General features: G+C 49.9%; 1 protein-coding gene across 1 annotated transcript; it reads left to right on the top strand.

Moving 5' to 3' along the window:
• The first annotated feature begins 23,885 nt into the window (after window positions 1-23,885).
• On the top strand, window positions 23,886-111,042 carry LOC121271285 (adhesion G protein-coupled receptor E3-like). Its single transcript, XM_041177160.1, has 16 exons — window positions 23,886-23,971; window positions 31,885-31,968; window positions 36,427-36,549; window positions 38,060-38,118; window positions 40,560-40,682; window positions 42,622-42,796; window positions 43,482-43,586; window positions 50,282-50,469; window positions 69,937-70,101; window positions 74,104-74,295; window positions 80,942-81,162; window positions 83,325-83,391; window positions 86,309-86,400; window positions 106,521-106,689; window positions 109,333-109,437; window positions 110,082-111,042. Exons 1-16 carry the CDS (start codon window positions 23,941-23,943, stop codon window positions 110,112-110,114), a joined length of 1,932 nt encoding a protein of 643 aa, XP_041033094.1. The 5' UTR covers window positions 23,886-23,940; the 3' UTR covers window positions 110,115-111,042.
• Window positions 111,043-144,179: the final 33,137 nt, after the last annotated feature.

A 144,179-nucleotide genomic window follows, 5' to 3' on the forward strand; every position in this document is an offset into this window, starting at 1 on the left:
CCCTCTATCAATCACAAACTAATCCCACTGCCCGACTCTCTCACCATATCTCTGCAACAATCCGAAACTAATCCTATTACACGACTCTCTGCCCATATCCCTTCATCAATCCTAAACTAATCCTACTGCCCGACTCTCTCCCCATATCCCTTCATCAATCCTAAACTAATGCTATTACCCGACTCTCTCCCCATATCCCTGCATCAATCCTAAACTAATCCTATTACCCGACTCTCTCCCCATATCCCTTCATCAATCCTAAACTAATCCTAATGCCTGACTCTCTCCCCATATCCCTGCATCAATCCTAAACTAATCCTAATGCCTGACTCTCTCCCTATATCTCTGCATCAATCTTAAAATAATCCTAATGCCCGACTCTCTCCCCATATCTGTGCATCAAACCTAAACTAATCCTACTGCCAGACTCTCTCCCCACATCCCTGCATCAACCCTAAACGAATCCTACTGCCCGACTCTCTCCCAGTAACTCTGCGTCAATCCTAAACAAATCCTACTGCCCGACTCTCTCCCCATATCCCTGCATCAATCCTAAACTAATCCTACTGCCCGACTCTCTCCCCATATCCCTCTATCAATCCTAAACTAATCCTACTGCCCGACTCTCTCCCCATCTCCCTTCATCAATCCTAAACTAATCCTACTACACCACGCTCACCCCATATCCCTGCATCAATCCTAAAAAAATTCCAACTACCCCACGCTCTCCCTATATCCCTGCATCAATCCTAAACTAATCCTACCGCCAGACACTCTCCCCATATCCCTGCATCAATCCCAAACTAATCCTACTGCCCGACTCTCTCCCCATATCCCTGCATCAATCCCAAACTAATCCTACTGCCCCACGCTTTCCCCATATCCCTGCATCAATCCTAAACTAATCCTAATGCCCGACTCTCTCCCCATATCTCTGCATCAATCCTGAACTAATGCTAAAGCTCGACTCTCTCCCCATATCCCTATATCAATCCTAAACTAATCCTACTGCCCGAATCTCTCCCCATGTCCCTTCATCAATCCTAAACTAATCATAATGCCCGACTCTCTCCCCATATCCCTCTATCAATCCTAAACTAATCCTACTGCCCGATTCTCTCCCCATATCCCTCTATCAATCCCAAACTAATCCTACTGCCCTTCTCTCTCCCCATATCCCTGCATCAATCCTAAACTAATCCTACTGCCCGATTCTCTCCCCATATCCCTCTATCAATCCCAAACTAATCCTACTGCCCAACTCCCTCCCCATATTCCTTCATCAATCCTAAACTAATCCTGCTGCCCGACTCTCTCCCCATATCTCTGCTTCAATCCTAAACTAATCCTAATGCCCGACTCTCTCCCCATATCCCTCTATCAATCCTAAACTAATCCCACTGCCCGACTCCCTCCCCATGTCCCTGCATCAATCCTAAACTAATCCTAATGCCCGACTCTCTCCCCATATCTGTGCATCAATCCTAAACTAATCCTACTGCCAGACTCTCTCCCCATAACCCTGCATCAACCCTAAACTAATCCTACTGCACGACTCTCTCCCCATATCCCTTCATCAATCCTAAACTAATCCTACTGCCCAACTCTCTCCCAATAACTCTGCATCAACCCTAAACTAATCCTACTGCCCTTCTCTCTCCCCATATCCCTGCATCAATCCTAAACTAATCCTACTGCCCGACTCTCTCCCCATATCCCTCTATCAATCCCAAACTAATCCTACTGCCCAACTCCCTCCCCATATTCCTTCATCAATCCTAAACTAATCCTACTGCCCGACTCTCTCCCCATATCTCTGCATCAATCCTAAACTAATCCTAATGCCCGACTCTCTCCCCATATCCCTCTATCAATCCTAAACTAATCCCACTGCCCGACTCCCTCCCCATGTCCCTGCATCAATCCTAAACTAATCCTAATGCCCGACTCTCTCCCCATATCTGTGCATCAATCCTAAACTAATCCTACTGCCAGACTCTCTCCCCATAACCCTGCATCAACCCTAAACTAATCCTACTGCACGACTCTCTCCCCATATCCCTTCATCAATCCTAAACTAATCCTACTGCCCAACTCTCTCCCAATAACTCTGCATCAACCCTAAACTAATCCTACTGCCCAACTCTCTCCCAATAACTCTGCATCAACCCTAAATTAATCCTACTGCCCGACTCTCTCCCCATAACCCTGCATCAATCCTAAACTAATCCTACTGCCCGACTCTCTCCCCATATCCCTTCATCAATCCTAAACTAATCCTACTGCCCGACACTCTCCCCATATCTCTGCATCAATCCTAAACTAATCCTAATGCCCGACTCTCTCCCCATATCGCTCTATCAATCCCAAACTAATCCTACTGCCCGACTCTCTCACCATATCACTGCATCAATCCTAAACTAATCCCACTGCCCCACGCTTTCCCCATATGCCTGCATCAATTCTAAACTAATCCCACTGCCCGACTCTCTCCCCATATGCCTTCATCAATCCTAAACTAATCCTACTGCCATACTCTCTCCCCATATCTCTGCATCAATCCTAAAGTAATCCTAATGCCCGACTCTCTCCCCATATCCCTCTATCAATCGTAAACTAATCCTACTGCCCGACTCTCTCCCCATATCCCTGCATCAATCCTAAAGTAATCCCAATGCTCGACTCTCTCCCCATATCCCTTCATCAATCCTAAACTAATCCTAATGCCCGACTCGATCCCCATATCCCTGCATCAATCCTAAAAATATTCCTACTACCCCACGTACTCACTATATCCCTGTATCAATCCTAAACTAATCCTACCGCCAGACACACTCTCCATATTCCTGCATCAATCCCAAACTAATCCTACAACCCCACGCTACCACCATATCCCTGCATCAATCCTAAACTAATCCTACTACCCAACGCTCTCCCCATATCTTGCATCAATCCTAAACTAATCCTACTGCCCAACTCTCTCCCCATATCCCTGCATCAATCCTGAACTAATCCTACTGCCCAGATCTCTCCCCGTATCACTGCATCAATCCTAAACTAATCCTACTACCCCACGCTCTCCCCATATCCCTGCATCAATCCTAAAATAATCCTAATGCCCAACTCTCTCCCCATATCCCTCTATCAATCCTAAACTAATCCTAATGCCCCACGCTTTCCCCATATCCCTGCAACAATTCTAAACTAATCCCACTGCCCGTCTCTCTCCCCATATGCCTTCATCAATCCTAAACTAATCCTACTGCCCGACTCTCTCCCCATATCCCTGCATCAATCCTAAACTAATCCTACTGCCCGACTCTCTCACCATATCCCTGCATCAATCCTAAACTAATCCTACTGCCCCACGCTCTCCCCATATCCCTGCATCAATCCTAAACTAATCCTACTACCCAACGCTCTCCCCATATCCCTGCATCAATCCTAAACTATTCCTACTGCCCGACTCTCTCCCCATATCCCTGCAGCAATCCTAAAATAATCCTAATGCCCAACTCTCTCCCCATATCCCTCTATCAATCCTAAACTAATCCTAATGCCCCAGGCTTTCCCCATATCCCTGCAACAATTCTAAACTAATCCTAATGCCCGACTCTCTCCCCATATGCCTTCATCAATCCTAAACTAATCCTACTGCCCGACTCTCCCCATATCTCTGCATCAATCCTAAACAAATGCTAATGCCCGACTCTATCCCCATATCCCTGCATCAATCCTAAACTAATCCTACTGCCCGACTCTCTCCCCATATCTCTGCATCAATCCTAAACTAATCCAAATGCCCGACTCTCTCCCCATATCCCTTCATCAATCCTAAACTAATCCTACTGCCAGACACTCTCCCCATATCTCTGCATCAATCCTAAACTAATCCTACTGCCCCACGATCTCCCCATATCTCTGCATCAATCCTAAACTAATCCTAATGCCCGACTCTCTCCCCATATCCCTATATCAATCCCAAACTAATCCTACTGCCCGACTCTCTCCCCATATCTCTGCATCAATCCTAAACTAATCCAAATGCCCGACTCTCTCCCCATATCCCTTCATCAATCCTAAACTAATCCTACTGCCAGACTCTCTCCCCATATGGCTTCATGAATCCTAAACTAATCCTACTGCCCGACTCTCTCCCCTTATCTCTGCATCAATCCTAAACTAATCCTAATGCCCGACTCTCTCCCCATATCCCTCTATCAATCCTAAACTAATCCTAATGCCCGACTCTCTCCCCATATCCCTCTATCAATCCTAAACTAATCCTACTGCCCGACTCTCTCCCCATATCTCTGCATCAATCCTAAACTAATCCTACTGCCCGACTCTCTCCCCATATCTCTGCATCAATCCTAAACTAATCCTACTGCCCGACTCTCTCCCCATATCCCTGCATCAATCCTAAGCTAATCCTACTGCCCGACTCTTTCCCCATATCCCTGCATCAATCCTAAACTAATCCTAATGCCCCACGCTCTCCCCATATCCCTGCATCAATCCTAAAATAATCCTAATGCCCAACTCTCTCCCCATATCCCTCTATCAATCCTAAACTAATCATAATGCCCCACGCTTTCCCCATATCCCTGCAACAATTCTAAACTAATCCTAATGCCCGACTCTCTCCCCATATGCCTTCATCAATCCTAAACTAATCCTACTGCCCGACTCTCCCCATATCTCTGCATCAATCCTAAACAAATCCTAATGCCCGACTCTCTCCCCATATCCCTCTACAAATCCTAAACTAATCCTACTGCCCGACTCTCTCACCATATCCCTCTATCAATCCTAAACTAATCCAACTGCCCGACTCTATCCCCATATCTCTGCATCAACCCTAAACTAATCCTACTGCCCGACTCTCTCACCATATCCCTCTATCAATCCTAAACTAATCCTACTGCCCGACTCTCTCACCATATCCCTGCATCAATCCTAAAGTAATCCCAATGCTCGACTCTCTCCCCATATCCCTCTATCAATCCTAAACTAATCCTACTGCCCGACTCTCTCCCCTTATCTCTGCATCAATCCTAAACTAATCCTAATGCCCGACTCTCTCCCCATATCCCTCTATCAATCCTAAACTAATCCTACTGCCGACTCACTCCCCATATCCCTCTATCAATCCTAAACTAATCCTACTGCCCGACTCTCTCACCATATCCCTGCATCAATCCTAAATTAATCCTAATGCCCGACTCTCTCCCCATATCCCTGCATCAATCCTAAACTAATCCTACTGCCCGACTCTCTCCCCATATCTCTGCATCAATCCTAAACTAATCCTAATGCCCAACTCTCTACCCATATCCCTTCATCAATCCTAAACTAATCCTACTGCCCGACACTCTCCCCATATCTCTGCATCAATCCTGAACTAATCCTAATGCCCGACTCTCTCCCCATATCCCTCTATCAATCCCAAACTAATCCTACTGCCCAACTCTCTCCCCATATTCCTTCATCAATCCTAAACTAATCCTACTGCCCGACTCTCTCCCCATATCTCTGCATCAATCCTAAACTAATCCTACTGCCCGACTCTCTCCCCATATCCCTGCATCAATCCTAAGCTAATCCTACTGCCCGACTCTTTCCCCATATCCCTGCATCAATCCTAAACTAATCCTAATGCCCCACGCTCTCCCCATATCCCTGCATCAATCCTAAACTAATCCTAATGCCCGACTCTCTCCCCATATCCCTCTATCAACCCTAAACTAATCCTACTGCCCGACTCTCTCCCCATATCCCTGCATCAATCCTAAACTAATCCTACTGCCTGACTCTCTCCCCATATCCCTGCATCAATCCGAAACTAATCCTACTGCCCGACTCTCTCCCCATATCCCTTCATCAATCCTAAACTAATCCCACTGCCCCACGCTCTCCCCATATCCCTGCATCAATCCTAAACTAATCCTAATGCCTGACTCTCTCCCCATATCCCTGCATCAATCCTAAACTAATCCTAATGCCAGACTCTCTCCCCATATCCCTGCATCAATCCTAAACTAATCCTACTGCCCCACGCTCTTCCCATATCCCTTCATCAATCCTAAACTAATCCTACTGCCCGACTCTCTCCCCATATGCCTTCATCAATCCTAAACTAATCCTACTGCCCTACTCTCTCCCCATATCTCTGCATCAATCCTAAAGTAATCCTAATGCCCGACTCTCTCCCCATATGCCTTCATCAATCCTAAACTAATCCCACTGTCCAACTCTCTCCCCCTATCCCTGCATCAATGCTAAACTAAACCCACTGCCCCTCGCTCTACCCATATCCCTGCATCAATCCTAAACTAATCCCATTGCCCAACTCTCTCCTCATAGCCCTGTATCACTCCCAAACTAATCCCACTGTCCCCTCCCCACGGCCCCATATCAAAGCCAAACTAATCCCACTGCCCGACTCTCTCCTCATAGCCTTGTATCAATCCCAAATTAATCCCACTGCCTCACTTTCTCCCCATAGCCCTGTATCATTCCCAAAATAATCTCACTGACCCACTCTCTCTTCATAGCCCTGTATTATTCCCAAATTAATCCCTCTGCCCCACTCTCTACCCATAGCTCTGTGTCAATCCCAAGCTGATCCCACTGCCCCGCTCTCTACCCATTGCCCTGTACTATCACAAAATAAACCCATTGCCCCACTCTCTCCCCACAGCCCTGGATCATTCCCAAACCTATCCTAATGCCCTGCTTTCTCCCCACGGCCCTGTATCAATCTCAAACTAATCCCACTGCCTCACTCTCTCCCCACAGCCTTGTATTATTCCCAAACCTATTCCACTGCTTCACTCTCTCTCTCTTTTCCCATCGCCCTATATCCAAAACTAATCCGATTGTCCCCATTGAAAAGTCAACAGAAATAAAAATGCAGAGAGGTGCAAAACAGGCACCTGACTCATTATTTCACATCACACGCTATCACACAATTTGAAGATCAAATTCACTGCGTAAAATAATTTCGCCTAAATTCTCTCTGTGTCAACTTAAAATTGATAGTCTGTCATCACCTACTCCTCAAAGCAGGTGCCCAATCAAAACCCTTCATAATCCCTCATGATTTAAAAAAAAAGTCTCTAAATCTTCCTAACCCCTTCTCCAATTCATTGAAAATCATCTTAGTATTGCAATATTTCTCCTCATTGTTTTGCACCCCTGATGAAACTATATTGCACACAACTCCAGGGTTTGGATGAGAAGAGCAGTACTTCTTCAAGGTAAGCATTCCTGCAAGAGAATTGACAGTGAATTAAAAGCTAAGATAGAAGCAAAATACTGCGGATGCTGGAAAAACTCAGTAGGTCTGGCAGCACCTGTGGAGAGAGAAACAGAGTTAACGTTTGGAGTTCTTCAGCGCTCTGAACTAATCCCTCAAAACGTTGGCTCTGCTTCTCTCTCCATGGATGCTGCGAAGCCTGTTGAGTTTTTCCAGCATTTTCTGTTTTTGTTTCAGGTTCCCAGCCTCCGCAGTTTTTATTGCTTTTATCTAGGGTTTCGGTATTCTTGTCAGATTATCAAACTGGCAATAGTTCAACAAAGCTGTCAACACTTACACAGTATTAGCAAAAAGTATTTGGATTTCATGGCTCCCTCAGTCTGTCTCTGTGGTGTACCACTGCAAACCCGCTTAGGCCCAAGTAACTCCGCAATGGCAAAGATCCTCTATAAAGGCAGCTCTAAGCCACATCCAGGACTGATAACAAGCAAGGGAGAAACACTGTCACACTGTTTATGCTGAGATTGTTACATTAGATTATAACATAGAGGTAAATGAGCTATTGTTTATGCATTCCTCTATTATCGTGCACAAAAATAAGGAAGTCTTCCGACAGTACAGTTGGTGAGATTACGCCTGGAAAACTCTGCGCAGTTTTGCTTTCCATGTTTAAGGAAGGATATACTTGCATTGGGGGTAGTCCAGCAAAAGTTCACTAGATTGGGTCATGGGATGAGGGGCTTGAGCTAGTGTAAGAGGATCAGTAAATTGGGCCTACACTCTATAATCTAGAAGAATGAGAGGTAATCTCTTTGAAACATACCAGATTCTGAAGGGGCTGGGGGGTGGGGGGGTGGGGGTGGTGGGGGTGGGTGGGGGGGGATGGTGGTGGGGGGCTAGACACTGACAGTTGTTTCCCCTGACTCGGGAATCTGGAATACTGGGGTACGACAGACACAGGATAAGGGATCGATCATTGAGGAATGATTTGGGAAGAAATTTCTTCACTCAAAGGGTTGTGAATCGTTTGTACTCTCCGTCCCAAAGTTGTGGCAACTCCACCGCAACATATTTAAGTTTGGGATGGACCGATCCTTGGTTTCTCCTGGAATCGTGGAATATGGGGAATGGGTGGGAAAGTGGAGCTCAAGCTGAAGGCTTGGTCTACTCCTGCTCCTGTTTCTTATGTTCCTATGATTGATGTTGAAAGTGGCTTTTCAGGCTGATATCAAGAGCAACCTGTCTTCCTGCCGCACCTTTGAAGCAGTAAGCCATCCCAATGTGCTTCCCAGGGGAGTTACCAAAGAGAAGTTGACACTGAGTCAAAAGAGGTCATTTTGAAGAGCGTCCGAAAGGAAGACGGAAGGATGAGGCAATGAGACAGAGAGGTTTAGGGAGGAAATTCCAGAGCTTAGTGTCTAGGCAGCTGAAGGCATGGTCAACAGTGATGAAGCAACTAAAAATTGGGAAGCGCTCAACAAGCCAGGATGGGAATCACATTTGTACGGCCAGAAGGGGTTGCAGAGGAAGGGGAGGGGCAAGGCCGTGGAGAGACTTGAAGACCAGGGTACAAAATTTAAAACCCAGGCGTAATGTTTAGAGAAGAGGAAACAGTTGAAAAATTGCCTCCACTACTGCTCGGCAAGATAAGTGAGAATTATCAGTTTGAGCAATGAAGGGATAAAGGAGAAGCAATTATTTCAGACAGATGGTTATCAGAGCATGGAGACCCATAGGTGAAGTGATGTAGTGATGAGTGGAAGCTTCGTGAGAAGAGTGTGTTTACTGTAGCTATTTGGGTAATACCATCCAAACTCTAGCCAAGATGGCGGTGTAGTGGCAATATTATTGGCCAGGCTAGTTACCTGGGGGCATGATTCAAACCCCACTATGGCTGCTGGTGGAATTTCAACTTAATTAACAATCAAAATCTGATTATTAAGCTAGTCTTATTAGTGGTGACCATGATAGCTATCATTGTTGGTTGTTAATGCCCTTCAGGGAAGGAAATCTGCCATTCTTACCATGGTCTGGCCTACAAGTGACTCCAGGCCCACAGCAATGTGGGTGACTCTTAACTGCCCCCTGAAGTGGCCCAGCAAGCCACTCAGTTCAAGGGCAATTAGGGATGGGCAACAAATGCAGGCCCTGTCAGCGATGCCCACTTTCCAAATAAGAATAAAATAAAAAGTCCTTCTTGAATGAAGGCTTCCATTTCATGGCCTCAAAATGTCCCGAGGCACTTTACAGGCGGTTAAGTACTTTTGAAGTATAGTCACTGCTGTAATTTAGGAAATCTTCTTCAAGTTTTGCTGATTTTTTTACAGCCACCTGAGGGGGCAGACAGGATTTTGGTTAAAAAATCTCATCTCGTGGCACCTCTGACAGTGCAGCACTCCCCCAGTACTGCAATGGAATGTCAGCCTGGATTATGTGTTGGAATCTCAGGCCTGGGGCCTTCTGATTCTATAACCCACTGACTGCATTCGAAAAGTACTGAACAGGCTATTAAACGCTTTGGGGTGACCTGAAGTCATGAAAGGTGCTATATAAATGCAAGTTCTGTTCTCCTATGTTTACCCTGCGTTGTGCCATCTGAAAACTTTGAAATTTTTGCTGCCTACTGTGGAAGGCCTACCCTAAGAGAAGTGAGGGAAAAAAAGAGTTCAGTGTAATTTACCCCACCGGAACCAGGCCTCAGTAAAGCTTTCCAAGAACAGTCAACGACAGCTGGGGGAATCTGGATGCGTACTTGCCAGGAAAGCCCTCTGCTCCTCCTTACCCCTCTGCCCCACGCCCCAGAGACTTCCATGTGTTTCGGCTGCAAGGTGGAAAGATATTGAAAGTACAAGGTGAGTGAGGTGCTCCTCGATGGCCTTGTCTCTCCCCATCCCAGTCAGTCTCACCACTCTCCGAGACAGCTGTACCCCTTCAATCCAGGCCCCTGGAGCATTCCGGGTTTTAATCACTCCGTCACTGACGGCCCTGCCTCTGACCAGTTTTTGCCCACCAACTCTTAACATGGTTTGGTGTCAAATTCCAGTCCGATAACACACTGTGACGTTCCCTGGGAATATTTATCTGGCGCTATATAAATGCCAGTTATTGTTGTGATCGCCGAGGGATGTGGAATTGGAGGCCACACGATTCTTTCAGACTGAGAGCCAGAAGAGTTTGTTCAGTTCAGGTAGCTATGCAAAACACATCCTGAATTTTAGTCCCATTATTCAGCCAACTTCCTGCTCCACAAGAAGCCTGCTTTGTCTATGCAAAGGTAATTGCAACATATGACGACTGTTAAAGCCTTGCTGGATTGAAATCACAGAACAATGTAGCACAGAAGGAGGCCATTTGGCCCATCGTCACTGTGCTGGCTCTTTGATGGAGCTATTCAGTTAGTCCCACTCCATCCACCTTTCCCCATAACCCTATTAAAATTTGAACACCCCGACTAAACGTCCCTTTAAACGGAATGCTTCTTTTCTTTTCTTCTGCTCTTCCCAGAGCCTGTGTCTCCCGGGCAAGGCCAGCATTTATTATCTATCACTAATTGCCTTTTGAAAGTGGTGGTGAGCCAGCCTCATAAATACGGCTGAATTTTCTACTCTGCGTTTCAGAGGGTATCTAAATTAGAGGGGGGCAGGTTGCGGAGTAATGGTAATGTAATTGGCCTAGTAATCTAGAGGCCCCATGCTGATGCTCTGGGGTCATGGGTTCAAATCCCACCAATGGCTGCTGGTGGACTTTGAATTCAGTTAATAAACCTGGTATTTTTAAAAAAAAAAATCTACTCTCATTGGTGGTGACTGTGCAACCGTCGTCAATTGTTATAAAAACCCGTCTGGTCCGTGACTGTCCCTTTAGAGAAGGAAATCTGCCAACCTTACTCGGTCTGGCCTACATGTGAATCCAGACCCACAGCGATGTGGTTGACTCTTAACTGCCCCCTGAAATGGCCCAGCAAGGCGCTCAGTTCAAGGGCAGTTAGGGATGGGGAACAAATGCTGGCCTTGCCAGTGACACCCACATCCCATGATAGAATATAAGGTAAACAAAAATCACATGAGACTTGGGTGAAAATGTCAGGTTTCCTTCCTCAGGTGCATCAGTGAACCAGGTGGGTTTGCATGAACAATGTGGTAGTTTCATGGTCACCATTACTTTTTTATACATTCATAGCATGTGGGTGTCACTGGCTGGGCCAGCATTGTTCAGGGGTTATTAAAGAGTCAACCCTGTGGGTCTGGAGTCACATATAAAGACAGCAGATTTCCTTCCCTAAAGGGAATGAGCGAACCAGCTGTGTTTTTACATAAACCGTTTTGTGGGGTCATCATCAGATTTTTAAATTCCAGCTTTTTTTTTTAATTAAATTCAAATTCCACCATCTGCCATGGTGGGATTTGAACCTAGGTCCCCAGGGCAACAGCCTGGGTCTCTGCATTATTAATCCACTGACAGTAACACTATGCCATTACATCTCTCTCTCTTCTTGTACTCCACCTCCTCCTGCCTCCCTCCTCCCTCCCAAGTAGGAGGTTTTCTTTTAATTCTATGAATTTATATAAATTTATGAGCTGCAGATGGGATTTGGACCCACTCTTTGAGTTATTAATTTTGGCCTTATGTTTACTAGTCCAGTAACATAACCAATGTACGATTTATCTCTAATCACCACTCATTAACTAAACTAATTTGCACACAGCTACATAGCATTAATATTATAATCAAAAGTTCCAGTTCTTGCCCAACAAACATGCAAAAGGCCATGCCACGAGGAGCAGGAACAATACGTTATCTTTATCACTATAAATTGTACATTTTGGCTCAGAAGTAATATATGACAGCCCTCATGTTGGGTAAAGTGGAGCGAGCTTATAGAGGCTGAAGCAGTGGGACACATTTCTGGAACATGTCAAGCAGTGCAAGCCTATGTGCATTTTAATTGGTACATGTAGAGGGGTTTACAGGCTACAAGTGCGGCCTGCTACTCAGGGTGTGAGCATGCAGCCTGATGAACAGGTTATTGCACACCCCACTGTGCGCTTGCCCTGTGGGCCGTGGAAAGGCTCATGAGGCCTAATAAACAGGCTGCATGCACAGTACTGTCGAAATATATTCATGTGGGGGCCTGCTGCAGGTTAGATGCGTGTGGCCTACTTAATAGGCCGTGCACACAGCCCCTGCCGGACTTCAAGAGTCCTTCTGAACAGCCGTGGATTCATAGAATAAATTTTAGGGCCTGGATGCTGACTTTGAGATTCTGAGAACTGAACCATCTTTTGAGTTGTTAGTATTTTGTTTGGCACAGGAAACCAGCGGCCTTGCTTATACTTCTACTGAGCTACAGTCAGTACTGGTGAGTGCTGAAATAATAGGATATCCTATTTGCAGGGGGACTTAAGCACAGTAGGCAAGACTTAGAGCAGAGATGAAAAAGAACTAATAGATCTGTGTGATTATCAAGCGAAAGTGTCAGTACATTTGTTTCTATTTGTTTCTCCAGGATGTGCAATTTGAAGATTCAATGACAATAGAATCATGGTTGCAGCACAGGAAGTAGCCTATTGGATCTGTGCCAGTTCTTTCAAAGAGCAATTCGCCTAGCGACACTCCCCTCATGCCTTTTCCCCTACAATTTTTCCTCTTCAGCTAACAATACAGGAGTGGTATTTTCTGGTCCCAGCCACTGTGAGATCAGAAATTTCCACCCCGAAGTCAATGGGCCTTTTTCTGGTTCGTCAACTTTACCCGCGCCGATTCCCATGGCAGGGCGGGACCAGAAAATTTAGGCCCAGGCCTAAAAAAACCACAAATGAATCTACCACCACCACCACACACTCAGGCAGCGCATTCCAGATCTTAACCACTTACTGAATAAAAAGGTTTTTCCTCATATCGCCATTGCTTCTCTGGCCAATCACTTTAAACCAGTGCCCTTTGGTTCTTAACCCTTCCGCCAATAGGAACAGTTTCTCCTTATCTGTCCTGGCCAGACCCCTCAGGATTTTGAACACCTCTATCCAATCTCCGCTCAACCTTCTCTTCCCAATTAAGAGAGCAGCCTGCTCCAATCGATCCGCATAACTGAAATCCCTCATCCCTAGAACCGTTCTCGGTTATTGTGCCCTCTCCAATTGCTTTCACATCTTTCCTAAAATGTGGTGCCCAGAATTGGACACAACAACATTAAAAATGTTCACCTGGAAAGTAAAATCAGTAAGATATGGAAATGACTGGTGCTAGTCCGAACTGGAGTTCCATTTTAAGATAAACAAGACCAATTTTGTCCAGTACCTGGCATTTCCCAAGTTTTCTTGGTAAATAGGGAGAAGTTAATCCCTGGGAATCCATGGGAAGATGGTTGGGAGGGTCAATGGAAGCAGGAACACCCATGTAGACAGCCTGGGAGAGTGGGAATGGGCAACAATCTCGAAGGTTTCCTGTTCTGATTGTGGGAAGCAAAACTTATATTTTTCCATTTGTTCTTTGGGATTTGTTGAAGTGCTATTGAAGGTTCAGCCTCAAACATGAGCCTGGTTTTCTCCCTCTTTGAGATGCCGACCCCATGCCCCACAATTCAGATATTCTGGCCTTCAAGTTTCTAGCTCTGGGGATGGCATGAGTCACACGATGCTCCACTGGGATTCAACCTTCGATTATCATCATTGTGGGTCTTAGCTTAGGTTGTCTTTGGTCAGGATCGATAGAGACTGCTGGATGCAAAGCTGTTGGTAAACTTTACCTTTTATGGAACATTTGTTTGGTAATTGCTGAAAAAAGAGACATGCTGCCAAAGCTTTCCATCTTGCACTCATCAGGACAGCTCGCAAGAATTTATCAACAGCAAAGGGGAACAACAATTTATACTGCATGGGAAGAGAGTGCTGATTGATTGGTTAGCAAATGGTCTGATTGATGGAGGCATTGCTATGGAGAATGCAGCACGGAGCAGTTAACTGCCCTGCTTTGTTTCAATTCAAACCGGGCAGTATTGACCTGGGGAATGGACCAGGGAATGACTGACCCCAAGTTTTTGTTTAGTTGAAATAGGTGCAAAGTGTGGACATGTTACTTCTATCTGAAAAGGACAGGGCCCTATGTGTGAATATATGTGGCTTCTAGCATATGTAAGTAAGCCACACTGTGAGGCTGACCGACAATCTTAAATTGGTTTTCAGTGTAATTATTAGCACAATCAAGATTATTTAACAGGTGTTTTCGAATCGCAGAATCACATCTAATGTTGGGCACCATGCCATGGTGTGATCATGTCAAATTGAAGAGAGCTGTCCTGATAAGTACAAGATGAAAAGCTTTGACAGCATGTCTCTTTTTTCCGCAATACTTATTAAATATTTTGCTAACTGTATATAGGACAGGGCTTAGGTCAAAGCTTCATATAGAACTGTGCCTCAGTAGGCTCTACATCACTGATGATGTCCATTGTCCATTTACATATTTAACATTAACCCTTTACACTACATCTCCCCCCAAAGTGTCTGAGTCTATTCAATACATTTACATTATCCTACAAACTTCACTTGGGGGTCTCCCTCACCTCTATCCCACAGACCAGCTATCCAAATGACCCTGTCCCTGGGATGTGGAACAAGGCTCCTGGCCATGTGGGTGCAGCTCGGAGGAAGCTCTCTACCACACTGCCAGTGAAGGATTCCGGAAACTTCCAGTCCTCAGACAAGGTTAGTAACTGCTGTCAGCTGGTTAAGTGGGCTGGAAGAGACAAAGTAGAGGGGGACAGACTGAGACAGAGTGAGACACTGAGAGAGAGAGAGAGAGAGAAATTAACCAGGGAAAATGATGATGAAAGAAAATATTGTAATGGGATAAGTACAGGAAATGGCTTACCGCTGAAAAAGATGCAAATGAATCTAAATGTATTTAGCTCCCAGGAACATTTTTTGTTAAATTTGTTCATGGGATGTAACCAAGGCCAGGATTTATCGCCCATCCCTAATTACCCATCAATAATCAATGCAGAAAACGATTACATTTCCAATCCCACGCTGAGCTTTAACGTTTGTTTATCTCAGAGCTCTGATCCTCTCAAAGCAAAGGCATACCATGAACATTCGGCCTGGTACAGCAGCAAATTTACCTTCCCTGCCCCTTTCTTCCTGAGCCAGACACTGCCTCCCTCGATGGTTCCACATATAATGTTGTCCAGACACTACCTCCCTCGATGTTTCCATATATAACATTGCTCAGACACTACCTCCCTTGATGGTTCCACAGCCATTGGCAGATAGGTGTTGTACTTCTCTTTGGTGATACCTGGTTAACCATCCATCGCTCTTCTACTAACCCAGCATTCAGGGGAATTCCCAAAGGGAAGCCTTTTATCCGCTGTGTGAAATTAGGGGAGGAAATGGTAAATGCCACAGCAAAATGACACAATGGCAGATGGAGTGTTAGTTAGCAAAGCAAAAGGAAAAAACGATATAAATCCCGCCATACTGGACTCTAGGTTTTAATCCCCCCACTCAATGGAATGTAAAAGTACAAGGGTATATGACAGGCATGTGACCCAAAGCTGTCCTGTTGCCAGTGGGTTAAAATTCGGGGCTGTAACGTTCCCATTCCCCGCTGCACGGTCAGAGGCAGAAGGAAAGAGGAAGGATACACAAGGTATTCCGAATCACCACTGTGTAGGTCAGATAGGAAATTTTACAGAACTCGTTCAAACTTCCACTGTGGTTGCAGAAGACTTGTTGCATGAGGAAGTTCTGTTCAGACCCATCTCTCCCATGCTCCCAGCCCAGCAGCATCTCAACTTCCAAACTCTCATCCTTGCGCTCAAATCCCTTCCTATCTCTGCCACCTCCTCCTACAGCCCTCCGAATCCTCTGTGCTCCACCAAATATGGCCTCTTGTGCATTTCCATCACCCCATTGTCCTTCAGCCTTCAGCTCAGGAACTCAACATATTGTACCTCTACCTCGCTCCCTCCCCCCTCCTCCTTTAAGATTGCCTTTAAATCCCACCACTCTGGCCAAACTTTGGCTCACCTGTCCAGATTTCTCCTTCCATGCTTTTGTTCAGGAACACTCCTGTGGAAGGTGAAAGGCGCTATATAAATGCAATGTCATTGTTGTTGGTGTTCCGTGCAGCCTACGAGTCCAGTCAATAACATCGTCCCTCAATGACATACCAAGCCATTCAAAAACAAATTGCTTGCCAGAATAGATTTGGCTCTCACAGCAGCTATGAGAGGCTAGCTGGGAGGAACCACCAGTGACTCCAGCTAATATTTAAGACTCTCCTTAAAAACTGACTCTTTTACCAAGTTTTTGGCCATCTTTCTTAATGCTTCCTGATTCATGTTTCATTTTTTTTTCTCTTATTTTTGTTTTCAGATGGAAGAACTCCTGTTCTAGGCACATCTTATATTTATAATATAGAAGCAAAAAACTGCGGATGCTGGAAATCCAAAACAAAAACAAAAATTGGCTGGAAAAACTCAGCAGGTCTGGCAGCATCTGCGGAGAGGAAGACAGTTAACGTTTCGAGTCCGTATGACTCTTCATCTTATATTTTCTTTTGCCCCCTTTCTCTTGCCCCATCGTCATTCTGTTTGGCTCGGGAGGACTGAACTCTTCTGTCGCTCAGCCGCTCCTGCCTCCTGTCCAATCGCCGACCTTCCTTCTGTCCGTGTCCCACCCGCCCCTTGCTCGAAACCCATTGCCCCCCTATAACTTTCCCCAGTTCTGATGGAAAGTCACAGCTCCGAAACATCGTGGCCCCCACCAGGTGTGTTTTCGGTAGGTTGGGGGTGGGGTGGGGGGGGTGGTGCGTGGGGTGGTGGGGGGGTGGAAGGAGGGGGCGGGGGAACAAGTAAAATAGAGCGGCTGCCCCCCAAAGTGACCAATTAATGATCTCATAATGGCCTCTTGCTCCCTCCACTGTAATCTCCCCAGCTCCAGCTCCTTGCTAACATGTGGTCTGTACATCTAGTAAAACTGTGCTGGTTGCACGTCAGCTGGAGGGGTTGGTGGGGTGGGGGTGGGGGGGTGCGATGGAATCCCTCGATCTGCGCTAATTGAGGGCAAGGACACAGGGCAGGAGGTGACCACTGACAGCTACTCCCCTCCCCTTGCTGCCAACCCCCATGGCAATGGCATCCCCCTCCCCACAACCCCAACCCTATGAGACCATTCCTCACCCCCGCCACCAACCCCCCACCCCCACACCCAGCCCCCCCAAACCCCCACCCCCCCTCCACTCCCCCAACATCCCTTATCATTCCTAGGTTGCTTCACAATCCTGGGGCTGTGGGGGATACTGTTCCGGCAGCGGTCATAGACTCCTCCGGTGCAAGCCCCTGATTGGTCAGCAGTTCTTGGTGGTGGTGGGGGGGGGATTGTCACCTTCAGGGGTCCTCAGTCAGGAGGAAGGCCCGCTGCTGTTCACTCCACTGCCTGATTGGCAGAATGTACATCGGGGCTTCCTCCTCGGGGTCAGGGTGGGTGCCTGGCTGCTTTTTCGGGCAGCGAGTGAGACACCCGCCGGGAAATGGAAGGCTCGACAACCTGAACGGAATCTTCTGGCCCCGTCGTGGGCAGGACCGGACACGGGAGACTCCGTGACCCAGCCAAAAGCCCATTGACTCTCGACAGGACTGGACAATCCTGGCGGTGGGGGGGGGGGCTGGGAAATCCCTGCCTCCTGTTTTTAGATCTGCATGGACGCTGCTGAGTATTTCCAGTGTTTTCCATCTTTGATCCCTAAAATAACAGACTTATTGAGTTCAATTTTTTAAAAAATTTATTCTTTCATCAGATGTGGACATCACTGGCAAGGCCAACATTTGTTGCCCATCCCAAATTGCCCTTCCTAACTTTCTAGGCCATTCCTGAGGGCAATTAAAAGTCAACCATATTCCTGTGGGTCTGGAGACACAAGTAGGCCAGAATGGGTAAGGATGGCAGACTTCCTCCTCCCTAAAGGAGGACACTAACAGATCATAAAGGACAGAGACAAACAACAATCGATGATAGCTTCACGGTCACCGTCACTGAGACTCGCTCTTAATTCCAGATTTATCAATGGAATTTAAATTCCACCAGCTGCCGTGGTGGGATTTGAACCTGTGTCCCCAGAGCCTGAGCCTGGTCCTTTGGATTACTAGTCCACCATCTACGTCACCATCTCCACACTTGTCTGTCACACAGGGTTTACACCGATTGCAAACACGAAAGCAAAGAACAATAAAGCGAGTCATACAAAACTTGAGAAGGTAAACAATGGAATGAAGATTGCGAAGGCAGAAAATTCTGGAAAAACTCAGCAGGTCTGGCAGCACCCGCGGAGAGAGAAACAGAGTTGACGTTTTGAGTCCATATGACCCTTCTTCAGGGCTGAAGAGAAGTGGAAACGTAATTAAATTTATACTGTTTAAGGGGCTGGAGCAGCTGAAGCTGGGTAGAAGGCCAGTGATAGTGGGGACAAAGGAAAGATTGACAAAAATGTCATGAACTAAAGGACAAAGGGAGTATTAATAGTAGTGGTAAGGGCGTAAAAAGATGCTGATAGTGACATAAAAATAAGAAAGCAGAATGTGATAATAGAACAAGGGTAGCATTGTGGGAAAGAACAACATGGAACAAGTTATAGATGGCCCTTTTGGGGATGGGGTGGTGGTGGTGGGGAAAAAAAGGATAGAAAATGGGATAGAAAGGGGGATAAAAAAAGGAGATAAAATCATGAATAAATGAATACAAATAAAAACAGAAGTGGACAAAAAATAAAAACGAATGTAGAAAATAGATGATTAAAAAAGGGGGTGGGGATGGAGGAGAGAGTTCATGATCTGAAGTTGTTGAACTCAATGTTAAGTCACTGGAAAGTGCCTTGTCGGAAGATGAGGTGCTGTTCCTCCAGTTTGCGTTGAGCTTCACTGGAACAATGCAGCAGGCCAAGGACAGACATGTGGGCATGAGAGCAGGGTGGAATGTTGAAATGGACAGCGACAGGGAGGTCTGGGTAATGCTTGCGGACAGACTGAAGGTGTTCTGCAAAGCGGTCACCCAGTCTGTGTTTGGTCTCTCCAATGTAGAGGAGACCATATTGGGAGCAGTCTACTGCATTTGCTCTCTCAGCTAAACCATTTGATGAGGGATGATAAAGTGCCATTTTAATATGTCTGATTCCATTCAGATTCATGAATTTCTGAAAGGCTGTACCATTAGCAGAAACGATGATTTCATGTAGGCTGTGTGTGCTAAAACAATGATGCAGCTTCTTGATGGTTGCGCTCGATGTTGGCAATTTGACTTTGTATACATCCATCCATTTAGAATGTGCATCTACAATCAACCAAAACATGGTACCCAAGAATGGTCCTACATAATCAATATGTAGTCTAACCCAGGGTCGACCAGGCCACTCCCACGATGCAGTGGAGCTGAAACAGGCAACTTCTGTTGTTGCTGACAATGGAGACAGTGCTTGACCATGCTTCCAATGTCATTGTCAATGACATAGCTTCGCACAAGCATTTTCATCTTCAATATGCCTGGATGCGCACTGTGAAACTCTGTCAAGAGTGGTTCTCTACCTTGTGATGGGACGACGACTCTTGATCCCACAACAAAATTCCATCTTGACGGCTTAACCCTGTGTTTCTGGCGTGGAATAGTCTCAAAACTTCCGATAGAAGCGAATTTGGCCATCCTTGAGAGACAAAGGCTGGTATTTCCCATGCCCGCCAGCGTCTGGCGTGTTTGCTGGCACGAGCAGATAATATGGCCAAAAATCGGCTGTACAACGTCGTGAAACCAGTTTGCGATCGTCCACACCACCTGCTGAGTTTCCCACCATCAGATGTCGGGAACCTCATTGTAACGCATCTGCACATCATTATAAACCCAGCTCGGTGGAATCGGACCCCCCCCCCCACCCCCTCCTCCCCCAACTTGTGGATCATCCACCCACGTCAGCATGATTGCACACCGACATGTTTCACAACAGCATGTAAAAGGCGTGCACTGGGCAGGCTGCACTTTGAGGGGAACTCAGAGGTGAGTACATAGTCATGGAGCGCTCGCCCGGGTTACCTGTTGGACTTCAAGGTTGAGGCGCATATTGGGTGGGGCCGGGTGCCCTGTGATTCCAGCGCCTTAGGAAGGGGCAAGGGGTGCCCTGTGGTTGAGGTGCACTGGGCGTGGGAGGGGGAAGGGCTGCCCTACAGTTGAGGCGATTTGGGGTGCAGGGGGCACAAGGGCTGCAGGTAGTGTAAAAGCACATGCGGAGTGTAGGGGGGTTGGTGATGGGCGAGGGAAGCGGCCACACATTAGGGACACCTTGTATAAAGTGACCATTCCTCCGCAGCTGAGACAGTTCAGGCGCAGCCACATGGATCTGATTGGATGCAAGAAGCAGCAATAGTAGTTGACCATATCCAGGAAGGACTTGAGTTCTATTACATTGGATGGTGAGGGCGCATCTTTTATCAAAGGAACTTTCTCTTCTACCGGATGCAAACCCATTCCGTCCACCCTGTGACCCAGGGTAGTGCATGGTGCACTTCTGGTGCATTTTTCCCTCTTTAACCATAGACCAGCTTCCACGAACCTTCTTAGTACCTTCTCCAGGTTGGCCAAGCGTTCGGTCTCAGTTGGCCCTGTGATCAGAACATCCTCAGAGCTTACTCTCGGGGAAGTCCTTTCAAAAGACTCTCCGTTGTTCTCTGGAAGATAGTGCATGCAGACGATATGTCAAAGGGTAGGCGAGTGTACTGATAAAGACCCTTGTGTGTGTTATTAGTCACATATTCTCTCCACATGCTGTCCAGCTCTAATTGTTGGTAGGTGTGGCTCATATCCAATTTTGTGTAGGACTTCCCTCCAGCCAGCTTGGCATATAAGTCATCTATCCTTCGAATGGGGCATTTGTCTATTTTGCTGCCTTATTTATAGTCCCCACAAATGCGTATGGTTTGGTTAGGCTTAACCACTGGAATTATGGGTGCTGCCCACTCCGAGAATTGGACAGGTTGGGTGATGCCCAGCTTTTCAAACTGGCACAGTACTACATCCACCTTCTCCTTCAACACAATGAGGCACAGGTTTGGCCTTAAAGAAACGTCGTGTTGCCTGAGAACCCACATATATCTTGGCCTGCACGCCTTTTAACTTCCCCAGTATATCCCGAAATACCCTGTTGTATTTCCTTAGCAGTTCAGGAACTCCTCCTGTTTTCAGGTGGAATATCTCAGACCAGTCAGGCTTAATCTTCCGTAACCAGTCTCGGCCTAAAAGATTGGGTCCTTCTCCTTTCACTATTATCACAGGCAGCCGGGCAGTCTGTTGTCTATCAGACACTGGTACTGTGGCGATGCCCTTTAATTAAATAGATTCTCCAGTGTATGTCTTTAATTTAACGGTTGTCTGCTCCAGATTAATTACCTGTTTACCTTCATTAAAGTATTTGAAAGTGTGCTCTCCCACCACTGTAGTTGAGGCACCTGTATCCACCTCCATTATTAGTGGCTTCCCATTACCTTGGATTGTGACAGTGAAAGGTTCAGTTTTTACAGTGGTGATGTTATGCAGGGAATAAATGTCGGTATCGGCAGCTTCAGGTTCTGCTGTATTCTTTAATTCAATCATGTTGCTGCTTTATGGGCTGTTTCGCCATTGCCATGCATTGCCTTGTTACATGACCTTTCTTATGTCAGTAAAGGAATTCTGCCTCCTTGAATTTACAGGTTTCTAGTCTGTGGTCACCCCCACATTTATAACAGATTAATCTTGGAGTCGCTGCTGAAGTGTTTCCACTCGGCCTTTTCATGTTTCTAACAGTGGGTGTTGCCTCTCTCTTCGCTGCTGTGTCTCTGGTTTTCACACCACGCCCGGTGGTAGGTTCCTGCTACATGTGAAGAGCAGAGCCATGTTGTATGTGTTGCAAAGCCTCCTAGTCTCTCACAGCACTTTCCATGGTGAGAGAGATTTCTAGGATGTGCTTAAGTTCGATGTTGACCTCAGCGAGTAAAGGGGGCTATAAAGTATCACCCTGAACTCCACAAACTAATCGGCCCCGCAGCAAATCAGTCAATGTGTCCCCAAAGTCGCAGTGTTCTGTCAACTGCTGAAGGTTCACCACATTGTTTGCAATGGACTCTTTCGGGGCCCTAACTCTGGAATTAAATTTAAAACGCTGCATTATTATGAATGTTTTCAGTTGGGTGCGTTTTCCCAAGGTCCACTAATTCATTATAGGACTTAGAATTTGGTGTGATCGGGGCCGGCAGGTGGAGAATGAGATCGTGTGTCTCACGGACACACACACACTCAGAAGGAGGGCTTTCTGCTTTTCCTCTGCAGTAATTTCATTCGATGAGAAATAAAATCTGAGGCTCTCTACATACTGGTCCCAGTCTTCCATAGTCGCATCGTAAGGGCCGATTCTACTGAAGAACAGCATGACTGGTGAGCAGTCTTTTCCTTTTCTTAAGACTCGATGTACTCACGGTAACAAGGTGAAGTGCAGCATGGGAGCTATTTTACCCTCGTCGACTTGATGGAGTGGACAGGTTTCAACAAGAAAAGGTAAACCTTATTGCGGAGAGCTTTTCAGGTGCTACACACTCTGTTAGAATTCTCATCAGGAAGCCCCACCCCCTCCAGGATTGCCCGCTCTTAAAGCTCATTGGTCAGAGCCTCCCAGCGCATCACGTGACCCCCCCTGATAGACAGCAGGAGGGGCTATACCTTCAGTTACTACAGAAGTCTCTTAATGCGTACACAGGTTTAAGAGGCAATTCTGGAGCAAAGAAAATTGGGGGATACAATGAGAAGCTGTGCTAGTGGGTTTTGTAGAGAATGTGGGTTGGCGGGCGGGGCCTACAGATCCTAACAGGAACAGGAAATGATTGACAGTTGGAGTCTCTTTTCATTTTCCTTTAAAAAAGAATAAGGCTCAAGGGTGGCCTAATAGAGATCATTGAAATTAAGAAACACATCTTGCTAGAACGGATACCGAGAGAATACTTCCTCTAATGGGGAAGAGCATCACTATAGGTCAACAAAATGGGACAGTCACCAAGAAATCCAATAGGAAATTCAGGAGAAACCACTTTACCCAAGGTGGTGAGAACGTGCAACTCGCCACCACAGGGAATGGTTGAAGCGGATAGTATAGAAGCATTTAAGGGAAAGCACAACAAATATTTAAGGGAGAAGGGACTAGAGGGTTAAGGTGATAGATTTAGATGAGGTAAGGTGAGAGGAGAGCCGAGTGGAGCGTAAGTGCTAGAATGAGCTTGGTGGGTGGAATGGCCTTTTCCTGTACTGTATTATCCGATGTAAACCCATGTAGCAGCAGTGTTACTGGTCGATATTTTTGTCCCTTTTCTTCTGTCAAAAAGTTAAAGAAACATTCTGAAAATATCTCATTGCGAATCCCTGTTGTTCATACAATTTTATGGAAAGTGGAATATTTTACTCAAAGGGAACTGGGTGCCAATATTCTCCAGTTCTGAGTTGGGATAGATGATAAAGAAGATACTGTGGTGAAGGGGTTGGTGACTCATTCAGCTGTAGTTCCTTCCTGTGCTGTGTTTACCAATACAGCTTGAAGAGACAAGATTTGTAAGTGCTGCTGAGTCGAGGCTGGAGTGTAGACATTATTGATTTCTGACGGACACTGAGACCAGCAACATGAAAACAGCTCAACTGCCACTCCTGCTGAGTAAGTCCCATTTGTCAAAAGTGTTCGAATTGAAATTGCTAATCAGCTGTTAGCTGTACACAGGGAAGGAGCAGATGGGTCCGAAGGAATGATAAACTGCTCATTGTGCTTTTACGCACAAGTTTGTAGGCTGCTGGAAGGAAGGAGCTGCACAAAGTCTCTTTGGGATGAAAGGAAAGAGGAATAAGTTAGCAGTAGGGGTGATCAGCAGAAGGGATGTGTTAAATTAGTCATTAAACAAAAAGGTGGGTCGCTATGGGAGATCACAGCAAAGGGTCATAGGAATTAGAATGACAAGCGACGGAGAAAGCATTTAAGTTAGCAAAACAACTCAAGGTGCCTCAAAGGAGCGTAATCAGACAAAGGAAATCTAAATGTGACCAATAACTTTGTCAAAGAGGTAGATTTTAAGCAGCATCTTAAGAGAGAGAGAGGGCATTGTGGAGTGGTGGAGGCATTTAGAGAGGGAACTTCAGCGATCATGATCTAGTTAGCTGGAGGCACAGTCCCCATTGCTGGGGTAAAAAATTGAGGACACCCAATGGGCCAGGATTGAAGCTTTCGAAGGCTGGGGCAGCTGGCGGAGTTGACAGAGGTAAGAAGCAGCGAAGCCATGGATGTAGTTCAACATGTGGGCTAGAATTTTAAAATCGAGATGTTGCAGGACAGGAGTCAATGCAGGACAAACAGCGCAGAGAGGATGAACAGATGGAATCCAGCATGACTTAGGATATGCGCAGCTGAGTTATGGATAAGTCGCAGCTTATGGAGGGTGGGAAAATGGCCAGGAAAGAGTTGGATTGGAAAAGTCTGAAGGTGTGAAGAGTAGGGACGAGTGTTTCAGCAGTAGGTGGACTGAGGCAAAGATGAAGACGGATGACAATACAGTGGAGGTAGATGGTCCGTGAGATAGACTGAATGTGGAGATGAAAGCTCAACTCAGGATCAGACAGGATGTCAAGGTTGTGCCTTGAACACCGACTAAGTCAGTGGCACAAGCAGAATCAGTGAGTTATGGAGTTTGTGCAAGGACCAAGGGCAATGACTTCAGTCTTCCTAATACTTAATTGGAAAGAATTATGGCTTATCCAGGACCGGATGTTGGACATGCAGTTTGACAGCACAGCAGCTGTGACGGGGTCGAGAGAGGTGGTGGTGAGGTAGAGTCAGGTGCCTCCAGTGGACATGTAGAACCTGACGTTGTGTTTGCCTGTGATGTCAGCCAGGGACAACATACAGGCAAGAGAAAGGAGGCAGTTCAAGATACATCCTTCGGGACACCAGAGGTAACTGTATGGGTTTGCGAATGGAAGCCATTGCAGGAGATTCTCTGACTATAACTGGATAGGGAAGAGTGGAGCCAAGTGAAGGCAGTTCCACCCAGCTGGAGTACAGAGGAGAGGGATTGGAGCAGGATGGTGTGAGTTACTATGTCAAAGGCTGTAGACAGGCCAGGAAGGATGAGGAGGGATAGATTAACATGGCTACAGGCACATAGGGTGTAATTTGTGACTTTGGTTATGGCCTGTGGTCAGTGCTGTGGTGGGGGAAAACCTGATTGGAGAAGTGCAAACGTAGGCCGGGATTTTCCGGTCCCAACAGCGGGAGACATCGTCATGGGCAGGGCAAGAAAACTTGGAGAGCAGCCAAAAGCCAAATCCCTCTAATAGAGTTGTGGATCGATTGAACGTGGACTTACTAGGTGGCAACATATTCAAGAGGAATATGGAGAGGAAAGGGGGGATTGGAAATAAGACCATATCTGAGCTAGTGGCCAGTTTTAGTCTCCATATGGCAGAGTAGATATTTAATTATTGGATTTAGGAGCTGGGTAACAAGGCAGCCTGTTAAACTTGGAACAATGAGTATTGACTACTCTGGGTCTTTGCTCTGGTAAGAAGAAGGATGAGGGATTATTGGTGGCTAACATTTCCAAAGAAAAGAATTTGGAACTGAGAATGCTCTTCTGTTGGCCACATGATCTGAAGCTTAGGGATCGCATTGAACAACAAATCACCATAGCGGGTGAAGGAATGTTGGGTTTTAACAACGGAATGGATGAATTCCTGTTATTAAATAGGATGCACGAGCATCAGCTCCAGCAACAGAGTAAGGAAGCTGTTGGGAGATTTGGAAGACCAGGCTAAATGAGCCAAGGCAAAAACGCTAATATGCCCAGACCACCCAGTGTATCACTCAGAGACAACACCATCTGGTCTTGGTCTCATGTTATATTTAAACATCCAATGAGCCTGCCTCACGAGGAACAAATTGATATTTGCAGTCTGCTCCAGTGGTTGTACTGGTGGCTTTAGGAAAGTAGAAAGGTGAGCAACAGTGATGCTATAAGGAATTAAGATTTAATAAATTTGGGCTTTTGCTTGGGAAAAGTTGACTTTAGCATTTGCTACTTGAATTTGCTAAGATTCTGGAGAGATTTCAACAAACCTGTGCAGGCAAATTGCCTACTCTGGTGGTGGGTTCAAATACCATTTGTAAATGAGCAAGTTAGAAATGAGGATAAAATTCAGAGAATCTTGTCACAATATGTGAAATAAGCTTAAAGTTGTCATCGAATGGATAGAATGGATAGTATGAATGGGTTCAATGGACACTAAATGTACTTCTATAGAGAAAACGGTTTCAAGGATATGATGGAGGGTGACAGGAGCAGGAAGGAGAGTGGGCAGAATCGTCCCAGAATTGCACTAAATGCAGCATTGGACATGAAAAAGGACATTTTACCTGCCAGCCTCAATGCTGGGTTTTCTACCCCCGCTCTGGCCACAGGAAGCCATCAGCCACTCAGGCTTAGGAGGTGTTGGCAGTGTTGGTCAATGCCCACATTGCGTTTAAGAGGTCGGCCATCCAGTGCAGGAAGGGATGAATGATCTTATCTGTGCTGCTAGGGTAAGTCAACCATCTCATCACTCTAAAGTCACCCATTCACCAGGCCATCACCTCTCACTCACTACCAGCTCAAGGGACATCACCACTCACTCTCTGTCACACACTCTCACATCTCCATCTGCCCTCATCTCCTCTGGAGACTGCCTGCTCATCCCATCCTCACGGCTTCACTCAGCACACACACACACACACACACGCACACACATGTCTGGCATGCGCCTTGCTCACATTCTCTCCATCTGTCTTTATACAGGACAAGATCACGCACAATCAACGGGAGAGGTTCCACATCCCAAAACTATCCACCCTGGTGACCTCGGGAATGTCGGGCCAATCCAAACCCCATCATCTCCAGCTCCACAGGCTGAGGAGGGTGCACTTGGCCCACAGCAGCTCACCCCCCCTCCAAAGCAGGCCTGGGCCCTCCAGGTCTCAGCTCTCCTAAGGACGTTAGCCAAGGTCATCACAGACAAGGCATAGCTGTCAACAGGCTGCCTCCACCTCCACTGTGGATTTTGGGGAAGCACCAAGAAGCAGTGGCAGGGTTAGGAATGTTAAAAACATGTAGTTGCACAGCCTAGGCATGGGTGTTAATCACTTGTACATAATGTTCACTATTATGAATATACAAACAAGGAGCAGGAGTAGGCCATTCAGCCCCTCGAGCCTGCTTCGCTACTTAATAAGATCATGGCTGATCTGAAAGTAACCTGAAATCTGCATCCCACCCACCCCCTTGCTTACCAAGAATCTATCCACCTCTGCTTAAAAATATTCAAAGACTCTGCTTCCACTGCCTTTTCAGGAAGAGAGTTCCAAAAACTCATGACCCTCTGAGTGAAAATATTTCACCTAATCTCTGTTTTAAATGAACAACCCCTTATTTTTAAACAGTGACCCCTCGTTCTACATTCTCCCACAAGAGGAAACATCCCCTCTGCATCCACCCTGTCAAGACCCCTCAGGATCTTACATGTTTCAGTCAAGCCACCTCTTACTCTCTAAACTCCAGCGGATACAAGCCTAGTCTGTCCAAACTTTCCTCATAAGACAACCCACTCATTCCAGGTATTAGTCTGGTAAACCTTCTCTGAACTGCTTCCAAAGCATTTATATCCTTCCTTAAATAAGGTGACCAATACTGTGCACAATACTCCTGATGTAGTCTCAACAATGCCCTGTACAACTGAAGCATAACCTCCCTACTTTTATATTCAATTCCCCTCACAATAAATGATAACATTCTAGCTTTCCTAATGACTTGCTGTACTTGCATACTAACCTTTTGTGATTCATTGTCAATAAACTCTCAAGAATGTCTCCTTGCCTATGGCTCCTTGTTATGAGCAGTGCTTGTGTCACTCAGATGTGAAACCTTGGTTCCGGCATAAGATAAAGGCAGGTGTCTCAGTCCAGGGCCTGAGCACCCCGATGATGATTGTCATTGCTTTCTGGCCAGTGCAATGGCCTCATCACCCTCATCCCCTTTGACGTCCTCCTCATCGGAGGGGACATGCAGATGTTCCGTCTCCTCCTCAGCCCAGTCCTGCCCCCATTGCAGTGCCAGGTTGTGCAGCACACAGCAAGCTAAGATGATGCACGACACCCGCAGTGGACCGTTTTGCAGTGGCTCTGCCGGACCTGTCGAGGCACCGGAGCCTCATCTTCAGCATGCCTGTCGCTTGCTCCACCAAAATCCAGGTTGCGGCACGAGTCTCGTTAAACCGTCACTCTGCTACAGTCTGAGGCCGCTGCATGGGCATCATCAGCCACGTTCTCTGCGGGTAACCCTTAACCCCGAGGAGGCAACCCTGCAGCCTCTGTGGACCCTGGAAGATTTCAGGGATCTGAGACCTGCTGAAGATGTAGGAGTCATGGATGCCTCCTGGGAATCATATGCAGACCTGCAGGATGTGCTTGTGGTGGTTGCAGGTCAGCCGAACATTCAGCGAGTGGAAGTCTTCGTGACTCAATTACCGGAACTGCTTGCTGCCACGGAGATCTGAGCACCACGTGAGTGCAGTCGATCGCACCCTGAGCCTGTGGGAAACCCGAGTTCCGGGCAAATCCCAGCGCTCTTGCTTCCTGGCTTTCCTGATCCTGTGAAATGCACAAAGTTCTATGCCTTCGCAAAGATGGCCTCATGAATGCACTTGTTCATGGAGGCTTGCGAGATCCCACACAGGTCACCTGTGGAGCCCTGGAAGGAGCCTCTGGGGTAAAAATTGAGTGCCGCTGTCACTTTCACGTCCACTGTCAGTAGATGCCCTGCAAGTCCGTGTGGCACCAAATCCTGCAGCAGGTGGCATATGTAACCGACCAGTTCCCTAGACCATGCACAGTCTTTGGCGACACTGGTTCTCAGTCATCTGCAGGGACAAACAGCGCTGTCTGTAGACTCTGGGTCTAGCGAGATGCCTATGGGTGACGGCTCACTGTGGATCTTCAGCTGCGTGCGCAGCAGGCCCTGTCAGTCTTACTTCTCCCTTTGCCGAGCCAGGCACCTCTGCTGCACACTTCTCCTTCTTCTCTGCTCCCTGTGAGCCATGAGGCACAGCGCTTAATTTAGCGGGCTCCAAGATCCTGATGTTCTCCTTCTGCAGGATCAAAGAAAGAGACACGTAGGTTAGCTTATGTCTCCTAAGGATCTTTCTTTGTTAAGTCTCAGGCTCTGTTTGCAACTCAAGGCCTCTTCACACATGCTAGAGAGTGCTGGATACCACTTGGATGGCCAGTGTGTACTGCACTGTGTGGCTGTCCGAAACCACACTCACCTCCCATTCGACCGATTAGCGGCCGATTCAGCCACTGGACTGCAGGCTGTGCTCTCAGCTCAGGCACAGGCATTCTCCTAACCCGCACTGCAAGGCTGCTCTGTTAGCTTGAACCATGGGGGAGACTGGTCCAAACCTGAGTAAGGACATTACAAGGGGCTGTGAGCGCCTCCACCGGTGACTGCTCCATGGCCACCTTTAGCAAGGGGGTTGTACAACTTGCCCAGTCGTCCAATTATTCTGCTTCCCCCTAAAACACACATTCATTTGCAGGCTGTGCCTGGGCGTTGAGAAGTTCTGGAGCATTTGGTGGCCCTTTCATGCTCTTGTGTTGCTTGAGTGGGGCAGAAAAAGCTTCAGAGGCTCCAACTCCGAGCCTGTCAATGGAGCTGCTGCTGAACGGTCTCCGCTGCAGAAGAATGTTAACTTTTGACGAGATTTTCCAAGTGCGCTGCTGCTTCCCTCATTCTCCACTCATCCCCGTGCCCTGCCCCCTAACCCAGCATGTGCTCATACGCTTCCTGTGCTGCTTTGCCCCACCCACACTGGAGCCCTTGCCCCGGCACCGAGCTGAAAGCCAGCTGGAAAAACCGTCTTGCCACCCTCCCACAAACCCCCTCCCCCACCCCACCGAATGTGCGGCGCCTCTCCCTTGACATCCCACGGGCGATCCTCGCGAGGTTGTGTGCCCTCGCCTCCGAGCTCTCCTCAAAGTTCAGCTCGCCAGGCGCACACTTTTTAAAGGCAGTTGGAAATCATGCCATTCTGAAATTCCACGCCCCCTCCCCCCGCCGCCCAACCCACCCCGCGTGGGGGTAAATGTGTTGAAATTAAGTTCCCAAACGTTGGATGGTGGGAAACGTAGCCCGTCATTGACGGGCGGAGCGGACAATCGCAAACCGGTTTCGCGAGGCTTGAAGCTGACTTTTGGCTTTCTGGCCATATTGCCCACTCACGCCTGCTGCCAATGGGTGGGGGTGGGGGGGTGGTGGGGGTTGGGGAAATTCCGACCAGCGTCTTTAGAATGTGTTCTAAACCCAGTTTCCAAAATGGAGTCTCCGACTGTCAAACGCGGTGTGATTGAGAATTAGTTCCATGGCAGGCAGAAAGAACGATGGGCATTGTTAGCCAATCTCCAGCTGACGAAGGATGATCAGGTATGGTCCCGAATGTCGGACGGAATTTGTTGGTTTTAAACTCTGTGCAAAAAAACAATTTCAACTCAAATAAACTTAGAACAGAATTGGGGGAATTGGAATGGAGCCAACCAGACGTAAAGTGGATTATGTGAGCAGAAATCAGATGGTGAAGTTGGAGACTTACCTCAAGTTGCCAAAGAGGCCCACTCATTTCTCAGAACGAAACCTCCAACACATGGTTTTATTTATGCTGGAATGAATTACCATTTGAAACCAGGCTGGTTCTCTTTATGGCCTAACAGACCATGGTCATCACCTAGCAACCTAAAGCCAGGCAGACCAGAGAAGAAACAAAACAAAATTATCTGGCAAAACTCAACAGGTCTGACAGCATCTGCGGAGAGGGACACAGTTGACGTTTCGAGTCCATATGACCCTTCATCAGAACTAAGACATATAGAAATGAGATGAAATATAAGCTGGTAGAGGTGGGGTGGGTGGGGCCGATAGAGCTCGATAGGGGGCCAGTGAGAGGCCAAGAACAAGCTTGATCCTCGGTCCACGCTGAGTAGGTTGATCACGGCTGGTGTCCAGATCAGCCCCTTGGATCCGCAAGTGGAAGGTTGCCCGAATTTCCTGCTTCTGCTCCCGCTCCAATGACTACCTCAACGCACTGTCACCCACAACACAAAACCCCCATCCCCCTCCCCCCAAACAATTTTCAAACAAGGGTGGTTGTTGGTGAATGTTGGGTGAGGCTAGAATCAGTCTCCAACAGCGATGGTTCGGTTTGGTGCCCTGCTTTCATGGGAAAGCAAGAGGTAATCACTTCAGGGAGAAAAGAGAAAAATGCAAGAAAAAAAGGAAAGGAGTAATTTAATCTATTTGCAGTTGAATCAGATCATTTCTATGACATCATCGGAGCTCATCAGCTTTGTTACTCAAACCCTGTCATCAGGTCGTTTTCGCATTGAATCCTGGGAAGGTAAGAGCAGTTCCTTTTTTTTAAATGTCTAAATTAATGATTAAACTGAAGATGTCTGATGTTAAATTCTCTCTCCCCCACCCTCCACCCCTCATCCACTGCCAGTCTTCAGCATTGAGTTAGCGTGGAGCCAACATGAGCATCATTCCTCTGGACAGCAAGGTCAGCATCAAAATGGCAGCTTCATTGGTAAGTAACTAACAATAAACCATTGATTAAAAATATGTGGTGTTATTGTTATAATATAATGTTCGCATATAAGATATAGAAAGTTTTAATTTTGAATAGTTGTTTGTGTGGCTTTCTTGCAGGTCTATAGTTGCCAACTTGTTAAAGCCCATAAACGTAAAGGGTCAAAGGGGATATATGTTGGCGTTAGTTACTATGATCTTAAAGCCTTAACTAATGCCTCAGTATTATAAGATACAAAGCAGCTTCTGTTTAAACATGTACCTCCACTTATCCATTCATGTGTTCTCTGCTCAAATAGTTCTTGGCTCAGTGTCTGATGCTTCACCTTGAGCTGTTTTCTTGGCAGTTTTTGGCAGTGGTGGTTTGCTACTGCCTTCTTCTCTCAGCGCTGGGTGAGGAAGCAGGTCCAAAGTCCACCCCAGCCAGAGCAGGAATCGAATCTGAGCTATTGGGGTGTTATTCTGAAGCATGGACTAGCCAACTGAAACAACTAGCTCCAGTTTTAAGGCCTATAATATAATATCAAAAACATTACATCTGTGCATGAATCCTGTCCACAGAACCTTACTTATTGTTATGGGTTCATAGAATCTTCATAAAATGAGACCATTTGGCCCCCGGTGTTTGTGCTAGCTCTTTGACAGAATGATCCAGTTCCTCCCATTTGCTCTCCTCATAAGACCATCAAACATCGGAGCAGAAATTAGGCCATTCAGCCCATCGAGTCTGCTCCGCTATTCAATCATGGCTGATAAGTTTCTCAACCTCATTCTCCCCACTTCTCCCTGTAACCTTTGATCCCCTTACCAATCAAGAACTATCTATCTCTGTCTTAAATACACTCAATGACCTGGCCTCCACAGCCTTCTGTGGCAATGAATTCCATAGATTCACTACTGTCTGGCTAAAGAAGTTTCTCCTCATCTCTGTTCTAAAAGGTCTTCCGTTTACTCTGAGGCTGTGCCCTCGGGTCCTGGTCTCTCCTACTAATGGAAACATCTTCCCCACGTCCACTCTATCCAGACCTTTCAGTATTCTGCAAGTTTCAATCTGATCCCCCCTCATCCTTTTAAACTCCATCGAGTATAGACCCAGAGTCCTCAAACGTTCCTCATATATTAAGCCTTTCATTCCTGGGATCATTCTCGTGAACGTCCTCCGGACCCTCTCCAGGGCCAGCATATCCTTCCTGAGATACGGGGCCCAAAATTGCTCACAATATTCTAAATGTGGTCTGGCCAGATCCTAATAAAGCCTCAGCAGCACATCCCTGCTTTTATATTCTCGTCCTCTCAACATAAATGCCAACATTGCATTTGCCTTCCTAACTACCGCGTCAACCTGCAAGTTAACTTTATGAGAATCCTGGACTAGGACTCCCAAGTCCCTTTGCACTCCAGATTTCTGAATTCTCTCCCCATTTAGAAAATAGTCTATGCCTCTATTCTTCCTACCAAAGTGCATGACCCCATATTTCTCCACGTTGTATTCCAGCTGCCACTTCTTTGCCCATTCTCCTAACCTGTCCAAATCCTTCTGCAGCCTCCCCGCCTCCTCAATACTACCTGTCCCTCCACCTATCTTTGTATCATCTACAAACTTAGCCAGAATTCCCTCAGTGCCTTCATCTAGATCATTAATGTATAAAGTGAAAAGAACTCCACTAGTCACTGGCTGCCATCCTGAGAAGGACCTCCTTATCCCCACTCTCTGCCTCCTGCCAGACAGCCAATCTTCTATCCATGCTAGCACCTTGCCTCTAACACCATGGGCTCTTATCTTACTGAGCAGCCTCCTGTGCGGCACCTTGTCGAAGGCCTTCTGGAAGTCCAAGTAGATAACATCCATTGGCTCTCCTTTGTCTAACCTACTCGTTACCTCCTCAAAGAGTTCTAACAGATTTGTCAAGCATGACCTCCCCTTGATGCCATGCACTTCCAAGTATTCTGAAATCTCATCCTTAATAATGGACTCTAAAATCTTACCAACGACCGAGGTCAGGCTAATCGGCCTGTAATTTCCCGTCTTTTGCCTCACTCCCTTCTTAAACGGGGGGTTACATTAGCGATTTTCCAGTCCTCTGGGAACGTCCCTGACTCCAGTGATTCCTGAAAGATCACCACTAAAGCCTCCACTATCTCTTCAGCTATCTCCTTCAGAACACTGGGTTGTAATCCATCTGGTCCAGGTGATTTATCCACCTTCAGACCTTTCAGTTTTCCTAGCACCTTCTCCTTGGTAATGGCCACCATAATCACCTCTGCCCCACCCCCCCCCCCCCCCCCCCCCCACCCCCCGCCGACTCTCTTGAACTTTGGGAATGTTACTTGTGTCTTCCACCATGAAGACTGATGCAAAGTACCTATTCAGTTCCTCCGCCATTTCTTTGTTCCCCACTACTACTTCTCCAGCGTCATTTTCCAGTGGTCCAATGTCCACTTTTGCCTCTCTCTTACCCTTTCTATATCTAAAAAAACTCTTGCAATCTTCTTTTATATTACTGGCTAGTTTACCCTCATATTTAATCTCCCTCCTTATTTCTTTTTTTAGTTGTCCTCTGTTGGTCTTTGTAGGCTTCCCAATCCCCTGGTTTCCCACTGCTCTTCGCTGCATTGTATGCTTTCTCTTTAGCTTTTATGCTGTCCCTGACTGCCCTTGTCAGCCATGGTTGTCTCATCCTCCCTTTAGCCATGCAAATGATTTCTTTTCAAGTACATGTCCAATTCCTTTTCGAAAGTTACTACTGAATCTGTTTCCACCTCCATTTCAGGTAGTACATCCTGGATTGTAACATCTCACTGTGTAAAAACATTTCTTCTCCTCTTCCCCTCTTTCTTTTGCCAGTTATCTTAAGTCTGTGTCCACTTGTTCTTGCCCTTCCTGCTGTTGAAAGAGTCTATCCTTATCTATTCCACCGAAACGTCTCATAATTTGGAAGACCCAAATCTTCCCTTTAGGTTATCCTCTGGAAGGAGAAAGGATGAGGGGTTCTGAAGTTAGATGCAAATGGGGCCAGTGCCACTCCAGGACAAGCTGTTACCTGTGACATTGCAATCTCCAGCCTATCTGTTTTATGCCAGTCATTGAGAGATTGTTGCATTGTCAAAACATTCCATCATTACCCTGACATGTTCCCCTCTCCCTGTTCAATTGGATAATGAAGATTCCAGGGGATGATTATCCTTAGGGATTCTTGTACATTCCATTGTAACCTTGGTGGAAGAGTAGCCAAAACCCCAGAAACAATGAGTTATGACAAATGGCTTTATTTAAAGTGTCTGCAATTGTTCCGTTGGTAGCACTCTCACCTCTGAATCAGAAGGTTGGGGATTCTAAAACCCACTCCAGAGGCTTGACCAGTGGTGTCGTATATTATCACTAGGCTAGTATTCCAGAGACACAGGATAATTCTTTGGGGACCTGGGTTCAAATCCCACCACAACAGATGGTGAAATCTGGAATTAAAAGTCTAATGATGACCACTGTTGCTTGTTGTAAAAACCCATCTGATTGACTAATGCCCCTTTAGGGAAGGAAGTCTGCTGTCCTTATCTGGTCTGGCTGCAGACTCACAGCAAGACCCTTCTAAACAAGGTAAATTGGGGATGGACAATAAATTCTGGTCTGGCCAGTGACACCCACATCCCATGAACAAATAGAAAAAAAATTAACCCCATTTTTCAACAAGATGAAAATCAGGCAGTTCTATGTTACCATGGCAATGAATGGGAGAGCTGCCCTAGTAATTTCAACCAAATTCAGTACGTTAAGGTTACGTGTGGCCCTCTAGCTTGCATTTCTCAACTTCTTGTGTGTTGTGCAAACACATTGCTTAACTGCCTGAGCTCTCAGTTCTCCTTATTACATGCAAAGCCTTTTTAATTTCAGCCTTGGTAAAGGCCTCCAGCCCTTGTGTTAAACAATAACGACATGACATCCCAGTCATTGTGAAACAGGATGTTTTCCCCTGAGCAGTACCACGCAACACCTCACTGGGTATGTGCAACAACTCCTCCATCCCTCCAGCTCACTTTGAGCAGTGCGTAAATTCACTTGATCGCAGCAACAGGCGATGGAGCAAGTTGCATCACCCAGACTCAGTTCAAAGCAATTGACTGCACTCAGAAGCTATTTGACAATGGCCATTTTTGCACCACAGCGTGGGGATTGAAATGGCCGCACCACAACAAACCAAGGTCAATCCGGTCCTCCCTCCACCAGCCTGATAGTCACATATTAAAATAATCATGGAGTTGATGCCTAATCAATCTCTATCAATTGGTCTAGAACAGACCCCAGAAATGAGGTGAGGAAATTCTATCCCTCTCTGTGATGGAGAAATTAGGGAACCATAGGTCCAAAGTCATTAGTTTCTGCCAAGTCAAGCTACATTTGCCATACGTATTAAGTTGGAAATTAGAAATGATTTCCATTCTCTCCTTTGTACAATTGCAGATCTGTGTCACTTGGAAAAGCTATGTGGTGACAATGGTAAATGTTACTCAACATTTGGAAGAGCTTTCAAATGCATCTGCATTGATGGGATAACGTGGACTAATAAGTCAAAACCCTGCATAGGTAATAGATTATTTTGTTCAGATTTATCTACGTTTAATTAAATGGATTTTCTTTTCAGGCCAGAAGGAGAGAAGTATTAATATTTAGGGGGAGAAAAATGGCAAGCCCGGTTTTTGTTTTAAACTAAAACACCATGACCTTTTGCTCCTGGGTCAGGTGCACAGAGATGGGAGAATTCCCCAGCTCCACGAGCCCAACCTTTAAAAATGGCTTTCCGGAAGGTTGGATTTTTGGTCATAGGGGAGCAGGCTGAAACAGGAGCCCCCTCACTCCTCCACATGCTTCCCATGCCAACCCGTGCCACCTTATTCCCTGTGCCCACCCCTATGGCCTCTCAAAGCCAACATGCCAACCTATGCCCCTCCACCCACCCCCATGGCCCTTTTGTAGCCCCTGTGCCAACTTAGTGCCAACTCATGCCAACCAATGCCTCCTACCCACCACCCTTTGCCCTTACATCTACCTTGCCAACTCACCTGGTATCCACCAGGCTCAGCAGGTCTGGCAGCATGTGTGAAGAGAGAAACAGAATTAGTGTTTCAAGCCCAATTTGACTCTTCTTGAATCGACTGTGATACTTTCTACCTTTGACTCAGCTGACACTCGCTGTCAAGGTGCAGGCATAGGGGATGGTCACTTGGATGAGATGATTGGTGTCAACTTGTACCTGTGGCTATTAGCATATGATTCAATTATATAGGCAGAAAGAAGCCATTTGGCCCATCATGCTTGTACTGGCTCTTTGAAGGAGCTATCCAATTAGTTCCATTCCATTGCCCTTTCACCACAGCCCTACAGTTTCCATCTTCCATCAGGTACGTATCCAATTCTCTTTTGAAACATGCTATTTAAGGGGGAGGTGATGGCGTAGTGGTATTGTCCCTGGGCTGGTAATCTAGAGATCCAGGGTAATGCACTGGGTACCTGGATTGGAATCCCACCAAGGCAGATGGTAGAATTTGAATTCAGTAAATACCTGGAATTAAAAGTCTAATATTGACGACTAAACCATGGCCAATTGTTGTAAAAACCCATCTGATTCACTAATGTCCTTTAGGGAAGGAAATCTGCTGTCCTCACCTGGTCTGGGCCTACACGTGACTCCAGACCCACAGCAATGTGGTTGACTCTTAAAAATGCCCTCTGAACAAGGGCAATTAGTGATGGGCAATAAATGCTGGCCTAGCCAGTGACGCCCACATCCCACAAACAAAAAATTTAAAAAACATTTTGATCAACTCCTGTCATCCCAATTGACTGCATAACAAAGGAAACTCAACCTTATCTCTCCCCAGTTCTTTCGCCAATATGTCCTCTGGTCACCAACCCTTCCAAAGAAACAGCAAATTCTGGGGGTGAAGGGACAGCTTTGCATTTAGAAATGTGAAAACACATCTTGCTTGAGATGGATTTGCTTTGTGAATTGATTATCTCAACTTTGCTCATTGCTCAAGAAAGTCTACAGGATAAAGCCAGGCTAATTAATTGTTGGATTCTGTTTTCTTTTCAGAGATAGACTGCCCTTCAGAAGAGAACGACTTAAGCTTTGATGACCACAAGTCATATGCGGTATGCCACTAATGGGTTTATGGTTGATTCTGTGTCTATTTATTCCAGCTTTATCCCGATCTCTACTGAAGGTTCTGATTCATCCCTGATACAGTCTCATGGCCAACACTTGACTAACTATTTGTTCCCTATGTCTGGCTATTTGACAACACCTCCAGCAGTGCAGTGCTCCCTCAGTACTGTACTGGGAGTGTCAGTCTGGATTATGCAGTCAAGTATCTGGGGTGGGACTTGAACCCATAACCTTCTGAACCAAAGGCAAGCACTTCTACCACCTGAGCTCCAGGTATCAGTAGGAATAGCCCACAAACCAGTTAACAAATACGACACAGCAAACTTGGAGGAAATTGCAAAAAAAGGAACCCCAGTTTAATCAGAATTTAAGAACGGAAGCCAAGTTGAGATGGCTTCTGCAGTTAAGGCAGGGCAGGGCAGAGGACAGATACACAGGAAGCCCACATAAAGAGGAAATAAAACACTAGACCTGTCAGAAATATTTTGAAACTTTTTTTTTTCACACTCTGTTTCAGTTTCAATGCAAATAAATATACAAACCAAACATTGCAGAAGGTTTGTTTTGCAGTCAACATCTCTTTAGAGCTACTGCGATCTGTGAATTGGTAAAGGAATGTGTATTGAAGTCTTAGATGGTTCTGGATTTAATCAATGGTCCATGCTGGTATAGGACATGTGATGCTGGTAGGGCCATTGACCTGTGTGCCTTTGAGCTTGAGATATGGCAACTGGCTAATGTTCCAGGTCCTAATCTAGTGCCCCTCTTGTGTGAACTCTTGAGTTCAATATTGGGCCTTGCAGGGATGCCACAAACTACCTTCATGGACCATTGAGCTGGCTCCAGATTCCAGAAAGACATCAAACACCATTCCATCGTTCCCAACACTCATCTAACTTCCTCTTCCATTGCACTTCCCTGATCAATCTACTTCCCGCATTCACTTCTCTCAATAGCCTTCCTAGTTTATGCCCATAGCTCCCCTCCTTGAGGTTGTGACCATCCCAATCCTATGTTGATGACTGAAGTTTGTTGAAGTCTTTTAGTCTTCAATAAAATTTGCCCTGCGTTCCCTTTTCCTCTGTGTCAACAATGTGCATTTAAGAACATAAGCAATAGAAGCAAGAGTAAACCATTTGGCCTCTCGAGCATGCTCCTCCATTCAATAAGATGATGACTGATCTTCTACTTCATTCCCCCGTTTCTCACTTGATCTCCCTAACCCTTCATTCTCTTAGAGACCAACCCTCGATCGATCTCAGCCTTAAATATACTTAACGGCAGTCCCATGGAGTAGAGTCATGACCCTTTGAGTGAAGAAATTTCTCCTCATCTCAGTGTGGAAGTGGCCAACCCCTCATCCTGTGGCTCTCCTAAACCTAGAAGACCATTGTCCCTCCTCATAGCTCAGAAGCCATCTTTACAGGGACCAGATTAGCTGCTCTTCGCTACCACAACTCAGCATAATTAATTGAATAACTCTTTCAAAGAGCTTGCACAGGCATAATGGGTCAAATAGTTCTTGCTGAGGTGTACCATTCTCTGATTATTTGATTCCATATCGTCACAATATAATCATGATCTGCTCCCTTCAAATAAAACGTGGAGCCCACTACTTTGTACCATTCTCCCATTTGCGAAAGGGATATAATAGTGCTGAGAAACATGCAAAACATCTTTACAAGGATGATACCAGAACTAAGAGGATTCAACTATCAGGAAAGATTGAACAGGCTGGGGCTCCTTTCTCTAGAAAGGAAAACCTGTGAGGTGATCTAAAAACGGTTCTAAAAATTATAAGCTGAAGGGTGTTTGATAGGATAGATGTTCAGAAGACCTCTCCACCTGTGAAGGAGTCCAGAACTGAGCATTTTAAATGTGTCAGTAATAACTTCAATAAAGCAGAAGGTGTGCTCAGGAGGGCAATGAGAATGTGGAACTCAGGGAGTAATTGAGAAGAACAGTATAGATGCATTTAAAGGAAGCTAGATTTATACATGAGGGAGAAAGGATTGGATGAGATGACATAAGGTGGGAGAAGACTCATATAGTTTAGCCACATGTACCTCCTATGTATGTTTAACCATCTTGATGTATATCTCGTCATCCAATCTCCAATCACATTTCTAACCAGATAATTATTCAGTTTCTGTTTACATAGAATGTACAGCTTAGAAAAAAGACCATTCAGCCCAATTGGTCCATGCCAGTGTTTATTCCCCATTCAAACCCTTCTTCATCTAGTCCTATTGTTAGTGTTATCCAGCTTCCCCTAAAATGAATGAATGACTTAATCAAACAGGTGCCAACTGCTGTTACTGGGTGCCTGGTCCACATTTACGGGCTTTAGGGGAAAGTTTCTCTTGACCTGGAACATTAGCTCAGGCTTCTTAAATGTGTGCTTAATTTGTTTCTCCTCTATATTTAGAAATTTGAAGAGGGAGATGGTGAAGCTTTCTATTCTATAATCCTTGAGTGGGCCTCTGGCATCAATGATCAGTGTCACAGCTATAAAAGAAATAACAGCAACAACAGTGAACCTTCACTGATGGTGAGTCTTCTCAATCTCTCCTTTAATGGGGGGGGTCTATCCTTAGGGTGCTCCGTTTTATTGCCGTCTGGGTAATCGGTGCCATGTTCACAGGTCCACTTTGACTCTTTACTAAGGGTGCCGCAGGGTGAGAGGGACAAGGACATCTGAGGAGCAGAGGAACTAGGAGTAGATCATTCAGCTCCCCAAGCCTGTTCTACCATTCAATAAGATCATGGCTGCTCTGTGACTTAGCACCATGTACCTGTCTTCACCCCCATATCCCTTAACACCTTTGCATAACAAAAGTCTATCAATCTCAGATTTAACATTAACAACTGACCCAACATCAATTGCCGTTTGCTGAAAAAAGTTCCAAATGTCTTTCACATTTTACTTGCAAAAGTGTTTGAGGCCTGAGAGGCCTGACTCAAATATTTAGGCAAAGTCTACAAGTCCTTGGCTCCACCACCAACAGAAATAGCATCTCTCTAATCATCTGATCACTTTCCCTTATACCTTGAAAATTGCCACCAAACCGCCCTTTTAACCTTCTAGATTTCAGAGAAAACAACTGTGATTTGCGTAATCTTTCCTTGTAATTTAACCCTTGGAGTCCGTGATTATATTATGATAAATCTAGTCTAGATTCCCAGAAAGGTTAATATATTCTTCCTAAAGTGTGGTGCTCACTGTACAGCAGCTTTGTAGTCAGAGATCAAAGGGCCACTTGTGCGTCACAGTCTGGAGGGATTGTGAAGAAAGCCTGCTCTCCCCGGCTGAATGCTGGGGATATTGTGAGGTGTTTCACACACCTGTCAAAGCCAAGAGAAACACAATCACCTCAGAGACCATCCAGTGCCTGGTCCAGACCCTACATATACACCTTGAGCTATGCACCCTTGCACAATGCCTTCCCAGATCCTGAGCATTTTCCACGATTTAAGTCAACCTGCCCCAATATCGTACCTGTCCATACTGAGTTGATTGTCCCCACCTCAGACTAGTCTGACCCATTAGATGTGCACTGATCTGGGCTTGTGGGCTTGGGACCTGAGTTGAAGTAGCAGTCATTGTATGGCTGATGTGGGAATATGGACTCACAGTGCTGGTGTACCTCATTGTTTGTGGGGTCAGCACCACACTGAGTTAAAGCAGCTTTCTGTTGAACAGCGACGCTTTGTGAAGCGGGCCTGGGGAATGAGGAGATGAAGGAATGTGTGAATGTGTCTTTCATCCATGTTTTGATGGCTTGGGGAGATACTGGTCCAGTCACTGTGATGTTTAAGGTCAAGCAATAGATTAGAACAAAAAAGCAATCCAACAGGTGACCCCCAATCCAAGACAAATGTTGGGACTAGCCTGAAACTATCGCCTATGTTCATGGACTGTCCTGACTGTGGGTAGTTTGGGGAGCAGGATGCAGACTGTCCCTTATTGTAGTAGTGGTCTGCCTAAGGGCCGACCCCATGCTCATTTCTCCACCCCTTACGCTCCTGCGCTTTTCTTTTCAGTAGATTGTAAGAGCCTCCCATTTTCAACCTCAATGAGCAATCGGACTGGGGAAAATGAATATGTGAGGTGGTTTCCTGTTGTCTTCCTCACATGCGCTTAGAGGAAACACAAGTCCTCTTCTCGAGGGATCCTCTGCCTGTGAGCAGCGATCATTTCTCCAGGTTCCAGCTCTTCCGCTATCACCACTGAAAATTCACTGGCCATGGTTCATAACTCTGAGCATGGGACCCTTACCTGGGCATGGGGGGGGTTTGCAAAAGGGTAGGGTTGACCAACCCCTGAGGCCTCAAAGGACCCAGCTACCTTATCCTATCCTTTATGGCCAGCACACGCCTGCCCCAGCTCACAGCAGTGACTTGCTAAGGATGTCGTCCAGTATCCCCTCAACCTAACCTGGCAGTTAACCTTTGCGGAGATTAGAGTGTAGGTTCTTTTTACTCCTCAGGCTGTCACAAATACTGTCAACGGCATGATCCATAATACGCTCGCGTGGAACAACATGCAGAAGAGTGATAGGCAAGAAGGTGTCATGTTACTACTGAACTGTATGGACAGCGTCATTATGATGACTTCAGCTTCCTTGGGCGCTCCAAAGTACAACCTGACAACACCTCACATAGGTAAGATTCTACTTCAGGGCCTGTCATCCATCATCCAATCATGTAAGTGCAGTTGGTAATGAGAGATGTGTAGACGAGAAGGTCCGGGGCTGGATTCCTTCTCTATTCTCCGGGAGCAGAAGTAGGGAATCAAGCAATTGGCTTCCACATCTCTGGGCTAGAAGAGGGGATATTCACCCCGATTACCATGTCGTGTTAACGAAAGGCTTGCTTTTATAAAGCACCTTTCACAACCTCAAGACAGCCAGGGTGCTTTACCAACCAATCGAGTGCTTTGATCAGTGGGCATCGGTGTCACATCGGAAACTCAGCAGCCCATTTGTGCACAGCAAGATCCCAAAGTGATATTGACTAAATAACCGGCTTTAGTTGATGTCGGTTAAAGGATGAATAGGAGCCAGGGCACCGGGGAGAACTACCCCACAGTTCTTCAAAATTGAGGGACAGCCGGAGTTAAGATATAGATCAGCTATATAGATATGTTTCCTCTGAAAGGGGGAACAAGCTCAAGAGGCTAGATCGCCTTTTTCAATTCCTTTGCCTTTTTGTAGATTATGCCAATCATGTCTAAAATAAGTTTTATTTAAAATATATGTTCATCAACTTATCCTGAATGCACTATGATTCAGGCTCAGTCTACGCAGTAAAAACAAAGAAACGACTATCATTTCTTGTTCAATTTCAGATGTCCAAATTCAAGTTCTTCAAGAAAAGGAAGGAACTGTGGTCTTATTAGCTAAAGATAATGAAATGGACATCCACTGGGAAACAGACAACTCAGAACCATCTGGTAATGTTTGCTCTCTCTCTGAACAATGAATTCTGAAATTCTAACGCATACAAACTCCAGGAGATTCCAGAGAAATCCTGGCTGGTCTCCTACATTTATAACTCGATGTCATCTAGAACTCTGCTGCCTGTGTCCTTACTTGCACCAAGTCCTGTTCACCTATCAACTTTGACCTACATTATATCTCGGTCAACCTTGAGTCCAAAATTCTCATCCGTGTTTTCAATTCCCTCCACGGTCTCATCGCACCCTTCCACTGTAAACTCCCCAGCTTCACAAACCTCCTCCCATTTTGCCCTCGTGGACATCCCTGATTGTAATCGCCCTGCCGCTGCCTGGGTTCGAGATTCTTGGATTGCCTCCTTAAACGTCCCTGCCTCTCTGCCCTCCCTTTCTCTTTCACACCCCTCACACCCCACGGCCAGAATGTTACGTTAATCGGGCAGGTAGTGAAATTGCACACAACGATGTTGGGCCCGCACCCCGGGGTCATTGCATACATGAGTAATACTGAGGTGGGCGGGCAGGCGCAGGAGTCAGAGCCAAGCCCGCCAACAATTAACGGGCCAGTTAAGGTCATTAAAAACCCTGTTGCCCACGATTATATGTTGCCTGTGCGATTTTGAGCTTGTCGCACAGGCAAAACGAGCCCATTATTAACAGAACCTCATCTCCCAGGGCGGGGATAAAATGTCTGGGGTGAACTATGAGAAAAAAATAATATCCGTGGGGTGGGGGTTGGGCTGATGTTTTTTTCTGAGCTCTGCCGTCAGGTGCTCGAATGTGTTGCATAGACGCAGTTTGGTCAATTTCTTTCTTGCGATTCAATCTGTCCAGCTCCGCAGCAGCTGCCTGCCTTCAAGGACCTCGCTAGAAACGCCCACCCTCATTTTAGTCAGTGCCGCCCACTTCCCCTCCCCCCCCCAACCTTTCAGCACTGAGGCTTTCTCGCGCGCGTTTCACACTGGCTGGCTGTTAATTTCACGTCTGCTTCCGGGCCCACCGACTTGGCGCGGGTGCCCAGCGTGAAATTCAGGCCCAGCGTGAAATTCAGGCCCATGTCTTTGACCAAACTTTTGGTGATGCACACTAATGTTGCCTTATGTGGCTCAGTCTCTAATCTTGCTCCAATCATAATGCTCCTTGTAGCAAATATAGTTCTGACACATGTAGGACTGTAGCTTTAAGAATAGTCCTGTGTTGTAGGATCTCATGACCTGTGTAAACCAATGGGTTAGCAGCATGGGGAACCTCTTGGAGGGAGTTCTTCTTTAGTTATAGAGCTTGATGCACATGTGTAGCTGCTGCTGCTGTCTTGTAAATAAAGTTCAATGTTTCCAACAAGATAAGTTGCCTGAAAATTCAACTCTGTAACACTCCTCTGAAGCAGCTTGGGACATTTTGTTACATTAACTTCCAAACCCACGACCACTACCATCTAGAAGGACAAGGGCAGCAGTCACATGGGAACACTATCACCTGCAAGTTCCCTTCCAAGTCACTCACCATCCTGACTAATATATCGCCGTCCCTTCACTGTGGCTGGGTCAAAATCCTAACAGCACTGTGGGTGTACCTACACCACATGGATTGCAGTGGTTCAAGAAGGCAGCTCACCACCACCTTCTTAAGGGCAAGTAGCAATGATCAATAAATCCTGGCCCAGCCAGCGAAGCCCACATCCCATGAAAGAAGAAAAGAAAAGGTCCCCATAAATTATTTTTATAAGTGGTTGAGCAGATGGGAATTTTCAGCAATGTCATGTTTTTTTTATTCATTTATGGGATGTGTGCATCACTGGCTGGCCCAGCATTTATTGTCCATCCCTAGTTGCCCCTTGAGAAGGTGGTGGTGAGCTGCCTTCTTGAACCGCTGCAGTCCATGTGGTGTAGGTACACCCAGAGTGCTGTTAGGAAGGGAGTTCCAGGGTTTTGACCCGGCGACAGTGAAGGAGCGGTGATATATTTCCAAGTCAGGATGGTGAGTGACTTGGAGGGAAATTTCCAGGTGGTGGTGTTCCCATCTATCTGCTGCCCTTGTCCTTCTACATGTTAGTGGTTGTGTGTTTGGAAGGTGCTGTCTATGGAGCCTTGGTGAATCCCCGCAGTGCATCTTGTAGATGGTACACACTACTGTGACTGTGCATCGGTGGTGCAGGGAGTGAATGTTTGTGGATATAGTGCCAAACAAGTGGGCTGCTTTGTCCTGGATGATGTCAAGCTTCTTGAGTGTTGTGGAAGCTGCACTCATCCAGGCAGGTGGAGAGTATTCCATTACACTCCTGACCTGTGCCTTGTAGATGGTGGACAGGCTTTGGGGAGTCAGGAGGTGAGTTACTCGTTTCATAATTCCTAGCCTCTGACCTGCTCTTGTAGCCATAGTATTTATTTGGCTAGTCCAGTTCAATTTATGGTCAATGACAACCCTCAGGATTATTGATAGTGGGGGATTCAGCAATGGTAATGCCAATGAACATCAAGGGGTGATGATTAGATTTTCTCTTGTTGGAGATGGTCATTGCCTGACACTTGTGTGGCGTGAATGTTACTTGCCACTTGTCAGCCCAAGCCTGGATATTGTCCAGGTCTTACTGCATTTGGACATGGACTGCTTCAGTATCTGAGTCTTGGATGGTGCTGAACATTGTGCAATCATCAGCAAACATCCCCACTTCTGATCTTATGATGGAAGGAAGGTTATTGATGTCTGGCTCCCACGTCAATGTAGTTTACTTTTAACTGTGTTCTGAAATGGTTTAGGAAGCCCCTTAGTTTTTTCAAACCATGACAGAAAAGTTGAATGAGAATAATACTTGATGGCATCAACCTTGGCATTGGGAACATAAAAGGACGGTTCCTTCCCTGTTGCTGGGTCAAAATCTTGGAACTACCTCCCTAACCGCACTGTGGATGTACCTATACCACTGGTTCAAGAAGGCAGCTCACCACCAGCTTCTCAAGGGCAGTTAAAGATGGACAACAAATGCTGGCCTGGCCAGTCCACATCACATGAATGAATAAAACAAAAGTAAAGTCTTCACTTTTCCTCTGTGCCTCAACTGCTATTTGGGATTAGTGCCCACCTCACCTCTGGAATTTAATTCGTTTGTCCATGTTTCGACTAAGGTGAATGGTTTGTTGGTGATCAAGTGCCGCTTGATTGCACTCTTGACGACAGCTTCCATCACCATGCTGATAATCGAGAGTAGACTAATGGGCCAGTAACTGGTTGGGATGGATTTGTCCTGCTTTTTGTGGACAGGATATAGCCCGGGCGATTTTCCACTCTGCCGGGCAGATGCCAGTTTGGGGCTTTACTGGAGCAGCTTGGCTAGGGGTGCAGTTAGTTCTGGAGCACAATATTCGGTAACACAGCCTGGATGTTCTCAGGGCCCATAGTCTTTGCTGTTACTTCATAGCAAGCGGAGTGAATCACATTGGCTGAAGGCTGGCACCTCAGAAGAAGCCTGAGATGGACCATCCGCTTGGCACTTCTGGCTGCAGATGCTTACAAATGTTTCAGCCATGTCTTTTGCACTGATGTGCTGATCTCCCCCATCAGTGAGGATGGGGATATTTGTGGAGCCTCCTCCTCTGGCGAGTTGTCTAAATGTCCACCACCATTCACGACATGATGTGGCAGGACTGCAGGGCTTAGATCTGATCCAGAGAATTTGAGATCATTTAGTCCTGTCTATAACATGTTGCTTTCAATGTTTGGCTTCCTTTGTAGTGCTGTCTTGGAGCTTCACCAGGTCGGCACCTCAGTTTTGGGTATGCTTGGTGCTGCTCCTGGCAAGAGGTGCCCACCTCAATGAACCAGGTTTGTTTGCCTAATTTAAAGGTGATGGTAGAGTGAGAGATGTGGGGCCATTAGCTTACAAACTGTGGCTGAATACAATTCTGCAGCTGCTGATGGCCCAGAGCACCTCATTGAAGCCCAGTTTTAAATCTTTTCTGAAGCTATCCCATGTAACACAATGGTAGTGCCACAAAGCATGAAGTAGGTTGTTGACAGACGTGCTCCCTACAAAGATTGTGAGGTGGTTATTCCGACCAATAGTGTCATTGGTATATGCATCTGCGAAAGGTAAATTGGTGACGCTGGGGTTTTTCTTTCTTGTTGGTTCTCTCACCACCTGCCACAGGCCCAATCTGGCTGATATGTCCTTTAGGATTCAGCCCCCTCAGTTGTGGTGGTACTAATGAGCTACTCTTGGTGATGGACATTGAAGACCCTCAACCTAGAGTGCATCCAGTGCCTTTGATACCTTCAGTGCTTCTTCCATGTGTATCTCTTTCTGTGAAATCATTCTACTGGACTAGGGTTGCTAACCCTCCAGGATTGGCCCTGGAGTCTCCAGGAATTGAATGTCAATCTCCAGGACACTGCCATGTGCAACCCTGGAGACAAACCATCAGGGCATTAAAAAATTGAATTTTTTTTTGTCATTTTCTTTGAACATTTCTCTTTGCCAGATCTAAAAATATTGAGAATGGTGGGGGTGAGGGAGGCTGTTTGGCTGACAGTCAAGCATCATCCAATTGGTTAATGCGTCTTTTTGCTTTCCAGTTAGTGAAGGGAGACAGTGCGTCACAAGGAGGAGTGTGTTGGTGGCTAATGGCTGGAGGGTGGGAGCAAGTCATGTGATGGAACCTCCAGGAACACATTTAATCACATTTGACAACCCTACTCTTGATATTGTCTTTCTAGTACTTCCATAGTCCTTCTGATCTTCTTGTTTTGTCTTCCTCTTCGTGTAGAGCTAGGATATGTTTTTCTCATTCATGAGCCACGCCCCAAACATGTCAAGCACCTTCTTTGGATCTTCTGCACAATCATTGCTTCTTGTTCAAACCATCTTCCTGACTCTTTGCATTGCTGCTGTTTGGGTCTTTTGCTCATTATCTTTCTTCTTGTTCCAAAATATTCAGGCCCTCATAATAATGGGAAAACCATTGCTTCATTGCTTCTTACTTTGATCTTTGCCCAAAATGTCTTCAATATCCTTGATGAACAATGATTAAGGTTAAAGAAAAAATCTCTCAGAAATCTAAAACCATTACTTGTACAGGTGTTTTGGAGCAGCAGGTACTGGAGTTGACCTGAGCCTCCTGTTTAATATTAGCACTATTAGACCTGCAAAGTGGCTAATGCTCGATTACCCACCCGAGCATGTGTACCTGCTGAACACCTTTCTCATTTCAATTAGACTTCAGTTGTTGAGATCCTACAATCTTGATTCAAACGGAGCACATTGCTGGTGCTTGTTGCCTGAGTTTTGTTTCTCCCCTCCTTCCCCGACTCCAGCCTCCCTCTCCCTCACACCCAACCCCCATCACTTCGGTCTGTGCTGACAGGATAGAGGGAATCTGGTGCTCATCCTCTCTGGTATGTGGTTAATGATCTCGCATTTACGTAGCACCTTATGGAGCTTCCACAAAATGATGCAGTCAATGAAGCACCTCAAAAGTCCACTTTCTGCCCTGTAACTCTTCTGGGTCACAAATAAATAAACTAAAATTAACAAAATCAGGGACAAAGTAAAAGGCAGCCTCTTAAAGGGAAACTGCAAAAACAAAAAGACACATTTTAAAGGAAATTTATAAACATTAAACAAAAATGTGATCACAAGGGTCAATAAAGCACCCAGTCCCCACAGCGGCTAAGCACAGAAGGCCTTGGCAGTGCCGATGGACAACACATGCTCCCTTTCCAAGGATACCTGGCCACGAATGTAGCCATGGAAGGGGGGGCAGACAGTTGGGTCAGACGACTGCCCTGTTGGTGAACTAATTAGCTTGTTGTGCTCAATGGTTCAATTGCTCTGTGTTAAATTATTTGAGCCTGGTAACTGATCTATGCTCACTGAGCTTGATTGGTTAAGGCTGGGTACTGACTCAGAGATAAGTAAGCAGACACCACAGAAGCTGAGCTGGAAGGCAATTAAAGCATTATATCAAACTCCATGAATAACGTTCCTGCACGCTCAGAAACTAGTATCAACTCTGCATTGCTCTTTGGTAAATTAAATATTATAACACACACCAAGATCCAAACTGCAATGACACAAGAGACAACTTAAGTGGAGTAAACTTTGACTTTGTGAAATGGTATAAAACATCCCCTCAATCAGTATCAGCCTGGGCTGGTGTTTTTTTTTAGACCTTTCATGGGATGTGGGCATCACTGGCATGGCCAGCATTTGTTGCCCATCACTAACTGCCCTCTAGGCCAGTTAACCACATTGCTGTGGGTCTGGAGTCATATGTAGGCCAGACCGGGTAAGGAAAACAGATTTCCTTCCCTAAAGGGGCAGGGGCAAGTGATAATGGTTTCCATGGTCACCACAACTAATTTCAATTCCAGATTTATTAGTTGAATTCAAATTCTACCAGTTACTGTGGTGAGATTTGAACCCATGACCTCAGAATGCTAGCCTGAGGCTTACCAGTTCAGAAACCATAACCACTTGACCACCTTCATACCCCAATGAATTTAATGGAGTGGGACTTGATCCCCACAACATTCTGAATCAGAGAGGAGTGTGCTACTAACTGAGCCAAGGGGCCAGGACCTTGATTCCTTAAAGAAATACTTCAAAGATTAGCAGATACGTGGCAACAATTTCCCTTCTCCCCAAATGCAACAAGTTATGGGCTGGAAGTAACATCGTAGAATTTACCTCCTGACAGATTTTGCAGCTGTTTCCTTAGTCACCTACAACCAGATGGAATCACTGATGGATGGCACGGGTTTAGAAATGGAGAACAAGAAGTATGGAAAAGAGTATTTGCAGCTGAACTCCAATGTGCTAACAGCCAAGGTTATCAGCAGCAACAAGACGCAACAAAACGCAAATTTTACCATCAAGAACAAGCAGGTTTGTAAAAATTAGGGAATTTGTCACCTCCATTATAGGTCTCTTAGTTAAAGAGCTCAATCAGTAACATCCTCATTTAAAGGGATGTCAGCTATAATACTCAAGAAGTGAGGTGCATGGAGAATATCAAAGACAGTGACAGTGAGGGGTGAGGGGGATAACAGAGAGTTACAGTGAGGGGTGCGTAATATATCAGAGAGTGTTACACTGAGGCGTGTGGGGTATATGAGAGAGTGTTACAGTGATGGGTGTGGGGTATATCAGAGAGTGTTACTGTGAGGGGTGTGGGGTATTTCAGAGAGTGTTACGGTGAGAGGTGTGGGGTATATCAGAGACTGTTACACTGAGGCGTGTGGGGTATATGAGAGAGTGTTACAGTGATGGGTGTGGGGTATATCAGAGAGTGTTACTGTGAGGGGTGTGGGGTATTTCAGAGAGTGTTACGGTGAGAGGTGTGGGGTATATCAGAGAGTGTTACAGTGAGGGGTGTGGGATATGTCAGAGAGAGTTATACGGAGGGGTGTGGGTATATCCGAGTTACAGTAAGGGGTGTGGGGTATATCAGTAAGTGTTATAGTGAGGGGTGTGGGGTATATCAGAGAGAGTTCCAGTGAGGGGTGTGGGGTATATCAGAGAGTGTTACTGAGAAGTGTGTGGGGTATTTCAGAGAGTGTCACAGTGAGGGGTATGGGGTGTATCAGAAAGTGTTACAATGGGTATATCAGAGTGTAAAAGTGAGGGGTGTGGGGTATTTCAGAGAGTGTTACAGTGAGGGGTGTGGGATATATCAGAGAGTGTTACAGTGAGGGGTGTGGGGTATATCAGAGAGAGTTATACGGAGGGGTGTGGGTATATCCGAGTTACAGTAAGGGGTGTGGGGTATATCAGTAAGTGTTATAGTGAGGGGTGTGGGGTATATCACAGAGAGTTACAGTGAGGGGTGTGGGGTATATCAGAGAGTGTTACTGAGAAGTGTGTGGGGTATTTCAGAGAGTGTTACAGTGAGGGGTATGGGGTGTATAAGAAAGTGTTACAATGGGTATGTCAGAGTGTTAAAGTGAGGGGTGTGGGGTATTTCAGAGAGTGTTACAGTGAGGTGTGTGGGGTGTATCAGTGAGTGTTACAGTGAGGGGTGTGGGGTATATCAGAGTTTTATAGTGATGGGTGTGGGGTATATCAGAGAGTGTTACAAGAAGGGGTGTGGGGTATATCAAAGAGTGTTATACTGAGGGGTGTGGGTATATCCGAGTTACAGTAAGGGGTGTGGGGTATATCAGTAAGTGTTATAGTGTGGGGTGTGGGGAATATCAGTGAGTGTTATAGTGAGGGGTGTGAGGTATATCAGAGAATGTTACATTGAGGGGTGTGGGGTATATCAGAGAGTGTTATAGTGAGGGGTGTGGGTATATCCGAGTTACAGTAAGCGGTGTGGGGTATATCAGAGAATGTTACAGTGAGGGGTGTGGCGTATATCAGAGTGTTACAGTGAGCGGTGTGGGATATATCAGAGAGTGTCACAGTGAGCCGTGTCGGGTATATCAGAGAGTGTATCAGTGAGGGGTGTGGGGTATATCAGAGAGTGTTACTGTGAGGGGTGTGGGGTATATCAGAGAGTGTTACTTTGAGGGTTGTGGGGTATATCAGAGAGGGTTACAGTGATGGGAGTGGGGTATATCAGAGAGTGTTACAGTGAGGGTTGTGGGGTGTATCAGAAAGTGTTACAATGGGTATATCAGAGAATGTTATAGTGAGGGGTGTGGGGTATATCAGAGAGTGTTACTGTGAGGTGTGTGGGGTGTATCAGTGAGTGTTATAGTGAGGGGTGTGGGTAGATCCGAGTTACAGTAAGTGGTGAGGGGTATATCAGAGAGTTTTGCAGTGAGGGGTGTGGGGTGTATTAGACATGTAACGGTGAGTGCGGTGGGGTATATCAGAGAGGATTACAGTGAAGGGTGTGCGGTATATCAGAGAGAGTTACAGTGAGGGGTGTGGGGTATATCAGAGAGTGTTACAGTGAGGGGTGTGGGGTATATCAGAGAGTGTTATACTGTGGGGTGTGGGTATATCCGAGTTACAGTAAGGGGTGTGGGGTATATCAGTAAGTGTTATAGTGTGGGGTGTGGGGAATATCAGTTTGTGTTATAGTGAGGGGTGTGGAGTATATCAGAGAGTGTTACAGTGATGTGTGTGGGGTGTATCAGTGAGTGTTATAGTGAGGGGTGTGGGTAGATCCGAGTTACAGTAAGTGGTGAGGGGTATATCAGAGAGTTTTACAGTGAGGGGTGTGGGGTGTATTATACATGTAACAGTGAGTGCTGTGGGGTATTTCAGAGAGTGTTACTGTGAGGGCTGTGGAGTATATCAGAGAGGATTACAGTGAGGGGTGTGGGGTATATCAGAGAGTGTTACAGTGAGGGGTGTGGGGTATATCAGAGAGTGTTACAGTGAGGGGTGTGGGGTATATCAGAGAGTGTTACAGTGAGGGCTGTGGGGTATATCAGAGAGTGTTACAGTGAGGGCTGTGGGGTATATCAGAGATTGTTACAGAAAGTGATGTGGGGTAAATCAGAGAGCAGTACAGTGAGGGGTGTGGGGTATGTCAGAAATCGTTACAGTGAGGGTTGTGGGTTATATCTGAGTGTTACAGTGAGGTGTGTGGGGTTACAGTGAGGTGTGTGGGGTATATCAGAGAGTGTTATAATCAGGCGTGTTGGTATATCCGAGTTACAGTAAGTGGTGTGGGGTATATCACAGAGCGTTACAGTGAGGGGTGTGGGGTATATCAGAGAATGTTAGATTGAGGGGTGTGGGGTGTATCAGAGAGTGTTACGGTGAGGGTTGTGGGGTATATCAGAAAGTTTTACAACGGATAGATCAGAGAGTGTTACACCGAAGGGTGTGGGTTGTATCAGAGATCGTTACAGTGGGGGGTGTGGGGTATATCAGAGAGTGTTACAGTGTGGGGTGTGGGTATATCCGAAATACAGTAAGGGATGTGGGGTATATCCGATAGTGTTACAGTGAGGGGTGTGGGGTGCATGGGACATGTTACAGTGGGTGGTGTGTGCTTTATCAGAGAGTGTTAAACTGAGAAGTGTGGGGTATATCAGAGAATGTTACAGTGAAGGGTGTAGGGTATATCACTGAGTGTTACAGAGAGGGGTGTGAGGTATATCAGTGAGTGTTACAGTGAGGGGTGTGGGGTATATCAGTGAGTGTTACAGTGAAGGGTGTGGGGTATATCAGAGAGTGTTACAGTGAGGGGTGTGGGGGATATCAGAGAATGTTATAGTGAGGGGTGTAGGTTATATCAGAGAGGGTTACAGTGAGCGGTGTGGGGTATATCAGAGAGTGTTACAGTGAAGGGTGTGGTTTATATCAGAGAGTGTTACAGTGAGGGGTGTGGGGTATATCAGAGAGCATTTCAGTGAGGTCTGTTGGGTATATCAGAGATTATTACAGAGAGGGATGTGGGGTATGTCAGAGAGCGTTAAAGTGAGGGGTGTGGGGTATGTCAGAAGGTGTCACAGTGAGGGTTGTGGGTTATATCTGAGTGTTACATGAGGTGTGTAGGGTATATCAGAGAGTGTTATAGTCAGGCGTGTGGGTATATCCAAGTTACTGTGAGGGGTGTGGGGTATATCAGAGAGTGTTACAGTGAGGGAGGTGGGGTTTATTAGACATGTTACAGTGAGTTGTGTGGGGTATTCAGAGTGTAACAATGAGTGTTGTTGGGTATATCAGATAGTTACAGTGACGGGTGTAGGGTGTAACAGAGAGTGTTACAGTGAGGGGTGTGGGGTATATCAGAGACTGTTACTATGAGGGTTGTGGGGTATATCAGTGAGTTTTAGTTTGAGGGGTGTGGTGTATATCAGAGAGTGTTACGGTGACGGGTTTGGGGTATATCAGAGAGTGTTACAGTGATGGGTGTGCGTTATATCAGAGAGTGTTACGGTGAGAGGTGTGGGGTTTATCAGAGAGTGTAACAGTGAGGTGTGTGGGGTGTATCAGTGAGTGTTATAGTGAGGGGTGTGGGTATATCCGAGTTACAGTAAGCGTTGTGGGGTATATCAGAGAATGTTACAGTGAGGGGTGTGGGGTATATCAGAGAGTGTTACAGTGAGGGGTGTGGGGTATATCAGAAAGTGTTACAGTGAGGGGTGTGGGGTATATCAGAAAGTGTTACAGTGAGGGGTGTGGGGTATATCAGAGAGTGTTACAGTGAGGGGTGTGGGGTATATCAGAGAGTGTTACAGTGAGGGGTGTGCAGTATATCAGAGAGTGTTACTGTAAGGGAAGTGGGGTATATCAGAGAGTGTTACAGTGAGGGATGTGGGGTATATCCGAGAGTGTTATACTGAGGGGTGTGGGTATATCCGAGTTACAGTAAGGGGTGTGGGGTATATCACAGAGTGTTACTGTGAAAGTTGTGGACTGTATTGGATATGTTACAGTGAGGGCTGTGGAGTATATCAGAGAGTGTTACAGTGAGGGGTGTGGGTTATATCAGAGAGTTTTATACTGTGGGGTGTGGGTATATCCGAGTTACAGTAATGGGTGTGGGGTATATCAATAAGTGTTATAGTGTGGGGTGTGGGGAATATCAGTTTGTGTTATAGTGAGGGATGTGGGGTATATCAGAGAGTGTTACAGTGAAGTGTGTGGGGTGAATCAGTGAGTGTTATAGTGAGGGGTGTGGGTATATCCGAGTTACAGTAAGCGGTGTGGGGTATATCAGAGAGTGTTACAGTGAGCGTTGTGAGGGATATCAGAGAGTGTTACAGTGAGCGGTGTGGTGTATGTCAGAGAGTGTTACAGTGAGGGGTGTGGGGTATATCAGAGAGTGTTACAGTGAGGGGTGTGGGGTATATCGGAGAGTGTTACAGTGAGGTGTGTGGGGTATATCAGAGAGTGTTACTATGAGGGGTATGGGTATATCAGAGAGTGTTACAGTGAGTGTTGTGGGGTGTATCAGAAAGTGGTACAATGGGTATATCAGAGAGTGTTACATTGAGGGGTGTGGGGTATCTCAGAGAGTGTTACTGTGAGGTGTGTGGGGTGTATCAGTGAGTGTTATAGTGAGGGGTGTGGGTATATCCGAGTTACAGTAAGGGGTGAGGGGTATATCAGAGAGTCTTACAGTGAGGGGTGTGGGGTGTATTAGACATGTAACGGAGAGTGCTGTGGGGTATATCAGAGAGTCTTACAGTGAGGGGTGTGGGCTATATCAGAGAGTGTTACAGTGAGGGCTGTGGGGTATTTCAGAGAGTGTTACAATGGGTATATCAGAGAGTGTTATAGTGAGGGCTGTGGGGTATTTCAGAGAGTGTTACAATGGGTATATCAGAGAGTGTTACAGTAATGGGTGTGGGGTATATCAGTAAGTGTTTTAGTGAGGGGTGTGGGGAATATCAGTGAGTGTTATAGTGAGGGGTGTGGGGTATATCAGAGAGTGTTACAGTGAGGGGTGTGGGGTATATCAGAGAGTGTTACTGTAAGGGGTGTGGGGTATATCAGAGAGTGTTACAGTGAGGGGTGTGGGGTTTATCAGAGAGTGTTACTGTGAGGGGTGTGGGGTATATCAGAGAGTGTTACAGTGAGGGGTGTGGGGTATATCAGAGCTTGTCACTGTGAGGTGTGTGGAGTATAACAGAGAGTGTTACAGTGAGGGGTGTGGGGTATATCAGAGATTGTAACTGTGAGCTGTGTGGGGTATATCAGTGAGTGTTACAGTGAGGTGTGTGGGGGATATCAGAAAATGTTATAGTGAGGGGTGTCGTTTATATCAGACAGTGTTATACTGAGGTGTGTCGGTATATCCGAGTTACAGTAAGGGGTGTGGGATATATCAGCGTGTTACAGTGAGGGGTGTAGGGTGTATCAGAGCGTGTTACAGAGTGGGGTGTGGGGTATATCAGAGACTGTTACTATGAGGGTTGTGGGGTATATCATTGAGTGTTAGTTTGAGGGGTGTGGGGTATATCAGAGAGTGTTACAGTGAGGGGTGTGGGCTGTTTCAGAGACCGTTACAGTGACGGGTTTGGGGTATGTCAGAGAGTGTTACTGTGAGAGGTGTGGGGTATATCAGAGAGTGTTACAGTGAGGGTTGTGGGGTGTATCAGAAAGTGTTACAATGGGTATGTATATCAGAGTGTTAAAGTGAGGGGTGTGGGTTATATCAAAGATTGTTATAGTGAGGCGTTTGGGATGTATGTTAAAATGTGTATATCAGAGTGTGTTACAGTGAGGAGTGTGGTGTATATCAGAGAGTGTTACAGTGAGGGGTGTGGGGTATATCAGAGAGTGTTATAGTGACGGGTGTGGGGTATATCAGAGAGAGTTACAGTGAGGGGTGTGGGGTATGTCAGGGAATGTTACAGTGAGGGGTGTTGGGTGTATCAGAAAGTCTTACAATGGGTATATCAGAGAGTGTTACTGTGAGGTGTGTGGGGTGTATCAGTGAGTGTTAGTTTGAGGGTTGTGGTGTATATCAGAGAGTGTTAAAGTGAGGGGTGTGGGGTATATCAGAGAGTGTTACAGTGAGGAGTGTGGTGTATATCAGAGAGTGTTATAGTGACGGGTGTGGGGTATATCAGAGTGTGTTACAGTGACATGTGTGGGGTATATCAGAGAGTGTTACAGTGAGGGGTGTGGGCTATATCAGAGAGTGTTAAAGTGAGGGATGTGGGGTATAACAGAGATTGTTACAGAGAGGGTTGTGGGTGAAATCAGAGAGTGTAACTGTGAGTGGTGTGGGGTGCATCAGAGAGTTTTACAGTGAGGGGTGTGGGGTGTATCAGAAATTGTTACAATGGCTATATCAGAGAGTGCTACAGTGAGGGGTGTGGGGTATATGAGAGAGTGTTACAGTGAGTGGTGTGGGATATATCAGTGAGTGGTACAGTGAGGGGTGTGCGGTATATCAGAGAGTGTTACAGTGAGGGTTGTGGGTTATATCAGAGAGTGTTACAGTGAGGGGTGTGTGGTATATCAGAGAGTTTTACAATGAGGGGTGTGGGGTATATCAGATAGTGTTACTGTGAGGGGTGTGGTGTATATCAGAGAGTGTTACTGTGAGGGGTGTGGTGTATATCAGAGAGTGTTACTGTGAGGGGTGTGGTGTATTTCAGATAGTGTTACTGTGAGGGGTGTGGGGTGTATGTGAGAGTGTTAAAGTGAGGGGTGTGGTGTGTATCAGAGAGTGTTTCAGTGAGTGGTTTGGGGTATATCATAGAGTGTTACTGAGTGGTGTGGGGTGTGTCAGTGAGTGTTACTGTGAGGAAGTGTGGGGTATATCAGAGAGTGTTACAATGAGAGTGTGTCGTATATCAGAGTGTTACAGTGAGGGGTTTGGGGTATGTCAGAGAGTGTTACAGTGAGGGGTGTGGGTTATATCCATGAGTGTTACAGTGAGGGGTGTGGGTTATATCAATGAGTGTTACAGTTAGGCGTGTGGGGTATATCAGAGAGTAGTACAGTGAGGGACATGGGGTATATCAGAGAGTGTTCCAGTGAAGGGTGTGGGGTATATCAGAGAGTGTTACAGTGAGGGCTGTGGGGTATATCAGAGAGTGTTACAGTGAGGGGTGTGGGGTATATCAGAGAGTGTTACAGTGAGGGGTGTGGGGTATATCAGAGAGTGTTACAGTGAGGGGCGTGGGGTATATCAGAGAGTGTTACAGAGAGTGATGTGGGGTATATCAGAGAGTAGTACAGTGAGGGGTGTAGGGTATGTCAGAGAGCGTTACAGTGTGGGGTGTGGGGTATGTCAGGGAGTGTTACAGTGAGGGTTGTGGGTTATATTTGAGTGTCACAGTGAGGTGTGTGGGGCATATCAGAGAGTGTTACTGTGAGGGGTGTGGTGTATATCAGAGAGTGTTACTGTGAGGGGTGTGGTGTATTTCAGAGAGTGTTACTGTGAGGGGTGTGGGGTGTATGTGAGAGTGTTAAAGTGAGGGGTGTGGTTTGTATCAGAGAGTGTTTCAGTGAGTGGTTTGGGGTATATCATAGAGTGTTACTGAGTGGTGTGGGGTGTGTCAGTGAGTGTTACTGTGAGGAAGTGTGGGGTATATCAGAGAGTGTTACAATGAGAGTGTGTCGTATATCAGAGTGTTACAGTGAGGGGTTTGGGGTATGTCAGAGAGTGTTACAGTGAGGGGTGTGGGTTATATCCATGAGTGTTACAGTGAGGGGTGTGGGTTATATCAATGAGTGTTACAGTTAGGCGTGTGGGGTATATCAGAGAGTAGTACAGTGAGGGACATGGGGTATATCAGAGAGTGTTCCAGTGAAGGGTGTGGGGTATATCAGAGAGTGTTACAGTGAGGGATGTGGGGTATATCAGAGAGTGTTACAGTGAGGGGTGTGGGGTATATCAGAGAGTGTTACAGTGAGGGGTGTGGGGTATATCAGAGAGTGTTACAGTGAGGGGCGTGGGGTATATCAGAGAGTGTTACAGAGAGTGATGTGGGGTATATCAGAGAGTAGTACAGTGAGGGGTGTAGGGTATGTCAGAGAGCGTTACAGTGTGGGGTGTGGGGTATGTCAGGGAGTGTTACAGTGAGGGTTGTGGGTTATATTTGAGTGTCACAGTGAGGTGTGTGGGGCATATCAGAGAGTGTTATAATCAGGTGTGTGGGTATATCCGAGTTACAGTAAGGGGTGTGGGGTATATCAGAGAGCTTTACAGTGAGGGGCGTGGGATATATCAGAAAGTGTTACAGTGAGGGGTGTGGGGTGTATCAGAGAGTGTTACGGTAAGGGTTGTGGGGTATAACAGAAAGTTTTACAATGGGTAGATCAGAGAGTGTTACACTGAGGGGTGTGGGTTGTATCAGAGATCGTTACAGTGAGGGGTGTGGGGTGTAGTAGAGAGTGTTACAGTGAGGGGTGTGAGGTCTATCAGTGAGTGTTACAGTGAGGGGTGTGGGGTGCATTGGACATATTACAGTGAGGTGTGTGGGGTATACAGAAAGTGTTACAGTAAGGAGTGTGGGATATATCAGTGAGTGTTACAGTGATGGGTGTGTAGTATATCAGAAAGCGTTACAGTGAGCAGCATGGGTTGTATCAGAGAGTGTTACAGTGAGTGTTTTGGGGTATATCAGAGAGTGTTACAGTGAGGGTTGTTGGATATATCAGTGAGTGATACAGTGAGGTGTGTGTGTTGTATCATAGAGTGTTACATTGAGGGATGTGGGGTATATGAGAGAGTGTTACAGTGAGGGGTGCGTGGTATATCAGAGAGCGTTACCATGAGGGGTGTGGGGGATATCAGAGAATGTTATAGTGAGGGGTGTAGGGTATATCAGAGAGGGTTACAGTGAGGGGTGTGTTGTATATCAATGAGTATTACAGTGAGAGGTGTGGGGTATATGAATGAGTGTTACAGTGAGGTGTGTGGGGTATATCAGGGAGTTTTACAGTGAGGATTGTGGGTTATATCAGAAAGTGTTACAATGGGTATATCAGAGATTGTTACAGTGAGCGGTGTGGGGTGTATTAGACGTGTTACAGTGAGTGGTGTGGGGTATATCAGAGAGTCTTATAGTGAGGGGTGTGGGGTATATCAGAGAGTGTTACTGTGTGGAGCGTGGGATATATCAAAGAATGTTACAGTGAAGGGTGTGACGTGTATCTGAGTGTGTTACAGTGAGGGGTGTGGGTTGTATTAGACGTGTTACAGTGAGTTGTGTGGGGTATATCAGAGAGTCTTATAGTGAGGGGTGTGGGGTATATCAGAGAGTGTTACAGTGAGGGATGTCGGTTATATCAGACAGCGTTACAGTGAGGGGTGTGGGGTATATCAGAGAGTCTTACTGTGAGGGGTGTGGGGTATATCAGAGAGTGTTACAGTGAGGTGTGTGGGGTATATCAGAGAGTTTTACAGTGTGGAGTGTGGGGTATATCAGAGAGTGTTACTGTGAGGGGTGTGGGGTATATCAGAGAGTGTTACTGTGAGGGGTGTGGGGTAGATCAGAGAGTGTTACAGTGAGGGGTGTGGTGTATATCAGAGAGTGTTACAGTGAGGGTTGTGGGGTGTATCAGAAAGTGTTACAATGGGTATATCAGAGAGTGTTACAGTGAGGGGTGTGGGGTTTATCAGAGAGTGTTACATTGAGGGGTTTGGGGTTTATCAGAGAATTTTACAGTGAGGGGTGTAGGGTATATCAGTGAGTGTTACAGTGAGCTGTGTGGAGTATATCAGAGAGTGTTACAGTGAGGGGTGTGGGGTTTATCAGAGAGTGTTACAGTGAGGGGTGTGGGGTATATCAGAGGGTGTTACAGTGAGGGGTGTGGGATATATCAGAGAGTGTTACTGTGAGTGGTGTGGGGTATATCAGAGAGTATTACAGTGAGGGGTGTGGGGTATATCAGAGAGTGTTACAGTGAGGGGTGTGGGGTATATCAGAGAGTGTTACAGTGAGCGGTGTGGGGTATATTAGAGAGTGTTACAGTGAGGGCTGTGGGGTATATCAGAAAGTGTTACAGAATGGGATGTAGGATATATCAGAGAGTAGTACATTGAGGGTTGTGGGGTATATTAGAGAGCGTTACAGTGAGTGGTGTGGGGGATATCAGGGACTGTTACAGTGATGGGTGTGGGTTATATCTGAGTGTTACAGTGAGGTGTGTGGGGTATATCAGAGAGTGTTATAACCAGGCGTGTGGGTATGTCCGAGTAACTGTAAGGGGTGTGGGGTATATCAGAGAGTGTTACAGTGAGCGGCGTGGGCTGTATCAGAGAGTGTTACAGTGTGTTTTTTGGCGTATATCAGGGAGTGTTACATTGAGGGATGTGGGGTATATGAGAGAGTGTTACAGTGAGGGGTGCATGGTATATCAGAGAGCGTTACCGTGAGGGGTGTTGGGGATATCAGTGAATGTTATAGTGAGGGGTGTGCGCTATATCAGAGTGGGTTACAGTGAGGGTATGGGGTATATCAATAAGTGTTACAGTTAGGTGTGTGGGGTATATCAGAGAGTGTTACAGTGAGGGGTGTGGGGTATATCAGAGAGTTTTACAGTGAGGGGTGTGGGTTATATCAGTGAGTGTTACAGTGAAGGGTGTGGGGTATATAGAGTGTTACATTAAGGAGTGTGGGATATATCAGTGAGTGTTACAGTGATGGGTGTGTGGTATATCAGAGAGTGTTACAGTGAGCGGCGTGGGGTGTATCAGAGAGTGTTACATTGAGGGATGTGGGGTATATGTGAGATTGTTAAAGTGAGGTGTGCGTGGTATATCAGAGAGCGTTACTGTGAGGGGTGTGGGGGATATCAGTGAATGTTATAGTGAGGGGTGTAGGGTATATCAGAGAGGCTTACAGTGAGGGTGTGGTGTATATCAATGAGTGTTACAGCTACGTGTGTGGGGTATATCAGACAGTGTTACAGTGAGGGGTGTGGGGTATATCAGAGAGTGTTACAGTGAGTTGTGTGGGGTATATCAGTGAGTGTGACAGTGAGGGGTGTTGGGTATATCAGAGAGTTTTACAGTGAGGATTGTGGGGTATATCAGAAAGTGTTACAATGGGTATATCAGAGAGCGTTACAGTGAGGGGTGTGGGGTGTATTAGACGTGTTACAGTGAGTGGTGTGGGGTATGTCAGAGAGTGTTATAGTGATGGGTGTGGGGTATATCAGAGACTGTTACTGTGTGGAGCGTGGGATATATCAGAGTGTTACAGTGAAGGGTGTGACGTGTATCTGAGTGTGTTACAGTGAGGGGTTTGGGGTATATCAGTGAGTGTTACAGTGAGGAAGTGTGTGGTATATCAGAGAGCGTTACAGTGAGGGATGTCGGTTATATCAGAGAGCGTTACACTGAGGGGTGTGGGGTATATCAGAGAGTGGTACAGTGAGGGGTGTGGGGTATATCAGAGCTTGTAACTGTGAGGTGTGTGGGTTATATCAGTGAGTGTTACAGTGAGCGGGGTGGGGTATATCAGAGAGTGTTACAATGGGTATATCAGAGAGTGTTATACTGAGGGGTCTGGGTATATCCGAGTTACAGTAAGGGGTGTGGGGTATATCACAGAGTGTTACTGTGAGGGTTGTGGACTGTATTGGACATGTTACAGTGAGGGCTGTGGAGTATATCAGAGAGTGTTACAGTGAGGGGTGTGGGTTATATCAGAGAGTATTATACTGAGGGGTGTGGGTATATCCGAGTTACAGTAAGGGGTGTGGGGTATATCAGTAAGTGTTATAGTGTGGGGTGTGGGGAATATCAGTTTGTGTTATAGTGAGGGGTGTGGTGTATTTCAGAGAGTGTTACAGTGATGTGTGTGGGGTGAATCAGTGAGTGTTATAGTGAGGGGTGTGGGTATATCCAAGTTACAGTAAGCGGTGTGGGGTATATCAGAGAGTGTTACAGTGAGCGTTGTGGGGTATATCAGAGAGTGTTACAGTGAGCGGTGTGGTGTATGTCAGAGAGTGTTACAGTGAGGGGTGTGGGGTATATCAGAGAGTGTTACAGTGAGGGGTGTGGGGTATATCAGAGAGTGTTACAGTGAGGGGTGTGGGGTATATCAGAGAGTGTTACAGTGAGGGGTGTGGGGTATATCAGAGAGTGTTACAGTGAGGGGTGTGGGGTATATCAGAGAGTGTTACTGTGTGGAGCGTGGGATATATCAGAGTGTAACAGTGAAGGGTGTGACGTGTATCTGAGTGTGTTACAGTGAGGGGTTTGGGGTAGATCAGAGTCTTACAGTGAGTGGTGTGGGGTATATCAGTGAGTTTTGCAGTGAGGAAGTGTGTGGTATATCAGAGAGCGTTACAGTTAGGGATGTCGGTTATATCAGATAGCGTTACAGTGAGTGGTGTGGTGTATAACATAGTGTTATAGGGAGTGGTGTGAGGTATATCAGGGAGTGTTACAGTGAGGGGTGTGGGGTATATCAGAGAGTGTTACAGTGAGGGTTGTGGGCTATATCAGAGTGTTACAGTGAGGGGTGTGGGGTGTATGTGAGAGTGTTAAAGTGAGGGGTGTGGTGTGTATCAGGAGTGTTTCAGTGAGTGGTTTGGGGTATATCATAGAGTGTTACTGAGTGGTGTGGGGTGTGTCAGTGAGTGTTACAGTGAGGGGTTTGGGGTATGTCAGAGAGTGTTACAGTGAGGGGTGTGGGTTATATCAATGAGTGTTACAGTTAGGCGTGTGGGGTATATCAGAGAGTAGTACAGTGAGGGACATGGGGTATATCAGAGAGTGTTCCAGTGAAGGGTGTGGGGTATATCAGAGAGTGTTACAGTGAGGGCTGTGGGGTACATCAGAGAGTGTTACAGTGAGGGGTGTGGGGTATATCAGAGAGTGTTACAGTGAGGGGTGTGGGGTATATCAGAGAGTGTTACAGTGAGGGGCGTGGGGTATATCAGAGAGTGTTACAGAGAGTGATGTGGGGTATATCAGAGAGTAGTACAGTGTGGGGTGTGGGGTATGTCAGGGAGTGTTACAGTGAGGGTTGTGGGTTATATTTGAGTGTTACAGTGAGGTGTGTGGGGCATATCAGAGAGTGTTATAATCAGGTGTGTGGGTATATCCGAGCTACAGTAAGGGGTGTGGGGTATATCAGAGAGCTTTACAGTGAGGGCGTGGGATATATCGGAAAGTGTTACAGTGAGGGGTTTGGTGTGTATCAGAGAGTGTTACGGTAAGGGTTGTGGGGTATAACAGAAAGTTTTACAATGGGTAGATCAGAGAGTGTTACACTGAGGGGTGTGGGTTGTATCAGAGATCGTTACAGTGAGGGGTGTGGGGTGTAGTAGAGAGTGTTACAGTGAGGGGTGTGAGGTCTATCAGTGAGTGTTACAGTGAGGGGTGTGGGGTGCATTGGACATATTACAGTGAGGTGTGTGGGGTATACAGAGAGTGTTACAGTAAGGAGTGTGGGATATATCAGTGAGTGTTACAGTGATGGGTGTGTAGTATATCAGAAAGCGTTACAGTGAGCAGCATGGGTTGTATCAGAGAGTGTTACAGTGAGTGTTTTGGGGTATATCAGAGAGTGTTACAGTGAGGGTTTTTGGATATATCAGTGAGTGATACAGTGAGGTGTGTGTGTTGTATCATAGAGTGTTACATTGAGGGATGTGGGGTATATGAGAGAGTGTTACAGTGAGGGGTGCGTGGTATATCAGAGAGCGTTACCATGAGGGGTGTGGGGGATATCAGAGAATGTTATAGTGAGGGGTGTAGGGTATATCAGAGAGGGTTACAGTGAGGGGTGTGTTGTATATCAATGAGTGTTACAGTGAGGGGTGTGGGGTATTTCTGAGAGTGTTACAGTGAGGTGTGTGGGGTATATCAGAGAGTTTTACAGTGAGGATTGTGGGTTATATCAGAAAGTGTTACAATGGGTATATCAGAGATTGTTACAGTGAGGGGTGTGGGGTGTATTAGACGTGTTACAGTGAGTGGTGTGGGGTATATCAGAGAGTCTTATAGTGAGGGGTGTGGGGTATATCAGAGAGTGTTACTGTGTGGAGCGTGGGATATATCAGAGAGTGTTACAGTGAAGGGTGTGACGTGTATCTGAGTGTGTTACAGTGAGGGGTGTGGGTTGTATTAGACGTGTTACAGTGAGTTGTGTGGGATATATCAGAGAGTCTTATAGTGAGGGGTGTGGGGTATATCAGAGAGTGTTACTGTGTGGAGCGTGGGATCTCTCAAAGAATGTTACAGTGAAGGGTGTGACGTGTATCTGAGTGTGTTACAGTGAGGGGTTTGGGATATATCAGAGAGTCTTACAGTGAGTGGTGTGGGGTATATCAGTGAGTGTTACAGTGAGGAAGTCTGTGGTATATCAGAGAGCGTTACAGTGAGGGATGTCGGTTATATCAGACAGCGTTACAGTGAGGGGTGTGGGATATAACAGAGAGTGTTACAGTGAGGTGTGTGGCGTATATCAGAGAGTGTTACAGCGTGGAGTGTGGGGTATATCAGAGAGTGTTACTGTGAGGGGTGTGGGGTATATCAGAGAGTGTTACTGTGAGGGGTGTGGGGTAGATCAGAGAGTGTTACAGTGAGGGGTGTGGTGTATATCAGAGAGTGTTACAGTGAGGGTTGTGGGGTGTATCAGAAAGTGTTACAATGGGTATATCAGAGACTGTTACAGTGAGGGGTGTGGGGTTTATCAGAGAGTGTTACATTGAGGGGTTTGGGGTTTATCAGAGAATTTTACAGTGAGGGGTGTAGGGTATATCAGTGAGTGTTACAGTGAGCGGTGTGGAGTATATCAGAGAGTGTTACAGTGAGGGGTGTGGGGTTTATCAGAGAGTGTTACAGTGAGGGGTGTGGGGTATATCAGAGGGTGTTACAGTGAGGGGTGTGGGATATATCAGAGAGTGTTACTGTGAGTGGTGTGGGGTATATCAGAGAGTATTACAGTGAGGGGTGTGGGGTATATCAGAGAGTGTTACAGTGAGGGGTGTGGGGTATATCAGAGAGTGTTACAGTGAGCGGTGTGGTGTATATTAGAGAGTGTTACAGTGAGGGCTGTGGGGTATATCAGAAAGTGTTACAGAATGGGATGTAGGATATATCAGAGAGTAGTACATTGAGGGTTGTGGGGTATATTAGAGAGCGTTACAGTGAGTGGTGTGGGGGATATCAGGGACTGTTACAGTGATGGGTGTGGGTTATATCTGAGTGTTACAGTGAGGTATGTGGGGTATATCAGAGAGTGTTATAACCAGGCGTGTGGGTATATCCGAGTAACTGTAAGGGGTGTGGGGTATATCAGAGAGTGTTACAGTGAGCGGCGTGGGCTGTATCAGGGAGTGTTACAGTGTGTGTTTTGGCGTATATCAGAGAGTGTTACATTGAGGGATGTGGGGTATATGAGAGAGTGTTACAGTGAGGGGTGCATGGTATATCAGAGAGCGTTACCGTGAGGGGTGTTGGGGATATCAGTGAATGTTATAGTGAGGGGTGTGCGCTATATCAGAGTGGGTTAGTGAGGGTATGGGGTATATCAATGAGTGTTACAGTTAGGTGTGTGGGGTATATCAGAGAGTGTTACAGTGAGGGGTGTGGGGTATATCAGAGAGTTTTACAGTGAGGGGTGTGGGTTATATCAGTGAGTGTTACAGTGAAGGGTGTGGGGTATATAGAGTGTTACATTAAGGAGTGTGGGATATACCAGTGAGTGTTACAGTGATGGGTGTGTGGTATATCAGAGAGTGTTACAGTGAGCGGTTTGGGGTGTATCAGAGAGTGTTACAGTTAGTGTTTTGGGGTATATCAGAGAGTGTTACATTGAGGGATGTGGGGTATATGTGAGATTGTTAAAGTGAGGTGTGCGTGGTATATCAGAGAGTGTTACAGTGAGTTGTGTGGGGTATATCAGTGAGTGTTACAGTGAGGGGTGTTGGGTATATCAGAGAGTTTTACAGTGAGGATTGTGGGGTATATCAGAAAGTGTTACAATGGGTATATCAGAGAGCGTTACAGTGAGGGGTGTGGGGTGTATTAGACGTGTTACAGTGAGTGGTGTGGGGTATGTCAGAGAGTGTTATAGTGATGGGTGTGGGGTATATCAGAGAGTGTTACTGTGTGGAGCGTGGGATATATCAGAGTGTTACAGTGAAGGGTGTGACGTGTATCTGAGTGTGTTACAGTGAGGGGTTTGGGGTATATCAGTGAGTGTTATAGTGAGGAAGTGTGTGGTATATCAGAGAGCGTTACAGTGAGGGATGTCGGTTATATCAGAGAGCGTTACACTGAGGGGTGTGGGGTATATCAGAGAGTGGTACAGTGAGGGGTGTGGTGTATATCAGAGCTTGTAACTGTGAGGTGTGTGGGTTATATCAGTGAGTGTTACAGTGAGCGTTGTGTGGTATATCAGAGAGTGTTACAGTGAGCGGTGTGGTGTATGTCAGAGAGTGTTACAGTGAGGGGTGTGGGGTATATCAGAGTGTTACAGTGAGTGGTGTGGTGTATAACATAGTGTTATAGGGAGTGGTGTGAGGTATATCAGGGAGTGTTACAGTGAGGGGTGTGGGGTATATCAGAGAGTGTTACAGTGAGGGGTGTGGGCTATATCAGAGTGTTACAGTGAGGGGTGTGGGGTGTATGTGAGAGTGTTAAAGTGAGGGGTGTGGTGTGTATCAGAGAGTGTTTCAGTGAGTGGTTTGGGGTATATCATAGAGTGTTACTGAGTGGTGTGGGGTGTGTCAGTGAGTGTTATTGTGAGGAAGTGTGGGGTATATCAGAGAGTGTTACAGTGAGAGTGTGTCGTATATCAGAGTGTTACAGTGAGGGGTGTGGGTTATATCCATGAGTGTTACAGTGAGGAGTGTGGGTTATATCAATGAGTGTTACAGTTAGGCGTGTGGGGTATATCAGAGAGTAGTACAGTGAGGGACATGGGGTATATCAGAGAGTGTTCCAGTGAAGGGTGTGGGGTATATCAGAGAGTGTTACAGTGAGGGCTGTGGGGTATATCAGAGAGTGTTACAGTGAGGGCTGTGGGGTATATCAGAGAGTGTTACAGTGAGGGGTGTGGGGTATATCAGAGAGTGTTACGGTGAGGGGCGTGGGGTATATCAGAGAGTGTTACAGAGAGTGATGTGGGGTATATCAGAGAGTAGTACAGTGAGGGGTGTAGGGTATGTCAGAGAGCGTTACAGTGTGGGGTGTGGGGTATGTCAGGGAGTGTTACAGTGAGGGTTGTGGGTTATATTTGAGTGTTACAGTGAGGTGTGTGGGGCATATCAGAGAGTGTTATAATCAGATGTGTGGGTATATCCGAGTTACAGTAAGGGGTGTGGGGTATATCAGAGAGCTTTACAGTGAGGGGCGTGGGATATATCAGAAAGGGTTACAGTGAGGGGTGTGGGGTGTATCAGAGAGTGTTATGGTAAGGAGTGTGGGATATATCAGTGAGTGTTACAGTGATGGGTGTGTAGTATATCAGAAAGCGTTACAGTGAGCAGCATGGTTTGTATCAGAGAGTGTTGCAGTGAGTGTTTTGGGGTATATCAGAGAGTGTTACAGTGAGGGTTGTTGGATATATCAGTGAGTGATACAGTGAGGTGTGTGTGTTGTATCATAGAGTGTTACATTGAGGGATGTGGGGTATATGAGAGAGTGTTACAGTGAGGGGTGCGTGGTATATCAGAGAGCGTTACCATGAGGGGTGTGGGGGATATCAGAGAATGTTATAGTGAGGGGTGTAGGGTATATCAGAGAGGGTTACAGTGAGGGGTGTGTTGTATATCAATGAGTATTACAGTGAGAGGTGTGGGGTATATGAATGAGTGTTACAGTGAGGGGTGTGGGGTATTTCTGAGAGTGTTACAGTGAGGTGTGTGGGGTATATCAGAGAGTTTTACAGTGAGGATTGTGGGTTATATCAGAAAGTGTTACAATGGGTATATCAGAGATTGTTACAGTGAGCGGTGCGGGGTGTATTAGACGTGTTACAGTGAGTGGTGTGGGGTATATCAGAGAGTCTTATAGTGAGGGGTGTGGGGTATATCAGAGAGTGTTACTGTGTGGAGCGTGGGATATATCAGAGAGTGTTACAGTGAAGGGTGTGACGTGTATCTGAGTGTGTTACAGTGAGGGGTGTGGGTTGTATTAGACGTGTTACAGTGAGTTGTGTGGGGTATATCAGAGAGTCTTATAGTGAGGGGTGTGGGGTATATCAGAGAGTGTTACTGTGTGGAGCGTGGGATCTCTCAAAGAATGTTACAGTGAAGGGTGTGACGTGTATCTGAGTGTGTTACAGTGAGGGGTTTGGGATATATCAGAGAGTCTTACAGTGAGTGGTGTGGGGTATATCAGTGAGTGTTACAATGAGGTGTGTGGGGTATATCAGAGTGTTATAGTGAGGCATGTGGATATATCCGAGTTACAGTGTTGTGTATATCAGAGAGCGTTACAGTGAGGTGTGTTGTGTATATCAGAGAGCGTTACAGTGAGGGGTGTGGGGTATATCAGAGAGTGTTACAGTGAGGGGTATGGGGTGTATCAGTGAGTGTTACAGTGAGGAAGTGTGGGGTATATCAGAGAGTGTTACAATGAGAGTGTGTCATATATCAGAGTCTTACAGTGAGGGGTTTGGGGTATGTCAGAGAGTGTTACAGTGAGGGGTGTGGGTTATATCCTTGAGTGTTACAGTGAGGGGTGTGGGTTATATCAATGAGTGTTACAGTTAGGGGTGTGGAGTACATCAGAGAGTGTTACAGTGAGGAGTGTGGGGTATATCAGAGAGTGTTACAGTGGGGGGTGTGGGGTATATAAGAGAATGTTACAGTGAGGGGTGTTGGGTATATCAGAGGATGTTACAGTTAGTGTTGTGGGATATATCAGAGTGTTATAGTAAGGAGTGTGGGATATATCGGAGTATTACAGTGAGGGATGTGGGGTATATCAGAGAGTGTTACAGTGAGGGTTGTGGGCTATATCAGAAGGTGCTATTACACTTTAAGTTTTCTCTCTTTCCTTCTGTTTAACAGGTTGACGATGTTGATGATTACACTGTTTGTGTGTATTTGGATGTGAAAAATAAGATGTGGTCTACCAGTGGTTGTACTAAAGTGTCATCCAATCACACTCACACTGTCTGTAACTCCAAGCACCTCAGTAGCTTTGCCGTGCTGGTAGCACTGTACAAGGTGGAGGTAAGAGCTTCTGTGTAATGTGAAGGCCTTTACCAAACAGGATTGGGCCATTGTTTGGTGATCGTAACTCACTTAGCTTGACTGCTTCAATCCACACACTATGCTCAGTGGTGTGAGTGGAGATATTTTTTTAAATATAAAAACAGAAAATGCTGGAAAAACTCAGCAGGTCTGTCAGCATTTGTGGAGAGATAAACAAGGTTAGCGTTTCGAGTCCATATGGCTCTTCAGAGCTTTTGTATTTCATATTTCTTTGCTTTTATTTTGTTTTATTCATTTATGGGATGTGGGAATCACTGCAGACCATCATTTATTACCCATCCCTAATTGCCCTTGAGAAGGTGGTGGGTGAGCTGCCTTCTTGAACCGCTGCAGTCCATGTGGTGTAGGTACACCCACAGTGCTGTTAGGGATGAAGTTCCAGGATTTTGACCCAGCGACAGTGAAGGAACGGCGATATATTTCCAAGTCAGGATGGTGAGTGACTTGGGGGGGAACTTCCAAGTGCTGGTTTCCCCATCCATCTGCTGCCCCTGTCCTTCTGGATAGTAGTGGTCGTGGGTTTGGAAGGTGCTGTTGAAGGAGCCTTGTTGAGTTTCTGCAGTGCATCTTGTAGATGGTACACACTGCTTCCCGCTGTGTGTCGGTGGTGGAGGGAGTGAATGTTTGTGGATGTGGTGCCAATCAAGCGGGGCTGCTTTATCCTAGAAGATGTCAAGCTTCTTGAGTGTTGTGGGAGCTGCACTCATCCAGGCAAGTGGGGAGTATTCCATTACACTCCTGACTTTGTGCCTTGTAGATGGTGGACTGGCTTTGGGGAGTCAGGAGGTGAGTTACTTGGATTCCTAGTCTCTGACCTGCTCTTGTAGCCACAGTATTTATATGGCTAGTCTAGTTCAGCTTCTGGTCAATGGTCACCCCCAGAATGTTGACATTGGGGGATTCAGTGATGATAATTCCATTGAATTTCAAGGGATGATGGTTAGATATACTGAACAGCAGCAATATCAATGTAAATAGAAAGCAATGCGAGCATCACTAGCAAAGCTGCTTTTACTGCCTGCCTTTAGATGCCCTGATAAGGTGCTTGGTGGCTAACTTGTTCTGCACCATCCTCTGAGTGATGGTGTGCCCAGAATGGTGCTCCTTAGAGAATTCCAGCATTTTGACCCATGGCAGTGAGGGAACTGTCGACATATGTCCAAGTCAGAGTGGTGTGTGACTTGGATTTGGTGCTCAGGCGTGATGGTGATCCCAGATCATTTCTTTTTTCATGGAATGTCTGTGTCACTGGCTGGGCCAGCATTTATTGCCCATCCCTAATTGCCCTTGAGAAAGTGGTGGTGAGCTGCCCTCTTGAACCACTGCAGTCCCTGTGGTGTAGGTACACCCACAGTGCTGTTAGGGAGGGAGTTCCAGGATTTTGACCCAGCGACAGTGAAGGAACGGCGATATATTTCCAAGACAGGATGGTGAGTGGTTGGAGGGGAACTTCCAGGTGGTGGTGTTCCCATGTGCCTGCTGCCTCTGTCCTTCTAGATGGTAGTGGTCGTGGGTTTAGAAGGTGCTGTTGAAGGAGCCTTGGTGAGTTGCTGCAGGGCATTTTATAAATAATTTTGCTATGACCAGGTGAGAAGGGGTGAACCGGATCCCCTCTATTCAACCTCTTCGGTTGGTTACAACAAAGACTTAAGTTTCTTTTTTACAAGAATGTGCCTTTTCTGAATCAGAATGTATTTAACTATTCAAGCTGTAAGCAATAAAGAGCCAATCAAACAAGGTTTTCTTGAGTCAAAGAAAAAGCTAATTTATTAAACCCGAGAAAAATAATAGAAATGCAACACGGAGCATTCGGCCCTCATGCAGTCATTCCAGCCTACAACCAAAAACACTTACACACACTTACACTTACACCTATACACTTACACACACTTACACTTATACACTTACACCTATACACTTACACCTATACACTTACACCTATACACTTACACCTATACACTTACACACACTTACGCTTACACACACACTTACACTTACACCTATACACTTACACACACTTACACACACACTTACACTTACACCTATACACTTACACACACTTACACCTATACACTTACACACACTTACACTTACACACACACTTACACTTACACCTATACACTTACACACACTTACACCTATACACCTACACACACTTACACTTACACACACACACACACACACACACTTACACACACACATACTTACACTTACACACACGCACACACTTACACCTATACGCACACACTTACACCTATACACACGCACACACACACACACACATACACTTACACCTATACACACACACGCACACTTACACACACGCACACTTACACACACGCACACTTACACACACTTACACACACGCACACACTTACACCTATATACACACACTTACACACACACACTTACACTCACACACACACACACACACACACTTACACTCACACACACACACACACACACTTACACTCACACACACACACACAAACTTACGCACACAGAATCAGAAATAAAGGGAGTTGGAGTCCAATTAAGAAAAAGGTAAAAGAATATATGGTTAAGTGTCCTTTCATTGCCCTTGAGGTGTAGATTTTAAAAACTCAGTCAGTTTGGCTGGTTTCTTGGGTGCAGTCAGATATATAAGATATTGCAATTATTATGAGATCTTGGCTCGCTGGTAGGCCTGGTAGGGTTGTGTGTCGAAACGGGTAACGATCTTATTCTAAGGGAGAGGGAGAGAGAAGCCTTAAATCTGCTCCCTCTGCTGAAGACTACACTGACACCGCCTGTATCACTTGCAATCTCTCTAGTGGCTGGGCAGCCTCGCCTTGAAGTACTTCACCCATTGTGTGTTTCCAAGAGGTTTTGAGCATGTCTGTCTGTGGCAGCCAGCGTTTCAACATCCAGTACTTTTCACTTTTAATTTCTCTTCAGACGAGTTTTGGTGGGTGTCTGAATTATAGGACATGTCTCTCTCTTCACACACCCCTGAGGGTGATTTGTCTGTTTCTTACTTTCACCTTGGAATATGGCCTTGCATTTTAACCCTCCCGAACAACACCTCAATTTGCAGCTTTTTACTTTACGACGTTAAAGGTGCTGTATAAATGCAAGTTGTCGCGGCGGTTTTCTACTCTACTTGCTCTCTGTCCTTTTGAGTCATGTGCCTTTCCAACATCGAGCCCAGAAACCCCAGGCTCTCTGCTACAACAAAAGCAAGGGCGCATTTCCTTGAACTGCAGTGACATGCAGGTATGGTCACAGCTCGCTTCATGGTAAATCTCCCCCTTATAAATCAATTGGGTGCTGCTCCCTACCGGACCAGCCGCGCCAAACTCCCCCTGTGGCACCTGACCCTTGCTGCCCTTCCTGTTAGCTCCCAACCTTGCCCTCGCTTGCGGGACGTCACCATCGTTGGCAAGGCCAGCATTTACGGCCCATCAATAGTTTGCCCTGGTGAAGGCGGTAGCGAGCTGCCTTCTTGAGCCGCTGCAGGCTGTGCGGCATAGGTACACCTGCAGAACTTCCTGCACTAGCAGTGGCATGCAGGCCATTTCAGAGGGCAGCCAAGAGGCAACTATAATTGCTTGGGGGGGTGGGGGGGGCGGTGGGTCTGGAGTCATATGGAGTCATTGGGTAAGGATGGCAAATTTTATCCCCCAGAAGGACATAAGTGAACGAGACAGTTCTTTTTTTTTGAACAATCTAGTGGTTTTATGATCATTATTAATGAGACAAGCATTTTAATTCACATTCGTTAATTAATTGAGTTTAAATTTCACTTATGATCTTAAATTGCATTGAGGGATTCGAACTCATGTGTCTCCTGAGCATTAGACCAGGCCTTTGGATTACGTGCCTGGTATATTACCACTGTAGTCCCAGCACCTTACTGGTTATAGAAGTGAAATCTCAGCACCTTTCTGGCTAAGCTTTGACCATTCTTCAACTCTGCAGGGCCCTGGCCTAACAGCCATCACTTACATCGGGATTATCACCTCTCTGGTGAGTCTCTTCATCGCCATCGTCACGTTCATTATGTGCCGAGCCATTCACAGTACGCGGACTGCCCTCCACACCCAGCTGTGCCTGTGCCTGTTTGTGGCAGAGCTCCTTTTCCTCATTGGACTATCGGCCACCGGGAACAAGGTAAGGACGGAAGGAAGGCACCATCGGTGTTGAGTGGCGGGGACCTCAAGGGGTTACTCTCGTCTCCAAAGTGAGCGAGAAATAGTCGAGGAATGTAGGAGCAGGAGGCGATGGGGTTGCTGGACTAGTAACCTAGGGACTAAAAAAACAGAAAATGCCGGAAAAAACTCAGCAGGTCTAACAGCATCTGTGGAGAGAGAAAAAAATAGAGTTAAGGTTTTGAGTCCTGATGACTGTTCTTCGAAGGCCAGCATTTATCGTCCACCCCTAATTACCCCTGAGTGGCCAGTGGGGCCACTTCCGAGGGCAGTCAAGAGCCAACCACATTGCTGTGGGTCTGGAGTCACATGTAGGCCAGACCGGGTAAGGATGGCAGATTTCCCTCCCTAAAGGGGATTGGTGAAGCAGAAGGATTTTTTAACAACAATCGATGAGGCGCACCTTCTATTCCAGGTTTATTAATTATTGTATTTAAAACCTCAGCTGCCACAGTGGGATTTGAACTCCTGCCCCCTGAAGATTAGCCCAAGTCTCTGGATTACCAGTTCAGTGAAATTACCACTGGACCACCAACCCCTTACAAATGAAGCATTAATGAATGAAGTGTAATGAAACATAGGAGGAGGCCATTCAGCCTATCAAGCTTGCTGTGCCATTCACTGTTAATACAGCCCTGATTGAGCTGAAGGCAATGTTGCATTTACATTTTCCATTGTCTTCTGGAAGTGTTCACAGGCTTTTGGTCATTTGTGTACCTGGACCTCAACAATCGCGTTGCTGCTGCCCAGTCCCCAGTTTCTCACCGTTTAGAAAATACTCCAATGGATCTCGCAGGGGTTCAAAGGCCTCACACTTCCTCACGCCGAACTTCATTTTGTCCGCCCGCTTTACCTGTCGATATCCCTTCCGGTTCCTCTGCAGAGAACACTGCCTCCCTATAGCGCCTGGTGAATCAGCGCAGGAACCGAGACACAGCGTGCAGCGAGGTGTCTGCAGCAAACCCAGGACTGCAACCCAAGTGGCCACTGGCTGCACTCTTCAGGCCTGCTCTCCCGCTTTCTGTGCCCACCACCCCCCCTGAGAGGGGGACCCATGGGCCGGCGAGCTTGATCAGCCATGTGAACCATCGCAGCATAGCCCAATTCCATCCTCTACTCGATACCACACGCCCTTTGCAGTCAAGGCCACCTCAGTGGGAACTGGATCTTTACGTGATGCTATCACCCACCCCATCCGTCCCCACCCCCCACCCCCTCCCAATTGGAGAGAAGTTGACGCAAACTTAGAACCCAACTTTGACCCTTCCAGCCCCCCCAGCCCCCTGTGGCTCACCAGCTGGCAGAGGTGGGGGGTTGGGGGGGGAGCAGCGTGTGTACTTTCCTGGCAAATTGCGATGGGAGAACCCACAACATTGAGAAACGCTGTGGGGTTGGGAGTTGAGGGCGGGGGAGGGGGTTCCGGGGTCGGGAGTCGAGGGCGGGGAGGGGGTTCCGGGGTTTGGAGTCGAGGGCGGGGAGGGGGTTCCGGGGTTTGGAGTCGCGGGCGGGGAGGGGGTTCTGGGGTTGGGAGTCGAGGGCGGGGAGGGGGTTCCGGGGTTGGGAGTCGAGGGCGGGGAGGGGGTTCCGGGGTCGGGAGTCGCGGGCGGGGAGGGGGTTCCGGGGTCTGGAGTCGAGGGCGGGGGAGGGGGTTCCGGGGTCTGGAGTCGAGGGCGGGGGAGGGGGTTCCGGGGTCTGGAGTCGAGGGCGGGGGAGGGGGTTCCGGGGTCTGGAGTCGAGGGCGGGGGAGGGGGTTCCGGGGTCTGGAGTCGAGGGCGGGGGAGGGGGTTCCGGGGTCGGGAGTCGAGGTCGGGGAAGGGGGTTCCGGGGTCTGGAGTCGAGGGCGGGGAAGGGGGTTCCGGGGTCGGGAGTCGAGGGCGGGGGAGGGGGTTCCGGGGTCGGGAGTCGAGGGCGGGGGAGGGGGTTCCGGGGTCGGGAGTCGAGGGCGGGGGAGGGGGTTCCGGGGTCGGGAGTCGAGGGCGGGGGAGGGGGTTCCGGGGTCGGGAGTCGAGGGCGGGGGAGGGGGTTCCGGGGTCGGGAGTCGCGGGCGGGGGAGGGGGTTCCGGGGTCGGGAGTCGAGGGCGGGGGAGGGGGTTCCGGGGTCGGGAGTCGAGGGCGGGGGAGGGGGTTCCGGGGTCGGGAGTCGAGGGCGGGGGAGGGGGTTCCGGGGTCGGGAGTCGAGGGCGGGGGAGGGGGTTCCGGGGTCGGGAGTCGAGGGCGGGGGAGGGGGTTCCGGGGTCGGGAGTCGAGGGCGGGGGAGGGGGTTCCGGGGTCGGGAGTCGAGGGCGGGGGAGGGGGTTCCGGGGTCGGGAGTCGAGGGCGGGGGAGGGGGTTCCGGGGTCGGGAGTCGAGGGCGGGGGAGGGGGTTCCGGGGTCGGGAGTCGAGGGCGGGGGAGGGGGTTCCGGGGTCGGGAGTCGAGGGCGGGGGAGGGGGTTCCGGGGTCGGGAGTCGAGGGCGGGGGAGGGGGTTCCGGGGTCGGGAGTCGAGGGCGGGGGAGGGGGTTCCGGGGTCGGGAGTCGAGGGCGGGGGAGGGGGTTCCGGGGTCGGGAGTCGAGGGCGGGGGAGGGGGTTCCGGGGTCGGGAGTCGAGGGCGGGGGAGGGGGTTCCGGGGTCGGGAGTCGAGGGCGGGGGAGGGGGTTCCGGGGTCGGGAGTCGAGGGCGGGGGAGGGGGTTCCGGGGTCGGGAGTCGAGGGCGGGGGAGGGGGTTCCGGGGTCGGGAGTCGAGGGCGGGGGAGGGGGTTCCGGGGTCGGGAGTCGAGGGCGGGGGAGGGGGTTCCGGGGTCGGGAGTCGAGGGCGGGGGAGGGGGTTCCGGGGTCGGGAGTCGAGGGCGGGGGAGGGGGTTCCGGGGTCGGGAGTCGAGGGCGGGGGAGGGGGTTCCGGGGTCGGGAGTCGAGGGCGGGGGAGGGGGTTCCGGGGTCGGGAGTCGAGGGCGGGGGAGGGGGTTCCGGGGTCTGGAGTCGAGGGCGGGGGAGGGGGTTCCGGGGTCGGGAGTCGAGGGCGGGGGAGGGGGTTCCGGGGTCTGGAGTCGAGGGCGGGGGAGGGGGTTCCGGGGTCTGGAGTCGAGGGCGGGGGAGGGGGTTCCGGGGTCTGGAGTCGAGGGCGGGGGAGGGGGTTCCGGGGTCGGGAGTCGCGGGCGGGGGAGGGGGTTCCGGGGTCGGGAGTCGAGGGCGGGGGAGGGGGTTCCGGGGTCGGGAGTCGAGGGCGGGGGAGGGGGTTCCGGGGTCGGGAGTCGAGGGCGGGGGAGGGGGTTCCGGGGTCGGGAGTCGAGGGCGGGGGAGGGGGTTCCGGGGTCGGGAGTCGAGGGCGGGGGAGGGGGTTCCGGGGTCGGGAGTCGAGGGCGGGGGAGGGGGTTCCGGGGTCGGGAGTCGAGGGCGGGGGAGGGGGTTCCGGGGTCGGGAGTCGAGGGCGGGGGAGGGGGGTTCCGGGGTCGGGAGTCGAGGGCGGGGGAGGGGGTTCCGGGGTCGGGAGTCGAGGGCGGGGGAGGGGGTTCCGGGGTCGGGAGTCGAGGGCGGGGGAGGGGGTTCCGGGGTCGGGAGTCGAGGGCGGGGGAGGGGGTTCCGGGGTCGGGAGTCGAGGGCGGGGGAGGGGGTTCCGGGGTCGGGAGTCGAGGGCGGGGGAGGGGGTTCCGGGGTCGGGAGTCGAGGGCGGGGGAGGGGGTTCCGGGGTCGGGAGTCGAGGGCGGGGGAGGGGGTTCCGGGGTCTGGAGTCGAGGGCGGGGGAGGGGGTTCCGGGGTCGGGAGTCGAGGGCGGGGGAGGGGGTTCGGGGTCGGGAGTCGAGGGCGGGGGAGGGGGTTCCGGGGTCGGGAGTCGAGGGCGGGGGAGGGGGTTCCGGGGTCGGGAGTCGAGGGCGGGGGAGGGGGTTCCGGGGTCGGGAGTCGAGGGCGGGGGAGGGGGTTCCGGGGTCGGGAGTCGAGGGCGGGGGAGGGGGTTCCGGGGTCGGGAGTCGAGGGCGGGGGAGGGGGTTCCGGGGTCGGGAGCCGAGGGCGGGGGAGGGGGTTCCGGGGTCGGGAGCCGAGGGCGGGGGAGGGGGTTCCGGGGTCGGGAGTCGAGGGCGGGGGAGGGGGTTCCGGGGTCTGGAGTCGAGGGCGGGGGAGGGGGTTCCGGGGTCTGGAGTCGAGGGCGGGGGAGGGGGTTCCGGGGTCGGGAGTCGCGGGCGGGGGAGGGGGTTCCGGGGTCGGGAGTCGAGGGCGGGGGAGGGGGTTCCGGGGTCGGGAGTCGAGGGCGGGGGAGGGGGTTCCGGGGTCGGGAGTCGAGGGCGGGGGAGGGGGTTCCGGGGTCTGGAGTCGAGGGCGGGGGAGGGGGTTCCGGGGTCGGGAGTCGAGGGCGGGGGAGGGGGTTCCGGGGTCGGGAGTCGAGGGCGGGGGAGGGGGTTCCGGGGTCGGGAGTCGAGGGCGGGGGAGGGGGTTCCGGGGTCGGGAGTCGAGGGCGGGGGAGGGGGTTCCGGGGTCGGGAGTCGAGGGCGGGGGAGGGGGTTCCGGGGTCGGGAGTCGAGGGCGGGGGAGGGGGTTCCGGGGTCGGGAGTCGAGGGCGGGGGAGGGGGTTCCGGGGTCGGGAGTCGAGGGCGGGGGAGGGGGTTCCGGGGTCGGGAGTCGAGGGCGGGGGAGGGGGTTCCGGGGTCGGGAGTCGAGGGCGGGGGAGGGGGTTCCGGGGTCGGGAGTCGAGGGCGGGGGAGGGGGTTCCGGGGTCGGGAGTCGAGGGCGGGGGAGGGGGGTTCCGGGGTCGGGAGTCGAGGGCGGGGGAGGGGGTTCCGGGGTCGGGAGTCGAGGGCGGGGGAGGGGGTTCCGGGGTCGGGAGTCGAGGGCGGGGGGAGGGGGTTCCGGGGTCGGGAGTCGAGGGCGGGGGAGGGGGTTCCGGGGTCTGGAGTCGAGGGCGGGGGAGGGGGTTCCGGGGTCGGGAGTCGAGGGCGGGGGAGGGGGTTCCGGGGTCGGGAGTCGAGGGCGGGGGAGGGGGTTCCGGGGTCGGGAGTCGAGGGCGGGGGAGGGGGTTCCGGGGTCGGGAGTCGAGGGCGGGGGAGGGGGTTCCGGGGTCGGGAGTCGAGGGCGGGGAGGGGGTTCCGGGGTCGGGAGTCGAGGGCGGGGGAGGGGGTTCCGGGGTCTGGAGTCGAGGGCGGGGGAGGGGGTTCCGGGGTCGGAGTCGAGGGCGGGGGAGGGGGTTCCGGGGTCGGGAGTCGAGGGCGGGGGAGGGGGTTCCGGGGTCGGGAGTCGAGGGCGGGGGAGGGGGTTCCGGGGTCGGGAGTCGCGGGCGGGGGAGGGGGTTCCGGGGTCGGGAGTCGAGGGCGGGGGAGGGGGTTCCGGGGTCGGGAGTCGAGGGCGGGGGAGGAGGTTCCGGGGTCTGGAGATTTGGTAGTTATTTTTTTTTGGACCGAGACACGGACACTGTTCCTGATTCTCCCGAACGGGGGCCCTCAGGGCATCTCAGCATCTCGAGGCCCTGGCCTCGGTTAAATTCAGCAGGCGGCAAACCGGCCTCCCAAGGCTGGCTTCCAGGTTGGGCCGAGGAAGCGGACTGGAGCCGCTGCCAGGGGGAGTGTGTCCTGGGTGTGGGAGGGGCAGGGGAGGGGGTGAGGTCTCAAATGCAGAGGGTGGGCATTCTGGGCCTGGTCCTTAAGGCCCACAGAGGTACGTCCACACTTAACATCCACTCGGCCTCTTTGGTTCCATCGCCCATGGGACTGGGGTAGGCTCTGAGGAGCTCCTAGTCCAAAGTGACCCCAATGTCCCTATTAAAAAGGGGCCTGTCTGGGCGGGGCAGGTGGGGGGTGTGGGTAGTTCCGGCTCTGATGGGTACATCAGCACCTTTGCAGTGTTTACATTCAAGCCTGAACAGCAAAGTACTTCGGCCTTGTGACTCAGTGGGTAGTGTCCCTACCTCCGAGCCAGAACGACTGTGTTCGAGATCCCACTTGTGCACTTAAAACCGTAAACGCTGGGGGTCTGGAATAAATAAACAGAAAATGCTGGGAAGAGAGAATGTTTTGCGTCTTTATGACTCTTCCTCAGAACTCCGAAGATGAGTCACACGGGCCCGAAACCTTTACTCTCTTTCCATCTCCACAGGTCCTGCCGGACCTGCTGAGATTTCCCAGCATTGTCTGTTTTTAACCCACCCCGTGTCTGGGTGGCCAAGGAAGGCGTGTTCTTAACATGGCCGAACAGGTTGTGCATCCGCCTGTAAATCCTTCCAACGTGAGTCCATGGCAGACGGTGACCGGGATTTTTCCGGACCCAGCCGGACTGGTGACGGGACCGGGAGAATCCCGGCAGCGCGTGGCTGCAGAAAAACCCTGCCCAGTGAGTGGGGCTGATTCTTGGTTATCTGCAGAAGCCAATGGGAAACCACTGAAGTACCTTGCCAAGCATGGATATGGACTAACCATGCTCACACCAATGCCCTTTCAGGTCATGGTACCTGAAGAGGGGGAGCCTGGGAGGGGGGGGGGGGCAGGTGCTTCAGACACCCAGCAGGCCCCTCTCAAAATGCATCGCCCTTGGTAACAGCGCTTAAGATCTGGTGACTCCATTTTGAGGCCTCCAACGTCAAAGGAAGGCAATTCAAAATGGAGCCCAACGTCCGGGACAATTTAATGTTTCAGGCTGTTTCTCCCTCTAGGCTGTGTGCGCGGCTATCGCTGGAATCCTTCATTACCTCTTCCTGGCGTGTTTCATGTGGATGCTTCTGGAAGGCATCCAGCTTTACCTGATGGTGGTCAAGGTCTTCCTGTCCCAGAGCCTCCAAGCGAAATACACCCACCCCGTCGCCTACGGCATTCCAGCTATAATCGTCATTATCTCGGCAGCTTCAAACCCGAGCGGATACGGCACCAGAGAATAGTGAGTGCGCCTGCCACCAGTTCACGTGACCTCTTTCTCTCCTTCTTGAGGGGGTTCCGACTCTGATGGGGGCGTGGCTTCCTGAGCACCACTGAACCGTAGAAAGGTTATGGTGCAGGAAGAGGCCATTCAGCCCATCGTGTCTGTGCCGGCTAAAAGGAGAAAAAAGAAACTAGCCGCTCACCAACTTTCCAGCACCTGGCCCATAGCCTTGCAGGTTCCAGCACTTCGGATGCAGATCCAAGTACCTTTTAAATGAGTTGAGCGTTTCAGCCTCAACCACCAACTTAGGCCGTGAATTCCAGTCGTCCACCATCCTCTGGGTGAAAAAAGTTTTTCCACATGTCCCCTCTAATCCTTCCACCAATCACCTTAAATCTATACCCCCTGGTAATTGACCCCTCAGCTAGGGAAAACAAGTCTTTCCTGTTTACGCTATCTCGGCCCATTATAATTTTGTACACCTTACTTAGGTCACCCCTCAGCCTCCTCTGTTCTAAGGAAAACAACCCCAGCCTATCCAATCTCTTCTCATAGCTGCAATCTTCAAGCCCTGGCAACATTCTTGTAAATCTTCTCTGCACTCTCTCTCCAGAGCAATTACGTCCTTCCTGTAATGTGGTGACCAGAACAGTACACAAAATTCCAGCTGTGGCCTAACCAGCGTTTTGTACAGTTCCAGCATTACATCCCTGCTTTTGTATTCAATACCTCGTTCAAGAAAGGAAAGCATTCCATATGCTTTCCTTACCATCTTATCCACCTGTCCTGCCACCTTCAAGGACCTGTGGACATGCACTCCCAAGGTCTCTCACTTCCTTGTCCCCTCTCAATAACTTCCTGTTTATTGAGTATTCCCTGGCTTTGTTTGCCCTCCCTTAATTCATTACCTCACACTTTTCCGGGTTGAATTCCATTGGCCACTTCTCCACCCATTCAACCAATCCACTGATACCATTCTGGAGACAATAGCTATCCTCTTCACTATCAAATACATGGCCAATTTTTGTGTCATCTGCAAATTTTCCCAATCATGCCTCCCACATTTAAGTCCAAATCATCAATATATACAATACACAGCAAGGGCCCCAACACTCAGCCCTGTTTTCCGTTCACAAAAACATCCATTGACCATATCCAGAAGGAAAAAGCAGTTTGGACCAGTACCCTTATTTCCCAGTCTTACAAGTGTTCCTATGTTAAGCTATACAAGACCAGAACGGACCGGAATTCTTATTTCCTAGTTCTTACTGTTTTTCCTTCTGGGTGTTGTTGAGATGAGGGGTAAATATTGGTTGAACGCTGGGAACTTTCCCCTGTTCATCTTCAAAGTAGGGCCACGGGTTATATCCACATGAGAGGACAGATGGACTATGGGTTTAAAATCTTACCTGAAAGAGGGCTCTCTGACAATGCATCACTCCTTCAGCGCTGCACTGGGGGTGGGGGTGGGTGGTGTCAGCCTGGGCTTTATGCTCAAGGTACTGCTGTGGGATTCAAACCCACAATCTTTCAGGCTGAGAGCATCAATGAGGACCCGGAGCAAATACTCCATCCCCATGGCTCATTAATGTTTGCTGTCTAAATCCTGGAGTTACAAATATGAATGTTCACAGCCACAGTGAAAGCCTTTTTACTGGGAGACAGTTCCACTCACCTCACCTTCAGTTACTGCCAATTGTACATGTGGTCTAGATAGGGCTGCCAACTCCAGTCAGAGACAATCCTGGAGGTTTTATCACATGACCTCCTGCCATTGGTCACTCAGTCTGTCCATCCTAACTTTGCCCCCCCCCCCTCCATGCCGAATGGATAGAAAGCCGAGCCTCAGTTACCTGATTGGATGACATTCAGCTGTCGAATCAAGCTGCTTTTCTCCTGTCCCCAATATTTTTAAAACTGATTGTGTCCAAATGAAAGAGAGGCATCATTTTCCTTGCTGATTTTCTTCATTACAATTCATTATTCATTACTACATTTATCATTCTTTAATTCTTGGAAACTCCAGGCCAATTATTGGAGGGTTGGCATGTTAGACGTGGGAGGGTAGAATGAAGGATGCTGTGGCCTGTGGGACTGGTCGAAAGGGAGGGAGAAGACAAGGCTAAGGGGAAGTGTCGTCTATTCCAATGTGTTATAACGGAGGTTGCCTTCCCTCACAGTTGCTGGCTGTCTATGGATAAAGGCTTTCGATGGAGCTTTGTGGGCCCTCTGTGTGTCATCTGCTCGGTAAGTGATGTTAGCCAGTAAGCTACACCCATCCAAACCATGACAACTCTGTCTCTGCGAGGCCAAGAGTCAGGTCACCAGTTTGTGACAACTTCAGCAACAACAGATTGCATTGATGTAGCGCCTCCTGAATGCAATGAAATTTTCCATTGATACTGAGCTAAAGGAGGGGATAATAATGATTTTGGTTATGCGTGGAGATGAGTTTTAAGGAAGGTCTGAGAGGAGGAGACAAATGAAGAGAGGCACCGGGGGAATTCTAGAGCACAGCTAAAGGCACAGCCTTCATGGCTAGGCCAGCATTTATTGCCCATCCCTAAATGCCCCTCTGGGCAGTTAAGAGTCAGCCACGTTGCTGTGAGTCTGGAGTCACATTTCCTTCCCTAAAGGACATGAGTGAATCAGATGGTTTTTTATGACAATCAGCAATGGTTTCATGGTCACCATCACACTTTTAATTCCAGAGTTTTTTTTTACTGAATTTGACCATCTGCTGTGGTGGGATTGGAACCCAAAGTCCCAGAGCATTACCCTGGGTCTCTGGAATGATTATATCATCCCATATCATCTCATCCCATCCCATATCATCCCATCCCATCCCATATCATCCCATCCCATCCCATATCATCCCATCCCATCCCATATCATCCCATCCCATCCCATCCATCCCTCCCCCTCCTCCTCCTCCTCGACAAAGGAAATCAGGGATCTGCACAAAAGGCCAGAATTGAAGGTGTAGAGATCCCAGAGGTTTGCAGGGTTGCAAGAGATTCCAGAGATAGGGAGGGGCCAAGACCTTGGAAGGGTCTGAAAGCAAGGGTGAGAATTTTCAAACTGAAGCATTGCAGGACGAGCAGTCAGTGTAATCCAGTGACTGCAGTAGCAGTGGGCGAATGGGAGTTGGCATGAGTTAGCATACAGGCAGCAGAGTTTGGGATGACCTCAAGTTTACAGAGGGTAGAATATCAGAGGCCAGACGGAAGAACATTGAGCTGGTTAAGCCTTGGGGTAACAAAGGCATAGATGAGGACTTCAGCAGCTGACAAGCTGAGGCAGGGATGGAGCTGGGACGATAGGTGGAAGGACGAGGATGGCACAGTGAGCTCATTTGGTGAAGAGCTAAGCTGTACAAACTAAGAAGGCCCATCGTATGATGCCTGGCCTGTGTTGTTCCACACCATGTTGACCACAGAGGCCTACTGGCCGGTAACCCAGCAAAGACTCGAGGAGACGTCAAACCCTCACTTGGATTACGTGAGGGAAATGCTGCCGATTCCTTCCGTTCCCCAGATTTTGGATATTCCTTGTTCCTTGAAGCACTTACATCTCTCACCTACCCGCTTTCCCCGTGGGGAAAAGAGTTAAGTCAGGCCGTATGTGTCAACACTGCAGAAACAGGAGGAGGCCATTCAGCCCCCCTTGGAGCCTATTCCATCTCTTAGTGAGATCACGACCAATCAGGAACCTTAATTCCATCCACCTGTCTTGACTCCATATTCCCTTGTCCAGCTAAAAACCTGTAAGTCTCAGATTTTAAAATGATTAACTGAGCTGGCATCTGCTGCTTTTGTGTGTGTGTGAGAGAGAGAGAGAGAGAGAGAGAGTTCCACCCCTTGCATGAAGAATTCTTTCCTAGTTTCTCTCCCAAAAGCCACCCCATCCCTCTTCCAAACAGGCTCGAGCACATGCAGCTTGGGTGGGATTTACAGAACACAGTCTTTATGAAGATTGACACACTCCTCACTCAGGGAAGATCGAGCAATTCAGGGAATGAGAGTGCTGCACTCACCCTTCCCACCACTTACAGGGAACTTGCGGGCACAGTTGCTCGCCGGGGGCACCTTGTGGCACGGAGCCGGTATTGCAGCATCGCAGCCCCAATAAAACACGACGATCAGAAACAGGCAAAGGAGACAGGAAGGGCGGGTCAATCACTTCCTCACGAGAGTAGGCCCAGGTTCCTCAGCGTCCCAGAGGGTGACGTTTGCTGGTGATGTTAATGGGGAGAAGAAGGCCTGGTGGTGATGTCACTGGACTAGTGATCCAAAGGCCCAAGCTAATGCACAGGAGACATGGGTTCAAATCCCACCAGGGTGTCTGGTGGAATTTAAATTCAATTAGTAAGTCTGGGATGGATTTTGGTGGCCATGAAGTGACCATCAATTGTCATAAAGGCCCATCTGTTCACTAATGCCCTTTAGGGAAGGAAATCTGCTGTCCTTGCCTGCCCTAGCCTGCCCTACATGTGACTCCAGACTCTTAACTGCGCTCTGAAATGGCCTAGTGAGCCACTCGGTTCAAGGGCAATTAGGGATGGGCAACAAATGCTGGCCTTGCCAGCGATGCCGACATCCCAATAAAGAAAAAAAATCTTCTGTCAAAACTGTCTTAGCAATGGACATTCGCAACTTACAAACCAGCCTCAGCTGACTCACCCAGCACGGTACTGAGGGAGTGCTGCACTTTCACAAGCACTGACTTTAGGATGAAACATTAGACCGAGACCCCATCTGCCCCCTCAGGTGGACGTAAAAGGTCCCGTTGGAATAAATTCTTGGTGTCCTGAACCAATGTTTTATCCCTCAAACAACACTAGAAAGAAGATGCTGTTGGGGGGAGCTTGCTGTGTGCAAATTGGCTGCTGTGTTTCCTACATTATAACAATGAGTAGGTCTCAAAATCACTGAGTTGGCTGCGATGTCTTTTAAGATGCCCTGTGGTTGTGAAAGGCGCAGTGAAAATGTCAGATCAGGTTAATTCTCCGGAGAGAGACTTAAGCACGTAATCGGCTGCCTCAGAAGTGAGAGTGATAATACTGTACCACGTTTAACATCATGTGTATATGCTCACACACTAACTCACTCACACACAGATCACAATAACAGAGCTCTAACAATTACCTCTTCACAATCTACAGGTAAACTTTTTCTTCCTCGTTCTGACGTTATGGAAACTGGTCCAGAAATTTTATACCATCAGTCCAGATCTATCATATCTTCAAAGGGTCAGGTATTGGATTTATTCAACATTGCCATATTGTTCATTTAACCAGGAGCCGTCATGGAGACTTCAGTACCTTTCGAGGTTTAGAGAATATCGTTCCAAGCTACCTTGTTCCCGCCAAATTCAGTCCAAAGATGCCTCAGCCCGATTGTGACTAGAGGACTCCAGCAGATGAGTTTGCCTCAAGTGGTCCCTGACCAAATGAGAGACAATTGTGGGAATCCCAATAAACCATTGATAGGATTAAGGGGTCTGATGATAGTGGATAAAGGGATTGGTTCCCCATTTGGTGGGCTCACTTTGAGTACAAAGGATCCCATATAGCTACAGAGGAGGGAGGCCATTCAGCCTATATAGGACCCATCTGTTGTGGCATTCAGCAGTTCCTTCAATGGTTCCAGGGTGTAATGGCCTCTGAATGCCACCCAGGGGTTTATCGAATATATTCATCAGTCATTGTGAGAAAAGCCAATTACCGCATAATAATGACTGGGTAGAAATTGTGTCCGATAGTTTAATCATGTGTGCCCTCCTACGTTGCATAATACAGGGAAAATCTCAATGAGGAATCATCAGATCAGCTTTCAATGCTGCTCCAGTTAAATTCATGGGTCCTAAACTCAAAAAAACGTGACATGAATGACGATTGGATGTTTCGCAGATAAACTAGATACACATTTCCCTCAGTAACCATCCACTGTACCCCATCCAACTCCCCACCCTCACACACACACACACTGTACCCCACCCAACTCCCCAACCTCTCACGCACACAGTACCCCACCCAACTCCCCACTCTCTCACACACACTGTCCCCCATCCAACTCCCCACCCTCACACACACACACTGTTCCCCATCCAACTCCCCACCCTCACACACACACACTGTACCCCATCCAACTCCCCACCCTCTCACACACACACTGTACCCCATCCAACTCCCCACCCTCTCACACACACACTGTACCCCATCCAACTCCCCACCCTCTCACACACACACTGTACCCCATCCAACTCCCCACCCTCTCACACACACACTGTACTCCATCCAACTCCCCACCCTCACACACACTGTTCCCGATCCAACTCCCCACCCTCTCTCACACACACTGTACCCCATCCAACTCCCCACCCTCTCACACACACACTGTACTCCATCCAACTCCCCACCCTCACACACACACACTGTACCCCATCCAACTCCCCACCCTCACACACACACTGTACCCCATCCAACTCCCCACCCTCACACACACTGTACCCCATCCAACTACCCACCCTCTCACACACACACTGTACCCCATCCAACTCCCCACCCTCACACACACTGTACCCCATCCAACTCCCCACCCTCTCACACACACACTGCACCCCATCTAACTCCCCACCCTCTCACACACACACTGTACCCCATCCAACTCCCCACCCTCTCACACACACACTGTACCCCATCCAACTCCCCACCCGCTCACACACACACACTGTACCCCATTCAACTCCCCACCCTCTCACACACACACTGTACCCCATCCAACTCCCCACCCTCTCACACACACTGTACCCCATCCAACTACCCACCCTCTCACACACACACTGTACCCCATCTAACTCCCCACACTCTCACACACACTGTACCCCATCCAACTACCCACCCTCTCACACACACTGTACCCCATCCAACTCCCCACACTCTCATACACACTGTACCCCATCCAACTCCCCACCCTCTCACACACACTGTACCCCATCCAACACCCCACTCTCTCACACACACTGTATCCCATCCAACTCCCCACCCTCACACACAGTGTACCCCATCCAACTCCCCACTCTCTCACACACACTGTACCCCATCCAACTCCCCACCCTCACACGCACTGTACCCCATCCAACACCCCACCCTCTCACACACACTGTACCCCATCCAATTCCCCACTCTCTCACACACACTGTACCCCATCCAACTCCCAACACTCTCTCACACACACTGTACCCCATCCAACTCCCCACCCGCTCACACACACACTGTACTCCGTCCATCTCCCCACACTTTCACACACACACTGTACCCCATCCAACTCCCCACCCTCTCACACACACACTGTACCCCATCCAACACCCCACCCTCTCACACACACACTGTACCCCATCCATCTCCCCACCCTCACACACACACTGTACCCCATCTAACTCCCCACCCTCTAACACACACTGTACCCCATCCAACTCCCCACCCTCTCACACACACACTGTACCCCATCCAACTCCCCACCCCCTCACACACACTGTACCCCATCCAACTCCCCACCCTCTCTCACACACACTGGACCCCATCCAACTCCCCACCCTCTAACACACACTGTACCCCATCCAACTCCCCACCCTCTCACACACACACTGTACCCCATCCAACTCCCCACCCTCTCACACACACACTGCGCCCCATCCAACTCCCCACCCTCACACACACACACTGTACCCCATCCAACACCCCACACTCTCACACACACTGTACCCCATCCAACTCCCCACCCCCTCACACACACTGTACCCCATCCAACTCCCCACCCTCTCTCACACACACTGTACCCCATCCAACTCCCCACCCTCACACACACACTGTACCCCATCCAACTCCCCACCCTCTCTCACACACTGTACCCCATCCAACTCCCCACCCTCTCACACACACACTGTACCCCATCCAACTCCCCACCCTCTCACACACACTGTACCCCATCCAACTCCCCACCCTCTCACACACACACTGTACCCCATCCAACTCCCCACCCTCACACACACACACTGTACCCCATCTAACTCCCCACCCTCTAACACACACTGTACCCCATCCAACTCCCCAGCATCTCACACACACACTGTACCCCATCTAACTCCCCACCCTCTAACACACACTGTACCCCATCCAACTCCCCACCCTCTCACACACACACTGTACCCCATCCAACTCCCCACCCTCACACGCACTGTACCCCATCCAATTACCCACCCTCACACACACACACTGTACCCCATCCAACTCCCCACCCCCTCACACACACACTGTACTCCATCCAACTCCCCACCATCTCACACACTGTACCCCATCCAACTCCCCACCCTCTCACACACACACTGTACCCCATACAACTCCCCACCCTCTCACACACACTGTACCCCATCCAACTCCCCACCCTCTCACACACACTGTACCCCATCCAACTCCACACGCTCTCACACACACACTGTATCCCATCCAACTCCCCACCCTCTCACACACACACTGTACCCCATGCAACTCCCCACCCTCTCACACACACTGTACCCCATCCAACTCCCCACCCTCTCACACACACATTGTACCCCATGCAACTCCCCACCCTCACACACACACATTGTACCCCATCCAACTCCCCACCCTCTCACACATACTGTACCCCATCCAACTCCCCACCCTCTCACACACACACTGTACCCCATCCAACTCCCCACCCTCACACACACACACTGTACCCCATCCAACTCCCCACCCTCTCACACACACTGTACCCCATCCAACTCCCCACCCTCTCACATACACACTGTACCCCATCCAACTCCCCACCCACTCTCACACACACTGTACACCATCCAACTCCCGACACTCTCTCACACACACTGTACCCCATCCAACTCCCCACCCTCACACACACACTGTACCCCATCCAACTCCCCACACTCACGCACACACTGTACCCCATCCAACTCCCCACCCTCTCACACACACACTGTACCCCATCCAACTCCCCACCCTCTCTCACACACACTGTACCCCATCCAAGTACCCACCCTCTCACACACACTGTACCCCATCCAACTCCCCACCCTCTCACACACACTGTACCGCATCCAACTCCCCACCCGCACACACACACACACTGTACCCCATCCAACTCCCCACCCTCTCACACACACACTGTACCCCATCCAACTCCCGACCCTCTCACACACACAGTACCCCATCCAAGTACCCACCCTCTCACACACACACTGTACCCCATCCAACTCCCCACCCTCTCTCACACACACTGTACTCCATCCAACTCCCCACCCTCTCACACACACACTGTACCCCATCCAACTCCCCACCCTCTCACACACACACTGTACCCCATCCAACACCCCACCCTCTCACACACTGTAACCCATCCAACTCCCCACCCACTCTCACACACAATGTAACCCATCCAACTCCCCACCCTCTCACACACAATGTAACCCATCCAACTCTCCACCCTCTCACGCACACAGTACCCCACCCAACTCCCCACTCTCTCACACACACTGTCCCCCATCCAACTCCCCACCCTCACACACACACACTGTTCCCCATCCAACTCCCCACCCTCTCACACACACTGTACCCCATCCAACTCCCCACCCTCTCACACACACACTGTACCCCATCCAACTCCCCACCCTCTCACACACACACTATACCCCATCCAACTCCCCACCCTCTCACACACACACTGTACCCCATCCAACTCCCCACCCTCTCACACACACACTGTACTCCATCCAACTCCCCACTCTCACACACACACACTGTACCCCATCCAACTCCCCACCCTCACACACACTGTACCCCATCCAACTCCCCACCCTCTCACACACACACTGCACCCCATCTAACTCCCCACCCTCTCACACACACTCTGTACCCCATCCAACTCCCCACCCTCTCACACACACATTGTACCCCATCCAACTCCCCACACACTCTCACACACACTGTACCCCATCCAACTCCCCACCCTCTCTCACACACACTGTACCCCATCCAACTCCCCACCCTCACACACACACTGTACCCCATCCAACCCCCCACACTCACGCACACACTGTACCCCATCCAACTCCCCACCCTCTCACACACACACTGTACCCCATCCAACTCCCCACCCTCTCTCACACACACTGTACCCCATCCAAGTACCCACCCTCTCACACACACTGTACCCCATCCAACTCCCCACCCTCTCACACACACTGTACCGCATCCAACTCCCCACCCGCACACACACACACACTGTACCCCATCCAACTCCCCACCCTCTCACACACACACTGTACCCCATCCAACTCCCCACCCTCACACACACACAGTACCCCATCCAAGTACCCACCCTCTCACACACACACTGTACCCCATCCAACTCCCCACCCTCTCTCACACACACTGTACTCCATCCAACTCCCCACCCTCTCACATACACACTGTACCCCATCCAACACCCCACCCTCTCACACACTGTAACCCATCCAACTCCCCACCCACTCTCACACACAATGTAACCCATCCAACTCCCCACCCTCTCACGCACACTGTCCCCCATCCAACTCCCCACCCTCACACACACACACTGTTCCCCATCCAACTCCCCACCCTCACACACACACACTGTACCCCATCCAACTCCCCACCCTCTCACACACACACTGTACCCCATCCAACTCCCCACCCTCTCACACACACACTGTACCCCATCCAACTCCCCACCCTCTCACACACACACTGTACCCCATCCAACTCCCCACCCTCTCACACACACACTGTACTCCATCCAACTCCCCACCCTCACACACACTGTTCCCCATCCAACTCCCCACCCTCTCACACACACACTGTACTCCATCCAACTCCCCACTCTCACACACACACACTGTACCCCATCCAACTCCCCACCCTCTCACACACACACTGCACCCCATCCAACTCCCCACCCTCACACACACTGTACCCCATCCAACTCCCCACCCTCTCACACACACACTGCACCCCATCTAACTCCCCACCCTCTCACACACACTCTGTACCCCATCCAACTCCCCACCCTCTCACACACACACTGTACCCCATCCAACTCCCCACCCTCTCACACACACACACTGCACCCCATCCAAATCCCCACCCTCACACACACACACACTGTACCCCATCCAGCTCCCCACACACTCTCACACACACTGTACCCCATCCAACTCCCCACCCTCTATCACACACACTGTACCCCATCCAACTACCCACCCTCACACACACATTGTACCCCATCCAACTCCCCACCCTCACGCACACACTGTACCCCATCCAACTCCCCACCCGCTCACACACACACACTGTACCCCATCCAACTCCCCACCCTCTCACACACACACTGTAACCCATCCAACTCCCCACCCTCTCACACACACTGTACCCCATCCAACTACCCACCCTCTCACACACACACTGTACCCCATCCAACTCCCCACACTCTCACACACACTGTACCCCATCCAACTACCCACCCTCTCACACACACACTGTACCCCATCCAACTCCCCACACTCTCATACACACTGTACCCCATCCAACTCCCCACCCTCTCACACACACTGTACCCCATCCAACACCCCACTCTCTCACACACACTGTATCCCATCCAACTCCCCACCCTCACACACACTGTACCCCATCCAACTCCCCACTCTCTCACACACACTGTACTCCATCCAACTCCCCACCCTCACACGCACTGTACCCCATCCAACACCCCACCCTCTCACACACACTGTACCCGATCCAATTCCCCACTCTCTCACACACACTGTACCCCATCCAACTCCCCACCCTCTCTCACACGCTGTACCCCATCCAACTCCACACCCTCTCTCACACACTGTATCCCATCCAACTCCCCACCCTCACACACACTGTACCCCATCCAACTCCCCACTCTCTCACACACACTGTACCCCATCCAACTCCCCACCCTCTCTCACACACACTGTACTCCATCCAACTCCCCACCCTCTCACACACACACTGTACCCCATCCAACTCCCCACCCTCTCACACACACACTGTACCCCATCCAACACCCCACCCTCTCACACACTGTAACCCATCCAACTCCCCACCCACTCTCACACACAATGTAACCCATCCAACTCCCCACCCTCTCACACACAATGTAACCCATCCAACTCTCCACCCTCTCACGCACACAGTACCCCACCCAACTCCCCACTCTCTCACACACACTGTCCCCCATCCAACTCCCCACCCTCACACACACACACTGTTCCCCATCCAACTCCCCACCCTCTCACACACACTGTACCCCATCCAACTCCCCACCCTCTCACACACACACTGTACCCCATCCAACTCCCCACCCTCTCACACACACACTGTACCCCATCCAACTCCCCACCCTCTCACACACACACTGTACCCCATCCAACTCCCCACCCTCTCACACACACACTGTACTCCATCCAACTCCCCACTCTCACACACACACACTGTACCCCATCCAACTCCCCACCCTCACACACACTGTAACCCATCCAACTCCCCACCCTCTCACACACACACTGCACCCCATCTAACTCTCCACCCTCTCACACACACTCTGTACCCCATCCAACTCCCCACCCTCTCACACACACATTGTACCCCATCCAACTCCCCACACACTCTCACACACACTGTACCCCATCCAACTCCCCACCCTCTCTCACACACACTGTACCCCATCCAACTCCCCACCCTCACACACACACTGTACCCCATCCAACCCCCACACTCACGCACACACTGTACCCCATCCAACTCCCCACCCTCTCACACACACACTGTACCCCATCCAACTCCCCACCCTCTCTCACACACACTGTACCCCATCCAACTACCCACCCTCTCACACACACTGTACCCCATCCAACTCCCCACCCTCTCACACACACTGTACCGCATCCAACTCCCCACCCGCACACACACACACTGTACCCCATCCAACTCCCCACCCTCTCACACACACACTGTACCCCAACCAACTCCCCACCCTCACACACACACAGTACCCCATCCAAGTACCCACCCTCTCACACACACACTGTACCCCATCCAACTCCCCACCCTCTCTCACACACACTGTACTCCATCCAACTCCCCACCCTCTCACACACACACTGTACCCCATCCAACACCCCACCCTCTCACACACTGTAACCCATCCAACTCCCCACCCACTCTCACACACAATGTAACCCATCCAACTCCCCACCCTCTCACGCACACTGTCCCCCATCCAACTCCCCACCCTCACACACACACACTGTTCCCCATCCAACTCCCCACCCTCACACACACACACTGTACCCCATCCAACTCCCCACACCCTCTCACACACACACTGTACCCCATCCAACTCCCCACCCTCTCACACACACACTGTACCCCATCCAACTGCCCACCCTCTCACACACACACTGTACCCCATCCAACTCCCCACCCTCTCACACACACACTGTACTCCATCCAACTCCCCACCCTCACACACACTGTACCCCATCCAACTCCCCACCCTCTCACACACACACTGTACCCCATCCAACTCCCCACTTTCACACACACACACTGTACCCCATCCAACTCCCCACCCTCTCACACACACACTGTACCCCATCCAACTCCCCACACTCACACACACTTTACCCCATCCAACTCCCCACAATCTCCCACACACACTGTACCCCATCCAACTCCCCACCCTCTCACACACACACTGTACCCCATCCAACTCCCCACCCTCTCACACAAACACTGTACCCCATCCAACTCCCCACCCTCTCACACACACACTGTACCCCATCCAACTCCCCACCCTCTCACACACACACTGTACCCCATCCAGCTCCCCACCCTCTCACACACACTGTACCCCATCCAACTCCCCACCCTCTCACACACACTGTACCCCATCCAACTCCCCACCCCTCACACACACACTGTACCCCATCCAACTCCCCACCCCTCACACACACACTGTACCCCATCCAACTCCCCACCCGCTCACACACACACACTGTACCCCATCCAACTCCCCACCCTCTCACACACACACTGTAACCCATCCAACTCCCCACCCTCTCACACACACTGTACCCCATCCAACTACCCACCCTCTCACACACACACTGTACCCAATCCAACTCCCCACACTCTCACACACACTGTACCCCATCCAACTACCCACCCTCTCACACACACACTGTACCCCATCCAACTCCCCAACCTCTCTCATACACACTGTACCCCATCCAACTCCCCACCCTCTCACACACATTGTACCCCATCCAACACCCCACTCTCTCACACACACTGTATCCCATCCAACTCCCCACCCTCACACACACTGTACCCCATCCAACTCCCCACTCTCTCACACACACTGTACTCCATCCAACTCCCCACCCTCACACGCACTGTACCCCATCCAACACCCCACCCTCTCACACACACTGTACCCCATCCAACTCCCCACCCTCTCTCACACACTGTACCCGATCCAACTCCCCACTCTCTCACACACACTGTACCCCATCCAACTCCCCACCCTCTCACACACACTGTACCCCATCCAACTCCCCACCCTCTCTCACACACTGTACCCCATCCAACTCCCCACCCTCACACACACTGTACCCCATCCAACTCCCCACTCTCTCACACACACTGTACCCCATCCAACTCCCCACCCTCACACGCACTGTACCCCATCCAACACCCCACCCTCTCACACACACACTGTACCCCATCCAACTCCCCACCCTCTCACACACACTGTACCCCATCCAACTCCCCACCTCTCACACACACACTGTACCCCATCCAACTCCCCACCCTCTCACACACACACTGTACCCCATCCAACTCCCCACCCTCTCACACACACACTGTACCCCATCCATCTCCCCACCCTCTCACACACACACTGTACCCCATCCAACTCCCCACCCTCTCACACACACACTGTACCCCATCCAACTCCCCACCCTCTCACACACACACTGTACCCCATCCAACTCCCCACCCTCTCACACACACACTGTACTCCATCCAACTCCCCACCCTCACACACACTGTACCCCATCCAACTCCCCACCCTCTCACACACACTGTACCCCATCCAACTCCCCACCCTCTCACACACACTGTACCCCATCCAACTCCCCACCCTCTCACACACACACACTGTACCCCATCCAACTCCACACCCTCACACACACACTGTACCCCATCCAACTCCCCACCCTCTCACACACACACTGTACCCCATCCAACTCCACACCCTCACACACACACTGTACCCCATCCAACTCCCCACCCTCTCACACACACTGTACCCCATCCAACTCCCCACCCTCTCACACACACACTGTACCCCATCCAACTCCCCACCCTCTCACACACACACTGTACCCCATCCAACTCCCCACCCTCTCACACACACACTGTACCCCATCCAACTCCCCACCCTCTCACACACACACTGTACCCCATCCAACTCCCCACCCTCTCACACACACTGTACCCCATCCAACTCCCCACCCTCTCACACACACTGTACCCCATCCAACTCCCCACCCTCACACACACACTGTACCCCATCCAACTCCCCACCACCTCACACACACACTGTACCCCATCCAACTCCCCACCCTCTCACACACACACTGTACCCCATCCAACTCCCCACCCTCTGACACACACACTGTACCCCATCCAACTCCCCACCCTCTCACACACACTGTACCCCATCCAACTCCCCACCCTCTCACACACACTGTACCCCATCCAACTCCCCACCCTCTCACACACACTGTACCCCATCCAACTCCCCACCCTCTCACACACACACTGTACCCCATCCAACTCCCCACACTCTCACACACACTGTACCCCATCCAACTCCCCACCCTCTCACACACACTGTACCCCATCCAACTCCCCACCATCTCACACACACACTGTACCCATCCAACTCCCCACCCTCTCACACACACACTGTACCCCATCCAACTCCCCACCCTCTCACACACACTGTACCCCATCCAACTCCCCACCCTCACACACACACTGTACCCCATCCAACTCCCCACCCTCTCACACACACTGTACCCCATCCAACTCCCCACCCTCTCTCACACACTGTACCCCATCCAACTCCCCACCCTCTCACACACACTGTACCCCATCCAACTCCCCACCCTCTCACACACACTGTACCCCATCCAACTCCCCACCCTCTCACACACACACTGTACCCCATCCAACTCCCCACCCTCTCACACACACACTGTACCCCATCCAACTCCCCACCCTCTCACACACACACTGTACCCCATCCAACTCCCCACCCTCTCACACACACTGTACCCCATCCAACTCCCCACCCGCTCACACACACACACTGGACCCCATCCAACTCCCCACCCACTCACACGCACACTGTACCCCATCCAACTCCCCACCCTCTCACACACACTGTACCCCATCCAACACCCCACCCTCTCACACACACACTGTACCCCATCCAACTCCCCACCCTCTCACACACACTGTACCCCATCCAACTACCCACCCTCTCACACACACACACTGTACCCCATCCAACTCCCCACCCTCACACACACACACTGTACCCCATCCAACTCCCCTCCCTCACACACACTGTACCCCATCCAACTCCCCACCCTCACACACACACACTGTACCCCATCCAACTCCCCACCCTCTCACACACACACTGTACCCCATCAAACTCCCGTCCCTCTCACACACACACTGTACCCCATCCAACTCCCCACCCTCTCACACACACTGTACCCCATCCAACTCCACACACTCTCACACACACAGTGTACCCCATCCAACTCCCCACCCTCTCACACACACACTGTACCCCATCCAACTCCCCACCCGCTCACACACACACTGTACCCCATCCAACTCCCCACTCTCTCACACACACACTGTACCCCATCCAACTCCCCACCCTCACACACACACTGTACCCCATCCAACTCCCCACCCTCTCTCACACACACTGTACCCCATCCAACTCCCCATCCTCACACACAAACACACTGTACCCCATCCAACTCCCGACCCTCTCTCACACACACTGTACCCATCCAACTCCCCACCCTCTCACACACACACTGTACCCCATCCAACTCCCCACCCTCTCACACACACACGGTACCCCATCCAACTCCGCACCCTCTCACACACTCACTGTACCCCATCCAACTCCCCACCCTCACACACACACTGTACCCCATCCAACTCCCCACCCTCTCTCACACACACTGTACCCCATCCAACTCCCCACCCTCTCACACACACTGTACCCCATCCAACTCCCCACCCTCACACACACACTATACCCCATCCAACTCCCCACCCGCTCACACACACACACTATACCCCTTCCAACTCCCCACCCTCTCACACACAAACTGTACCCCATCCAACTCCCCGCCCGCTCACACACACATTGTACCCCATCCAACTACCCACCCTCACACACACACTGTACCCCATCTAACTCCCCACCCTCTCACACACACTGTACCCCATCCAACTCCCCACCCGCTCACACACACATTGTACCCCATCCAACTCCCCACCCTCACACACACACTGTACCCCATCCAACTCCCCACCCTCACACACACACAGTGTACCCCATCCAACTCCCCACCCTCTCACACACACACTGTACCCCATCCAACTCCCCACCCTCTCACACACACACTGTACCCCATCCAACTCCCCACACTCTCACACACACACTGTACCACATCCAACTCCCCACCCTCTCACACACACACTGTACCCCATCCAACTCCCCACCCTCTCACACACACACTGTACCCCATCCAACTCCCCACCCTCTCACACACACTGTACCCCATCCAACTCCACCCCCTCTCACACACACACTGTACCCCATCCAACTCCCCACCCTCTCACACACACTGTACCCCATCCAACTCCCCACCCTCACACACACACTGTACCCCATCCAACTCTCCACCCTCTCACACACACACTGTACCCCATCCAACTCCCCACCCTCTCACACACACTGTACCCCATCCAACTCCCCACCCTCTCACACACCCACTGTACCCCATCCAACTCCCCACCCTCTCACACACACTGTACCCCATCCAACTCCCCACCCACTCACACACACACTGTACCCCATCCAACTCCCCACCCTCTCACACACACACTGTACCCCATCCAACACCCCACCCTCTCACACACACACTGTACCCCATCCAACTACCCACCCTCTCACACACACACACTGTACCCCATCCAACTCCCCACCCTCACACACACACACTGTACCCCATCCAACTCCCCACCCTCACACACACTGTACCCCATCCAACTCCCCACCCTCACACACACACACTGTACCCCATCCAACTCCCCACCCTCTCACACACACTGTACCCCATCCAACTCCCCACCCTCACACACACACTGTACCCCATCCAACTCCCCACCCTCTCACACACACACTGTACCCCATCCAACTCCCCACCCTCTCACACACACACTGTACCCCATCCAACTCCCCACCCTCTCACACACACTGTACCCCATCCAACTCCCCACCCTCTCACACACACACTGTACCCCATCCAACTCCCCACGCTCACACACACACTGTACCCCATCCAACTCCCCACCCTCTCACTCACACACTGTACCCCATCCAACTCCCCACCCTCTCTCACACACTGTACCCCATCCAACTCCCCACCCTCACACTCACTGTACCCCATCCAACTCCCCACCCTCACACACACTGTACCCCATCCAACTCCCCACCCTCTCACACACACACTGTACCCCATCCAACTCCCCACCCTCTCACACACACACTGTACCCCATCCAACTCCCCACCCTCTCACACACACACTGTACCCCATCCAACTCCCCACCCTCTCACACACACTGTACCCCATCCAACTCCCCACCCACTCACACACACACTGTACCCCATCCAACTCCCCACCCACTCACACACACTGTACCCCATCCAACTCCCCACCCTCTCACACACACTGTACCCTATCCAACTCCCCACCCTCTCACACACACACTGTACCCCATCCAACTCCCCACCCTCTCACACACACTGTACCCCATCCAACTCCCGACCCTCTCACACACACACTGTACCCCATCCAACTCCCCACCCTCACACACAAACACTGTACCCCATCCAACTCCCCACCCTCACACACACTGTACCCCATCCAACTCCCCACCCTCACACACACACTGTACCCCATCCAACTCCCCACCCTCTCACACACACACTGTACCCCATCACACTCCCCACCCTCTCACACACACACTGTACCCCATCCAACTCCCCACCCTCTCACACACACACTGTACCCCATCCAACCCCCCCACCCTCTCTCACACACACTGTACGCCATCCACCACCCCACCCTCTCACACACACACTGTACCCCATCCAACTCCTAACACTCTCACACACACACTGTACCCCATCCAACTCCGCACCCTCTCACACACACACTGTACCCCATCCAACTCCCCACCCACTCACACACACACTGTACCCCATCCAACTCCCCACCCTCTCACACACACTGTACCCCATCCAACACCCCACCCTCTCACACACACTGTACCCCATCCAACTCACCACCCTCTCACACACACTGTACCCCATCCAACTCCCCACCCGCTCACACACACACACTGGACCCCATCCAACTCCCCACCCACTCACACGCACACTGTACCCCATCCAACTCCCCACCCTCTCACACACACTGTACCCCATCCAACACCCCACCCTCTCACACACACACTGTACCCCATCCAACTCCCCACCCTCTCACACACACTGTACCCCATCCAACTACCCACCCTCTCACACACACACACTGTACCCCATCCAACTCCCCACCCTCACACACAAACACTGTACCCCATCCAACTCCCCTCCCTCACACACACTGTACCCCATCCAACTCCCCACCCTCACACACACACACTGTACCCCATCCAACTCCCCACCCTCTCACACACACACTGTACCCCATCCAACTCCCGACCCTCTCACACACACACTGTACCCCATCCAACTCCCCACCCTCTCACACACACTGTACCCCATCCAACTCCCCACCCTCTCACACACACACTGTACCCCATCCAACTCCCCACCCTCTCACACACACACTGTACCCCATCCAACTCCCCACCCGCTCACACACACACTGTACCCCATCCAACTCCCCACTCTCTCACACACTCACTGTACCCCATCCAACTCCCCACCCTCACACACACACTGTACCCCATCCAACTCCCCACCCTCTCTCACACACACTGTACCCCATCCAACTCCCCACCCTCTCTCACACACACTGTACCCCATCCAACTCCCCACCCTCTCTCACACACACTGTACCCCATCCAACTCCCCACCCTCTCACACACACACTGTACCCCATCCAACTCCCCACCCTCTCACACACACACGGTACCCCATCCAACTCCGCACCCTCTCACACACTCACTGTACCCCATCCAACTCCCCACCCTCACACACACACTGTACCCCATCCAACTCCCCACCCTCTCTCACACACACTGTACCCCATCCAACTCCCCACCCTCTCACACACACTGTACCCCATCCAACTCCCCACCCTCACACACACACTATACCCCATCCAACTCCCCACCCGCTCACACACACACACTATACCCCTTCCAACTCCCCACCCTCTCACACACAAACTGTACCCCATCCAACTCCCCACCCGCTCACACACACATTGTACCCCATCCAACTACCCACCCTCACACACACACTGTACCCCATCTAACTCCCCACCCTCTCACACACACTGTACCCCATCCAACTCCCCACCCGCTCACACACACATTGTACCCCATCCAACTCCCCACCCTCACACACACACTGTACCCCATCCAACTCCCCACCTCACACACACACAGTGTACCCCATCCAACTCCCCACCCTCTCACACACACACTGTACCCCATCCAACTCCCCACCCTCTCACACACACACTGTACCCCATCCAACTCCCCACACTCTCACACACACACTGTACCACATCCAACTCCCCACCCTCTCACACACACACTGTACCCCATCCAACTCCCCACCCTCTCACACACACACTGTACCCCATCCAACTCCCCACCCTCTCACACACACTGTACCCCATCCAACTCCCCCCCCTCTCACACACACACTGTACCCCATCCAACTCCCCACCCTCTCACACACACTGTACCCCATCCAACTCCCCACCCTCACACACACACTGTACCCCATCCAACTCTCCACCCTCTCACACACACACTGTACCCCATCCAACTCCCCACCCTCTCACACACACTGTACCCCATCCAACTCCCCACCCTCTCACACACCCACTGTACCCCATCCAACTCCCCACCCTCTCACACACACTGTACCCCATCCAACTCCCCACCCACTCACACACACACTGTACCCCATCCAACTCCCCACCCTCTCACACACACTGTACCCCATCCAACACCCCACCCTCTCACACACACACTGTACCCCATCCAACTACCCACCCTCTCACACACACACACTGTACCCCATCCAACTCCCCACCCTCACACACACACACTGTACCCCATCCAACTCCCCACCCTCTCACACACACTGTACCCCATCCAACTCCCCACCCTCACACACACACACTGTACCCCATCCAACTCCCCACCCTCTCACACACACTGTACCCCATCCAACTCCCCACCCTCACACACACACTGTACCCCATCCAACTCCCCACCCTCTCACACACACACTGTACCCCATCCAACTCCCCACCCTCTCACACACACACTGTACCCCATCCAACTCCCCACCCTCTCACACACACACTGTACCCCATCCAACTCCCCACCCTCTCACACACACACTGTACCCCATCCAACTCCCCACGCTCACACACACACTGTACCCCATCCAACTCCCCACCCTCTCACTCACACACTGTACCCCATCCAACTCCCCACCCTCTCTCACACACTGTACCCCATCCAACTCCCCACCCTCACACTCACTGTACCCCATCCAACTCCCCACCCTCACACACACTGTACCCCATCCAACTCCCCACCCTCTCACACACACACTGTACCCCATCCAACTCCCCACCCTCTCACACACACACTGTACCCCATCCAACTCCCCACCCTCTCACACACACACTGTACCCCATCCAACTCCCCACCCTCTCACACACACTGTACCCCATCCAACTCCCCACCCACTCACACACACACTGTACCCCATCCAACTCCCCACCCACTCACACACACACTGTACCCCATCCAACTCCCCACCCTCTCACACACACTGTACCCTATCCAACACCCCACCCTCTCACACACACACTGTACCCCATCCAACTCCCCACCCTCTCACACACACTGTACCCCATCCAACTACCCACCCTCTCACACACACACACTGTACCCCATCCAACTCCCCACCCTCACACACAAACACTGTACCCCATCCAACTCCCCTCCCTCACACACACTGTACCCCATCCAACTCCCCACCCTCACACACACACACTGTACCCCATCCAACTCCCCACCCTCTCACACACACACTGTACCCCATCAACTCCCCACCCTCTCACACACACACTGTACCCCATCCAACTCCCCACCCTCTCACACACACACTGTACCCCATCCAACTCCCCACCCTCTCACACACACACTGTACGCCATCCAACTCCCCACCCTCTCACACACACACTGTACCCCATCCAACTCCCCACCCTCTCACACACACACTGTACCCCATCCAACTCCCCACTCTCTCACACACTCACTGTACCCCATCCAACTCCCCACCCACTCACACACACACTGTACCCCATCCAACTCCCCACCCTCTCACACACACTGTACCCCATCCAACACCCCACCCTCTCACACACACACTGTACCCCATCCAACTCCCCACCCTCTCACACACTGTACCCCATCCAACTACCCACCCTCTCACACACACACACTGTACCCCATCCAACTCCACACCCTCTCACACACACTGTACCCCATCCAACTCCCCACCCTCTCACACACACTGTACCCCATCCAACTCCCCACCCTCTCACACACACTGTACCCCATCCAACACCCCACCCTCACACACACACACTGTTCCCCATCCAACTCCCCTCCCTCACACACACTGTACCCCATCCAACACCCCACCCTCTCACACACACACTGTACCCCATCCAACTCCCCACCCTCTCACACACACACTGTACCCCATCCAACTCCCCACCCTCTCACACACACACTGTACCCCATCCAACTCCCCACCCTCTCACACACACACACTGTACCCCATCCAACTCCCCACCCGCTCACACACACTGTACCCCATCCAACTCCCCACCCGCTCACACACACTGTACCCCATCCAACTCCCCACCCGCTCACACACACACTGTACCCCATCCAACTCCCCACCCTCTCACACACACACTGTACCCCATCCAACTCCCCACCCTCTCACACACACACTGTACCCCATCCAACTCCCCACCCTCTCACACACACACTGTACCCCATCCAACTCCCCACCCTCTCACACACACACTGTACCCCATCCAACTCCCCACCCTCTCACACACACACACTCTACCCCATCCAACTCCCCACCCTCTCACACACTCACTGTACCCCATCCAACTCCCCACCCTCACACACACACTGTACCCCATCCAACTCCCCACCCTCTCACACACACGCACTGTACCCCATCCAACTCCCCACCCGCTCACACACACTGTACCCCATCCATCTCCCCACCCGCTCACACACACTGTACCCCATCCAACTCCCCAACCGCTCACACACACACTGTACCCCATCCAACTCCCCACCCTCTCACACACACACTGTACCCCATCCAACTCCCCACCCTCTCACACACACTGTACCCCATCCAACTCCCCACCCTCTCACACACACTGTACCCCATCCAACTCCCCACCCTCTCACACACACTGTACCCCATCCAACTCCCCACCCTCTCACACACACTGTACCCCATCCAACTCCCCACCCGCTCACACACACATTGTACCCCATCCAACTCCCCACCCTCACACACACACTGTACCCCATCCAACTCCCCACCCTCACACACACACTGTACCCCATCCAACTCCCCACCCCCTCACACACACTGTACCCCATCCAACTCCCCACCCTCACACACACACTGTACCCCATCCAACTCCCCACCCTCTCACACACACACTGTACCCCATCCAACTCCCCACCCTCTCACACACACTGTACCCCATCCAACTCCCCACCCTCACACACACACTGTACCCCATCCAACTCCCCACCCTCTCTCACACACTGTACCCCATCCAACTCCCCACCCTCTCACACACACTGTACCCCATCCAACTCCCCACCCTCACACACACACTGTACCCCATCCAACTCCCCACCCTCTCACACAAGCATACTGTACCCCATCCAACTCCCCACCCTCACACACACACACTGTACCCCATCCAACTCCCCACCCTCTCACACACACTGTACCCCATCCGACTCCCCACCCTCTCACACACACTGTACCCCATCAACTCCCCACCCTCTCGCACACACACTGTACCCCATCCAACTCCCCACCCGCTCACACACACTCTGTACCCCATCCAACTGCCCACCCTCTCACGCACACTGTACCCTATCCAACTCCCCACCCTCACACACCCACTGTACCCCATCCAACTCCCCACCCTCTCACACACACACTCTGTACCCCATCCAACTCCCCACTTTCTCACGCACACTGTACCCCATCCAACTCCCCACCCTCTCACGCACACTGTACCCCATCCAACTCCCCACCCTCTCACACACACACTGTACCCCATCCATCTCCGCACCCTCTCACACACATGTACCCCAAATAAACTCCCACCTCACATACACAAAGTTTTTTCACATCCAAATTTCATTGCTCCATACTTTCCTGGTTTACACCCTCTCTCCACCATTCTGCTATTCTCTCACCCGACAATTATCACCCAATTTGCGCATGCTGGTGTCTGTCTGCTGCTACTCACCTGTCTTGTGTTTTATTCTCTGTTCTCGTTGCCTTCCCAGAATGTTCATCATTACTGCCTTTGCTAAGTTGGTTTTGCTGGGTGGTACATGGATACTGGGCGTGTTCCATTATCAGAAGCGGACGATTGCTCTTGCTTATATCTTCACCATCCTTAACAGCTTCCAGGGACTGTTCATTTTCCTCCTTCACTGTGTCAAACACAAGCAGGTAAAGCTCATTGCTCCAGAGGTGTAATAACACAATTACAAAAACTAATATTTCTGTGTGTATAACAGGACTGAGTGTCCCAGCACTGACTATGTGTGTATAACAGGACTGAGTGTCCCAGCACTGACTGTGTGTGTCCAAAAGGACTGAGTGTCCCAGCACTGACTGTGTGTGTCCAACAGGACTGAGTGTCCCAGCACTGACTGTTTGTGTCTAACAGGACTGAGTGTCCCAGCACTGACTGTTTGTGTCTAACAGGACTGAGTGTCCCAGCACTGACTGTGTGTGTCTAACAGGACTGAGTGTCCCAGCACTGACTGTGTGTGTCTAACAGGACTGAGTGTCCCAGCACTGACTGTGTGTGTCTAAAAGGACTGAGTGTCCCAGCACTGACTGTGTGTGTCTAACAGGACTGAGTGTCCCAGCACTGACTGTGTGTGTGTCTAACAGGACTGAGTGTCCCAGCACTGACTGTGTGTGTGTCTAACAGGACTGAGTGTCCCAGCACTGACTGTGTGTGTGTCTAACAGGACTGAGTGTCCCAGCACTGACTGTGTGTGTGTCTAACAGGACTGAGTGTCCCAGCACTGACTGTGTGTGTGTCTAACAGGACTGAGTGTCCCAGCACTGACTGTGTGTGTGTCTAACAGGACTGAGTGTCCCAGCACTGACTGTGTGTGTGTCTAACAGGACTGAGTGTCCCAGCACTGACTGTGTGTGTGTCTAACAGGACTGAGTGTCTAACAGCACTGACTGTGTGTGTGTCTAACAGGACTGAGTGTCCCAGCACTGACTGTGTGTGTGTCTAACAGGACTGAGTGTCCCAGCACTGACTGTTTGTGTCTAACAGGACTGAGTGTCCCAGCACTGACTGTTTGTGTCTAACAGGACTGAGTGTCCCAGCACTGACTGTGTGTGTCTAACAGGACTGAGTGTCCCAGCACTGACTGTGTGTGTCTAACAGGACTGAGTGTCCCAGCACTGACTGTGTGTGTCTAACAGGACTGAGTGTCCCAGCACTGACTGTGTGTGTCTAACAGGACTGAGTGTCCCAGCACTGACTGTGTGTGTGTCTAACAGGACTGAGTGTCCCAGCACTGACTGTGTGTGTGTCTAACAGGACTGAGTGTCCCAGCACTGACTGTGTGTGTGTCTAACAGGACTGAGTGTCCCAGCACTGACTGTGTGTGTGTCTAACAGGACTGAGTGTCCCAGCACTGACTGTGTGTGTGTCTAACAGGACTGAGTGTCCCAGCACTGACTGTGTGTGTCTAACAGGACTGAGTGTCCCAGCACTGACTGTGTGTGTCTAACAGGACTGAGTGTCCCAGCACTGACTGTGTGTGTCTAACAGGACTGAGTGTCCCAGCACTGACTGTGTGTGTGTCTAACAGGACTGAGTGTCCCAGCACTGACTGTGTGTGTCTAACAGGACTGAGTGTCCCAGCACTGACTGTGTGTGTGTCTAACAGGACTGAGTGTCCCAGCACTGACTGTGTGTGTGTCTAACAGGACTGAGTGTCCCAGCACTGACTGTGTGTGTGTCTAACAGGACTGAGTGTCCCAGCACTGACTGTGTGTGTGTCTAACAGGACTGAGTGTCCCAGCACTGACTGTGTGTGTGTCTAACAGGACTGAGTGTCCCAGCACTGACTGTTTGTGTGTCTAACAGGACTGAGTGTCCCAGCACTGACTGTGTGTGTGTGTCTAACAGGACTGAGTGTCCCAGCACTGACTGTGTGTGTGTCTAACAGGACTGAGTGTCCCAGCACTGACTGTGTGTGTGTCTAACAGGACTGAGTGTCCCAGCACTGACTGTGTGTGTGTCTAACAGGACTGAGTGTCCCAGCACTGACTGTGTGTGTGTCTAACAGGACTGAGTGTCCCAGCACTGACTGTGTGTGTGTCTAACAGGACTGAGTGTCCCAGCACTGACTGTGTGTGTGTCTAACAGGACTGAGTGTCCCAGCACTGACTGTGTGTGTGTCTAACAGGACTGAGTGTCCCAGCACTGACTGTGTGTGTGTCTAACAGGACTGAATGTCCCAGCACTGACTGTGTGTGTGTCTAACAGGACTGAGTGTCCCAGCACTGACTGTGTGTGTGTCTAACAGGACTGAGTGTCCCAGCACTGACTGTGTGTGTGTCTAACAGGACTGAGTGTCCCAGCACTGACTGTGTGTGTGTGTCTAACAGGACTGAGTGTCCCAGCACTGACTGTGTGTGTGTGTCTAACAGGACTGAGTGTCCCAGCACTGACTGTGTGTGTGTGTATAACAGGACTGAGTGTCCCAGCACTGACTGTGTGTGTGTGTATAACAGGACTGAGTGTCCCAGCACTGACTGTGTGTGTGTATAACAGGACTGAGTGTCCCAGCACTGACTGTGTGTGTGTATAACAGGACTGAGTGTCCCAGCACTGACTGTGTGTGTGTATAACAGGACTGAGTGTCCCAGCACTGACTGTGTGTGTGTATAACAGGACTGAGTGTCCCAGCACTGACTGTGTGTGTGTATAGCAGGACTGAGTGTCCCAGCACTGACTGTGTGTGTAAAACAGGATTGAGTGTCCCAGCACTCAATGTCTCTGTTTTTAAGTGCTCCTGACAACATTCGCTGTTTATTTCCTGTTGTGTGTGACAGATACGAGATCAATACCATAGATGGTTCACAAGATTTAGTGTTGCAATGAATATCTCAAAATACACGACCTTCGCTGATTCCACACAGCGCACCTGTTCATCCCAGGTAAGATTCTCTACAGCCACCATGCATTATACTAAAGCAAATTAATGGTCAATGTGTGATTGGAGGGAGTGTCCAAAGCCGATGGCTTCCTATCTGTCAGACTTATTGAAGAGGGATTGCCTCTCATATAATGCCAGGATATTTTGATCAAGGATTAGTTAGGGATAAACTCCTTTTTCATTTCATTCATTCATTCATTCATTCATTCATTGATAGGGGTCACTGGCTGGGCTAGAAATTATTGCCCATCTCTAGTTGCCCCTTGAGAAGGTGGTGGTGAGCTGCCTTCTTGAACCGCAGCAGTCCATGTGGTGTAGGTACACCCACAGTGCTGTTAGGGAGGGAGTTCCAGGATTTTGACCCAGTGACAGTGAAGGAACAGCGATATATTTCCAAGTCAGGATGGTGAGTGACTTGGAGGGGAACTTCCAGGTGGTGGTGTTCCCATCTATCTGCTACCCTTGTCCTTCTAGATGGTGGAGGTCACAGGTTTGGAAGGTATTGGTGAAGGAGCTTTGATGAGTCACTGCAGTGCATCCTGGGCATTATTTCCCGTAAAGGGCTCAGGACAACTTGAATGAATTTGTAACTTGGTGTTCACTGTCCCTTCTAATTTGCTGATTTTTGTAACTTAATCCCTTCAGGCAAACGCAAAACAATCAGTGTCAGGCCTGTGAGAGCGTCTGATCAATGAGCCTGCAATTCCTCTCACTGCCACAAGATGGAGCCACAATGTATAGAAACCAGCCAACCAATGCCAAGTGCAGCAAGATCTGCCCCTCTGCTAGGGTTGCCAACCCTCCAGGATTGGCCTGGAGTCTCCAGGAATTGAAGATCAATCTCCAGGACACTGCTGTCTGCAATCCTGGGGAAAAATCACCGGGATGTTTCTTTTTTTGTCATTTTCTTTGAACATTTCTCTTTACCAGATATAAAAATATAGAAGATGGAGGGAAAAGGTCTGTTTGGCTGACAGTCAAGCATCGTCCAATTGGTTAATGAATCTTTTTGCTTTCTATCTGGCATGAAAAGGCAGTGTGTCACGAGGATGGATGTGTTGGTCTGGAGCGTGGGGGCAAGTCATGTGATGAAACCTCCAGGAATACATTTAATCAGAGTTGGGAACCTTACTCTCCGGACATTTGGGGATCTTTGCCTTTTGCACTTGGTGAATTCCTTTTGCAACCAGACGCGGGGGATATTCCAATGGACTGCAGCTTCAGCGATATTTTTGTTAGATTGACATGTCCAGGAGGGATTCAGCCATGCTTGACGGCCTAGAAGAATTGCAGGAATGGACACCCACATCCAGAACATCTGCATCCAGAACATCTGCACCCACAACTCCCCCGTCCACAACTCCCATACCCACAACTCCCGCACCCAAAAGCGTACACGTTTACACACACAACTGCACATGCATGTGCCACACACAGCTGCTCATGGATGTGCACAAACTCAGGCAACTGCACAAGTACATGCCTCACGCAGCTGCACATAGATGTGTGTGCACACACACAAATAGAAACACACACACAGACATACACACACATAGAAACACATACACACACACACACACACACACACAGAAATGCACACATGCACAGAAACACACACATACACACAGAAACACAAACAAATACACACACACATACAGAAAAACACATGCACACACACAAACACACAACACACAGAAACACACATATACACAGAAACTCACACACAAAGTGCGCGTGCACACAAATACACACACACATACACAAAAACACACGTACACATACATACACACAACCACACACACACACACACAGAACTGCACACGAACATGGCACACGCACACGCATATTGCCATATGCACGGTTGCTTATCTACTAGAGATCATGTGGTTCAGGATAATTTTCACCTGATGCAACTCCCTGCTATACATAATCCAAGCTGACATCCCCAGTGCACTGCTGTGGGAGTGCTGCACTGTCAGAGGCACTGTCTCTCAGATGTGACATTAAACCAAGGCCCTGTCTGTCTTCTCCGGATGGAGATGAAGTATCCCATGGCTCTATTTTGATGAAGAGCAGGGGGCGGGGGGGGCGGTTATCCTTGGTGCCCTGGCCAACATTTACCCCTCAGCCAACATCAGATGATTTGTTGATGATCACATTGCTGTTTATGGGTGCTTGCTGTGCCCGAATGTTTCACACGTTCCAACGGTGACTTCAGAATTCTGTCAATGTGAAGTGCCTTGGCAGATCCTGAAGGTCACTATGGGAGTGCAAGGCTTTCTCTTTGAGCCTGTTTTGGACCTGGTTGTAATGTGCAGTGCTGCTGTTATGTAGGCAGCACACCAAGGGGCAAACAGGCACTCGCCCGATAGATCTGCCTTTGTACCGTACCTTTTAAGACTACAGCATGTCCCAAAGTGCTTCACAGCCAATGAAGTACCATTCTGAGTGTCGCCGCTGTTTTATGATATGTGGCAGCCATATTGCGCACAGCAAGATCCCAGAAACGGCAATGCGTTAATGGCCTGAAAAGCTTTTTTTTTTAAAAGTGATGTTGCCTGAGGGGCAAACACAGGCAAGGCTAGTGAGTAAAATACTCCACTGCCCTGCTTCAACTAATACGATGGGCTCTCTTACATCCACCTGAGAGGGTACAACAACTCAACTGAAAGGTGGGTGGTGACAATTCAAGGGCAACTAGGGCTGGACAATAAAGGCTGGCCCAGCCACATCCCATGAACAAATTTTTAAACAAAAACCTTCGACAGTGCAGCACTCCCTCAGTCTATTGCAGAGCGGCTGTCAATATTACAGCGTTGAGTTCTCCATGTTACTTGAATTTCGGCTTGCCGCTGCTTTTTATCAAACCCGCGGGAAAAAAAAAGAGCTAAAAATAGCAGAATTATCGAGTTGCATCTGAAGTAGGCATCTGAGAAAAATACACGTGGTGCAGAATGAGTTGTGCACACCTCTGTGAATGATCTTGCTTTGATCTAGATAAGGCTCGGTTGAATAATGGAGCCGGAAGACAGACGAGCAGTCGTGGCCGGACAAGAGGAGTCGTTGAAGAACAAGCTGTGGTTTCAGACCTTGTCTGGAGGAGGCCATTCAGCCCTTCGCCCCTGTACTGTCATTCAAATAGATCTTGCGGAGCTGCACCTTAACTCCATCTGCCACTTTGGTTCTGTCAGCCTTGCCTAATAAAAATCAATCAATCTCTGTCAATTTTGAAATGTTCAATTGGTCCTGCCATGGCCCTAGCAGTCTAGAGGCCCCGACTCAAGCTCTGAGGGGCTTGGCTTCGAATCTCACCACCACAGCAGCTGGGATTTGAATTCAGTCGATAAACCTGGAGTCTCGGTAACGGGGTGACCATAAAACTATCGTCGATTGTTGTAAAAACCCACCTGGTCCATGAATACCCTTCAGGGAAGGAAATCTACCATCCTTACCCGGTCTGGCCTACGTGTGAATCCAGGCCCACAGCGACGTGGTTGACTCTTAAAATGTCCTCTGAAATGGCCGAGCAAGCCACTCAGTTCAAGGGTAATGAGTCACGGGCATCAAACGCTGGCCTTACTCACTGACACCCACACCCCATGGAACAATAAATAAATAAAATGTGCAGAGAGTTCCAGATTTCCACTGTGCTTTATGTGAAGAAATGCTTCCTGAACAGCCTAGCTCTAATTGTGTAATGCCCTCCGCCTCCTTGTTCAGATCTCTCCCCCACTAGAGGAAATCGCTTCTCTCCACTTTCCACCCTACAAAACACTTGAATCATCTTCAGATGTGCGGTGGCAATGTCTAGTGTGTTGTAGTAGCACCAGAGTGCCCCCCAAAGTAGCAGAGCAGCAATTACAACCCAGGTTCAAAGAACAAAGAGCAAAGAAAAGTACAGCACAGGAACAGGCCCTTCGCCTCTCCAAGCCTGCGCCGATCATGTTGCCCGTCAACTAAAACATTTTGCACTTCCGGGGTCCGTATCCCTCTATTCTGATCCTATTCATGTATTTGTCAAGCTGCCTCTTAAACACCACAATCGTACCTGCTTCCACCACCTCCTCTGACAGCGAATTCCAGACACTACCCTCTGCGTAAAAAAACTTGCTCCACATCATCTTTATAGTTTTCTCCTCTCACCTTAAATCTATGTCCCCTAGTAATTGACTCTTCCACCCTGGGAAAAAGCTTCTGACTATCTACTCTGTCCTTGCCACTCATAATTTTGTAAACTTCTATCAAGTCGCCCCTCAATCTCCATCGCTCTATTGAGTTCATCTACTGCTGAGTAGAAACAAAGATGGAGAGGCCTAAGTTGCTGGATTGGGAGGGGGGGATTTAAATTACTGAAGGCGCAGTTGCCAATGATTGTAATGGTAGATTCCTTGTTTCAGCTGTCAGTGATCTAAAGGTCAGACTAACATCCAAACCGAAGGCTTGTGGTTATGGTGAAGGGACAGTAAAAGTTGGTGCCCCCACCAGCCACTTTCACATGATCGCAGAGATAAGAAAGATCTCAGCCAACTGAGCAGCTGCAGTGAATAGCCACTACAAGGTGTTTCTCTGCTTTCACCCTTTGCTGCAGTCCACCAAGGGTTGCTAATCGTGGCTTGGGACATGATATCACTATGGGGCAAAGACCAAGAACTACCTCAGCCAGGACAGGGGTTGTCCCTCATGTTGTTCACGTTATTCTATGGCCACCGTCTCAACCCACTGAGCTAACTGCTCCCTTGCCAATGGTTGGAGATAAGGAAGGACGAGGCACAAACATCACCTGCATGCCCTGATCCAAAATTATTCCCTGCCCACTAATCCCAAATTCACCTTGTCTTAACCCCATGTTTGGAGTGAAAGTTGGTTGAACTCTAATCCAAACAAAAGGCCCTTTGTTTCTCTTGCTGCTTTGAAGGCTGTGTCCTCACAGCTCACGGAGGAAGCTGGTACTTATCAAATCCATAAGCTGGAAGCTCCTTCCCTGTGCATGTTGGCCTGGGTGATTGGTTGTTCTGTTAAACCTTGGCCAGCTGATTTTGCTGACAGTCTGTGGTGATGTTGGGTTAAAATTGCATCTGCAAGTGGTGACGTTATGAAAACTGCTGCTGTCTCTCAGCTCACTGGGCTCTGGTCCAAGATCCAAGCTCCTCCCCAGCAAGAAGAAGTGTTTACAGAAGGACTCTCCCCATCTGGCCACCCGCAGAGGGGGAGTTTCTCCATCTATTGGGGCCCTAATGACAGGAGTTGGTCTCTTTATGTGTCGACCCCCAGTTATAGAGAAGCTTGATCCAAACTCGCAAGCACAGTGGCAATCTCTCCACCCAGACCTTTACCAACATAAGCAGAGGGACAGTCAGTAGCCTTGTTGTCCGGCTGGGATGGGTAGTGTGTGGAAGCTTGATCGACATCAGTCGAGGCAAAGTCTGTAACATTGGGTGCTTGCTGATTTTGTTTGGGTAATTTTAATTAAACTCCCCTGGGCTGACACAGTTAGCAACTTGTCCAGCTGGTAGCATCCTGGAGTGTTCACACTGCGGTGATCAGCTACCTTTCACTCCCACCAATTGTAAAGGCTGTTCTGGGAGCAGAGCCCAAGGGATGTGAGTGGGACTGGGAGACATTTCCTGATCGTTGTGACTTGTCATTTCAAGGATTCACCGGCCCCAGAGTCAGGGTGTGGATTCCTAAAACATAAAGTCAGGGAATGTTGCATCTTTCCAGGGATGTAGCTGCACATCAGAATCAGTGCTAAGTCCTCCTTGGGCTGACTCCAGGATCTGGGAATGATCAATAAGCCTGTTAGACTGAGGTTTGGAAATATCTAGAACGTTCTGTAATCAAAGGATTTTCGTGAGACATTCCATGTCTCTCTGCCTATCTATCTATTATCTAACAATCTATTTATATATCTCTATTATCTATCTATCTATCTACTTTCAATTAGCTATCCATTTACTATCAGTCTACCAATCTATCTATCTGTCAGTCTACCTATCCATATATCTATCTATATATAAGAACAAAAAAACTGCGGATGCTGGAAATCCAAAACAAAAACAGAATTACCTGGAAAAACTCAGCAGGTCTGACAGCATCGGCCGAGAAGAAAAGAGTTGACGTTTCGAGTCCTCATGACCCTTCGACAGAACTTGAGTTCGAGTCCAAGAAAGAGTTGAAATATAAGCTGGTTTAAGGTGTGTGGGGGGGGCGCGGAGAGAGAGAGAGAGAGAGAAAAGTGGAGGGGGGTGGTGTGGTTGTAGGGACAAACAAGCAGTGATAGAAGCAAATCATCAAAAGATGTCACCAACAATAGAACAAAAGAACACATAGGTGTTAAATTTGGTGATATTATCTAAACGAATGTGCTAATTAAGAATGGATGGTAGGGCACTCAAGGTATAGCTCTAGTGGGGGTGGGGAGAGCATAAAAGATTTAAAAATATTTAAAAATAATGGAAATAAGTGGGAAAAGAAAAATCTATATAATTTATTGGAAAAAAACAAAAGGAAGGGGGAAACAGAAAGGGGGAGGGGATGGGGGAGGGAGATCAAGACCTAAAGTTGTTGAATTCAATATACAGTCCGGAAGGCTGTAAAGTGCCTAGTCGGAAGATGAGGTGTTGTTCCTCCAGTTTGCGTTGGGCTTCACTGGAACAATGCAGCAAGCCAAGGACAGACATGTGGGCAAGAGAGCAGGGTGGAGTGTTAAAATGGCAAGCAACAGGGAGGTTTGGGTCATTCTTGCGGACAGACTGCAGGTATATCTATCTACCTATCTATCTAACTAACTATCTGTCTGTCTATCTATTATCTATCTTTCTATCTGTCTATCTATCTATATATCTCCTCCAAGCCACTCACCATCCTGACTTGGAAATATATCACCGTTCCTTCACTGTCGCTGGGTCAAACTGCTGGAACTCCCTCCCTAACAGCACTGTGGGTGTACCTACACCACAGGGACTGCAGCGGCTCAAGAAGGCAGCTCACCACCACCTTCTCAAGGGGCAACTAGGGATGGGCAACAAATGCTGGCCCAGCCAGCGAAACCCACATCCCGTGAATGAATTTTAAAAAAATCTATCAATCAATCTATCTATCTAAGATAAAAACAAAAAACCGTGGATTCTGGAAATCCAAAACAAAAACAGAATTACCTGGAAAAACTCAGCAGGTCTGGCAGCATCGGTGGAGAAGAAAAGTGTTGACGTTTCGAGTCCTCATGACCCTTCAACAGAACTAGGTGAATCCCAGGAAGGGGTGAAATATAAGCTGGTTTAAGGTGTGTGTGTGTGTGTGGGGGTGGAGGGAGAGAAGTGGAGGGGGGTGGTGTGGTTGTAGGGACAAACAAGCAGTGATAGAAGCAGATCATCAAAAGATGTCACAGACAACAGAACAAAAGAACACATAGGTGTTGAAGTTGGTGATATTATCTAAACGAATGTGCTAATTAAGAATGGATGGTAGGGCACTCAAGGTATAGCTCTAGTGGGGGTGGGGGGAGCATAAAAGATTGAAAAATATTTAAAATTAATGGAAATAGGTGGGAAAAGAAAAATCTATATAATTTATTGGAAAAAACAAAAGGAAGGGGGAAGAAACAGAAAGGGGGTGGGGATGGACGAGGCAGCTCAAGACCTAAAGTTGTTGAACTCAATATTCAGTCCAGAAGGCTGTAAAGTGCCTAGTCGGAAGATGAGGTGTTGTTCCTTCAGTTTGCGTTGGGCTTCACTATCTATCTATCTGTCTGTCTCTCTGTATAGCTACCTATCTGTATATCTATCTATTTAACTATCTATCTACTTACCTATCTATCCATCTCTCTGTCTGTCTGTCTGTCTATCTATCTATCTACCTATTTATCTAATTGACTGTCCGTCTTTCTGTCTGCCTGTCTGTCTATTTGTCTGACTGTATATTTGCCTGCCTGTCCCTACGTTTGTCCATCTAACTGTATGTATATCTATCTGTCTGTCTGTCTAACAATCTATCTATTATCTATGGACCTGTCTGTCTGTCTGTCCATCTAGCTATCTTTCTTTCTTTCTATCTATAGATCTAACTATGTGTCTGTCTATTGCCTATGTGTCTGTCTGAATATCTACCTATCTGTCTGTATGTCTGTCTGTCTGTCTATCTATCTATCAATCTATCCATCTATCTGTCTGCTGATTGCGTAAAAGTCTGCCTACCTGTATGTCTGTTATCTGTATATCTGTCCGTCTGCATATCCATCTGTCTACCTGTCCACCTGTATATTTGTCTGTCTATCCATCAATCCATCTTTCTATCTGTCCAAATGTATTAGCAATGAGAGAGAGCGGCAGCAGAGGAGGGAAGAAAAGGAAGCAAATGCTGAGTCCCGGGTCCCAGTACTTCGTGGAAGGTCCTGCCCCATATGTGGCTAAAGATCTGTGGGATGTGAATCCTTTTTCAGTCACTTAAGGTCCCATAGCAGAAACTGGCAACCCTGAAGAGATGTCATCATCGAATCGAGGGACAGGCCATCGGACAGTATGATTCCGTGCTCCCACACCAGCGGACAGTATGATTCCGTGCTCCCACACCAGCAGACAGTATGATTCCGTGCTTTCACACCAGCGGACAGTATGATTCCGTGCTTTCACACCAGCAGACAGTATGATTCCGTGCTTTCACACCAGCGGACAGTATGATTCCGTGCTCCCACACCAGCAGACAGTATGATTCCGTGCTTTCACACCAGCGGACAGTATGATTCCGTGCTCCCACACCAGCGGACAGTATGATTCCGTGCTCCCACACCAGCGGACAGTATGATTCCGTGCTTTCACACCAGCGGACAGTATGATTCCGTGCTTTCACACCAGCGGACAGTATGATTCCGTGCTTTCACACCAGCGGACAGTATGATTCCGTGCTTTCACACCAGCAGACAGTATGATTCCGTGCTTTCACACCAGCGGACAGTATGATTCCGTGCTTTCACACCAGCGGACAGTATGATTCCGTGCTTTCACACCAGCGGACAGTATGATTCCGTGCTTTCACACCAGCAGACAGTATGATTCCGTGCTTTCACACCAGCGGACAGTATGATTCCGTGCTTTCACACCAGCGGACAGTATGATTCCGTGCTCCCACACCAGCGGACAGTATGATTCCGTGCTTTCACACCAGCAGACAGTATGATTCCGTGCTCCCACACCAGCGGACAGTATGATTCCGTGCTTTCACACCAGCGGACAGTATGATTCCGTGCTCCCACACCAGCGGACAGTATGATTCCGTGCTTCCACACCAGCAGACAGTATGATTCCGTGCTTTCACACCAGCAGACAGTATGATTCCGTGCTTTCACACCAGCGGACAGTATGATTCCGTGCTTCCCACACCAGCGGACAGTATGATTCCGTGCTTTCACACCAGCAGACAGTATGATTCCGTGCTTCACACCAGCGGACAGTATGATTCCGTGCTTTCACACCAGCGGACAGTATGATTCCGTGCTTTCACACCAGCGGACAGTATGATTCCGTGCTTTCACACCAGCAGACAGTATGATTCCGTGCTTTCACACCAGCGGACAGTATGATTCCGTGCTTTCACACCAGCGGACAGTATGATTCCGTGCTTTCACACCAGCGGACAGTATGATTCCGTGCTCCCACACCAGCGGACAGTATGATTCCGTGCTTTCACACCAGCGGACAGTATGATTCCGTGCTTTCACACCAGCGGACAGTATGATTCCGTGCTCCCACACCAGCAGACAGTATGATTCCGTGCTCCCACACCAGCAGACAGTATGATTCCGTGCTTCACACCAGCTGACAGTATGATTCCGTGCTTTCACACCAGCGGACAGTATGATTCCGTGCTTTCACACCAGCGGACAGTATGATTCCGTGCTCCCACACCAGCGGACAGTATGATTCCGTGCTCCCACACCAGCAGACAGTATGATTCCGTGCTCCTACACCAGCGGACAGTATGATTCCGTGCTTTCACACCAGCGGACAGTATGATTCCGTGCTCCCACACCAGCGGACAGTATGATTCCGTGCTTTCACACCAGCAGACAGTATGATTCCGTGCTTCCACACCAGCGGACAGTATGATTCCGTGCTTTCACACCAGCGGACAGTATGATTCCGTGCTCCCACACCAGCAGACAGTATGATTCCGTGCTCCCACACCAGCAGACAGTATGATTCCGTGCTTTCACACCAGCAGACAGTATGATTCCGTGCTTTCACACCAGCGGACAGTATGATTCCGTGCTTCCACACCAGCGGACAGTATGATTCCGTGCTTTCACACCAGCAGACAGTATGATTCCGTGCTTTCACACCAGCGGACAGTATGATTCCGTGCTCCCACACCAGCGGACAGTATGATTCCGTGCTTTCACACCAGCGGACAGTATGATTCCGTGCTCCCACACCAGCAGACAGTATGATTCCGTGCTTTCACACCAGCGGACAGTATGATTCCGTGCTTCCACACCAGCGGACAGTATGATTCCGTGCTTTCACACCAGCGGACAGTATGATTCCGTGCTTTCACACCAGCGGACAGTATGATTCCGTGCTCCCACACCAGCGGACAGTATGATTCCGTGCTTTCACACCAGCGGACAGTATGATTCCGTGCTCCCACACCAGCAGACAGTATGATTCCGTGCTTTCACACCAGCTGACAGTATGATTCCGTGCTTTCACACCAGCGGACAGTATGATTCCGTGCTTTCACACCAGCGGACAGTATGATTCCGTGCTTCCACACCAGCGGACAGTATGATTCCGTGCTTTCACACCAGCAGACAGTATGATTCCGTGCTCCCACACCAGCGGACAGTATGATTCCGTGCTTTCACACCAGCGGACAGTATGATTCCGTGCTTTCACACCAGCGGACAGTATGATTCCGTGCTTTCACACCAGCGGACAGTATGATTCCGTGCTTCCACACCAGCGGACAGTATGATTCCGTGCTTCCACACCAGCGGACAGTATGATTCCGTGCTTCACACCAGCGGACAGTATGATTCCGTGCTCCCACACCAGCGGACAGTATGATTCCGTGCTTTCACACCAGCGGACAGTATGATTCCGTGCTTTCACACCAGCGGACAGTATGATTCCGTGCTTTCACACCAGCAGACAGTATGATTCCGTGCTTTCACACCAGCGGACAGTATGATTCCGTGCTTTCACACCAGCGGACAGTATGATTCCGTGCTTTCACACCAGCGGACAGTATGATTCCGTGCTTTCACACCAGCGGACAGTATGATTCCGTGCTTTCACACCAGCGGACAGTATGATTCCGTGCTCCCACACCAGCGGACAGTATGATTCCGTGCTTTCACACCAGCGGACAGTATGATTCCGTGCTTCCACACCAGCGGACAGTATGATTCCGTGCTTTCACACCAGCGGACAGTATGATTCCGTGCTCCCACACCAGCGGACAGTATGATTCCGTGCTTTCACACCAGCGGACAGTATGATTCCGTGCTCCCACACCAGCGGACAGTATGATTCCGTGCTCCCACACCAGCGGACAGTATGATTCCGTGCTTTCACACCAGCAGACAGTATGATTCCGTGCTTTCACACCAGCGGACAGTATGATTCCGTGCTTTCACACCAGCAGACAGTATGATTCCGTGCTTTCACACCAGCGGACAGTATGATTCCGTGCTTTCACACCAGCGGACAGTATGATTCCGTGCTTCACACCAGCGGACAGTATGATTCCGTGCTTTCACACCAGCAGACAGTATGATTCCGTGCTTTCACACCAGCGGACAGTATGATTCCGTGCTTCCACACCAGCAGACAGTATGATTCCGTGCTTTCACACCAGCGGACAGTATGATTCCGTGCTTTCACACCAGCGGACAGTATGATTCCGTGCTTTCACACCAGCGGACAGTATGATTCCGTGCTTTCACACCAGCGGACAGTATGATTCCGTGCTTTCACACCAGCGGACAGTATGATTCCGTGCTTTCACACCAGCGGACAGTATGATTCCGTGCTTTCACACCAGCAGACAGTATGATTCCGTGCTTTCACACCAGCGGACAGTATGATTCCGTGCTTCCACACCAGCGGACAGTATGATTCCGTGCTCCCACACCAGCAGACAGTATGATTCCGTGCTCCCACACCAGCGGACAGTATGATTCCGTGCTTTCACACCAGCAGACAGTATGATTCCGTGCTCCCACACCAGCGGACAGTATGATTCCGTGCTTTCACACCAGCGGACAGTATGATTCCGTGCTTCACACCAGCGGACAGTATGATTCCGTGCTTTCACACCAGCGGACAGTATGATTCCGTGCTTTCACACCAGCGGACAGTATGATTCCGTGCTTTCACACCAGCGGACAGTATGATTCCGTGCTTTCACACCAGCGGACAGTATGATTCCGTGCTTTCACACCAGCGGACAGTATGATTCCGTGCTCCCACACCAGCGGACAGTATGATTCCGTGCTTTCACACCAGCGGACAGTATGATTCCGTGCTTTCACACCAGCAGACAGTATGATTCCGTGCTTTCACACCAGCGGACAGTATGATTCCGTGCTTTCACACCAGCGGACAGTATGATTCCGTGCTTTCACACCAGCGGACAGTATGATTCCGTGCTCCCACACCAGCGGACAGTATGATTCCGTGCTTTCACACCAGCGGACAGTATGATTCCGTGCTTTCACACCAGCAGACAGTATGATTCCGTGCTTCACACCAGCGGACAGTATGATTCCGTGCTCCCACACCAGCAGACAGTATGATTCCGTGCTTTCACACCAGCGGACAGTATGATTCCGTGCTTTCACACCAGCAGGACAGTATGATTCCGTGCTTTCACACCAGCGGACAGTATGATTCCGTGCTTTCACACCAGCAGACAGTATGATTCCGTGCTTCCACACCAGCGGACAGTATGATTCCGTGCTCCACACCAGCGGACAGTATGATTCCGTGCTTTCACACCAGCGGACAGTATGATTCCGTGCTTTCACACCAGCGGACAGTATGATTCCGTGCTTTCACACCAGCGGACAGTATGATTCCGTGCTTCCACACCAGCAGACAGTATGATTCCGTGCTTTCACACCAGCGGACAGTATGATTCCGTGCTTTCACACCAGCGGACAGTATGATTCCGTGCTTTCACACCAGCGGACAGTATGATTCCGTGCTTTCACACCAGCGGACAGTATGATTCCGTGCTTCCACACCAGCGGACAGTATGATTCCGTGCTTTCACACCAGCGGACAGTATGATTCCGTGCTTCCACACCAGCGGACAGTATGATTCCGTGCTTTCACACCAGCGGACAGTATGATTCCGTGCTTCACACCAGCGGACAGTATGATTCCGTGCTTTCACACCAGCGGACAGTATGATTCCGTGCTTTCACACCAGCGGACAGTATGATTCCGTGCTTTCACACCAGCGGACAGTATGATTCCGTGCTTTCACACCAGCGGACAGTATGATTCCGTGCTTTCACACCAGCGGACAGTATGATTCCGTGCTTTCACACCAGCAGACAGTATGATTCCGTGCTTTCACACCAGCGGACAGTATGATTCCGTGCTTTCACACCAGCGGACAGTATGATTCCGTGCTCCCACACCAGCAGGACAGTATGATTCCGTGCTTTCACACCAGCAGACAGTATGATTCCGTGCTTTCACACCAGCAGACAGTATGATTCCGTGCTCCAACACCAGCGGACAGTATGATTCCGTGCTCCCACACCAGCGGACAGTATGATTCCGTGCTTTCACACCAGCGGACAGTATGATTCCGTGCTCCCACACCAGCGGACAGTATGATTCCGTGCTTTCACACCAGCGGACAGTATGATTCCGTGCTTCACACCAGCGGACAGTATGATTCCGTGCTCCCACACCAGCGGACAGTATGATTCCGTGCTTTCACACCAGCGGACAGTATGATTCCGTGCTCCCACACCAGCGGACAGTATGATTCCGTGCTTTCACACCAGCGGACAGTATGATTCCGTGCTTTCACACCAGCAGACAGTATGATTCCGTGCTTCACACCAGCGGACAGTATGATTCCGTGCTTTCACACCAGCGGACAGTATGATTCCGTGCTTTCACACCAGCGGACAGTATGATTCCGTGCTTTCACACCAGCAGACAGTATGATTCCGTGCTTTCACACCAGCGGACAGTATGATTCCGTGCTCCCACACCAGCAGACAGTATGATTCCGTGCTACCACACCAGCAGACAGTATGATTCCGTGCTCCCACACCAGCGGACAGTATGATTCCGTGCTTTCACACCAGCAGACAGTATGATTCCGTGCTCCCACACCAGCGGACAGTATGATTCCGTGCTTTCACACCAGCAGACAGTATGATTCCGTGCTTTCACACCAGCAGACAGTATGATTCCGTGCTCCCACACCAGCAGACAGTATGATTCCGTGCTTTCACACCAGCAGACAGTATGATTCCGTGCTTTCACACCAGCAGACAGTATGATTCCGTGCTCCCACACCAGCAGACAGTATGATTCCGTGCTTTCACACCAGCGGACAGTATGATTCCGTGCTTTCACACCAGCGGACAGTATGATTCCGTGCTTTCACACCAGCAGACAGTATGATTCCGTGCTCCCACACCAGCAGACAGTATGATTCCGTGCTCCCACACCAGCGGACAGTATGATTCCGTGCTTTCACACCAGCAGACAGTATGATTCCGTGCTTTCACACCAGCGGACAGTATGATTCCGTGCTTTCACACCAGCGGACAGTATGATTCCGTGCTTCCACACCAGCGGACAGTATGATTCCGTGCTTTCACACCAGCGGACAGTATGATTCCGTGCTCCCACACCAGCGGACAGTATGATTCCGTGCTCCCACACCAGCGGACAGTATGATTCCGTGCTTCACACCAGCGACAGTATGATTCCGTGCTTCACACCAGCGGACAGTATGATTCCGTGCTTCCACACCAGCGGACAGTATGATTCCGTGCTTTCACACCAGCGGACAGTATGATTCCGTGCTTTCACACCAGCGGACAGTATGATTCCGTGCTCCACACCAGCAGACAGTATGATTCCGTGCTTTCACACCAGCAGACAGTATGATTCCGTGCTTTCACACCAGCGGACAGTATGATTCCGTGCTTTCACACCAGCGGACAGTATGATTCCGTGCTTCACACCAGCGGACAGTATGATTCCGTGCTTTCACACCAGCGGACAGTATGATTCCGTGCTTTCACACCAGCAGACAGTATGATTCCGTGCTTTCACACCAGCGGACAGTATGATTCCGTGCTTTCACACCAGCAGGACAGTATGATTCCGTGCTTCCACACCAGCAGACAGTATGATTCCGTGCTTTCACACCAGCGGACAGTATGATTCCGTGCTCCACACCAGCGGACAGTATGATTCCGTGCTTTCACACCAGCGGACAGTATGATTCCGTGCTCCCACACCAGCGGACAGTATGATTCCGTGCTTCCACACCAGCAGGACAGTATGATTCCGTGCTTTCACACCAGCAGACAGTATGATTCCGTGCTTCCACACCAGCAGGACAGTATGATTCCGTGCTTTCACACCAGCGGACAGTATGATTCCGTGCTTTCACACCAGCGGACAGTATGATTCCGTGCTTCACACCAGCGGACAGTATGATTCCGTGCTCCACACCAGCGGACAGTATGATTCCGTGCTCCCACACCAGCGGACAGTATGATTCCGTGCTTTCACACCAGCAGACAGTATGATTCCGTGCTTTCACACCAGCGGACAGTATGATTCCGTGCTTTCACACCAGCGGACAGTATGATTCCGTGCTTTCACACCAGCGGACAGTATGATTCCGTGCTTTCACACCAGCGGACAGTATGATTCCGTGCTTTCACACCAGCAGACAGTATGATTCCGTGCTCCCACACCAGCGGACAGTATGATTCCGTGCTTTCACACCAGCGGACAGTATGATTCCGTGCTTTCACACCAGCAGACAGTATGATTCCGTGCTCCCACACCAGCAGACAGTATGATTCCGTGCTTTCACACCAGCAGACAGTATGATTCCGTGCTCCAACACCAGCGGACAGTATGATTCCGTGCTTTCACACCAGCGGACAGTATGATTCCGTGCTTTCACACCAGCGGACAGTATGATTCCGTGCTTTCACACCAGCGGACAGTATGATTCCGTGCTTTCACACCAGCAGACAGTATGATTCCGTGCTTTCACACCAGCGGACAGTATGATTCCGTGCTTTCACACCAGCGGACAGTATGATTCCGTGCTTTCACACCAGCAGACAGTATGATTCCGTGCTTTCACACCAGCGGACAGTATGATTCCGTGCTTTCACACCAGCGGACAGTATGATTCCGTGCTTTCACACCAGCGGACAGTATGATTCCGTGCTTTCACACCAGCGGACAGTATGATTCCGTGCTCCCACACCAGCAGACAGTATGATTCCGTGCTTTCACACCAGCGGACAGTATGATTCCGTGCTCCACACCAGCAGACAGTATGATTCCGTGCTTCACACCAGCGGACAGTATGATTCCGTGCTCCACACCAGCGGACAGTATGATTCCGTGCTTCCACACCAGCGGACAGTATGATTCCGTGCTTTCACACCAGCGGACAGTATGATTCCGTGCTTTCACACCAGCAGACAGTATGATTCCGTGCTCCCACACCAGCGGACAGTATGATTCCGTGCTCCCACACCAGCGGACAGTATGATTCCGTGCTTTCACACCAGCGGACAGTATGATTCCGTGCTTTCACACCAGCAGACAGTATGATTCCGTGCTTTCACACCAGCGGACAGTATGATTCCGTGCTTTCACACCAGCGGACAGTATGATTCCGTGCTTTCACACCAGCGGACAGTATGATTCCGTGCTTCACACCAGCGGACAGTATGATTCCGTGCTTTCACACCAGCAGACAGTATGATTCCGTGCTTTCACACCAGCGGACAGTATGATTCCGTGCTCCCACACCAGCAGACAGTATGATTCCGTGCTTTCACACCAGCAGACAGTATGATTCCGTGCTTTCACACCAGCGGACAGTATGATTCCGTGCTTTCACACCAGCGGACAGTATGATTCCGTGCTCCCACACCAGCGGACAGTATGATTCCGTGCTTTCACACCAGCAGACAGTATGATTCCGTGCTTTCACACCAGCGGACAGTATGATTCCGTGCTTTCACACCAGCGGACAGTATGATTCCGTGCTTTCACACCAGCGGACAGTATGATTCCGTGCTTTCACACCAGCGGACAGTATGATTCCGTGCTTTCCACACCAGCAGGACAGTATGATTCCGTGCTTTCACACCAGCAGACAGTATGATTCCGTGCTTTCACACCAGCGGACAGTATGATTCCGTGCTTTCACACCAGCGGACAGTATGATTCCGTGCTTTCACACCAGCGGACAGTATGATTCCGTGCTTTCACACCAGCAGACAGTATGATTCCGTGCTTTCACACCAGCGGACAGTATGATTCCGTGCTCCACACCAGCGGACAGTATGATTCCGTGCTTTCACACCAGCGGACAGTATGATTCCGTGCTTTCACACCAGCAGACAGTATGATTCCGTGCTCCCACACCAGCGGACAGTATGATTCCGTGCTTTCACACCAGCGGACAGTATGATTCCGTGCTTCACACCAGCGGACAGTATGATTCCGTGCTTTCACACCAGCAGACAGTATGATTCCGTGCTTTCACACCAGCGGACAGTTTGATTCCGTGCTTTCACACCAGCGGACAGTATGATTCCGTGCTCCCACACCAGCGGACAGTATGATTCCGTGCTTTCACACCAGCAGGACAGTATGATTCCGTGCTTTCACACCAGCGGACAGTATGATTCCGTGCTTTCACACCAGCGGACAGTATGATTCCGTGCTTCCACACCAGCAGACAGTATGATTCCGTGCTTTCACACCAGCAGGACAGTATGATTCCGTGCTTCACACCAGCGGACAGTATGATTCCGTGCTTTCACACCAGCAGACAGTATGATTCCGTGCTCCCACACCAGCGGACAGTATGATTCCGTGCTTTCACACCAGCGGACAGTATGATTCCGTGCTTTCACACCAGCAGACAGTATGATTCCGTGCTCCACACCAGCGGACAGTATGATTCCGTGCTTTCACACCAGCAGACAGTATGATTCCGTTCTTTCACACCAGCGGACAGTATGATTCCATGCTTTCACACCAGCAGACAGTATGATTCCGTGCTTTCACACCAGCGGACAGTATGATTCCGTGCTTTCACACCAGCGGACAGTATGATTCCGTGCTTTCACACCAGCGGACAGTATGATTCCGTGCTCCCACACCAGCGGACAGTGTGATTCCGTGCTTTCACACCAGCGGACAGTATGATTCCGTGCTTTCACACCAGCAGACAGTATGATTCCGTGCTTTCACACCAGCGGACAGTATGATTCCGTGCTTTCACACCAGCAGACAGTATGATTCCGTGCTTTCACACCAGCGGACAGTATGATTCCGTGCTTTCACACCAGCGGACAGTATGATTCCGTGCTTTCACACCAGCGGACAGTATGATTCCGTGCTTTCACACCAGCGGACAGTATGATTCCGTGCTTTCACACCAGCAGACAGTATGATTCCGTGCTTTCACACCAGCGGACAGTATGATTCCGTGCTTCCACACCAGCGGACAGTATGATTCCGTGCTTTCACACCAGCGGACAGTATGATTCCGTGCTTTCACACCAGCGGACAGTATGATTCCGTGCTTTCACACCAGCGGACAGTATGATTCCGTGCTTTCACACCAGCGGACAGTATGATTCCGTGCTCCCACACCAGCGGACAGTATGATTCCGTGCTTTCACACCAGCGGACAGTATGATTCCGTGCTTTCACACCAGCGGACAGTATGATTCCGTGCTTTCACACCAGCAGACAGTATGATTCCGTGCTCCCACACCAGCGGACAGTATGATTCCGTGCTTTCACACCAGCGGACAGTATGATTCCGTGCTTTCACACCAGCGGACAGTATGATTCCGTGCTTTCACACCAGCGGACAGTATGATTCCGTGCTTTCACACCAGCGGACAGTATGATTCCGTGCTCCCACACCAGCGGACAGTATGATTCCGTGCTTTCACACCAGCGGACAGTATGATTCCGTGCTTTCACGCCAGCAGACAGTATGATTCCGTGCTTTCACACCAGCGGGACAGTATGATTCCGTGCTTCCACACCAGCGGACAGTATGATTCCGTGCTTTCACACCAGCGGACAGTATGATTCCGTGCTTTCACACCAGCAGACAGTATGATTCCGTGCTTTCACACCAGCAGACAGTATGATTCCGTGCTTTCACACCAGCGGACAGTATGATTCCGTGCTTTCACACCAGCGGACAGTATGATTCCGTGCTTTCACACCAGCGGACAGTATGATTCCGTGCTTTCACACCAGCGGACAGTATGATTCCGTGCTTTCACACCAGCGGACAGTATGATTCCGTGCTCCACACCAGCAGGACAGTATGATTCCGTGCTTTCACACCAGCGGACAGTATGATTCCGTGCTTTCACACCAGCGGACAGTATGATTCCGTGCTCCCACACCAGCAGGACAGTATGATTCCGTGCTTTCACACCAGCGGACAGTATGATTCCGTGCTTTCACACCAGCAGACAGTATGATTCCGTGCTCCCACACCAGCGGACAGTATGATTCCGTGCTTTCACACCAGCGGACAGTATGATTCCGTGCTTTCACACCAGCGGACAGTATGATTCCGTGCTTTCACACCAGCAGACAGTATGATTCCGTGCTTTCACACCAGCAGGACAGTATGATTCCGTGCTTTCACACCAGCAGACAGTATGATTCCGTGCTTTCACACCAGCGGACAGTATGATTCCGTGCTTTCACACCAGCGGACAGTATGATTCCGTGCTTTCACACCAGCGGACAGTATGATTCCGTGCTTTCACACCAGCGGACAGTATGATTCCGTGCTCCCACACCAGCGGACAGTATGATTCCGTGCTTTCACACCAGCAGACAGTATGATTCCGTGCTCCCACACCAGCAGACAGTATGATTCCGTGCTTTCACACCAGCGGACAGTATGATTCCGTGCTTCCACACCAGCGGACAGTATGATTCCGTGCTTTCACACCAGCGGACAGTATGATTCCGTGCTTTCACACCAGCGGACAGTATGATTCCGTGCTTTCACACCAGCGGACAGTATGATTCCGTGCTTTCACACCAGCGGACAGTATGATTCCGTGCTTTCACACCAGCGGACAGTATGATTCCGTGCTCCCACACCAGCGGACAGTATGATTCCGTGCTCCCACACCAGCAGACAGTATGATTCCGTGCTCCCACACCAGCGGACAGTATGATTCCGTGCTTTCACACCAGCGGACAGTATGATTCCGTGCTTTCACACCAGCGGACAGTATGATTCCGTGCTCCCACACCAGCAGACAGTATGATTCCGTGCTCCCACACCAGCAGACAGTATGATTCCGTGCTTTCACACCAGCAGACAGTATGATTCCGTGCTTTCACACCAGCAGACAGTATGATTCCGTGCTTTCACACCAGCAGACAGTATGATTCCGTGCTTTCACACCAGCAGACAGTATGATTCCGTGCTTTCACACCAGCGGACAGTATGATTCCGTGCTTTCACACCAGCGGACAGTATGATTCCGTGCTTTCACACCAGCAGACAGTATGATTCCGTGCTTTCACACCAGCAGACAGTATGATTCCGTGCTCCCACACCAGCAGACAGTATGATTCCGTGCTTTCACACCAGCGGACAGTATGATTCCGTGCTTTCACACCAGCGGACAGTATGATTCCGTGCTTTCACACCAGCAGACAGTATGATTCCGTGCTCCACACCAGCAGACAGTATGATTCCGTGCTTTCACACCAGCGGACAGTATGATTCCGTGCTTTCACACCAGCGGACAGTATGATTCCGTGCTTTCACACCAGCGGACAGTATGATTCCGTGCTCACACACCAGCGGACAGTATGATTCCGTGCTTTCACACCAGCGGACAGTATGATTCCGTGCTTTCACACCAGCGGACAGTATGATTCCGTGCTTTCACACCAGCGGACAGTATGATTCCGTGCTTTCACACCAGCGGACAGTATGATTCCGTGCTTTCACACCAGCGGACAGTATGATTCCGTGCTTTCACACCAGCGGACAGTATGATTCCGTGCTTTCACACCAGCGGACAGTATGATTCCGTGCTTTCACACCAGCGGACAGTATGATTCCGTGCTTCACACCAGCAGACAGTATGATTCCGTGCTTCACACCAGCGGACAGTATGATTCCGTGCTCCACACCAGCGGACAGTATGATTCCGTGCTCCACACCAGCGGACAGTATGATTCCGTGCTTTCACACCAGCGGACAGTATGATTCCGTGCTTTCACACCAGCAGACAGTATGATTCCGTGCTTTCACACCAGCGGACAGTATGATTCCGTGCTTTCACACCAGCGGACAGTATGATTCCGTGCTTTCACACCAGCGGACAGTATGATTCCGTGCTTCACACCAGCGGACAGTATGATTCCGTGCTCCACACCAGCAGACAGTATGATTCCGTGCTTTCACACCAGCGGACAGTATGATTCCGTGCTTTCACACCAGCGGACAGTATGATTCCGTGCTTCCACACCAGCGGACAGTATGATTCCGTGCTTCCACACCAGCAGGACAGTATGATTCCGTGCTTTCACACCAGCGGACAGTATGATTCCGTGCTTCACACCAGCGGACAGTATGATTCCGTGCTCCCACACCAGCAGACAGTATGATTCCGTGCTTTCACACCAGCGGACAGTATGATTCCGTGCTCCCACACCAGCAGACAGTATGATTCCGTGCTTTCACACCAGCGGACAGTATGATTCCGTGCTTTCACACCAGCGGACAGTATGATTCCGTGCTTTCACACCAGCAGACAGTATGATTCCGTGCTTTCACACCAGCAGACAGTATGATTCCGTGCTTTCACACCAGCGGACAGTATGATTCCGTGCTTTCACACCAGCAGACAGTATGATTCCGTGCTTTCACACCAGCGGACAGTATGATTCCGTGCTCCCACACCAGCGGACAGTATGATTCCGTGCTTTCACACCAGCAGACAGTATGATTCCGTGCTTTCACACCAGCGGACAGTATGATTCCGTGCTTTCACACCAGCGGACAGTATGATTCCGTGCTTTCCACACCAGCGGACAGTATGATTCCGTGCTTTCACACCAGCGGACAGTATGATTCCGTGCTTTCACACCAGCGGACAGTATGATTCCGTGCTTTCACACCAGCGGACAGTATGATTCCGTGCTTTCACACCAGCGGACAGTATGATTCCGTGCTTTCACACCAGCGGACAGTATGATTCCGTGCTTTCACACCAGCGGACAGTATGATTCCGTGCTTTCACACCAGCGGACAGTATGATTCCGTGCTTTCACACCAGCGGACAGTATGATTCCGTGCTTTCACACCAGCGGACAGTATGATTCCGTGCTTTCACACCAGCGGACAGTATGATTCCGTGCTTTCACACCAGCGGACAGTATGATTCCGTGCTTTCACACCAGCGGACAGTATGATTCCGTGCTTTCACACCAGCGGACAGTATGATTCCGTGCTTTCACACCAGCGGACAGTATGATTCCGTGCTTCCACACCAGCGGACAGTATGATTCCGTGCTTCCACACCAGCGGACAGTATGATTCCGTGCTTTCACACCAGCAGGACAGTATGATTCCGTGCTTTCACACCAGCGGACAGTATGATTCCGTGCTTTCACACCAGCGGACAGTATGATTCCGTGCTTTCACACCAGCGGACAGTATGATTCCGTGCTTTCACACCAGCGGACAGTATGATTCCGTGCTTTCACACCAGCGGACAGTATGATTCCGTGCTTTCACACCAGCGGACAGTATGATTCCGTGCTTTCACACCAGCGGACAGTATGATTCCGTGCTTTCACACCAGCGGACAGTATGATTCCGTGCTTTCACACCAGCAGACAGTATGATTCCGTGCTTCCACACCAGCGGACAGTATGATTCCGTGCTTTCACACCAGCGGACAGTATGATTCCGTGCTTCACACCAGCGGACAGTATGATTCCGTGCTTTCACACCAGCGGACAGTATGATTCCGTGCTTTCACACCAGCGGACAGTATGATTCCGTGCTTTCACACCAGCGGACAGTATGATTCCGTGCTCCCACACCAGCGGACAGTATGATTCCGTGCTTTCACACCAGCGGACAGTATGATTCCGTGCTTTCACACCAGCAGACAGTATGATTCCGTGCTTTCACACCAGCGGACAGTATGATTCCGTGCTTTCACACCAGCGGACAGTATGATTCCGTGCTTCCACACCAGCGGACAGTATGATTCCGTGCTTTCACACCAGCGGACAGTATGATTCCGTGCTTTCACACCAGCGGACAGTATGATTCCGTGCTTCCACACCAGCGGACAGTATGATTCCGTGCTTCACACCAGCGGACAGTATGATTCCGTGCTTTCACACCAGCGGACAGTATGATTCCGTGCTTTCACACCAGCAGGACAGTATGATTCCGTGCTTTCACACCAGCGACAGTATGATTCCGTGCTTCCACACCAGCGGACAGTATGATTCCGTGCTTTCACACCAGCGGACAGTATGATTCCGTGCTTTCACACCAGCAGGACAGTATGATTCCGTGCTTTCACACCAGCGGACAGTATGATTCCGTGCTTTCACACCAGCGGACAGTATGATTCCGTGCTTCCACACCAGCAGACAGTATGATTCCGTGCTTTCACACCAGCGGACAGTATGATTCCGTGCTTTCACACCAGCGGACAGTATGATTCCGTGCTTTCACACCAGCGGACAGTATGATTCCGTGCTTCACACCAGCAGGACAGTATGATTCCGTGCTCCCACACCAGCGGACAGTATGATTCCGTGCTTTCACACCAGCGGACAGTATGATTCCGTGCTTTCACACCAGCGGACAGTATGATTCCGTGCTTTCACACCAGCGGACAGTATGATTCCGTGCTTTCACACCAGCGGACAGTATGATTCCGTGCTTTCACACCAGCAGGACAGTATGATTCCGTGCTTTCACACCAGCGGACAGTATGATTCCGTGCTTTCACACCAGCGGACAGTATGATTCCGTGCTTTCACACCAGCGGACAGTATGATTCCGTGCTTTCACACCAGCGGACAGTATGATTCCGTGCTTTCACACCAGCGAACAGTATGAGTCCGTGCTTTCACACCAGCGGACAGTATGATTCCGTGCTTTCACACCAGCGAACAGTATGAGTCCGTGCTTTCACACCAGCGGACAGTATGATTCCGTGCTTTCACACCAGCGGACAGTATGATTCCGTGCTTCCACACCAGCGGACAGTATGATTCCGTGCTTCCACACCAGCGGACAGTATGATTCCGTGCTTCACACCAGCGGACAGTATGATTCCGTGCTTTCACACCAGCAGACAGTATGATTCCGTGCTTTCACACCAGCGGACAGTATGATTCCGTGCTTTCACACCAGCGGACAGTATGATTCCGTGCTTTCACACCAGCGGACAGTATGATTCCGTGCTTCCACACCAGCAGACAGTATGATTCCGTGCTTCCACACCAGCAGGACAGTATGATTCCGTGCTTTCACACCAGCGGACAGTATGATTCCGTGCTTTCACACCAGCGGACAGTATGATTCCGTGCTTTCACACCAGCGGACAGTATGATTCCGTGCTTCACACCAGCGGACAGTATGATTCCGTGCTTTCACACCAGCAGACAGTATGATTCCGTGCTTTCACACCAGCGGACAGTATGATTCCGTGCTCCACACCAGCGGACAGTATGATTCCGTGCTTCACACCAGCGGACAGTATGATTCCGTGCTTTCACACCAGCGGACAGTATGATTCCGTGCTTTCACACCAGCGGACAGTATGATTCCGTGCTTTCACACCAGCGGACAGTATGATTCCGTGCTTTCACACCAGCGGACAGTATGATTCCGTGCTTCCACACCAGCAGACAGTATGATTCCGTGCTTTCACACCAGCGGACAGTATGATTCCGTGCTTCCACACCAGCAGACAGTATGATTCCGTGCTTCCACACCAGCGGACAGTATGATTCCGTGCTTCCACACCAGCGGACAGTATGATTCCGTGCTTTCACACCAGCGGACAGTATGATTCCGTGCTTTCACACCAGCAGGACAGTATGATTCCGTGCTTCCACACCAGCGGACAGTATGATTCCGTGCTTTCACACCAGCGGACAGTATGATTCCGTGCTTCCACACCAGCGGACAGTATGATTCCGTGCTTTCACACCAGCAGGACAGTATGATTCCGTGCTTTCACACCAGCGGACAGTATGATTCCGTGCTTTCCACACCAGCAGACAGTATGATTCCGTGCTTTCACACCAGCAGGACAGTATGATTCCGTGCTTCCACACCAGCGGACAGTATGATTCCGTGCTTCCACACCAGCGGACAGTATGATTCCGTGCTTTCCACACCAGCGGACAGTATGATTCCGTGCTTTCACACCAGCGGACAGTATGATTCCGTGCTTCCACACCAGCGGACAGTATGATTCCGTGCTTTCACACCAGCGGACAGTATGATTCCGTGCTTTCACACCAGCGGACAGTATGATTCCGTGCTTTCACACCAGCGGACAGTATGATTCCGTGCTTCCACACCAGCGGACAGTATGATTCCGTGCTTTCACACCAGCGGACAGTATGATTCCGTGCTTTCACACCAGCGGACAGTATGATTCCGTGCTTCACACCAGCGGACAGTATGATTCCGTGCTTTCACACCAGCGGACAGTATGATTCCGTGCTTTCACACCAGCGGACAGTATGATTCCGTGCTTTCACACCAGCGGACAGTATGATTCCGTGCTTCCACACCAGCGGACAGTATGATTCCGTGCTTTCACACCAGCGGACAGTATGATTCCGTGCTTCACACCAGCGGACAGTATGATTCCGTGCTTCCACACCAGCGGACAGTATGATTCCGTGCTTCCACACCAGCGGACAGTATGATTCCGTGCTTTCACACCAGCGGACAGTATGATTCCGTGCTTTCACACCAGCGGACAGTATGATTCCGTGCTTTCACACCAGCGGACAGTATGATTCCGTGCTTTCACACCAGCGGACAGTATGATTCCGTGCTTTCACACCAGCGGACAGTATGATTCCGTGCTTTCACACCAGCGGACAGTATGATTCCGTGCTTTCACACCAGCGGACAGTATGATTCCGTGCTCCACACCAGCGGACAGTATGATTCCGTGCTTTCACACCAGCGGACAGTATGATTCCGTGCTTTCACACCAGCAGACAGTATGATTCCGTGCTTCCACACCAGCGGACAGTATGATTCCGTGCTTTCACACCAGCGGACAGTATGATTCCGTGCTTCACACCAGCGGACAGTATGATTCCGTGCTTTCACACCAGCGGACAGTATGATTCCGTGCTCCACACCAGCGGACAGTATGATTCCGTGCTTTCACACCAGCGGACAGTATGATTCCGTGCTTTCACACCAGCGGACAGTATGATTCCGTGCTTTCACACCAGCGGACAGTATGATTCCGTGCTTTCACACCAGCGGACAGTATGATTCCGTGCTTTCACACCAGCGGACAGTATGATTCCGTGCTTTCACACCAGCGGACAGTATGATTCCGTGCTTTCACACCAGCGGACAGTATGATTCCGTGCTTTCACACCAGCAGACAGTATGATTCCGTGCTTCCACACCAGCGGACAGTATGATTCCGTGCTTTCACACCAGCGGACAGTATGATTCCGTGCTTTCACACCAGCGGACAGTATGATTCCGTGCTTTCACACCAGCGGACAGTATGATTCCGTGCTTTCACACCAGCGGACAGTATGATTCCGTGCTCCCACACCAGCGGACAGTATGATTCCGTGCTTTCACACCAGCGGACAGTATGATTCCGTGCTTTCACACCAGCGGACAGTATGATTCCGTGCTTCCACACCAGCGGACAGTATGATTCCGTGCTTTCACACCAGCGGACAGTATGATTCCGTGCTTTCACACCAGCGGACAGTATGATTCCGTGCTTTCACACCAGCGGACAGTATGATTCCGTGCTTTCACACCAGCGGACAGTATGATTCCGTGCTTCCACACCAGCGGACAGTATGATTCCGTGCTTTCACACCAGCGGACAGTATGATTCCGTGCTTCACACCAGCGGACAGTATGATTCCGTGCTTCACACCAGCGGACAGTATGATTCCGTGCTTCCACACCAGCGGACAGTATGATTCCGTGCTTCACACCAGCAGACAGTATGATTCCGTGCTTCCACACCAGCAGACAGTATGATTCCGTGCTTTCACACCAGCGGACAGTATGATTCCGTGCTTTCACACCAGCGGACAGTATGATTCCGTGCTTCCACACCAGCAGACAGTATGATTCCGTGCTTTCACACCAGCGGACAGTATGATTCCGTGCTTCCACACCAGCGGACAGTATGATTCCGTGCTTTCACACCAGCGGACAGTATGATTCCGTGCTTCCACACCAGCGGACAGTATGATTCCGTGCTTTCACACCAGCGGACAGTATGATTCCGTGCTTCACACCAGCAGACAGTATGATTCCGTGCTTCCACACCAGCGGACAGTATGATTCCGTGCTTTCCACACCAGCGGACAGTATGATTCCGTGCTTTCACACCAGCGGACAGTATGATTCCGTGCTTCACACCAGCGGACAGTATGATTCCGTGCTTTCACACCAGCAGGACAGTATGATTCCGTGCTTTCACACCAGCGGACAGTATGATTCCGTGCTTCCACACCAGCGGACAGTATGATTCCGTGCTTCACACCAGCGGACAGTATGATTCCGTGCTTTCACACCAGCGGACAGTATGATTCCGTGCTTTCACACCAGCGGACAGTATGATTCCGTGCTTCACACCAGCGGACAGTATGATTCCGTGCTTTCACACCAGCAGACAGTATGATTCCGTGCTTTCACACCAGCAGGACAGTATGATTCCGTGCTTTCACACCAGCGGACAGTATGATTCCGTGCTTTCACACCAGCGGACAGTATGATTCCGTGCTTTCACACCAGCGGACAGTATGATTCCGTGCTTTCACACCAGCGGACAGTATGATTCCGTGCTTTCACACCAGCGGACAGTATGATTCCGTGCTTTCACACCAGCGGACAGTATGATTCCGTGCTTTCACACCAGCGGACAGTATGATTCCGTGCTTTCACACCAGCAGGACAGTATGATTCCGTGCTTCCACACCAGCGGACAGTATGATTCCGTGCTTTCACACCAGCGGACAGTATGATTCCGTGCTTCCACACCAGCGGACAGTATGATTCCGTGCTTTCACACCAGCGGACAGTATGATTCCGTGCTTCCACACCAGCAGGACAGTATGATTCCGTGCTTCACACCAGCGGACAGTATGATTCCGTGCTTTCACACCAGCGGACAGTATGATTCCGTGCTTCACACCAGCAGGACAGTATGATTCCGTGCTTTCACACCAGCGGACAGTATGATTCCGTGCTTTCACACCAGCAGACAGTATGATTCCGTGCTTTCACACCAGCGGACAGTATGATTCCGTGCTTTCACACCAGCAGACAGTATGATTCCGTGCTTTCACACCAGCGGACAGTATGATTCCGTGCTTTCACACCAGCGGACAGTATGATTCCGTGCTCCCACACCAGCAGACAGTATGATTCCGTGCTTTCACACCAGCAGACAGTATGATTCCGTGCTTTCACACCAGCGGACAGTATGATTCCGTGCTTTCACACCAGCGGACAGTATGATTCCGTGCTTTCACACCAGCGGACAGTATGATTCCGTGCTTTCACACCAGCGGACAGTATGATTCCGTGCTTTCACACCAGCGGACAGTATGATTCCGTGCTTTCACACCAGCGGACAGTATGATTCCGTGCTTCCACACCAGCGGACAGTATGATTCCGTGCTTTCACACCAGCGGACAGTATGATTCCGTGCTTCACACCAGCGGACAGTATGATTCCGTGCTTTCACACCAGCGGACAGTATGATTCCGTGCTTTCACACCAGCGGACAGTATGATTCCGTGCTTTCACACCAGCGGACAGTATGATTCCGTGCTTTCACACCAGCAGACAGTATGATTCCGTGCTTTCACACCAGCGGACAGTATGATTCCGTGCTTTCCACACCAGCAGGACAGTATGATTCCGTGCTTTCACACCAGCGGACAGTATGATTCCGTGCTTTCACACCAGCGGACAGTATGATTCCGTGCTTTCACACCAGCGACAGTATGATTCCGTGCTTTCACACCAGCGGACAGTATGATTCCGTGCTTTCACACCAGCAGACAGTATGATTCCGTGCTTCACACCAGCGGACAGTATGATTCCGTGCTTTCACACCAGCGGACAGTATGATTCCGTGCTTTCACACCAGCGGACAGTATGATTCCGTGCTTCCACACCAGCGGACAGTATGATTCCGTGCTTTCACACCAGCGGACAGTATGATTCCGTGCTTTCACACCAGCGGACAGTATGATTCCGTGCTTCCACACCAGCGGACAGTATGATTCCGTGCTTTCACACCAGCGGACAGTATGATTCCGTGCTTCACACCAGCGGACAGTATGATTCCGTGCTTTCCACACCAGCGGACAGTATGATTCCGTGCTTTCACACCAGCGGACAGTATGATTCCGTGCTTTCACACCAGCGGACAGTATGATTCCGTGCTTTCACACCAGCAGACAGTATGATTCCGTGCTTTCACACCAGCGGACAGTATGATTCCGTGCTTTCACACCAGCGGACAGTATGATTCCGTGCTTCCACACCAGCAGACAGTATGATTCCGTGCTTTCACACCAGCGACAGTATGATTCCGTGCTTCCACACCAGCGGACAGTATGATTCCGTGCTTTCACACCAGCAGACAGTATGATTCCGTGCTTTCACACCAGCAGACAGTATGATTCCGTGCTTCCACACCAGCGGACAGTATGATTCCGTGCTTTCACACCAGCGGACAGTATGATTCCGTGCTTCACACCAGCGGACAGTATGATTCCGTGCTTTCACACCAGCGGACAGTATGATTCCGTGCTTTCACACCAGCGGACAGTATGATTCCGTGCTTTCACACCAGCGGACAGTATGATTCCGTGCTTTCACACCAGCGGACAGTATGATTCCGTGCTTTCACACCAGCGGACAGTATGATTCCGTGCTTTCACACCAGCGGACAGTATGATTCCGTGCTTCCACACCAGCGGACAGTATGATTCCGTGCTTTCACACCAGCGGACAGTATGATTCCGTGCTTCCACACCAGCGGACAGTATGATTCCGTGCTTCACACCAGCGGACAGTATGATTCCGTGCTTTCACACCAGCAGGACAGTATGATTCCGTGCTTTCACACCAGCGGACAGTATGATTCCGTGCTTCCACACCAGCGGACAGTATGATTCCGTGCTTTCACACCAGCGGACAGTATGATTCCGTGCTTTCCACACCAGCGGACAGTATGATTCCGTGCTTCCACACCAGCAGGACAGTATGATTCCGTGCTTTCACACCAGCGGACAGTATGATTCCGTGCTTTCACACCAGCAGACAGTATGATTCCGTGCTTTCACACCAGCGGACAGTATGATTCCGTGCTTTCACACCAGCGGACAGTATGATTCCGTGCTCCACACCAGCGGACAGTATGATTCCGTGCTTTCACACCAGCGGACAGTATGATTCCGTGCTTCCACACCAGCAGACAGTATGATTCCGTGCTTTCACACCAGCGGACAGTATGATTCCGTGCTTCACACCAGCGGACAGTATGATTCCGTGCTTTCACACCAGCGGACAGTATGATTCCGTGCTTTCACACCAGCGGACAGTATGATTCCGTGCTTTCACACCAGCGGACAGTATGATTCCGTGCTTTCACACCAGCGGACAGTATGATTCCGTGCTTCACACCAGCGGACAGTATGATTCCGTGCTTTCACACCAGCGGACAGTATGATTCCGTGCTTTCACACCAGCGGACAGTATGATTCCGTGCTTTCACACCAGCGGACAGTATGATTCCGTGCTTTCACACCAGCGGACAGTATGATTCCGTGCTTTCACACCAGCGGACAGTATGATTCCGTGCTTTCACACCAGCGGACAGTATGATTCCGTGCTTTCACACCAGCAGACAGTATGATTCCGTGCTTTCACACCAGCGGACAGTATGATTCCGTGCTCCCACACCAGCGGACAGTATGATTCCGTGCTTTCACACCAGCGGACAGTATGATTCCGTGCTTTCACACCAGCAGACAGTATGATTCCGTGCTTTCACACCAGCGGACAGTATGATTCCGTGCTTTCACACCAGCAGACAGTATGATTCCGTGCTTTCACACCAGCGGACAGTATGATTCCGTGCTTCACACCAGCGGACAGTATGATTCCGTGCTTTCACACCAGCGGACAGTATGATTCCGTGCTCCCACACCAGCAGACAGTATGATTCCGTGCTTTCACACCAGCGGACAGTATGATTCCGTGCTTTCACACCAGCGGACAGTATGATTCCGTGCTCCCACACCAGCGGACAGTATGATTCCGTGTTCCCACACCAGCGGACAGTATGATTCCGTGCTTTCACACCAGCGGACAGTATGATTCCGTGCTTCCACACCAGCGGACAGTATGATTCCGTGCTTCCACACCAGCGGACAGTATGATTCCGTGCTTCACACCAGCAGACAGTATGATTCCGTGCTTTCACACCAGCGGACAGTATGATTCCGTGCTTTCCACACCAGCAGACAGTATGATTCCGTGCTTTCACACCAGCGGACAGTATGATTCCGTGCTTTCACACCAGCGGACAGTATGATTCCGTGCTTTCACACCAGCGGACAGTATGATTCCGTGCTTTCACACCAGCGGACAGTATGATTCCGTGCTTTCACACCAGCGGACAGTATGATTCCGTGCTTCACACCAGCGGACAGTATGATTCCGTGCTTTCACACCAGCGGACAGTATGATTCCGTGCTTTCACACCAGCGGACAGTATGATTCCGTGCTTTCACACCAGCGGACAGTATGATTCCGTGCTTTCACACCAGCGGACAGTATGATTCCGTGCTTTCACACCAGCGGACAGTATGATTCCGTGCTTTCACACCAGCGGACAGTATGATTCCGTGCTTTCACACCAGCAGGACAGTATGATTCCGTGCTTTCACACCAGCGGACAGTATGATTCCGTGCTTTCACACCAGCGGACAGTATGATTCCGTGCTTTCACACCAGCGGACAGTATGATTCCGTGCTTTCACACCAGCGGACAGTATGATTCCGTGCTTTCACACCAGCGGACAGTATGATTCCGTGCTTTCACACCAGCGGACAGTATGATTCCGTGCTTTCACACCAGCGGACAGTATGATTCCGTGCTTCACACCAGCGGACAGTATGATTCCGTGCTTTCCACACCAGCGGACAGTATGATTCCGTGCTTCCACACCAGCGGACAGTATGATTCCGTGCTTTCACACCAGCGGACAGTATGATTCCGTGCTTTCACACCAGCGGACAGTATGATTCCGTGCTTCCACACCAGCGGACAGTATGATTCCGTGCTTTCACACCAGCAGACAGTATGATTCCGTGCTTTCACACCAGCGGACAGTATGATTCCGTGCTTTCACACCAGCGGACAGTATGATTCCGTGCTTTCACACCAGTGGACAGTATGATTCCGTGCTTCCACACCAGCAGACAGTATGATTCCGTGCTTTCACACCAGCGGACAGTATGATTCCGTGCTTCCACACCAGCGGACAGTATGATTCCGTGCTTTCACACCAGCAGGACAGTATGATTCCGTGCTTTCACACCAGCGGACAGTATGATTCCGTGCTTTCACACCAGCGGACAGTATGATTCCGTGCTTTCACACCAGCAGACAGTATGATTCCGTGCTTTCACACCAGCAGACAGTATGATTCCGTGCTTTCACACCAGCGGACAGTATGATTCCGTGCTTTCACACCAGCAGGACAGTATGATTCCGTGCTTTCACACCAGCGGACAGTATGATTCCGTGCTTTCACACCAGCGGACAGTATGATTCCGTGCTTTCACACCAGCGGACAGTATGATTCCGTGCTTTCACACCAGCGGACAGTATGATTCCGTGCTTTCACACCAGCGGACAGTATGATTCCGTGCTTTCACACCAGCGGACAGTATGATTCCGTGCTTTCACACCAGCGGACAGTATGATTCCGTGCTTTCACACCAGCGGACAGTATGATTCCGTGCTTTCACACCAGCGGACAGTATGATTCCGTGCTTTCACACCAGCGGACAGTATGATTCCGTGCTTCCACACCAGCGGACAGTATGATTCCGTGCTTTCACACCAGCGGACAGTATGATTCCGTGCTTTCACACCAGCGGACAGTATGATTCCGTGCTTTCACACCAGCGGACAGTATGATTCCGTGCTTTCACACCAGCGGACAGTATGATTCCGTGCTTCCACACCAGCGGACAGTATGATTCCGTGCTTTCACACCAGCGGACAGTATGATTCCGTGCTTCACACCAGCGGACAGTATGATTCCGTGCTTTCACACCAGCGGACAGTATGATTCCGTGCTTTCACACCAGCGGACAGTATGATTCCGTGCTTCCACACCAGCGGACAGTATGATTCCGTGCTTTCACACCAGCGGACAGTATGATTCCGTGCTTTCACACCAGCGGACAGTATGATTCCGTGCTTTCACACCAGCGGACAGTATGATTCCGTGCTCCCACACCAGCGGACAGTATGATTCCGTGCTTTCACACCAGCGGACAGTATGATTCCGTGCTTTCACACCAGCGGACAGTATGATTCCGTGCTTCACACCAGCGGACAGTATGATTCCGTGCTTTCACACCAGCGGACAGTATGATTCCGTGCTTTCACACCAGCGGACAGTATGATTCCGTGCTTCACACCAGCGGACAGTATGATTCCGTGCTTTCACACCAGCGGACAGTATGATTCCGTGCTTTCACACCAGCGGACAGTATGATTCCGTGCTTTCACACCAGCGGACAGTATGATTCCGTGCTTTCACACCAGCGGACAGTATGATTCCGTGCTTTCACACCAGCGGACAGTATGATTCCGTGCTCCACACCAGCGGACAGTATGATTCCGTGCTTTCACACCAGCGGACAGTATGATTCCGTGCTTTCCACACCAGCAGACAGTATGATTCCGTGCTTTCACACCAGCGGACAGTATGATTCCGTGCTTTCACACCAGCGGACAGTTTGATTCCGTGCTCCCACACCAGCAGACAGTATGATTCCGTGCTTTCACACCAGCGGACAGTATGATTCCGTGCTTTCACACCAGCGGACAGTTTGATTCCGTGCTCCTACACCAGCAGACAGTATGATTCCGTGCTTTCACACCAGCGGACAGT

Source organism: Carcharodon carcharias, chromosome 30 (genome assembly GCF_017639515.1).
Source record: "Carcharodon carcharias isolate sCarCar2 chromosome 30, sCarCar2.pri, whole genome shotgun sequence".
Taxonomy (NCBI): domain Eukaryota; kingdom Metazoa; phylum Chordata; class Chondrichthyes; order Lamniformes; family Lamnidae; genus Carcharodon; species Carcharodon carcharias.

Coding starts and splice junctions, on each gene's coding strand:
- LOC121271285 (XM_041177160.1), top strand. CDS start 23,941: ATGAAAACAGCTCAACTGCCACTCCTGCTGA. Junction 31,969..36,426: donor TCAAAATGGCAGCTTCATTG/GTAAGTAACTAA, acceptor GTACAATTGCAG/ATCTGTGTCACTTGGAAAAG. Junction 106,690..109,332: donor ACTGTGTCAAACACAAGCAG/GTAAAGCTCATT, acceptor TGTGTGTGACAG/ATACGAGATCAATACCATAG.